Consider the following 144,179-nt stretch of genomic DNA (forward strand, 5'->3'; position numbering starts at 1 on the left):
CCATAGGAGGGGTTTCGAGGAATTGTTCTCTTCCCTTGCCAATGCCATTGGTGGTTCTGGGTTTCTTGGCCGGGGAGTGGCTCTGTAGAACTTCTCTGCTAATGTATGTTTTATTCTGCTGGTCCATGATTGTAATAAATTACTGATTGACTGTACAGGAAAATCTCTGGATTGGTGGGAGGGCTCTGGGCCACTCCTTCTGAAATAAACAGAAGGAGTGACTCCTTGTGGGTCCCCCATGACTCCTTGTGGGTCCCCATGACCCCATGTGGGTCTCCCATGACTCCTTGTGGGTCCCCCCCTTATCTAAAACTAACTTGTTAGCCCAAAATGGATTGTGAAAGCCATTCAATGGGGCCACATACAGAGGAGGTACAGAAATTCCCCCAGTTATGTGGGGAAATGTGATTCTTTAAATTAACCAATTAAAATCATTAACAATTAGCCTCATGATGACTGAAAAAGCCCTAGAAGTAATAGCATACTGGCAGCAGTTGCCAACCCTTAAAGGGGAAAAAACAGGAGGGAGAAGAATAGGATTGCCAGGTCCCTCTTTGCCACCAGTGGGAGGTTTTTTTGAGCAGAGACTAAGGAGGACTTGGTTGGGGGAGAGGAGGGACTTCAATGCCATAGGGGGAAAATGCATGGTCGCTTTATCCTCCTTTAATCCCTGTTTCAGCCAGGATTCAGCCAGGATCGAACGCATGCATTTCACCTAATGTGTGTTCGATCCTGGCTAAAACAGGGATTAAAGTAGGATAAAGCGACCATGCGTTTTCGCCCCTAGAGTCTTGCGACATGGTGGACCGGTAGTAACTCTCTGCCCAGGAAAAATCTCCAGGGGGATCCACAAACCCTCTTCCTGGAAACTCTCAACCTCCCTTCCTCTCCTGCCCACACACTGAGGACTAGCCCCTTGGTTTGTTGCAGAATTGCCATAGAGTCCAATTGCCAAAGTGGCTATTTTCTCCAAGGGAACTGATCTCTGTTGGCTGGAGATCAGTTGTAATAGCAAGAGATCTCCAGCCATCACCTGGAGGTTGGCAACCCTACACATTCAACACCTTTGAGAATTTATTGAATCCTGGATGATTTTCAGGGGTGAGGTGGGATTTTCAAACACACACACATACCACACACATACCAAACACCACATACCCACACACACACATACCAGGATCTCTCCTGGACCCTCAGCTTGTTTAGATGCATTTGTCTGTTGTTCCTTCACATGCCCAAACAATTGCTTGCCTTGTCTGAATACGCAGGACACCATAAAGCCTGGATTCAGAGGCTTGCAAGGATTGGGGGGAGGTGTGAAGTGCAAGCAGCAAATATTTTTTCAGAGAAAAGACAGTAAGATATGTAATGGTTCATCTTGTATAGATGAACAGGAGGGACCAGTGAGGACTGAAAACACTGGCCTGCAAAAGACTAGAGGTGGGGAAAATTCATTAGATGCCTGTCCCCTTCAAAAAATGTTCTGCCGGTGCTTCCTGAGATGGTGATACTTCTGTGAAAGCGTCAAGCGACATGCTTAATCAAGCATTGAGACAAAGCGGATGTTAAAGAAAGGCTGATGTTTGATGCTACTGGGAAGATTTAGCTGAGTTGTTCACACAACCATTTATCATCTTTGTCTGCCAAACCCTTCATGAATTGCTGGACTACTTTTGAACATGTATAATTTACATGGATAAGCAAAGAATCTGTTATGGAGTAGTCTTATAACCCATTCCTGAGAATTGGGCCGAACGTTTTGTGGAGGCGGCGTGACCTCGCCACCAGCATAAGTGCATGTAAACGCGTGTTTACACGCACTTACGCTGGGGCGAGGCCGGTCCCGCGGTGCTCTCTGTGGTGCTGGCGCCAGCGTGGAGAGGCCGCGCCGACGCAGAGGGGCAGGCCAAGGGCAGGCTGGGAGGAGGAGCCGCCGGCTATGCGGCGCCCTATCCCCTTTCAGCAACTTGTGCCGGCTGTGGGAACGGCGGCGCTGCACCTGCTATTTAGCAGGCACAGCCTCGCTGTTTTCAACGGGGCTTTTGGCCCTGTTGAAAACAAAAAAAGCCGCAAAACAGCTTTTTTGTTTCCCCGGCCTGCGTGAATCAGCTTAGGAGGAGGCGCCACTTCGTCAGCTCAGGAATGGGCTTTTAATCTGTAAAATATCTAATAGAGAGCTTTTATAAAGCATTGTTATACTTGATTATAAATGCTATTGACTAAAATACAAGAGAAGGGTATCAAATATGAACAAAACCCCTGTGGATTGTGTCTCACATTTCTCCTTAAAATGTGTATGAGTTGCAGTTGGGCCAAACTGAACAGGGCTGTTTCTACATGTTTTTTTCCCCTGGGGTGGGCAGAGGGAAGACCCTACAGTAAATGGGATTGTCCAGATGATATCATGCTCAATTGAGGCATGACTCATCTGGCTCTTTTTCCTGTTTACCCTTTTCATCAGAGAAATTAAAAACTTCATTTCACCGGGCAGCTGCAAGTGGTGCATTCTTCTAGATGCTTCACCTGCAGCCACTATGGGTAAGGGGTAGAATTAAGGGGCAAACTAGAGATAACACTTTTTAGGAAGTTGTGGGGAGGAGGCCATTTCAGCTCAGGAAAACAGCATGGGGGGGAGGCAGGAGCACCTCCCCCCACACCACAGTTCCAAACTGAGTCAGGCTCTCCCTCCTATATAAAGTGACATTTCTTTCAGTTGATTTGTGGTTCTGGGGAGAGTCGGTTCTGGGGAATTCAGACCCAACTCTTAGTGTATCCCCTAGTTTGGCCCTACGCTCTGCTCACAAAATGGTGCAAGGCAGCACAGCTTAACAGGAGGGAAAGGGGGCGTTTCTGGGCCACAGGAAGGTTTCCACAATCTACATCCACTTAGGAGGAAAGGATGAGGAGGCGGGGTGATAAGCAGCAGCAGCAAGTTGAGCAAAAATAGGTGTGGGCATAGGGTTGCCAACCTCCAGGTACTAGCTGAAGATCTCCTGCTATTACAAAGGATCTCCAGCCAATAGAGATTAGTTCACCTGGAGAAAATGGCTGCTTTGGCCATTGGACTCTATGGCATTGAAGCCCCTCCCCAAACCCCGCCCTCCTCAGGCTCTGCCCCAAAAACCTTCCGCCGGTGGTGAAGAGGGACCTGGCAACCCTATGTGGGTGGGATGCCTGTCCCCATGCCATTTGCTACTACTGCCAGGTATATATTTTTACACTTCCATGTGGATATAGCCCAGGCATGGTTTTTAAAAGAAGAATGGCTCTGATAATACATATAGACATGATTCTGGTGGATGGCATGCAGTGGACTTAAGCAATCATAGGTCATATATGCATGGGAGTTTTACCTGGGGTTTGTTGCTCGCTGGACCCACACCTTCCTGTTGGGAATCTATACACCAGCAGTCTCCAAGCTCAAATCAAGTCCCGCCCCTTTAACTGCTGCTTTGTAATTGGCTTACTTGTAGTGTTTACTGCGAGAGAAAATCCCCCCCAAACCCAATTGCCACACAAAAAAGTATTTTAAGAACAACAACCAAAAAGAAGGAGCAATCTGAAAGGGGGGCAGAGAAACCCAAGTCTCCATTTTAAAAAGTTTTTCTTCTGCTCAAAAAGAGCTCTGAGAAAGCAGGAAGCATTTGAATCCTCTGGACATTCTGCTTTGTAACTGGCTGTGAGCGAAAGCAAGCTTGCGTGCCCCACACTTATGCACGGAGATTTCACCTGGGCTTTGCTCAGGAAAGATGGAAGAGTCGGGTTAACAGAGGAATGGGAAGACCTGGCCATTGTAAGGGCTGGGCACGAGGTCATCTCTAATGGATGGAAAATTCATGTATAACTCCAAGGAACAACTGATTCAGACCGGGGGTGAATGTGAGTGAAAGTACCCATGCATGCATATTCGACTTCTGGTAGAGCAGCTGATCCAAGCACCATGTCCCCCGAGATCTCTTGAGGGAACCAAGAGGCGTTCTGAGCCGGGGTGCCCTTCAAAAGCCCTGATCCCGATCCTAAATGGTGGATCGGAAGGCAGGCAACCCCCTGCTGCCGAAGAAGAGCGGTTTGACTCCCCCCCCCCACAAGAGCAGCTTGTTGCGGAGGAGGGTTGGTTGAAGTCCCGCCGGCCGAGGAGGAATTCCACCGCCACGAACGTCTCACGGAAATAGGCTCCGATCTCCTCTATTTTTTACTAAATATTGAACAAGCTAACAACAGAGAACCCCGACTTCCAACATGCGAGTAAGTTACATGAACTCCTTTTGTCTACTAATCCAATTTTGAACGACCGGAATTTCTCAAAATCGGCTAAAGACTCTATACCCCTTTGCCCAGAATTCTAAGTGATCTTCCGACTAAAAAGGCTACCTAATTAAACTATAAACTGAACTAGCAGGCAAACAAAACAATTGAGTGGCACAAATAGCTACCAATCGGCGGCTGTGGCGTAGAAGGGGGGAGAGAAATCCTTCACTTTCGATTCTCCATTCCTTTACCTCAGGAGAGTCCTCCAGCCACATTCTCATTCAGGAAGTGGTCTTTCTAGGAAGACAGGAAATCACAGTGGGTTGTTGGGCTGGATGTGCCCCACTCAGTGTAGCAGCAAAATAAATCCTACCCTCTTTAATCATAGAGTGGGAGCGACGGAAAGTCCACCGCCTTACAACTCCCTGTACACTTCCTGGAATAAGTTTTAAAGCCAAGCCAGAGCCATCTAACAACTTAGTAGCTTTTTTTGCACTGAATTGCCTGCTCAAATTCAACTTACTAGTCTGGAAAATACAAAAGTCACAGACAATCATGGAAAGTAATCATCAAAAGATACGAGAAATGTTGGCCACGCAAACTGAATTATTAAAGAAGAAGTTTGAACAGGTTTCTATACAACAAGAACAGTCAGCTATACAAATGACTTTAATTATTACTCAAAACATTTGATGGCATAATAAATGAGATCAAGGAAATAAAAGATCAAATTACAGTAATGAAAAATGGCATGAATAAGATGGAACTCACAGTTAAAAACAACACTGAAGAATTGAAAGAAGTTAAAATGGACATGAAATTTCAAGCACAACAAATTGAAGCAATACGACTTCAAAAAGAGTGGGTGAAGGACCAACTAGCTGTTTTGGACTTGCAACTGAGAGAATCCAACCTGTGTATACGCAATCTGCATAAAAGACTAGGGGACACCAGAGAGACTATCATAAAATAACTTGCTGTTATATTTCATTTAAATGAACAAGAATTAAATCACGCAATAAACAAGATATACAGAATTCCCTTGTCAACACGAGTACAGAAAACAAAAGCTAGAGAGATCTTGATCTCCTTCTTTGACATCAGGATGAAAAACATCATTATGAAACTTCACTTGGAGAATCATCTAAGTGTAGATGATACACCGTTAATAATTCTCAAAGACATTCCTCGTCACCTGATTGCAAAGAGAAACATCTATAAAGACTTTACTGAGATACTGAGAAACAAGGGAATAAAATACAGCTGGTTGCTACCCCAAGGACTTACCTTCACCTACAAACAGGTTAAACATGCTGTCAACTCATTGGAAGATGTCAAAAACTTTTTGACGAGAAATAAGGAGCTGACAAATCCTATTACAGGAATACAAAAAGAAGAATCAACAGCCCAAGGAGCAATGGGTGAAGATTGTCACAGGCAAGAGACCACTTCAAGAAAGTATACAGATGGCAACAGAAACTCCAGACAGAAGAAAAAGTTTAAAAAGAAGGGCTAAGAAAGCCGGAAGAATACCAATTTGACAATATGGGAAATGGGGGGAGTAGAGGAATAACAATATCAAATTAATTTTTTACTTGGGGGTGTAGAAAGCTTCTTAAGATCTAATCCATTATAACATGACAGAGATGAGTGACTGGAGAAAATTACGTCAATGTGTTTTGTCCTGTTTCTGTTTTTTTTAATGGTTTTTTTTCTTTTTTTTCTTTTTATTATTAATATTATATTAATATTACTTATCGAAATGTATTAAATAAGGGGAAAATATAACATTAAAATAATAACCTATTAGGATTAGAAAATATTAATACATAGGAGATACCAGATTTATGTAGGGAGGGAGGGAGTTGGTGGGGAAGTCAATTATAACTAATTATGTTTAAAATTGAAGACATACACCTATTAAAATATTGTCGAAGGCTTTCACGGTCAGAGTTCATTGGTTCTTGTAGGTTATCCGGGCTGTGTAACCGTGGTCTTGGAATTTTCTTTCCTGACGTTTCGCCAGCAACTGTGGCAGGCATCTTCAGAGTAGTAACACTGAAGGACAGTGTCTCTCAGTGTCAAGGGTGTAGGAAGAGTAATATATAGTCAGAAAGGGGTTGGGTTTGAGCTGAGTATTGTCCTGCAAAAGTAAGTATCAAGATAATGTGCTAATGAGGGTATGGTATGTTAATATGGAACCATTGTATCCTGAAGTGATCTGTTAATGTGTGTAATCCAAAACTAATCTGTATGGCTATTGTTGAATGTTGTCTTTGTCTGGAGGTTTTTCAGGGCAGGAAGCCAAGCCTTATTCATTCTTAAACTCTCCTCTTTTCTGTTAAAGTTGTGCTGATGTTTATGAATTTCAATGGCTTCTCTGTGCAATCTGACAAAATAGTTGGTAGAATTGTCCAGTCTTTCAGTGTCTTGGAATAAGACCCTGTGTCCTGTTTGTGTCAGTCCATGTTCAGCCACTGCTGATTTCTCAGGTTGGCCAAGTCTGCAGTATCTTTCATGTTCTTTTATCCTTGTTTGTATGCTGCGTTTTGTGGTCCCGATGTAAACTTCTCCACAGCTGCAAGGTATACGATATACTCCTGCAGAGGTGAGGGGGTCTCTTTTGTCTTTTGCTGATCGTAGCATTTGTTGTATTTTCTTGGTGGGTTTAAACACTGTTTGTAGGTTATGTTTTTTCAAAAGTTTCTCCATCCTATCAGTGACTCCTTTAATAAATGGCAAGAATACCTTTCCTATGGGAGACTGTTTTTCTTGAGTTTTCTGATTTTTGTTTGGTTCAATGGCCCTTCTGATTTCATTCTTGGAGTAGCCGTTTGCTAGCAGTGCGTGATTTAGATGATTAGTTTCTTCCTTGAGAAACTGTGGTTCACAGATCCGTCTTGCACGGTCCATTAATGTTTTGATTATTCCTCTTTTCTGTCGGGGGTGGTGGTTGGAGTTTTTGTGTAAGTAGCGATCTGTGTGAGTTGGTTTCCGGTAGACCTTGTGACCTAACTGAAGGTTTGATTTACGGATGACAAGGGTATCAAGAAATGGGAGTTTACCCTCAATTTCCTTTTCCATGGTAAACTGAATGTTTGGATGGATATTATTAAGATGGTTTAGAAAGTCCATTAATTTTTCTTCACCATGGCTCCAAATGGTAAATGTATCATCTACGAACCTGAACCAGACTGTAGGTTTGTAAGGTGCTGATTCTAATGCTGTCTTTTCAAAATATTCCATGTAAAAGTTTGCTATTACTGGACTGAGTGGACTTCCCATAGCTACTCCATCAATCTGTTCATAAAATTCTTGATCCCATAGGAAATAACTTGTTGTCAAACAATGGTGAAATAAGGCTGTTATATCTTCTGGAAAAATCTGGTTAATCAATGAGATTGTGTCTTTAACTGGAACCTTGGTAAAGAGGGATACAACATCAAAACTGATTAATATATCCTTTGGATTGAGTCTTAACGGACTGATTTTGTTGATGAAGTGAGTTGAATCTTTGATGTAAGAAGTGGTTTTTCCAATGTGGTCCTGTAGGAGGGTGGTCAAATATTTAGCTAATTCATATGTTGGGGAACCAATGGCACTCACGATGGGTCGGAGTGGAACGGAATCCTTATGAATTTTAGGTAGTCCATATAATCGTGGTGGTTGTGCTTCAGTCTTGCATAGTTTTCTGTGTGTGTCGGGATGAAGAGTGGAATTCTTGATCAGAATGCTAGTTTTCCTGGTAATTTTGCAAGTTGGATCTCGTTTTAGTTTTTTGTATGTGGCAGGGTCCAGAAGTTCCTCAATCTTCTTTTTGTATTCTTCTGTTTTCATGATCACTGTGGCATTGCCTTTGTCAGCTGGTAGAATAATGATTTCTGGATCTGCATTGAGGGTCTTGATGGCGTTTCTCTCCTTGCGTGTTATATTGCTAGCAGGGGGCTTTGCTTTTCGTAGAATTCTTGCTGTCTCTCCTCTTATTTCCTCAGCATCTTCTTCAGGTAGATTACGAATGGCAGATTCTACATTTGCAATGATATCTTCCACTGGAATTTTGGGTGGGAGTGACTGATCAAGAATTCCACTCTTCATCCCGACACACACAGAAAACTATGCAAGACTGAAGCACAACCACCACGATTATATGGACTACCTAAAATTCATAAGGATTCCGTTCCACTCCGACCCATCGTGAGTGCCATTGGTTCCCCAACATATGAATTAGCTAAATATTTGACCACCCTCCTACAGGACCACATTGGAAAAACCACTTCTTACATCAAAGATTCAACTCACTTCATCAACAAAATCAGTCCGTTAAGACTCAATCCAAAGGATATATTAATCAGTTTTGATGTTGTATCCCTCTTTACCAAGGTTCCAGTTAAAGACACAATCTCATTGATTAACCAGATTTTTCCAGAAGATATAACAGCCTTATTTCACCATTGTTTGACAACAAGTTATTTCCTATGGGATCAAGAATTTTATGAACAGATTGATGGAGTAGCTATGGGAAGTCCACTCAGTCCAGTAATAGCAAACTTTTACATGGAATATTTTGAAAAGACAGCATTAGAATCAGCACCTTACAAACCTACAGTCTGGTTCAGGTTCGTAGATGATACATTTACCATTTGGAGCCATGGTGAAGAAAAATTAATGGACTTTCTAAACCATCTTAATAATATCCATCCAAACATTCAGTTTACCATGGAAAAGGAAATTGAGGGTAAACTCCCATTTCTTGATACCCTTGTCATCCGTAAATCAAACCTTCAGTTAGGTCACAAGGTCTACCGGAAACCAACTCACACAGATCGCTACTTACACAAAAACTCCAACCACCACCCCCGACAGAAAAGAGGAATAATCAAAACATTAATGGACCGTGCAAGACGGATCTGTGAACCACAGTTTCTCAAGGAAGAAACTAACCATCTAAATCACGCACTGCTAGCAAACGGCTACTCCAAGAATGAAATCAGAAGGGCCATTGAACCAAACAAAAATCAGAAAACTCAAGAAAAACAGTCTCCCATAGGAAAGGTATTCTTGCCATTTATTAAAGGAGTCACTGATAGGATGGAGAAACTTTTGAAAAAACATAACCTACAAACAGTGTTTAAACCCACCAAGAAAATACAACAAATGCTACGATCAGCAAAAGACAAAAGAGACCCCCTCACCTCTGCAGGAGTATATCGTATACCTTGCAGCTGTGGAGAAGTTTACATCGGGACCACAAAGCGCAGCATACAAACAAGGATAAAAGAACATGAAAGATACTGCAGACTTGGCCAACCTGAGAAATCAGCAGTGGCTGAACATGGACTGACACAAACAGGACACAGGGTCTTATTCCAAGACACTGAAAGACTGGACAATTCTACCAACTATTTTGTCAGATTGCACAGAGAAGCCATTGAAATTCATAAACATCAGCACAACTTTAACAGAAAAGAGGAGAGTTTAAGAATGAATAAGGCTTGGCTTCCTGCCCTGAAAAACCTCCAGACAAAGACAACATTCAACAATAGCCATACAGATTAGTTTTGGATTACACACATTAACAGATCACTTCAGGATACAATGGTTCCATATTAACATACCATACCCTCATTAGCACATTATCTTGATACTTACTTTTGCAGGACAATACTCAGCTCAAACCCAACCCCTTTCTGACTATATATTACTCTTCCTACACCCTTGACACTGAGAGACACTGTCCTTCAGTGTTACTACTCTGAAGATGCCTGCCACAGTTGCTGGCGAAACGTCAGGAAAGAAAATTCCAAGACCACGGTTACACAGCCCGGATAACCTACAAGAACCAATACACCTATTAATTCTTTAATTTTTTATTGATTCAAAGATTGGTATATAGGATGTATTGTCAAATGAGATGTATAGTAATTTTTGAAAAACAATAAAAATATATATTAAAAAAATGTACCCATGCATAAATGACTACATTCACATACAAAAAGTCAGGCCTGGTCTTTCGTTGGGTTGAAAGCAATGGCATGGATCACTTCCTTCATGGCAAAAATTATTATTAACATATAGATTGTGTTACATGAATGCAAGTGGTGACTATTCTCAGCTCATGAGCAAAAGATCTGTTATTATGATCAAGGGGAATTGAAGGGGCCCATCTAGGGTTGCCAGGTCCCTCTTCTCAACCAGCGGGAGATTTTGGGGGCGGAGCCTGAAGAGGGCAGGGTTTGGGGAGGGGAGGGACTTCAATGCCATAAAGTTCAATTGCCAAAGCGGCCATTTTTCTCCAGGTGATCTGACCTCTATCGGCTGGAGATCAGTTGAATTAGCAGGAAATCTCCTGCTACTACCTGGCAGTTGGCAACCCTAGGCCCATCTTTTGGAGGGAAGTGTTACACATGTGCACATGCACACACTCCTGAATTTCTGGCAGTGGGGGATAGGCCAGCTAGGGTTGCCAGCTCTGAGTTGGGAAATACATGAAGATAATTGGGGTGGAGCCTGAGGAGGGTGGGGTTTGAGGTGGGGAGGGACCTCAGCAAGGTATAATGCCATAGAGTCCACATTCCACAGTGGCCATTTTCTCCAGCTGAAGTGTTCTCTTGTCGCCTGGAGATCAGTTGTCATAGCGGGAGATCTCCAGCTACCACCTGGAGGTTGGCAACCCTAAGGCCAGCCAACGGCATGGATGATTACAATCCCTAAAGGAATGTGAACTGATGTAGTGCAATACTATCTGGTCTGACAGGCAGTGGCTTTCCAGAGATTCAGGGAGAGAGAAGCCTTTCCCATCACCTGTTATCTGATTCCTTACATACCCTTCAGCATGCAAAGCATGTGTTTGGTCAATGAGCCACAACCCCCATTTAATATAAGATCCTAAGAACACTTTCCTGGGAGTACAGACCAATAAACTGAGACTTACTTCTGAGTAGACCTGCTTCAAAATGCTCTCTTATTGTGCAACAAATCTCAGAAAGGAAACTATTCTGGCTTATTCTCAAACTGGTAAAGCCCAGGGGAAAAGTCCCTTTAGACTCAGTTTTTTTTTTTCAAGCATGTGGTTTGAGTAGCACACAAGTAGCATGATCCTGGCCCTGTTTAGCTGATAGAAAATAGTTTTCTTGTTTTAACTTGGTTTTAGTTCTGAAAAATCAGACTAGAAATTGAAACTGTGGATGAGAGATTTAGCTTCAGTGAAAGTTTCATGGTTTATTTTTGGTCCATATTGTTTTGCTAGGCACTGTTGTTACGTACTTTCAGCCCAGGTACCTGATCTCACTTTTCTTACTGCTGAAAGCACTAGTCTCTTAAATTTTTCTAAATGGTGTCATGAGCTACATGATGTTCGACTTAGAGGCCGAGACACTAACAAAAAATGCTGAATTAAGATCAAGTTCAGAACAAATTAAGGTCACTTCTACTTGGCAGCATAGGAGCCAAAACCAGTATTTTGCACAGGAACTGTATGCCAAGAGAGACACCTAGGGTTGCCAGGTCCCCTCTCCTGATTGGCAGGAGGTGTTAGGGGGCAGGACTGGGGCGGCCGCGGGTGTGCACGGGAGCACGCACGCTATGATGTCACTTCCGGTTTTACTTCTGGAAGTACCACATTGCCGCAACCGATTTAACATTCAAACCCCCAAATTTTGGGGATTGAGTGTTAAATCAGTCGCTGAGATGCAGCGCTTCCAGAAGTGAACTGCTTGATCCTAGAGACATCAGGAAAAAGAAGCATTTAAATATTGCCAAAGAAAGAAAAAAAATATACTGAATGGGGTTGGGGCTGGCTGAAGAGCAACAGCTTTGAGGGAGCTGTGAGGTATGATTCTGCTTTAGGGAGCTGCTGTTTTTGTCTAGCGTTGCCTCATGCCTGCCTGCTGACATCTTTCATAAACAGTTTATTACAAAAAGTACCCAGGTAGCTAGTACTTTCTCATTGTAAGGGAACTAGCTGTCTACAAGTGTAAGCTTCTTAGAATTTAGGAGTCTGGGGAGAACATCACACTAATTTAGGTAACAACGAAGTCCCAGAAGTCCCCTTTAGGCTTTCAAAAACACTATTTCCTACAGACATTTGAAATCAGATCCTTTCCAAACAGTAGCAGTAGCAGCATGTCCAGGCAGGATACATTGTTGGCACAAAAGCTCTGACCCCAACTTGCACCGTGAGAGTAATGATATTTATCTTCTTCCTGAAAGCGCTTTGTTGTGTGAGCACAGATTTCATTATGAATAGCCTGATTATCTGTTAGGTAGATAGGTAGATTTATTATTACGGCCTTAGCCAGCAAACATATATTAAGACAGAAACCATCCATTACAAAGCATTAACAATTACATACATTGTCTTCAAACCCAGTTTCTGCTGCCAGGACCCAATGCAAGAATTCTGGTTTTTAAAATGGTGGGCGAAAATGCATGGTCGCTTTAGCCTCCTTTATTTATTCCCTGTTTCTGCCAGGATTCAGCCAGGATCGAATGCATGCGTTTTCGCCGAACGTGCGTTTGATCCTGGCTGACTCCTGGCTGAAACAGGGAATAAAGGAGGCTAAAGCGACCATGTGTTTTCGCCCTATGATTTATTTATCACATGTGAGTTCCGTTTTCCTCTTTATAGTTAATCCATGTGGAATGAATGGATATCATGATTATTTTCCATGACAGCACTACCCCTCCCTGGAGCTGGTAGCATTGGTATAACCTTGGTGACCCTCCAATCAACGCTATATTAGTAGTGCAACATGGAACCTGACCACAAAACAGTAGCAACTGTACCACAGCATATGAATGAGCGACCAAACAGAGGCTTAGTACAGCATATTTGAAATGCATAATGAAATAAAATGGGATGTTGACTGGGGAGCTGACAATGGTGTCAGACTGGGATTATGGGGACCTGGGTTCAAATCCCCACTCTGCTGTGGAAGCTTGCTGGGTGACCTTGGGCAAGTCCCACATTCTCACAGAGTTGTTGAGAGGATAAAAGGGAGGAGGAGAATGATGTAAGCTGTTTTGAGTCCCCATAGGGAAGAAAGGTGAGAGACACATAAATTAAAACAAATAGTGATCTATGGAGATATTAGTTGCTAGGCAGAATTTGTTGAATAAAACTAGCTTGCTAATAGAGAACTGGGCCATCTTCTGAAAAGGGGTTATTTTCAGGGAAAGATGGAACACCTTTGGGGAGACAGATGATTCTTGACTGTCCACCACTCACAAATGAAAAAAAAAGGTGAGGTTTGCATACTTAAAAATATATCTGTTCTCTTCTAGGTTTCTAAAGGATTCAAATAACAGCCAGTAGGTTGTTTCATGGAAAAGAAATATCAGCTGGCAATATCTGTGTAATTGGCATGCCATAAATACAGCATCAAGAGTAAAGAAGCAACAGACTCATTTAGGGATCCATCATAGTCAGTCTTGCCTCTTTTCCCCATTTGTCACTTAAAGGATGCCTACAGGGAAATGTGCTGGCTTTTATCTAAATCAAAGCTTCTTAAACTGTGGGTCATGACCCCATATGGGGTCACGTAACTGAATGTGGGGTTTACGAAACAAGCACATCCATCTCATTAGTATTCAAATTTGCCTTTGTCTTTAATAAATGGTAAAATTATATGTATTTCTTTCCAAAATTGTTCCCTTTTTAAAAACAGTAATTTTGCAAATGTTTTGCCCTCCCCTTCCAAAAAACCTCATAAAATACTACAAGACTTAAAACACTATCTACTCTCCTGCTTTCTAGAGCGGAGGGTATTAAAAGGGGGGAGGGTCTTCTCCCCAGACACATGTCTAAGGTCATACACTTTCAAAGATTCCCACTGTCACCCCAGTGACATTTGCCTACTTACACGCAGATGCAGAGAGAAGGCAAAATTTCTTCATTTTCCCTTCTATTCCTCATTTGTAGTAGTTTAATATTGTGCTTAATTCATGTCATAGTATTCCCTATTACTATGTACGGATGTGAAAGCTGAACAATGAAGAAAGTTGATAGGAAGAAAGTAGATTCTTTTGAAATGTGGTGTTGGAGGAGAGTGTTATGGATACTGTGCACTGCCAAAAGAACAAATCAGTGGGTTATAGATAGGGTTGCCAACCTCCAGGTACTAGCTGGAGATCTCCTGCTACTACAACTGATCTCCAGCCAATAGAGACCAGTTCCCCTGGAGAAAATGGTCAATTTGGCAATTAGACTCTATAGCATTGAAGTTACTCCCCTCCCCAAACCCTGCCCTCCTCAGGCTCCACCCCAAAACCTCCCGCCGGTGGCAAAGAGGGACCTGTCAACCATAGTTATAGATCAGATCACGCTTGAACTGACCCTAGAAGCTAAAATGTCTAAACTTTGGTCACATTATGAGAAGACAAGAGTCACTGGAAAAGACAATCATACTAAGAAAAGTTGAAGGCAGCAGGAAAAGAGGAAGACCCAACAAGAGATGGGTCGACTCTAAAAAGGAAGCCACAGACCTCAATTTGCAAAACCTGAGCAAGGCTGTTAACAATAGGACGTTTTGGAGGACATTGATTCATAGGGTCACATGAGTCAGAAGTGACTTGACGACAGTTAACACACACACACAGTATTGTGCTTAAAAAACTCATTGCTTTTGATGAGTGAAACAAACAAATAGCCTTGCCGAAATAAAAACAAAAATAAGCTTATTTATCCCACCACTTTGTGCTTCATTTTTGTTTGCAAGGGAGATAAGCCTATGCAAAGAATAATGCATTTGCTAGGCAAACACAACAAACAATAAACCTTGAACAACTTGCAGTAGTTGAATTTTGCCTTTCCTCTTCACAGCAGTCCTTCAGACATTGTCGGCCGACATTGGAAAATGTAATGAAAAAGAGAATATTTTAGTACATCCTAATAATGTACATTAATTAACAATGTCTAGAGAGTAGCATGCATCCTGCCACCATAGGTACTTGCTGGAGATCTCCTGCTGTTACAACTGATCTCCAGCCAACAGAGATCAGTTCCCCTGGAGAAAATGGCCACTTTGGCAATTGGACTCTATGGCATTGAAGTCCCACCTCTCCTCAAACCCCGCTCTCCTCAGGCTCCACCCAAAAAACCTCCCGCCGGTTGTGAAGAGGGACCTGGCAACCCTATGCCACCAGGATTGCCAGGCTTCCCATTATGGAGGGACGCCTCCTGCTGATTGTCTTTGTTGCCTGCCACCATTTGGAGCATGGTGGAAGTACCACAAGTACCACCTGGAAGTGATGTAGTGACATTGGCAATGTTGCCCATGTCTAGGGTTGCCAACCTTCAGGTAGTATTCAAAAAATACAGCTTAAAGCAAACAATTATTTATACAATTTGCATGTACAAAAGGCAAGTAGTCTTTAAAGTCTTTGTCTTATATTTATATATTTTCTGTTTTTCTCATTTGTTGTGAATAAATCAACTTAAAACGACTTCACGCAGCCGTTTGAGCTTTATGTGAACTATTTAAGTTGATTTATTCACAACAAATGAGAAAAACAGAAAATATATAAATATAAGACAAAGACTTTAAAGACTACTTGCCTTTTGTACATACAAATTGTATAAATAATTGTTTGCCTTAAGCTGTATTTTTTGAATAACTGTCTCGTCCAGCGCCTTTCTGCTGGGGCAGCACAATAACCTTCAGGTAGTGGCTGGAGATCTCCTGCTATTACAACTGATCTCCAGGCCACAGAGATCCATTCACCTGGAGCAAATGGCCACTTTAAAAGGTAGGCACCATGGCATCTTCTTTCTGTACAATATAGACATTATATATTTCAACAGAATTATGCCCTTCCAAGTCCATTGAGGTCAACAGGCTTAGAAGGACGTGACTCTGATTAGGACTACTGCAAATGTGTCTTCTGCTGAAGGAACAGCTTGTTGAGGAAGAGATGCTGTTGCTGACTATTGCCCCTCATATTCCCTCTCCGGATCTCCTGCTAGTTGCCATACCGCGACTGGTAACCCTAAGTCTTTATGAATAAAAAGATTTGGGGAAATAGCTGACTCATGGCTACTATGTAGATTTCATTTTCTGTTGCACCCACAAAACGTTTTGTGTGTGTGCATTTGTGCGTTAAGTGCCATGAAGTCGCTTCCGACATAGTGACCCTATGAATTGATAGGGTTACCAAGTCCCTCTTCGCCACCAGCGGGATATTTTTGGGGGCGGAGCCTGAGGAGGGAGGGGTTTGTGGAGGGGAGAGACTTCAATGCCATAGAGTCCAATGGCCAAAGCGGCCATTTTCTCCAGGTGAACTGATCTCTCGGCTGGAGATCAGTTGTAATAGTGGGAGATCTCCAGCTGGTACCTGGAGGTTGGCAGCCCTATGAATTAATGACCTCCGAAACATCCTATTGTTAACAGCCTTGCTCAGGTCTTGCAAACCTAGGGTCGTGGCTTCCTTGGTTGAGTCAATATATCTCATGTTGGGTCTTCCTCTTTTCCTGCCGCCTTCAACTTTTCCTAGCATTATTGTCTTTTCTAGTGACTCTTATGTTCTCATAATGTGACCAAAGTACAATAACCTGAGTTTAGTCATTGTAGCTTCTAGGGAGAGTTCAGGCTAGATTAGACCTAGAACCCACTTATTTGTCTTTTTGGCAGTCCACTGAATCTGTAAAAATCTGCATTTAATATTTATTATGTAGGGACACTTGCCAAGGAGTTGGGATGATTCCCTAATACATATTGTATAAATATTATCGTGTTATAGATGAAGCTACCCTCAATTCTGAAATGTACTTTTGAAAAGTGCAGAATGTTTTTGCATGTTGTGTCAAGGGATCAACTTTCTGTTTTTAGGAACATTCATTCCTGATTTTATACTACTGTTGCTAATTATTGTGCCTTCATTATTACTTCCTCTTTGGCTACCTCTTTTAGAAACCATTGCACTAGTAAACAGATATATTTGCTGCATTTTGCTTAAAAGAAACCAAATAAAGTTATTTCAAATCCAAGTGACACGAGCCATTGCATTGTGGTTCCTTTCAGCTTATTCTATCAAAAGGAGCGCCCCATCATAACAACTTCATTTTTGGGGAATTTTTGTAGGTGGTTACCAGTTGCGTGTTTATGTACTTTGCTATTTGATTCTAATTTCAATTTGTTATTGCCAAATTTGATGTTATGTTTTAGCTTGTGTAGTTTATGCACTCTTATGTATTAGCTGTTGCAACCCTACATACAAGTCAGTTACGTTTCTTGAAGAGTGTATAAATATAAATACATAGTGTACACTATTTTGGGGGTTTTTGATTAAAAAAATACACAACACAATTGTGGTTTGAGATACAATTTGTTTATTGTTATATGCATATATATATTGCTTGTGTAGCTTCCATTTAGTCATTGGTGCTATTTTTTTGTTCATTCACTACCTGGAGGTTTGCAACCCTACATGGGGTGCATGTCCAGAAACCTAGGCTGTACTATTATATCACTTCAACTATGATAAATGATCAGTTGCATTTTCATCTGCTTATGTACATTTCTACCTGCAGGGTAGACTCTTATATGGTAAATTCTTTATTTGCAAATTTTGACAAGTCAGTTCCTCATCATTGATAAGATAAAAACAGGAAGCTGAGAAATTTGCTGAAATCATGTTTCCATTTGAACACCTACATTTTTTCCTATGCAATCAACATTTAATTTACAAAAGGGGAGGTGGAATGTATCACTGCCTGTAAATATTTTGCATTTAGATTTGCACAGATGCAGTTTCTGAGGCCTAACAATTAATCTTTTGCTACCTACCATATATTAGTGGGATCCAAACTGCCTCCCTTCCCAAACTGCCAATGAATTCCTGTGTGTTGCATTTATTTATTTATTTATTTGTATCCTGCTTTTCTCTCCATGGTTTGGAATCAACACAGTTTACACCATTGTTTTCCCCATCCTCCATTTTCCCACAGCAACAACCCTGTGAGGTAGACCAGGCCAAGAGTTTGTGACAGGCCCAAAGTCACCGAGCAAGCTTCCATGATAGAAGTCAGGATTCGAACCCAGGTCGCTCAAGGTCTTAGTATGCTACTCTATTCATTACACCACACTGGCTCTCAGGATGCACAGGATCACTCCACATGAACCAAGTGTATGTCCAGCTTGGATCATGCCCACACTTACCTATGGCTGTTTATCTTAAGGGAATATTGGTTATGGTGGGCAAGCAGTATGTTAAGAAAGTTTGTCAGCCATTAACAATGTTCTCATTGACTAATTCCTGTAAGTGTATAAGGAAGCCTGACCTGGGGATACCTAGAACCCTTTGGAAAAACTCCACCTCTGAAACAATAATATAAACCTTCCACAACACTTTTAGGAGCCCTGTGGCGCAGAGTGTTAAGCTGCAGTACTGCAGTCAAAAGCTCTGCTCACGACCTGAGTTCGATCCCAACAGAAGTTGGTTTCAGGTAGCCGGCTCAAGGTTGACTCAGCCTTCCATCCTTCCAAGGTCGGTGAAATGAGTACTCAGCTTGCTGGGGGTAAAGGGAAGATGACTGGGGAAGGCACTGGCAAACCACCCCGTAAACAAAGTCTGCCTAGAAACGTCGGGATGTGACATCACCCCATGGGTCAGGAATGACCTGGTGCTTGCACAGGGGATCTTTACCTTTACCTTTTACAACACTTTTGCCATTGCATGTCCTCATGATATTAGTGTCATGTTTAAGTACAGACTTCAAAGAATGACATTTTCAGCTATCTAAAATATGCTGGCCAGTCTCACCACAATGCGGGTTTGTATTTGCCATCTCCAAAAACTGAAACATCTTGCTGGTTCATAAACCAGACTGATGCAGTTGTATGGACTGCATGTGGGTCCCGATAATGAAGCCTCATTTTAAAATTTGTGTTGTACATTCCTGCGCAAACTTGTCAGCATTGGACACATCTAGATATGTCCGTTTTCTTTCCTGTCTTCCAAATCCCATCTGGTACAGACCCTTGGCTGTCACAGTAGCCAAGTAAAATTGAGCCACACCAAATGAGGAGGTCACTGTTTGGAAACTGAAACCATCTCTCCCTCCCTAGAACCACTATCCTGGGGGAATCTCAACACCAGGCTTGAGATCAGCTCTCAACTCAAGGACGACACATTCTAACCTGGCTGCTATTTGTAATGGAAACCTGCACCCTGTTCTGTGAACAGCGACTTCTACTGCATAGGTGAGGCAAGGCTGGAAAAGCCAATCATGGAGAATCAGCAAGCAGTCTCCTCTTGTTCCTTGCATTTAAGGGGGACTTAGAATAGAATTTAATAGAATCATAGAGTTGGAAGGGACCACCAGGGTCATCTAGTCCAACCCCCTGCACAATGCAGGAAATTAACAACTACCTCCCCCCACATCCCCAGTGACCCCAACCTTCCCCCCACCATGCAGGATCCCACAATCAAAGCACTCCTGACAGAATAAAATCATAGAATTTTTAATTAATCTCTCCCCCCCCCCCCGCCGCCGCCATGACCTGTCAGTAGTTATCTTGTGGTGCATTAGAATGCATTGGCATGTAGTTGGGAAACTGCTGTCCCATAGAATTGCTTCTTAACACCTGTTAGGAAACAGTTGTGGAAAGCTACCATTCTGATGGGCAACACCTTTTTTACTGGGACCACCACAGTATCATAAAACTGTGAAAAGGTGTTTGATTTCTACGGAACTCTTCATCAGCCTGGGTGTTCAGATAAAAGTGGGGAAGGGAGAAGAGAAAAAGACATTTCAACCCACAGTGGAGAAACCCCCAGCCTGAAATGCGTAGAGTCTTAAAATGGAATACAAGAGTGTCTTGTGGACTAAATTGGATTAGGCGGTCAAGGAGAAAGCACGGCTGAAGGTGTGCCAAACCGACTGAGACAGAGAAGAAGAAATATAACCGCTTGTATTTCACTGGCTTTTATATTCCCTTGAGAATATAAAAGCCAGCTGTTAGTCAGATATCTGATTAATCGGCACTAACCAGAACTCAAAAGGAAAGCAGAGAACAGAAGAAAAATATGCCAAGTCTCGTATTAAGAAAGATGGAGAGTAATTTTAGACCTGGAATATCTTGTGTGTACGTGTGGTGTTCTACGCACCAAACAATCTTTGAGATGGGTACAGAGTTCTGTGAAATTCGAAACCTCTGTCGCTTGTTTTGTGATAGCATGGTCAGTCCTCATCCAAATATATCACCCTACTGTTGTTTTTGGCATTCTTCCACAGTTTTTGTCCATTATGATGTGATGGAATTTTGAGCCTCATTTGTGAGGTTGCCAGCAAGCCCTTTTCCAAGATGCAGTTTTAGAGAATCAAATGGAAATAGTCCAAACAAATGCACTGTTTCTTGTAATGGCATGGTTCGTGTCACATTGATGCAGTTCAGACAGCTTTCTACCCACACTGGTTTTCTTCAAAATTTTACATGGAAAGTTTAGGGAAGATTGATATGTATTTTGCCTGCTTTTCCGAAGCTGCGATGAAGCCTGCTCCCGCACATGTTTACTCTGAAGCAAGTAGCACTGAGGTCAATAACATCCAACTCTCACTAAGTGTGCATATGATTGTAAACTTTAGACATGGTTCTTTCTAAATACCAAATTACATTTTTGGAAACACTCAGTGCATTATTATTATTGTAAGAATTCAACTGTAAATCTGCAGCGGAGGAATAATTCCCAACCCCTGCCCCATGGGGGTTTCTGATCTTTGGGATCCTTCTTCCTGAGTTTTGCCATTTCCCTTTTTAGGAAGCTAGCAAGGCGTGGGAAAAGCCCTCCCACTGACAACAGTGGAATGAGTATATCAGTTTTCTGTAAATCAGACTGATGTTCTCCTGTTCGTTCCCAGCAGGCTGATGCTGCAGACATTATTTCCTAGTTCATTTGTATGTTTTGCAGAGTTATTTAAATTAACCTTCCTTGCGAACAGAAAATATTTTTTTAATCCTTTCTGGTAATTAGGGTTGCCAATCTCCAGGTGGGGCCTGGGGATGTCCCAGAATTACGGGTGATCCAGCGACAGAGTTCAGTTCCCCTGGAGTAAATGGCTACTTTGGAGGGGGACTCCATGGCATTATACCTCACTGAGGTCCTCCCCCCAAAAACCCTGCTTTCACTAGGCTCTACCCCCAAAACTCTAGGAATTTCCCAGCCTGGAGCTGTCCTCCTCCTTGCTCCACAGAATTGTGAGAGCTCATTTTGAGCGTTAATTTCCACTCACACAAACAAATATATTTAATTAAAATCGGTGGGGGGAAGATAAAGCATGAATATGGCTTAGAGTTGCCAGGTCCCTCTTCTCACCAGCAGGAGGTTTTTGGGACAGAACCTGAGGAGGGCGGAGTTTGGGGAGGGGAGAGACTTCAATGCCATAAAGTCCAATTGCCAAAGCGGCCATTTTCTCCAGGCTGGAGATCAGGAAATCTCCAGCTAGTAGCTGGAGGTTGGCCACCCTGTGTGTGTGTGTTAAGTGCTGTCAAGTCGTTTCCGACTCATGGCGACCCTATGAATCAATATCCTCCAAAGTGTCCTTAACAGCCTTGCTCAGATCTTGCAAATTGAGGGCCATGGCTTCCTTTATAGAGTCAATCCATCTCTTGTTGGGTCTTCCTCTTTTCCTGCTGCCTTCAACTTTTCTTAGCATGATTGTCTTTTCCAGTGACTCTTGTCTTCTCATAATATGTCCAAAGTACAACAGCCTCAGTTTGGTCATTTTAGCTTCCAGGGTCAGTTCAGGCTTGATTTGTTCTAAAACCCACTGATTTGTTTTTTTTGGCGGTCCAGGGTTTCCGTAACACTCGCCTCCAACACCACATTTGAAAGGAATCTACTTTCTTCCTATCAGCTTTCTTCATTGTCCAGCTCTCACACCCATACATAGTAATAGGGAATACGATGGCATGAATTAACCTGATCTTGGTTGCCAGTGACACATCCTTACACAATCTGGCCTGAAGGAAAATTGCTTCCTTACCCCAAAGTGGGGATCGGCGCTACCCTGGGCATACAAGAAAGGCCACAAGAGCTGAGAACTGACTCATCCCTTCCTGCCCTCTCTCTCATTATCTGCCTAAGTTCACAGAATCAGCATTGCTGTCAGATAGTCATTTAGCCTCTGCTTAAAAACCTCCAAAGAAGGAGAGCTCACCACCTCCTGAGGAAGCTTGTTCCACTGAGGAACTGCTCTGTCAGAAAGATCTTCCTAACGTTTAGCCGAAAACTCTTCTGATTTAATGTCAACCCGTCTTCTCCTCTCCAGGCTAAACATACCAAGGTCTTTCAACCTTTCCTCATAGGATTTGGTACAATCTTTTCTCGAAAGAACACAGTCTAAGCTCATTTGCAAGCCATCTAGACAGGAAGGTGTGCATTTTCAAAGGTCTTACCCATGTCGCTACTATTTTCCTTCCATCGACCATTTTTTCCCACCAGAGGGCTTTTAAAAAAACACCCTGTAATTGTTATTGCCCTATTGCCAAAATCTAATATTTCCTCTGAATCCCCAACATCCATTAAAAAAAAAAAAAATCTCTAGCTTATTGTTGTTGAGATCTGCAATGAAAGCTACTCTAGACTTTTTGGGGTGGAGAAAGCTGGAAATGCAAAGGAGATAATAAATCATGGCAATACATCTCTATGGTGTTATTGTGCTACAGTGCAGGAGCAAATACTGGTTTTTTAAAAAAGCTCTCTGGACCCAGTTGGATGGCGGGGCTGGGGGGGGGATATTGGCTGATGGAGGAAAGGTGTGCATAAAACTCCCCTGCAGATGCTGCTTCACCAGTGGAAATGACTCTGCATTCGTGGAGAAGCTTTGATATGTATATAGACAAGTCTCAGTCATCAAGATGGTAGCGGAGAGATAAATGGAGGCTTGGTGGCAACTTTCTTCGTTCGGGCACTTGAAACCAACTTTTTTCCGCTCAATGCTAACTCATAGCAGCTTAAAATATATATTTTTAAAACAACAACAGAGAGCTATCAGTTCTACGAAATAAAATTACGCACAAGTTACCAGAAAACAGGTCTACCTGCTATCAATAAACGAATCCACAGGGTGGGAAGAGAGCAGAGCAGGTTGTGGTAACAAATCTACCCTTGACAGAAACCCAGGGTGAAAACTCATGGTCGCTTTATCCTCCTTTAATCCCTGTTTTAGCCAGGATCGAACGCACATTAGGCGAAACGCAGGCATCCGATCCTGGCTGAATCCTGGATGAAACAGGGATTAAAGGAGGATAAAGCGACCATGCGTTTTCGCCCCCAGTCTCTCTCCAGTCAAGCAGACAAACATTCTCTTCTTCCCAGCAGACTGCCTCCCTTTATGTCTCCAGGGGTTGAGGGGAGAGGCAGAGCAGGGGGATAACTGCCCTTGATGGAAACACAGTCTCTAGGCAGGCAGTTTTGACTTTGTGTTCCAGGTGCTAGAGGGGAGAAGCAAAGAAGTGATAACAGTTCTGCCCTTGATGGAAACAGTCTATCTCCACAAAAGCAGGCAGAGACTTCCTCCTATAGCGAGGTCATAGTCCACAAGTAATTTTTATTGTATTTATTTCATTCATAGCCCACCTTTCTGTCTGAGTCTCTATGAGAACAATAGTCCTCAAACCAAGACAAGAAAACAGAGCTCTTGACTTGAGCGGAGCATTTCCTGGAATATAATAATACTGCTGGTATTACATGACGGAAATTGTTTGGGGCTGTTTCATATAAACTGTAATAGGTACTTTTAGGATAATAAATATGAACAAAACTCTACTTATTGATATTGCTACTTTCCAAGGGCCTGCATTTTTCAGATTAGATAACACACAATGAAAATCAGCATCACGGGAAAATGACTGTTTGTTTTGGGTGAGATTCTAGTAAGCCAGATGATTACAATTTTTAAAAAAGAAGAAGAAGAAGAAGGGGGCAACCAGTGAACCTGCTCATAAGGAATGCAACTTGCCTTGCTGGGTCAGAACAACCATTAACAGCATCCCTGTTCACAAGTTACAGTGAATGTATGTACACTATGTGCCCAGTGTACACTTGATTTTTTGTTGTATGTTGAGTAATTCTCATGCTATGTACAATTCTCATGTTATGTACACGTGTACAATACAATGGTCTATTGAAACACCATATTTATCCCAGTACTGGTCCCTGATTTCATTTGCAAAGTGAACTCACTCTGGCTCTTTCTTGCAAACAGATGGATGCATGTACATGCAGGATTTACACACATTCACAGTAACTTGTGATCAGGGCTCCAGTAAGGTTGCCAGGTCCCAGGTCCCTCTTCACCACTGGCGGGAAGTTTTTGGGGCAGAGCCAGAGGAGGGTAAGGTTTGGGGAGGGGAGGGACTTCAATGCCATAGAGTCCAGTTGCCAAAGCGGCCATTTTCTCCAGGTGAACTGATCTCTATCGCTTGGAGATCAGTTGTAATAGCAGGAGATTTCCAGGAAGTACCTGGAGGTTGACAACCCTAGGCTCCAGTCTAGCAGTCTGTTTCAGCAGTGGAGAACCAGAAAGTTACCAGTGGAGCATGAAAGTCATAACCTTTCCATGCTATTGCACCCAACATCATAACATGAAGGTCTACTTAGTGGCGATTAGTAAGTCCCCTCAATAGGGGTATTATTCCCATCTTTTTTTCACATGTTCCTGAACCTGATCACTGCATCACATGATAATGCTATTGCATAAAGTAATAAGCATTTTGTACATACTGAACAGATATTGCCAGATAACAGCAGAAAGGATATGTTAGGAAACTGCCATCTAATCTACCAGAACCCCTGCTGTGTGTGTGAAGTGCCATCAAGTCACAGCCAACTTATGGTGACCCCATAGAGTTTTTCAAGGCAATAGATGTTCAGAGGTGGTTTGCCATTGCCTGCCTCTGCGTAGTGACTCTGGTATTCCTTGGTGGTCTCCCATCCAAATACTGACATCTTCTGAACACTCTGACTCCTCGTGGTTTAAACCTAGAAAATGATTTGTCTTGTTTTCAGTAAATTACGCTTTGTATCTTTAAGAAACTCCTTGGTAACAATGTTACAGATGCAGGTAGTGTGGTTGCTTTGTGCACACGGTTAGCTATTTAGCAGTGATGAGTAACCATTACGTGATCTGCTACACAATGCATACTTACCCTGCTGGGGACGTGTGATATAACCTACAATATACTGATGGAAATATAGAAATATAAGAAGACCATTTATTGTAAGTACTATTTGATTTTGGTGTATAAACTTGATAAAATGTATGTTGGTTGGAAATGAATGTAAATGCATATTTTACACTTAATCACACTATAGGAAGGACTGATGAACAATTATCAATTAAGAATTTGAAACGGCCGTATCCTCATCAAGACTGTGGCTTCTGCAAGACTACATGAAATTTCCAGATATTTATTGTACTCTTTCAAGAGACTTTTCAAAATCTTTTGTCTCTTATTGCACTTTATCACATTGTCACTTTGTCATGTTGTAGGTCATGTATGTATGTTCACCTTGATGTTGTTGTTCTTGTGCTTATCAGTAGCTTATAAAACTATTTTGGCACTTTGTTAAAAATCTTCTCGCTCCTGTGCTAATTTCCTAATCTATTGATAATAGTACAGTGGTGTCTATTTTCTCTCCAATCTCCAGGTACTATCTGGAGATCTCCTGCTATTACAACTGATCTCCAGCTGATAGAGATCAGCTCACCTGGAGAAAATGGCTGCTTTGGCAATTGGACTCTATGGCATTGAAGTCCCTCCCCTCCCCAAACCCTGCCCTCCTGAGGCTCCGCCCCAAAACCTCCCACCGGTGGCAACCCTAGGGAGAGCTGAGTTGACACAAACAGTTTGCTTCTCAGCAAACACTTTTGACTGAAACAATAAAAGAACACATGGCCAATAAGACACTGCTACTGTAGATCTCCACCCTGACCTAGATGGCCCAGGCTAGCCTGATCTGGTCAGATCTCAGAAGCTAAGCAGGATCTGCCCTGGTTAGTATTTGGATGGGAGGCCACCAAGGAATACCAGGGTTGCTGTGCAGAGGAAGGCACTGGCAAACCACCTCCGTTAGTCTCTTGCCATGAAAACCCCCCAGAAAGGGGTCGCCATAAGTCGGCTGCGACTTGACGGCACTTTACACACACATACAGTAGATCTCCAGCTGTATTACAAAACCCAGCATTTTGTGGGGCTGTATCCATGTGCATGCACACATGTGTGCGCTTGTATGTTGGACTACTGCAGCTGTTGTCTGATAACTTTCTTATTTAGGAATTAACTTCTTCTTAGCTAGTAAACAAACTCACAACATCAAGCCACACATGTTGTTATTCAACTAGCAAAATGTCTGTCAGCATGAAAGGAGAAGTACACATAAAGAAAAGGGCTCTAAATTGCACAGAGATGCACAATATCCAGCAACCCAGGAAACTCCCCATTAGTGATGACTTAGCTTTGCCTTTTCCTCTAAAAGTGTAAGCAAAGTTTACACAGTTCTCTTTGTTACATCCACAGTGGTTAAGAAACATTACTTTTGTTTTATCATACAAAAGATCCTAGCAGACATGTCAGTGTCTGTTTGTCTTCTCATTTTGTCTTATTCTGGATGCTAAGCTTTCTCCTTGAAAGATTATTATATCTAATTCCCCCCCTTTTTTTAGTGCTGTCAAGTCACAGCTGACTTATGGTGACCTCGTAGGGTTTTCAAGGCAAGAGATGTTCAGAGGTGGTTTGCCATTGCCTGATATAATTATAATCTTAGATTTCTATGCCGCTAAATATTTCGAAATGTGGATATTATTTTATAACTGTAGTAAATATAGATCTCATGAATCATTAGGACTCTGTTGATTAAAAAAAAGCACAAGGCCTTATAAAATCATAAATTTCGGGGAGTTTAGCCAATCTCTTTAGCCTCATAAACATTCACTCTATTTGGTTAAACCATTTGTGGTCAATAGTCATGGGAATACTGAAATATTATTTGGTTATTTTGGCCCAGAAAGGAAAATGTTGATACAACAATGCTTTTTTTCTGTCAAATATATGCTTTATCACATATCTAATGTTCAAAATGGCTCCCCATGCAGACCAAAAAAAACCCTCAAGGGGAGAATCTGCAAACCTGGGGGAACCCACGGGTTTTCAGATCAATTAAAGGGGTAAAGGTTTTAATTTAAAAAAATCTGTATACTAAAAGGAGATCTGGTAATACAACACTGCAAAATCTTAGCCACCATTAGGGGTTGCCTAGCAACCCCAATATATATTGCTGAGGTGGCAATTTGGGCGAGACAAAAAGATGGGGCAATGGGAGAGTTAGGCAGAAGAAAGCAGAAGCAGTGACGGCAGAGTTGAGGGGAGGAAGGGGTGGCATCAGTGAGTGAGGGGAGAAAGAAGTTGCGACCATGATAGCAGGCTCAGGGAAAGGAAGGAGACAATGGCAATGGCAGAGGAGGTTTTTTGGGGGGGAGGAAGGATGGAGGCAGCAGCAATGGGATGACTGAGGAAAAGAAAAAAGGGGTGGCCTGGATTACGATTAGAGTTGCCAGCTCCAGGTTGGGAAATACCTAGAGATTTTGGGAATGGAGCCTGAGGAGGGTGGGGTTTGGAGAGGGGAGGGACTTCAATGCCATAGAGTCCAATTGCCAAAGCAGCCATTTTCTCCAGGATAACTGATCTCTGTCTGCTGGAGATCAGTTGTAACAGCGGGACATATTGCTGGGAGCCAGTCTGACGCTCCAGTTGCAAAGGATTGCTATAGTGCATTGAAAGAGCATTACCTGACATGTGTGAAAGCAGTCAGAGTTGTTAGAGTGTTAGTCTAGGATCTGGCAGAACTGCCTTCAAATTCCTATTCAGGTATGAAAGTCACCGGGTGACCTTGGACCAGCCTCTCTCTTGGGGTAACCTACTTTACAGGGTTGCTGTGAGGTTTAAATCAGGTAGGACCCTGTAAACGTCTGTAAATTTAGACACATTCATGGAAGATAGGTCTATCAGTGGCTACTAACCATTGTGATTAAAGGGAACCCCCATGTTCAGAGGCAGCAAACCTTTGAATATAGGGTTGCCAGCTCTGGGTTGGGAAATACCTGGAGATTTTGGGGGCGGAGCCTGAGGAGGGCGGAATTTGGAGAGGTCTTCAATGCCACAGCACAGAGTCCAATTGCCAAAACGGTCGTTTTCTCCAGATGAACTGATCTCTATCAGCTGGAGATCAGTTGAAATAGCAGGAGATCTCCAGCTACCACCTGGAGGTTGGCAACCCTATCTGAATACCAGTGCCAAGAGGCAACATCAGAGGAAGGCCTCAGCCTCTCTGCCCTATTGTTGGACTTCCAAAAGAAATGGCTGGCCACTGGGTGAGACAAGATGCAGGACTAGATGGACCACTGGTCTGAGCCAGCAGGGCTGTTCTTATGTTCTCTCAGCTCCCTGGAGGACGGGCAGGATAAAAATGTACCGGATAGATATCGTGAAAAGGTTAACAAATGCTCTGAAGACCCTTTGTTTCATAGTGAGTGGAAGGAAAAGGCACATCCTACTGAGTCAGCACTGCCACTTCCTTAGGAAAGTCTTCCATCTCAGCGTCTTTTCTGATGCGTGTAGCTTTTGAAAGGCAAGAACCCTGAAAGACCAATTCCAGGAAGAAAGCTGCATTCATCTGTCACAGCAAGGATCTTATGGCACCTTATGGTAACATAATCTTTCAAGGAGTTTCCCCCCCCCAGCCAAGATATTAAATAATAACTTGAAGTGCAATCCTACGCATGTCTACTCAATCCTACTGAGTTTAAAAAACAACAATCCAAACATAGCGAATACTGTAGGCTAGAGTGTATTCATCACCTACCCTTCCACAGAAGCAACAGCAGCTTTGGAAATACAGGATATACATCAGAAAAATTATTTGGGGTGGTGGGGGAGAAGATTGTTGAATTCTTCAAGAATTCAAAATATTTTAAAATTACAGAAAACAGATATTACATTGTCTGGTCTAATATTACTGTACAAATATTTTCTAATTCAGTTGAGGACTTGCTTCTTGTGCTTTCTGCTATAGACATAGGTTTATAACCTTGTGGATTGAGAGAGAAGGGCTGCAGGAAGGGCTTAACTGGTTCCAGGGCTTAGTTCTGGGACCTGTTTTTAATGCTAGGCTGAAGCCTAGACTGTATGGAGCATAAACAGATAGGAAAGTCCAAAAGCACATGCGAGGTACATTCTCCTCACTATTAATAAATGGATATGAGAGGAGATTTAGAGAAAGAGGTTCAGTACTGGAGAGTGCCCAGCCATTCTTTTTTCCAAAAAAACGAAGCACTGGTTCCATTGGCTTTAAAAGAGAACAGTTTGAAACCAGTTTTTGTAGTCAAAGTCCAAATTCATACATGCTGCTTATAGTGCTTTTCAGAGACTGTCCTGCTGTTGGTATGCACCAGGGTTGCCATTCACCTGCCAGGGGTGGGGGATTCCCAGCTCTGAGACCCCTCTCCCCAGCTTCATCACGTTGCTGACAACTGCATCATCACATTGCTGATGACCATGGGTAGGGGATTCCCAGCTCTGAGTCCCCTCTCCCCAGCTTCATCACGTTGCTGACAACTGCATCAACACATTGCTGATGACCATGGGAAACTCTGGTATTTGGGTAAAACTCAATGGTAAAAATGGCTTCTACCATAGACTTTTTGCTCAAATACCAGAGCATCCCCATAGTAGTCATTGACGTGATGACGTCACTTCCGGAAGCTATGTTAACATGTCGATGTCGGCCTCCCTTTGCAGCTAGTAAGTCCCCCACACCCACACCCATCCTCCGCCGGTTGCCAGGGTGTACCTGGGAAGTTGTTGATGGGTGCTATTGTTTAAAATATTATGTTTTTATCAAATGTGATATAATGTATTTTATCATGTTGTGATCTGCACTGAGCCCACCTTAGTGTGGGAGGGTGGAATTATCATCATCATCAGTGTTAGTTTTCTGAATTAATTGATGGCAGGGCTGCCAACTAGGGTTGCCAGTTCTGGTTTGGGAAATACCTGGAGATTTTGGGGGTGGAGCCTGAGGAGGGCAAGGTTTTTGGGAGGGGAGGGACTTCAATGGGGTATAATGCCATACAGTCCATTTTCCAAAGCAGCCATTTTCTCCAAGTGAACTGATCTCTGTTGCCTGGAGATCAGTTGTAATAGCAGGAGATCTCCAGCTCCCACCTAGAGGTTGCTGACCCTAATTTATGGTGATATAGGAAAGCCAATTTAAAATCTCATTCCAACCTTCCTGTGGTTTATATCACTCAATCTTTAATTTACAGTCATTTGACCAAATCAAAACAACATACGATCACCATAAAACCATATTAATTGCTCAGCAAATCCATAGATAAAAATTATCGACACGATCCCAATAAAATCCCATTTCTGAAATGGACCATATTCTAACTTCTAAAAGGTTTATCTAATAGCATTTACTATTTATGACTTACATCTTTCCGTGCCTTATATATAGCAGCACAAGGTTCAGCCACACATCTCGAGATTAATGGGTTACTATCTTCCAAAAATCGTTGAGTATGAATTTCATCAGACAGACCCATATTGTTTTTTAAAATTTCCTGGATAGTCTTTACTCTTAGCTCATGATGGAGAGGACAATATAGTAAGGCATGCTCACGTGGTTTATAGTAAATGCCTTATTGCAGTCTACCTTTGTCATCTGATTGCGTCTTTGTCTCATATAGTTTTAATCTGGTGATTTCTGCTAGTAGGAAGTTTGCCCCTTTTAAGTGGAAATGCCAGCCCTGACTTCTTTTGTCCCTGTGAGTCAAACGTACGGTATCTTACCAAAGTAAAATCTTCCCTGTATTTATTTACGTTTTAGCTACTGTCTGAGAAAATACGACAGTGCCCTCATAATCATAACGTTCAAAGCACAAGCACAAGGTTGAATGACATATCCTGAGTGCTTAATTAAGTTTCTGTTCCTGTTTCCACTTTACTGTGTTTAGAGTAGCTACACCCATTCTATAAAACATAAATCATGTGCACAACATGGGGAAGATGTCATGGGACCCCTGACCAATCAGACCTTCCTGAATTGAGTTTTCAAGAGTGTTCGTGTAAGTCAGAAAAGAAGCTTATCACTGTTTCCCAGGGTCTGTATTTTATTCACAGCTGGGTATGATATCAAATTAATATTGCTAACATAGCAGAGGGGTAGCAGTGGTGGACCAAGGCGGTCTGTATGTTTGCATGCCCTTTTACAGGTTCAGACAAAGCAGAGATTGTGTGATAAGTGCAGAATTTAGCAAAAGGAAGTTTACTTTATGGGTGTGTGTGTGTGTGTGTATGCTAGGGTTGCCAGCTCCAGGTTGGGAAATACCTGGAGATTTTGGGGGACGAGCATGAGGAAGGCAGGGTTTGGAAAGGGGAGGGTCTTTAATGCCACAGAGTCCAATTGCCAAAGCAGCCATTTTCTCCAGGGGAACTGATCTCTGTCGCCTGGAGATCAGTTGTAATGGCAGGAGATGTCCAGCCACCACCTGGAAGCTGGCAACCCTAGACGCGCTCGGTATCTGCTTAGGGTGGCTACAGAGTTTGTGAGAAATTCTTGGCAGAATTTCAAAAGCTGAAAAGAAGCAGTAACCATTCCTGAACCACAGTTCAGTGAAAGAGTAGCTTAGCTGCTTTGCATAAAAAAAAGTTTTACAGTTGCCAGCGCCAAGTTGGGAAATACCTGGGGGTATTCTTCACGGAGATTTGCTGCTGTTTCGATGCTGACTTGCGTCGGAGGGAAATTTTGGTTATTCACTGCAGATCCGTGTTTTCCCCCACTGAGCAAAATAAGCCGGGTTAAAAGAGAGGCAATCCAAACCACTTCTGAGCCGTACTTTCCAGTAGAAGAGCATTTTGTTGCTCGGATGCCCATGAAAAAATGTTTGCTTCGCTCCCTGGGACGTCTCCTTTCTCCTCCCCCAAGAACGGTGATTGGCTGGGGGAGTTGCCACTCTAACAGCATCGCACCGGCAGGAGGGAGACCCAAAGCAGACTGGCTGCCCCTCTTCAGAAGGGTGATGGGGGTTTTGGCTTGGATCTGCCGCTCTCAGGATGCCCCCCCCAACACACACACACACATAGGATCGCACCGGCAGGAGGGAGACCCAGAGCAGACTGGCTGCCCCTCTTCAGAAGGGTGATGGGGGCTTTGGCTTGGATTTCCTGCTCTCAGGATCCCCCCCCCCAACACACACACACAGGATCATGGGAAGAGTGGGCGGGATTAGGCGGATTTGGAGCGGTGAGTCATGAGCGGCAGCAGACGTAAGCAGCGCAGAGAAGTGCGCTGTTTCTCCCGTGAAAAATTGAAAATGCCTCAGGATGGGGGGAGAATCTGCGCTGCCATGAAAAAGCTATTTAAATCGGTTTATTGTTTGCTCCGATTCGAAACTGAAGCAAAATCCACCATGAAGAATACCCCCTGGGGATTTTGAGATGGAACCTGAGGAGAGCAGGATTTGGGGAGGGGAGGGACTTCAATAGGATATAATACCATAGTGTCCACCTTCCAAAGCAGCCATTTTCTCCAGGTGAACTGATCTCTGTTGTCATAGCGGGAGATCTCCAGCCACCACCTGGATGTTGGCAACCTTAAAAAGGTTCCCGGTTCAATTTCTGATGTCTCCAGTTAGAAGGATGAGGAAGCTGGTGTGAAAGACATCCTGGAGAGCTGTTGCCATTCAGAATAGACAACAGTGACCTTGATAGGCCAAGGGTCAGACTGAGTATAAGGCAGCTTCATACATCTAGAAGGCCTTGTGGAGGACCTTTGAGCTCAGTCATTAGCTTTCCCTAACTGGTAGCTGAATTGATGATGTTTTCTGCCATCTAGTGGAGGCCAGTAAAATGGTTTAATCCACTAGGTAATCATCAAGCATAATGCAATATTTTCTTGAACTGGAGGTGCAGATCTAGCTAGGAGCCTTTTAAATCTGTCACGTCTTAATATTTGACCCCCAAACAAGTGTAAATTTAACTGTGATATAATCCAAATGCCACAGACTGAAGGAATCTCTGCAAACCAGGTTTTTACAGTTATGTAGCATATTAGCACATTCCCAAAATATCACAATACTTTTTCTGAGACTTTTTATTTACTTTATTTATTTATTTACTTACTTTATTTATTTAGATATATACTCTCCCCTTTCCTGGCCAGAGCCAGGGAAAGTGTGTGTGTGTATATATACAGAGAGAGAGATTCAAGGTTACCATTACATGGATCTCAGTGGCCAAATTGGTTCAATTAAGATAAGAGCAATCTTCTGGGTTAAGATGGAAGAAAGTGTTTTTGTTTTGCTTTGTATGGCAGTTGCATTAACTTGCTTCTCTAGCAATAATGCTGGGTCCAGTATAACCCCTAGATTTAACTGAATCAGTGAGGGGCAGCTGAACCTCATCAAATGGGGGAAACACAATGTTCTTCAAGACCTCAGCCTTCCCAGACAGCAACACTGCCATCTTGTAAGGATCCAGTTTCAACTTGTTCATCCTTAGTCATCCTTAGTCATTTAACCATCACCATCAGGCAGTGGCTTAGGACCTCTTCGGTATCACCGTGTGATTTGGATAAAGAAATATAGGACATGCTGATGGCAGCCAACTCCAAAACCATGTATGATTTCTTCTAAAGACTGTGTAAAATGCCATCAAGTTCCAGCTGACTTATGGCGATCCTATAGGGTTTTCAAGGCAAGTGATTAAGCAGAGGTGGTTTACCATTGCCTTCCTTTGCAAAGTCTTCCTTTGTTAACTCCCATCCAAGTACTGACTCTGATTAGCTTCCGAGATCTGATGAGAACAGGCTATACCACACCATTCCACACACCCCTGAAGGCTTTACATGGAGATTAAATAACTTTGGGGATAAAACTGAACCTTGCAAAGACTCACTCTGATGACAGTGGGTCTCCAAAGCAACCCCCTGAGTTTGGTCCATAAGGAATAACTGAAACTAATGCAAAGCATATTTATTGATAGTGTCAACAAAATAGCATGGTACTCCATGTCAAACACTGCCAGCAAATCCAAGAATACCACCAAAGAGGTTCCATATTAACATACCACACCCTCATTAGCACATTATCTTGATACTTACAGGACAGTGATTAGCACATTACCTCTGATACTTTTTGCAGGACAATGATTCAGCTCAACCCAACCCCTTTCTGACTATATATTACTCTTCCTACACACTTGACACTGAGAGACACTGTCCTTCAGTGTTACTCCTCTGAAGATGCCTGCCACAGCTGCTGGCAAAACATCAGGAAAGAAAATACCAAGACCACGGTTACACAGCCCGGATAACCTACAAGAACCAAGGCATAGCCTTTGTCTACATTCACACTGAGATCATTAACTAAAGCTACCAGCACTGTCTCCATCCCTTAGCGTGGCCTGAAACCCAATTTAAAAGGGTCTAGAGCATGAAAACTGCTCTCTCAGTCATCTTCCACAAAAAGGGTGGACCAGAGACCAGACAATAATTGGCCACATCATTCTTCTCTGGTGGTTTTTTTTTAAAAAGTAATAGATGTACAAACACCTCTTTAGTGACTGGGAAAGGGTGCCCTGAGTCAGTGATTGATTTGTAACGGACATCAGGGACTCATTAGTGGGATCCTTATAAGTTCAGGAACCAGGATGGACAAGGATCCAGAATACATGGTAGCTTCCATAGATCCCAAGAGCTGTCAACATCTGGCATGATAAGTGTGTTAAAATGTGAGGAAATGCATTTTATTATCATTATTTTTCTTTTAATTTTGTGAATGTGCTTTCATTCCTATAATTTTGGTAGCATTTAGCAGCAGTGTCCATAGAATCCATCCTGTGTATTTATGTGTATCTATTGAGCCTTTCCACCAGCTGCAATCATGGGTCAAGGTTGCCTAATGTCACGTGTCAGACAGGAAATCCCCAGCTAGGTCAGATGGAATAACTTTCCCTCTTGGTGGTAAACCTAGTATTCTTTTAAAATTAGGTGCTAAGGTGTTAAAAACAGAAGCTGAGGTATCTAGTGAAGGGCTGTAAGTTGTGGAGCTTGCTTCCTGTTTGCAGATGTAGAGTGACTTTGAGTTTTGTTTGTGTTATTGGCCACTATCGATAATTAAAGAATCCTTTTACATCGTAAAGAATGAGAGTTCTTTAAAGTATCTGACATAAATAATGATTCTCTTTAGAAGTAAAGTAGGTGGTCCCGTGCCAATTTCATTAAAAAAGCTATCCCCATAAAACATATTTCTTCATACACCTTCAGAAAAGTATGAAGGGGGAAAATATTAACACACACCATGCTCAGAGTGGCATAGTTTCCTCATGTTGTCATGGAACCACAGCGTGGGTGTGACTTTCATTAACCTCTTAACAAGGACAGAGAAATGGCCACATAGTGATGAGGTTATAAGGCTGCTTACCTACTCTCCAGTTCCAATCTAGAGGGCACTTTCCTTATATTCATTTATTTATCTACCACTTTTACATGATGCTCTTCTATAGAACACACAGAAACATTAGGGCTTTAAACCTGCCTCATAAGGCTGCAAAACTCAGAAATGCAGCTGTATAAGGAAAACTGCTCTGTAATAAACTTGCTCTGTACCTATCCTCCAGTCCACAACTATAGGGCATTTTTCAGAGGGCTTTGCTTCAGGGTACCATGCTTCTTAAACCCAGAAGGTTAGAAATTCAACCCTAATGCGGAAACTGCCCTAGAGAGGTGAGGCTGGAGTGAAAGGAAGGAGCGAGCTCAAAATAGTGTGCAATATTTTGGTGTCTTAATTACCTGACATGGAAAGTAACCATATCAGTAGGGTTGCCAACCTCCAGGTACTAGCTGGAGATCTCCTGCTATTGCAACTGATCTCCAGCTGATAGGGATCAGTTCACCTGGAGAAAATGGCCACTTTGGCAATTGGACTCTATGGCATTGAAGTCCCTCCCCTCCCCAAACCACACCCTCCTCAGGTTCAGCCCCCAAAACCTCCTGCTGTTGGCAAAGAGGGACCTGGCAACCCTATGTATCAGTCACCCTACTTATCTGATTGGGTTGCTTCAATCTTAATTGTCAGCATCACAGGTCACAGCAGTTCCCATGCTACTGCACTAATCAACTAAATCAGATGAATGGCATAGTTATGAATTAGCCCATGAGACAAACAGCTCATCATATGTCAGAACTGTTCCTGGACAACCTCCAGGTGGGGCCTGGAGTTCTTCTGGAATTACAACTGATCTCCAAACTGCAGAGATCAGTTTCCCGGAGGAAGTGGCAGCTTCAGAGGTTAGGTTCTATGGCATCACATTAAGGATGGTAGCTTCCAGGTGGGTCCTGAGGATCCCCCATTGCTTTCAATGGTGGGAAAGTTTGCCAACCTTCTCCATAGAGAAGCATAGCGAAGTTCGCAATAGAAAATCTGACCACGGCCACTTCGCTATTTCTTCTCTATGGAGGAGGAGGAGGGTGATCCCTTCCAGACCCCATAAAACCGAACCCCCTGACCCAATCTTCACCAAACTTGGGGGTTCAGGCAAGGAGAGTCCCTTGCAGCTACACTGCAAATTTGGAGGCTCTATCTCAAAAAATGCCCCCTAGGAGCTTCGCAACACCTGGAGAAAGCCAAACTCATAAAAGCCGAATAAACACCCGTTTTTTTCAGGAATGGCCAATTCGGCTTTGGCTTTCCCTCAAGGTTTTGACATTCATTAAATCTAAACCCGAAATTTACCACAATGGTTTTTTCGGGGGGAAGGGGGGGTTCGGTTCGGGTTTATCAAAATGCACAAGCCTATACTCTGTCCAATCCTCTAGATAATCAGTCCCCAGATCTTCTAGTTCTGGCTTACTAATGCATGAGAGTTCTCCCTAACCTTGTAATAAGGATAAAACATTGATTTTTATTTTGTTTGAGAGTCACTGATCAATCCACTTGGTGTCCCTGAAATCAATTCCCTACCCACTGCTTAGCAGGCATTGCTTAATACTTGGGGCATCTACTACTAGTAACCAGTAGCTAGCTGGTGGAAAATAACTGTTTTGAAGTTACTGATCCTGGACAGCCTATATGTGATTTTCCAGGAAAAGGCGTTTGTCATCATCCTATATTACTGTCATTTATCATTATTTCCATTCAAAATGATATCTGATCTCAACTGCACACTGTTTCACATTCTTTGAATGAGCGCACAACCCACTCTTATCTGTATGCAGCACTCTTTCCTTTGTAGATAGCCTGTTTCATGCTAAGATGGTGAGACGCTTCCTGTTTTTCTTGTACATCTTGTCTTTCAAATCAAAGGCGAGGTGATGAGTTCATTGAGGCGGACTTCTAATTTGTATACTGTTCTTTCGGGTTTTTTTTTTAAGGCATGATGCGTTGAAAGTAGTCTCAGATGATTCCACGCAGCTTGTTTACTTTGACAGAACCCCTTTGGTGACTGTTAACAGTAGGTTGAGTACTGCCACCATTGTAATACTTGTACAGTGATCTCACTACTTTTGCCAACCTCCAGGTGGGGCCTGGAGATCTCCCAGACAACAGAGATCAGTTCCCCCAGAGGAAATGGTGCTTTAGAGGGGGGGGGGTTGGCATTATACTGCACTGATGTCCCTCCCTTCCCCAGGCTCTACCCCCAGATCTTTAGGAAATTCCCAGCCCAGAGCTGGCAATCCTAGTTCTGACTGACTCCTGTGGCATTAATCAGATAATATTTTATGTCACCAAAAGGCCAGAGAGGGGTGTCCTTGAATAGCACAAAATCTTACAGCATTTATTTTTTTGTAAATGGCCTCTATGTAGTTCCTATTGATGCAATGTAGGGTTGCCAGGTCCCCGCTGGCCACTGGCAGGGGGTGCAGGGGTAGGGTTGGCAGCTCCAGGTTGGAGATTTGAGGGCGGAGCCCGGGGAGGGCAGGGACCTCAGCGGGGCACTATGGACTCCACCCTCCAAAGCAACCATTTTCTCCAGGGGAACAGATCTATGTAGTCTGGAGATGAGCTGTAACTCAGCAAGCATTTGTACTCTGTATGCAGTTTCATTGTTGTTAAGGATGTGCACAGAAAGCACAGGTGGTTCTTTTACATTTTTATTCTATATCATTAATATGTTCGTTCTGAATATTACAACAAAAATGGAGTGGGGGCAAGAAGAGCTAAATCCTGCCTCCCGCCTTTTACTTTTCTATGTTCAATTTAAGTATTTTTCTGCAGGGCCAGCAGGCTTCTACTGTTGGAGTTATGCAGGGAGAAAAATGTTTAAAAACACGGAGCAAAGTTTAGCAGCTATCACCCACACATCCCCGTTTTGTTTAAAAAGACACATATGCTCACATACTTCCTTTATACGTGAGTAGGAGGTAGCCTTTTCCCCTTTAAGATCTGCTGGGTACAAGACAGTTTTTCTCAGAAAAAAAAAGGCCTGGCTGCTTTTTTATGAAACTAAAAACCATTTCAGGTCATAAAAATGGTGGGTGGGGGGAAGGCAGGAGCACCTCCTCCTGCGTGCTGTGGTGGTACCAACCATAATTGAGCCCCCTGGCTCAGTTTAAAGGAGTGGCCAGCTGGGAACTGGCTACTTCAAAATGGCAGCCATCCCCAAGGCCACCCATATTGTCTAGCTTGGCCCTGAATATTCCAGTAGAAATTTCAGCCGCTCTAGAATCCCTGACAACAATGTATGGTGCAGCAGTCATTTATCTCACAAACCACAGGTTATTGCATGAATCTTTTTTGTTTATTTCTTTGCTAACTGAGTTAATTACTATATTGTATACAGTTGTTGTTCTGCTATCATAATTCTGTTTGTAAACCACTATGGCTTCCTTATTTTATTTTACTTTATTTTCCTGTTTAGATTGTCCTAATAACAGCAATAAGTGATATCACCACTGAGATCAATGAAATAAATAATCAAAAATTCATCCATTTGCTTTTCAACTAACAAGGAAAATACATTCATTCACTGAAAATCTCCCACAGGTTCATAGTGAACTGGAACTGTGCATTACAATGAAGGGTTGAAATATAATTTATTATATTATTATTTATTTCATTTGCATCATATCTTCCTTGGAACTCAAGCTGGCATAAGTAGGATTCCCACCGAGCAGTCTAAAACCTGCTTTTCGTCACTAAGGTTGCTATGTTTTATGCCTTCCGATTATTAAGCAGTGTAATAGAATACTTAAATAATCAACTGTACTGTGGTTTGATTAGGTCAAGGTTTGCTACAAACTGAACATGTGTAGAAATTTACAAAGATAGTATTGCTAAAATTCAATCAGCTTGAGATTAATTTGAATGATCAGAGAGTTCAACAGAATAATAAATATTTTCTTTGAACAAAAGAATGTTACTGGTGAAAACTGATTAGCTGAAATGTATGCAGTAAGTAAGGATATCCTTCTATTAAAGTTTGTTGGGTCACAGTGGAACACATTGGCTGCCAATTATAAATGCGAACAAACACACTGGCCAGATTTAATTCTTCTGCCCAATGGTGGCATATTCTGTAAGTTCAACTTCTGCTGAGGATTCACTTCTTTGAGAATTCTCTCCGTGATTCAGAGCTGCATAAACAATTATATCCTGATCTTCACCTGGGAACTGGTGGGTACTGGTGACAGACTGATGACATACAGGATTTGATGTTGCTCTAATTGCTGTCCAGCAGCTGACTTGATTGTCAGAGATAGTGCTACCATGTTTGTACTTCAAGCCAGGAGTAGCAGCACCATGATGTAGCACAGATCCTTCATCTGGGACACGAATGGTATTATCATTGTAGTATTTTACATCTGAATAACTATTAAACTGCAAAAACAAGTGTAAAAAATTCATAGAGTTACTTAACTGCTTAGAAGATAGCAACCTGTATGTCAGATACAAAAGACAGTTCAAATATCTTACTAGTCTTGGCATTCAGAACTTCAGGAAACACTGACACAAGAAATTCTTTTATCCAAATAACCAGGAAAATATCCAAAACGTTTGGATAAAAATTGAACTGTTTATAGGGATTTACAGTTGGCTATGAGACATAAGGCATCATCCAGACAGTAAACAGTTGTAAAATTAACTGATTACTAAAACTTAATGATTATTCACTTTGTACCCTTCCCTCTTCCCCTCACATCCTTCTTGATAACAGACCAACACTACATTTAGGACAAAGCATAGTTTGTTAGAGCTGAATCACAGACTAGGGTTTGTTTCCTCCAAAGGGGGATTACAAACTAAGGTTTAATCCTACTTGGAAATTACAGTTTGAAGGAAAGAAAACAAACTAAAGTTTGTGGTTCAGATGTAACACAGTTTGCTGCAAAAGTGGAAATGCTTAGCTATTGAACCATATGAAAGGGAAGGTAGAAAGAAGGCAGAAGCACAAACGATGGTCACATCTGTAACCATATGGTTACAATATTGAATTCAGCAAAGTAAGAAATCTGAACAAGATTTAAGATCAGGTTTTTAAAAAGAGAGCAAATTTGAAACTTAGCAAACATCTGAAATTTTTAACCTTTTCCCATCAACACCAAATATTGAGGATTACTAATATAATCTTAGACAAGATAATCTTAGACAATGCTTTAGACAATGTTAAACGTCAAGTGGCCACATTTAGAACTTTAACTCTCTTGTTCTTTCTAAAATTAAAAAATCCAACCACATGCATAACTGGTGATATTAGAAAAAATGTAGTAGATACATAAACGGAAACAGGTTTATAAGTATTATCTGTTTTGAAACCAAACCTGTTCAGCTAAATACAGAGCCTTCTACATGTGCATAAGCTTGGAAAAATGTTCTTTATTTTCAGCTGCAAGGTCCTTGTGGTGAAGATCACTATCTATAATAACCAAGTTTTAGGTAGCAATGTACACCAAACAAACCAACCTACCACATTCATTTCACTTTGTGAGACAGATGAAATCTTCTTGTTTTTAACTGAAATGGGAAAAACACCTTATGTGAATGGAGCAATTATGTGAGATTTGTACAAAACAAACAATACTTTGAAAAAAACATCCAAACTTTATCAGTATTGGGAGGACTATTTCTCTATTGCATTATATTTGTAATCCTTTTTCTCTAATAAGATATCATATAAAAATTGCTTTGAGGACATAGGTTAGAAAATTGGGATCAAGGAAGAACTCAACAAATTTTACTAGTAGATCAGACTGCTTTGATTGTATGGAGGAGGACAGGGCATATTTGCAAGAAAATAACATTTAACTAGGGCTGTGCAAAAGAAATTCTGGTATATTTTGGGTTTCGGTTTATTGAACCTAATTTTTTTGAGGGGCCCCCCAAAATAAGCTGAATACCCATACCTTAAATGGGTATTTTAGTTTAATTTCTGGGTTTCCCAAAAAAAAATCGGGTCCATTATAATATATATGGATTTTTTTAGGAGCTGGGCAGGGGGTGTTTTTCAAGGTAGAGTCACCAAATTTTCAGGGTAGCAGCAAGGGACTCCACCTTGCACAAATCCCAAAGTTTGGTACAGTTTCAGACAGAAGACCCAATTTTATGCCCCCCCAAAGGGGTTGTCCCCATTCTCTATAGCAAAGAATAGTAAACTTTACCTATTCAGCTTTTTTTGGCAATCAGCCATCCAGTTTAGGCTTGATTCTCAGTTTTAATATTCAGCTGAAATTGAACCCAAAAGAAGCTGAAAAGGCGTTTTTTGGGTTTATTTTCGGTTCAGATTTATTTTCGGTTCTGGTTTATCAATATGCACAACCCTACATTTAACCAGAAGATTCAAAGAACACTAAGAAAAAGGAAATTATATTTGGAAGAAATCAGAAAGGCAAATATCATTGGCCCTGCAGGAGAAGGGAGAACTGGAGGCTGAAAAAACCCAGAGATTTTACCTGGCTGCCTCCATGTGGAATACAGTGAGCCCAAGCAGCTAACAGTGATGAGACACAGTGCACCCAGCAATGAGACGAGATAAATAATCCACGCCTTGTCCTTTTTAGATGCTCCATGACCATCTGTAGAATTTGTGTAATCATCTGCAAATTCAAAAAGGTTACTTTGGCCTATGTGGATTGTGCCTTCAAACATATGCAGTATCGGCATTTTTACAGAAAGGGGGGTGGGGGTCCAAATGTACTGGCTTGGCTTCCTAACCATCCACTACCTGTGTTCAGCATTAACTCGGTCCCCTCTTCAAGAATACACGGTGGACTCAGAGAAATGACTGAGATTTCTGTGATTTGTGCGGCAGTATTAAGAAGCTGAATCAATGGCAGAGGCGACTTCTTACCTTACACACATTGCCGTGAGCTTGGGTTAGGGAAATGGGCAGGGAGCTATTTAATTATTTTGATTTTTTAAAATGTTGACAACAATACAAACGAGTAACTGGTCCTACAGAATTATTTGTGCATAGATTCACTTCTGTTTTGTTCATAAATAAAATAAAACTAATCCAAATTAAAATGTATCAAATTTCAGTAAAATTTGTGCACCCAAAGAAACATGACATGTGAGAGATGTAACAATCCTGCCCTGGCCCTCTTGAGTTATTCCCACTCCTGCAACTAGCCAGCAAGCAGGTGAAAGAGATTCAGCTAGGGTTGACAACTTCCAGATAGAGCCTGGAGATCTCCTGCTATCACAATTGATCTCCAGTCGACATAGATCAGTTCCCCTGGAGAAAAATGGCTGCTTTGGAAGGTGGACTGTATGGCATTGAACCCTGCTGAGGTCCCTCCCCTCTCCAAACCCCACCCTCCCCAGGCTCCACCCCCAAAATCTCTAGGTATTTCCCTACCCAGAGCTGGCAACCCTAGATGCAACTCTGATTGGGAGGCTAGGGAAGATTTTTTTTTCTTGTCCAAGAGAAGCCCAACCTTCCTTGTGGGAATCCCTCACTGTTCCCAGACTCTCTGAAGAGCTTGGGGAGGGCTTCTTCTTTGGTAGTTGCCACCACCTCCTGAGTCACGCCCTCTCACCAGTTTGATGCCAGGAAGAACATCAAAAAGAGGATGTGGGTGAACTCAATCACTACTGCCCAACATTATCATCAAATGCCTTCCAAACCACAGGTAAAAAAAAAAATTAGGACACAAAGACACCACTCCAAGCAAGGTTAACTTTCTTTACATATGTATATTTCTGTTTTATAGATATGATATACATATTTCAGGCATATACTGAATGAGACCCTAGTGTGTGGTGACCATTAACCATCTCCTTATTGTTATGTTTGATTCTTATTTCCTGTGTATCGGTTTTTAAAGGGCCTGGGAGAGAAATCTAATACCTGGGGTTTTACCATTATAGTAGGGAGAATAGCAGAAAACAACCCTCTTCTGCAGTCTGTCTGAAGCAATTGCTAGACAGCGATTGCTAAAACCACAATACCCCATCGCCACAAGTTCTGAATGCCTCCAAGATTTTTAAAATCATTTTCTGGGAAGGCATATGGCTATGTATAGAGAGATAAACACATTTACACAGATAATCTCCTGGTGCAGTGAAACGCCAGATGTTAACACAATCAGAAGACAGTGGTACTCACTCTTTGGCTCACAAGAAAGCCACACTTGCCATTACCATCAACTAAAAGAATCACACCCTGACCTGGATGGTCCAGGCTAGCCTGATCTTGTCAACTCTCAGAAGCTAAGCAGGGTTGGCCCTGGTTTTTACTTGAATGGGAGACCACCAAGGAATACCAGGGTTGTTATGCAGAGGAAGGTAATGGCAAACCACCTCTGTTGGTCACTTCCCTCTATTGAGTTTCCATAAGTCAGCTGTGACTTGACACACACAAAAGAATCACATGAACTACTGCATGGTCTGTGTGCCACCCCACCAAACACATTTGCACCATAATATCAAATACAAGGGTTGGTTTTATTTGATCAACTGCTTGATGGTATGCCAATAAAGGTACTGAAATTTGAAATATTAAATATATAGCCATATCCTTTTACATTGCCAGAGTATCTCTGAGCAGGCAGGGTTGTTTCCTCCAACCCTGGTGAACCAGCGGACCTTTGACTTCCCTTGCTGTCTTCTCACCCTCTCCCTGGCCAAGACTCGCAACTGGGGTGAGACCAAGATGGGCAAAGCTACTCTGCCTCATGCCAAGGAGAGAGTGAGAAGGCAGCAAAGGGAGAGAGTGAGAAGGCAGCAAAGGAAACAGAGGGGGCTGAGGTTTCCCCACTGCAAACGCCTGCTCTGATCAGCCAGCAACATTGCGAAACCTCTCTTTGCAAGAGGGCTGTGCACCCTTCATATCTCTCTGCCTTCTCACTGTGCTGCCTGTTGGAGAGGCAGCACCTCCAGTGAGAGAATGAAATTGCCGAGGCACCCAGAGGAGTGCAATCTGGCCATTGAGAAAGGGGACTGAAACCACTCGACCACACACTGTGGCCAGCCTGCTCTTTTCCTGGTGGTGGTTTTACACTTCCTTCTATGTGGCCAATTCCTGGCAGTTATTCAGATGCTGTGATTAGAGTGCAGAGGCTGTAGAGAAAGAGGGGAGCATTGTTGGAGAGGATGGGCCCTTTACTTCCATTCCTGGCATGAGGAATGCATAGAATCACAGAGATGGAAGGGACCACCAGGGTCATCTAGTCCAACCCCCTAAAATATCTCAACTATTTCTAGGAATTATTACTTATCTACCTAAATTTATTACAAATGTGACAACAGTGACCACAACATGATTCAGGCCTAAGGTGTTCAATTTCACTACATGCCAATCTGTGAAAAAACATTAGAGCTGTTAAAGCAGCTAACAACAAATTATAGCAGGGGTGGGGAAACTTTTTTCTGCCAAGGGCCATTTGGATATTTATAACATCATTCGCGGGCCATACAAAATTATCAACTTAAAAATTTGGTCAAACATTTAACCAAGAGGCACGTCCGGAGATGGCTCTGAGTGTCTGCCACATAGAGCGACTTGCTTTTGAGCTCTGCTGCCTTCAGCTGGGCCCAAGAGATTCAGACATGGCAGCATCCTTCTGAGCTAGAGATCTGCCAGGAGCCATGAAGGGCCAGACCAAAAGATTTCGCAGGCCTTATACGGCCCCCGGGCCTGACGTTCCCCACCCCTGAATTATAGCATCACAAAATCATACAGTTGGAAGGGACCACCAGGGTCACCTGGTCCAACCCCCTGCACAATGCAGGAAATTTACAACTACCTCCCACACACACACCCAGAGACCCTTACTCCATGCCCAGAAGATGACCGAGATGCCCTCCCTCTCATGAACTGCCTAAGGTCATAGAATCAGCATTGCTGACAGATGGCCATCTAGCCTCTGCTTGAAAACCTCCAGGGAAGGAGAGCTTACCACCTTCTGAGGAAGCCTGTTCCACTGAGGAACTGCTCTAACTGTTAGAAAATTCTTCCTAATGTCTAGACTGAAACTCTTTTGATTTAATTTTAACCCGTTGGTTCTGGTCCGCCTTCTAGGGCAACAGAAAACAACTCGGCACCATCCTCTATATGACAGCCCTTCAAGTACTTGAAGATGGTTATCATATCCCCTCTGCCTTCTCCTCTTCAGGCTAAACATACCCAGCTCCTTCAACCTTTCCTCATAGGACCTGGTCTCTAGACCCCTCGCCATCTTTGTTGCCCTCCTCTGGACACGTTCCAGCTTGTCTACATCTTTCTTAAATTGTGGTGCCCAAAACAGAATACAATACTCTAGGTGAGGTCTAACCAAAGCAGACTAAAGCGATACCATCACTTCACATGATCTGGACACTATACTTCTGTTGTTGCAGCCCACGATCACATTTGCCTTTTTAGCTACTGCATCACACTGCTAACTCATGTTCAGTGTTTGGTCTACTAAGACCTCAAGATCCTTTTCGCACACACTACTGCTAAGACAAGTCTCCCCATCCTATAATTATGTATTTCATATGTGTTGAAGGATTATAATGTGAAAGAGCAGTAACTATGTTCACAAATGGCTGTTTGACAGGCTTAGATTTTGTATTATTGCCACCCCATTCCACCCAAACAAGCCTTCACTTTATGGCTTTGCTTCCACATCACTGTCAACTACCTAGGAGAAACAGAAAAGGAAATATTGAAAATAGTGCTTAGATATACTGTACAAAATTATATCAGTTCATCAACAGAAAATCAGTGGAAACAAGCCACAAAGCACTGAGGGTAGAAACAGCATTTGTTTTGTGTGCAGATTCAGGTTGAATTCCTGATATCTCTAGTTAAAAGGATCAGGTAGCTGGTGATGTGAAAGACCTCTGCTTGGGACCCTGGAAAGCTTCTGCCAGTTAGACTAGCCAATACTGACACTGATAAACCAATGGTCTGATTCAGTACAAGACAGCTTCATGTGTTCAGTATCGACCATGAATCATATATAGAGCAGACAAAACAAAAGTGTTCTATTTTGGGCACATAGTTCATTGAGGAGGTATTAGTCATCACCCCCTCCCTCCACAAAGCCTAGGGAAAAGAACCTAAGGGAATAGAGTCAGACCTGCCAGCCAACTTTATAGGCTGAATGAAAAGGTCCTGCACCTACTCCTATCTGATAACATTTGAGGGAGAGTAAAAAGAACAGCCCCTGTAGCAACAGCAGTCAGGTCAGCTGAAGGTTTGTGGAAAGTTTTTTTAGTCATCAAAACCTTTTTGCTGATGTCAAGAAGGGGTGGGGGTACCTGAGAAAAGACAGCCAGAAATGCCAGTCAATAGGAACCGATTGTGGAATTGTACATGGTTATTGAGTTGAACTGTCATCCTAGCTGTAAAGCAAGGATAGTAATATAATAAATACACAGGTCGTTTATGCATGGTCGCTTTAACCTCCTTTATTCCCTGTTTCAGCCAGGATTAAATTTTTCAGTATGCACGCTATCTCATTCCTTGGAAGCTCAATGCTGTTGCAATGCAAAATGAACCCGGATTTTCCCATTCCTCTTCTGGCCCGAATTAAACCGTTCATCCTAGCTCATTATGGAGTAGGCTTACCAGGTCGGTCCTCTGCTCTAGCGGGAGGTTTTTCGGGTGAAAGTGAGATCGTGCACACTGCAAAGCCAACGCAATCGCAGCACTTTCGGTTTACACCTGGAAGTGCTGCATTGCAACAAGGTCTTTACCACTCAAACTGGGAGTTTGAGTGGTAAATGGCCCCTTGCGATGCAGTGCTTCCGGGTGTAACCGGAAGTATCGTGTCACCTCGGGCAGGCGCATGTGCAAGCATTGCCCGCTGACCCTCAGTTGGTCGGTGGGCAGCCAGGTGGATTGGCGGGGGTTTGCCCGCCACCACCTGGCACTTGGCAACCCTATTCCGGAGTCACAGAGCGTGCATACTGCATTAGGGGTAAACACAGAAGATTGGCTTCTTTCACAGCCAATTACAAAGCGGTGTGTAAAGAGGTGGGGATTCAAGTGCTTCCTGCTTCCTGCTACCTCATTCTGAGCAAAAGAAAGGCATTTTAAAAACGAGGCTTGGATTTCTCCCCCCCCCCCCTTCTTTCAGGTAGCTCCGTTTTTTGTTTTTTGTTCTTAAAATGCTTTTTTATGCAGCAGTTGAGTTTGGGGGGAAGGAAATCATCTCTGACGGTAAGCCAATTACGGAGCAGCATTTAAAGGGGTGGGACTTGATTTGAGCTTGGGAGACGGCTTTTCTGTATTCATGGTTCGATTAGCACAGTTTCGTCCCTGATCATTCAAGCCAATGCATACAGTTTTCCCCAACCTGGGTTACTTTTTAATGTGCAATGGACCCAGGTCCAAGCAGGGAGATCCAGCCCATGCATAAAAGACCATAGTTTCTGAGGATGCTGACACTGTTGCCAATCGGAACAAAAACAGAAGGACTTTAAGTTTCACATAGTTACTGCCAATGACAGAGTTCTGCACAACTTAAAAGCAAAATGCTGTTTTACAAGAACAGTTAGACAGAAGAGTGGAAGATATTGTCACACACTCCTCAGTTCTCTGAGCACTGAGAAGATCCAGAAGCAGCTCCACTTGGGTGGCTCCCCACTGGAAGGAGAACACACTGGAGAGTTACAGCATTTTTTGTAATATTTATGTAAAAATATACTATTGGCAGCAAAGAGGCATTTGACAAGGCAGCAAATTAGCTGTCTGACATCAGAACCTCAGAAAAAGAGAGACATCCTTCACCCCAAGTTACTTCAAGCCATCTCATAGATGAATCTTTCTGATTGTAAAGAAAAAGCAGTTTTGAGTTTGGAACACAGGGGTACACAATCACACCTGCCCCTCGACTTCCGCTAGGGATGCTGAACTGAGTGCCACATCTCTTGGGGGCTCCCAAGAGAACCAAGATTTGTTCAAATCTGTGGTGTAATCCTGCACCCCTACCCGATCCTAAACAGTGGATTGGGAAACAGGATTTCTCCTGCTGCCCACGAAGTACGGTTTGACCCCCAGTTTTGCCGAGAGAGCCATTGTGCGACTCTTGGAATCCTGGACGAGGTCCCGTCTGGCTTGAGGGGGAACCATTGCCGTGAACATCTCTTTGGATTTTAGGCTCAGCTCTCCCCTATCTATTACCATCTAAGCAACGATATTTAAGCAAGAATACCTACTCTTCTAAAATCTGAGTAAGTAACAAGAACTCTTTTGTTTTACCTGGAATTGGAAGCTTTGAAGGAGTGGAAAAAATATCTACAGAATCCGAATCTTCCCATCTGAGATTTGGCTGACTCTTTGACATTTAAAAACATTCGATAAGCCGACAGGAGATTAATCAAATTGATCGGTGGATAGACACAACAATCGGGACTATTTGAATGACGGTATAGCCACCAATCAGAAATCCTGAAGTGTAAGGAGGAGGGACAAGCAGATTCCTCCCTATTTCCGGGAGGAGGCTTTTCTGAGTAAACAAATTCCTTTGCCACGTCTTACCCGGAAGTATCAGCTATCGTCTGCCATCGTGAGAATACTACGGGATTTGAGACCGGATGTGTGGCATTGTGTAACTGGCAAATACTTTCCCAGTTCCTAGGCAAAAGGAAGGAGGCAGACGTGCAACTTTTTACTCTACCCCTCGCAACATCATTCTACAGCTCACCATGTTCCTGTCTGGATTTTACAAATTAAACTTCAATTAACCACCAGAAGTGGCAGCCATGGAAAGTGAGATTAAATACATGGATCGTCTCTTCTCTCTGACAAACAACACCTATGAACTTGCTGTTCGGAAATTGGATGAAATTCTGGGAGATCTTAAGGACATTAAAGTCCGGATTATGACAATGAGATCTGAGATGAGAGAAGGAAGCTCCCCAAATGATAAACCATTAAATGAAGAATTCAACACTGCAAAGGAGATGGAGAGCTATGAAGGATTTCCAAAGGTTATATACCTGCAAGAAGAAACCGAATAAACCCGACTGATAACCATGGAGATGAATATAAGCAACTTGGATTTTTGGTTGTATGTACTACCTGAGGAACTTTTCAAAGTTAACTGGGAGAACTTAAAAGGGCAAACAGCTGGAAACACCGGGATTTTTTTCTTCGCCTTGGGGATGGAAGAAAATCTGTTGCAGATTCACTATTTTACATCAATTTTCACAGAGGGAACTGCATTAACAACTTCCATGGATGCCCTTCATCGTTTAAAGTTTCTGGGAAAGAGAGGAAGATGCTGGAAATTTAAGATAAAGAGACTGGGTCAAAGGGCTTAGTTTTTTTGGGGATTTAACTAAAAAGGTCTGATTAAACCGTCTGGCTTTGATAAAAACAGAATAATTAATGACATTAACATAATTGACAGTCATTAGATATGTGGGAGAAACGGAGAAATTAGAATATTCATTTCTAAAGGAGGTTAAAAATGTTACATATTATCTAATCCATTTTTATTTTTATATATCTGTTCTTTTTTCCTTTCTGTTTTTTCTTTTTTCTTTTTTTCTCTTTATTTTAAAATAGGTAAATGAAATAGTAAATGTTTATAAATGTTTGTAATAATATTAGGATTAGAATCTTAAACAAAGGAGATAACAAATAAATGACAAGATTGAGGGAGGTGTAGGGGAAGTTTTTATATTTTAATTTTTATTATCTATATATGGATGTATTTTCAACAATTATTAATTAGAATCTATACTCTGATGTTTACTTATATTGACTGTTAAATACTCTGATCACTATAGAAAAATAATAAAAAAATTATTTTTTAAAAAAACAATCACACCTGCCCCTCTTCCTCCCAAGCTCCCATGGTCCTTCAGAGGACCACCTCCTAATAGTTAGTACTCATTGGGAAAGTGTCAGCCAACCTTTACAGGCTTCTAACCTGACAGCAGTTTTGTGCTGTGAAGAAGCAGGACAGAAATGATGTATGAATCATTCCAATAAATAACAAAGTAAAGGACAAACAGCAACTACAACAATATCCATGCTTTTCAGAACTATGGAGAAGAATTACAGGCACATGATGGACTCCTTTTTGAAATGACAGAATTTTAGTATCCCTAGACCTAAGGAAATAAATAGTGAATACTATCCACAAGAACTGAGGGGTGGGGGAAAAAAAAGAATGTAAGAAGATACCTTTTGGCCAAGAATGTGTTTGGAAATTGATGATGGTACAATCTCGTATGAGAAGTCAAGCTTTCAGAAAAAAATTCTCAAAGGAATCTCGTGACATTCCCAAAGGACTTTAGTGGAAGCTGTGAATGGGCTAATTTGAATACAGAGAACGTTTTGTTTACAGAGATGGGGAGATGGACTAACGAAAACATTCTGGGAGTTGGTTGACGAAGCAAACATTTCTGGGGAAACCAACATAGAATTAAAAACTGGAGCAGTAGCCATTCTCAGTTGAGGTTAATTCCACTTAGTTTAGCATTGTTAAAGAAATGTGTTTGTTCCATCTCTCCGTTTCCTATTGCATCATATTATACCATTTGTATCAGCAAGCGGTGTGCGTAAAGTGCCGTCAAGTCGTAGCCGACTTATGGCAACTCCGTAGAGTTTTCAATGCAAGTGATTAAATAGAGGTGGCTTGCCGTTGCCTTCCTCTACAGTGTCTTCCTTGGTGGTCTCCCATCCAAGTACCGATCCTGCTTAGCTGATGAGATTTGATGAGATTGGGCTATACTATACCATTTCCACATCCCATCAGCAAGCTACATAGGCTATTAAAAACACACTCACACACAAATGTAGCTTTTGATCAATGTTATTCTTATTTTCAGCTTATCAGTACAGGAAATTTAACCATTTGAATCACTTGGCTATAGTGGAACATGAGGTGTAGCCTCCATGCAAGTTTCACTTCCTCCTATGACTATTGTTTTGTTCCAGAGATGGCCGATAATGCTGAAGTCCTCACATCACCAATTACATATCATTTAGCTAGTAAATAAATAAGGGAATTGTAATTTAGATGTGCAAGTCAACAATTTCCCCCCTTAAATTATGTGGCAGAACAAAAAAATGCCATAAAGCAATCAAAACAAAATCAAGTGATTCCTGCCCTTGATAGCCAACCAGGAGCCTTGTCTTTGCACTGCATCATGAGATTAAGAAAGGAGATGGAGGTCTGTATAACCAGTCTCATGAATCATGCATTTATTGTAGTTAAATATTGCCAGGGAATTCATGCTGTTGACCTGTTACAAATTTGCAATTATCACTCAGTTCTTGTAAGTGACTGAAAGTGCCCAATGGTTTTAGGAGGGGACATTTTGCAACAAAAAGGGGAAAGGGTGGGCCGGATAAGACCAGCTCAGCAAGTTTAAAGAGCTGTGTTTGTGAGACATGCATTTGTCTAGAATGCTAGTCGTCGTAAACTAGCTTGGAAGCAAAGGAGTTTCCAGGGCAAATGGGTTTTCCTGTTTTTACTATATATAACTAGGCATAAAGACCTATGATTTCCCAACAGCTCAGGCCTACTGTGACATCATAGCAGACAAGCCAATGGCAAGAGAAGAAGAACCAGTAGAAAGGCAGAGGGGCAGAGGAATTCAGGACTATCAGGAATAAGGTTAAGTCACATAATTAGCCCCCAGGCTAGCCCAGTCTTGTCAGATCTTGGAAGGATTGGTCTTGGTTAGTATTTTGATGGGAGACCACCTCTGGGTTGTTACACAGCGGCAGGCAGTGGCAAACCATCTCTGAATGCCTCTTGCCTTGAAAACCCTATGGGGTTGCCACAAGTTGGCTGCGACTTGACAGCACTTTCCACCACAAATACAATTGGCATACTAATGGGCCTTTTGCTTATCAAAGGCCATTTTGGTCAACTAAAAAAACCTTTGAACTTCATGTAGAAAACAGTGTTTTATGCCAAAGACAAATAACAAACCAAGAAGTTGAAAATGATTGGGTGGCTTTCTTGGACAAAACAAGAAAAAACCACTGGACAACAAATATCAGTTGACCAGATTCCAATGCGTGATTTGTATTTTTACATTTTTATATTATTTCTGCTGTGGCTTCGTGTCCCAAGGCAGCTAGCGGACAATCTGAACTCCAGTCAGTCAACTGGAGAACATCATCATTACATTGATTACATAAGAGGCTTACCTTGAACAGTGATGTTTATGTAATGACCCTTGTCAGTTTGATTTCCTGAAATACTCTCGCAATGATACACTCCACTGTCATTCTTATGAACAGTTGAAAAATTCAAAACAAAAATGTTTTCATCAATCCATGTAAACGTGTACCTTTGTTCATCATTCAAAGGCAATCCACTGTTATGATTCTTTTTGTACCACCTGATTTCAGGCTTCTTTTGGCAATATGTCACCGGGCACTTTATGAAGTCTGAAATCCCAGGTTTAAACTGGTATTCTGTATATCTTTCAACTTTAATAGCAGCAGTGCAGTTCTTAGCCTCTGTCTCTGAAAAAGGAGAGGGAGGGATTTCAGAAGTTATGCAATATTTATCACACACCATTCATAGCTTCTTTGGTATTTTATGGTTCCTTCATGAGGTTCATTCATGGCTAGAATGCACTAGCTACGTCATGAAGGATGATACAATGCTGATGTCCTTCACTTATTAACTGGGTTAATCATTGCCAGGCAATGTCTGAAGGCTGACATAAAAAGTTTGGATGGTTAATACTTATCCTGTTTTTGTATTTAATGGACATTATACTTGGTGAGTAACCCATAAGCTACATGTAAAGTGTATTGATACACCAACAAGTACCATTAGTGTCAAACTCATGTGCTATGGTATGTCTTCCTAGAACATTCCCACCCCAACATGCACAACCTACTACAGATGCTGAGGAAAGCAGTTGTCTGGAAATACCCCAAGAGGTTCTACCAAAGTTCTGATATAGTATCAGGGGTCTAGCTCAGTGGTCTTTGACTTTCCAGGCACAGGACCCATTCAGTGATAAGCATGTGCCATCAGAGTCATATCACAGGCAGATAAAAAAGAACTGGAGACAAGAAACACAACTTGAACACCAAGAAGTATAACATTGTGAGGAACAGGCCACAGGACAGAGCCATGAAGGAATGCTCTTCACCTTCAATTGACCTTGTGCATTGCTTACAGACAGAGGGCATGGCAATCATGCTCCATATTCAGGCACTGCAGTAGCTGTATAGAGGCTGTATAAGGACTTTCGAGCCAGTAAGTAAGACTCCGTGACCCATGTAAGTGTCCTGACCCATGGGTTATAGACCAATGTTCTGGGTGAGCCACAGAAACGGGATGCAGATTAGAGGAACATGTTGAAAAAAATGGAAATGATTGCATAGGAGTTGCAGCCACAAAAGGCAGAACTGAAAGCCAATGTAGAGTTGTGGTAAGAATGTCAGAAGAGCACTGGGAGCATCTGGATTCAAATCTACACTACTCTTACTGGAATGGATCCCACCCATATCCTACCTCACCTGTGAATGAAGTCTGGCATCTTTCTTCAGCCTAAGAAGCCTTCCTTCAACTTAAGTGGTTCTTCCAATGGAGGAAGGCTTCAATTGGATTGGTAGGATAAGGGTTGGATTCATAGGGTGACTTTGGGGCAGTCACCTACCACACAGGACTAATGTGAAGACAGTACTGAAAACAGAGTCATTTGTGGACCCACGGGCAAGTGGCTCCAAGAAAAGGGGAAGGAGAAGTAACATCAAATAAACACACATACACTGTACTCTTTGGGAAATAAATGGCCACAGTTTTTATTGATCACAACAGAATGGAGCATTGGTGGAAAACTATGGGGGCGGATCCAAGATATCGGGTCACCACCCTGTAACCCGATATATATCGAAAGCATTGATAAACAGCCCAACCACCTGTGGCCACAGCACCGGAGTAGAGCTTAAGTGGCCCCACCGGATGGGCATCTGTGTGTGGAGCCAGCACCACCTGGGATTGGAGCACCCAATACAGGCCCCAGAGCTGGGCAATGCTGTTGTACTCCATCCCAAGACCCCTTATGGGGGTCCCCACAAACGGGAAGGAAAAGCACATCTTCCCTTCTTGGATCAGACCCCATGCAAAACCCGCCAGAACAAACTGTGACAAAAGGAAATCAAACAACGTAACAACAGAATATAGGGAGGGAGGGTGGGTGGGTAACCTTGCCGTCCTGCAGTAACAGGGACAGCTGCTGGGCTGCGCCGGTTTTAAATAGGCGCGGGGAGGGGGTGACGTCAGGATGCCCCGCCCCACCCCTGGGAAGGGAAGGGGAGAAACCGCGAGGCAAGCGTGGTCACGAGATGGCAATGAGCGGCAACCCAGTCCGACGGAGACCTCTCCCCCTTTCTTGCATCCTGCCCTGGTAAGTCCACAATGGGGGGACCTGTTTAGTCAAGTCCCCCTTTTTTACGCTGCTATGAATTACCTAAAGAAAAAGTGGTATAAACATAAATAGACAGAACTGGTATCTAGCATGTGAATAGAGATTTGAGGACAGGTCTACATGTACTGTGTGGATATTTGTGGTTGCAGTAGGGCTGTTGAAAATTTTTTGGTAAAATTCGGATTCGGCAAAATTTGGCCTGTTTTTATTTGGGAAATGCCGAAGCCCGAACTCCCCCACTTTGGGTCCGTGCAATTCGGCATGAGATCCGGAGTTCGGAGAAAAATTCGGCCGAATAAAGCCATTAAAAACACAATAGAGCCTTTCTGCGGCTCCAGGGGGGGCATTTTTGGGGGTAGAGGTCCCAAACTTTCAGCGTAGCTTGAGGGGACCCTTCTTGCAAGAACCCCTAAGTTTTGTGAAGATTGGGTCAGGGGGGCTGAGTTATGGGCCCCGAAAGGGGTCCCCCCTCCTTAATGTGCATCTCTGACAATGGGGGTTTGCAATTAACAGAGCTTGCCGCCCACTCCCGAAGCTCCCAGCCCCGACAAACAGCTGACTTACAGAGTTCCAGTTTTTAAAAGGTCAAGTTCAGGTTTGCATTTTTTCAGAACCAGTTAACGTTGGATGATTCTTTTGGAGGAGGAAGTAAAAAAAACCCTCGCACACACACACACACACACAACACTGTCACTGAGAAAACTCGTCAGACTTTCTGTGACAACAGAAACTTTTGGCACATGTAATCAGATTTCTGGGGATTTTAAAAAGATACTCTGAAAGTTATAATCAAGTTACGCCTAAATGCTCATTTGCATACAGGCACTCCTTTTGCACTGGAACTTAATTTGTGGTCTGCCTTTGCCAACTCTTATCTGACAAAGGGAACTTTGACTCTCGAAAACGTATACCTCAAAAATCTTGTTGGTCTCTCAGGTGCTACTGGACTCAAAGCTAGCTGTTCTACTGCAGGCCATCACAGCTACCCTCTGAAACTTTTTCACTAAGAGTCAAGGCAGAGTTGTATTCTGGACAAGGGCACAAGGCAGAAACAGAAGCCAGGGGTAGACCAAATTGTTTCATAAGAGAGCCTCCCCATTCAGGTTTTTAGAGAGAAACATGTCCCCTCTCTCCCCTCCCTTGGTCTTTTCCTTTCTTTACACATAGCATGTTAGCTAAACCTGGTATACTTTGTTCATCAGTCTGTGGACAGGCTAATCAGGTGGAAGGACAATAATGGCCGCATGGACCACAACATCTTTAAGGTCCACCAGGGCAGAAGCAAAAGCTTCTGCTGATGACTCAATCCATCCAGTGCCCTGGAGAACATACTAATTAAGGTAGCCAACCTCCAGGTGGTGTATGGTATCCAGATGCTCTTCTGACATTCTGACCACAACTCTACATTGGCTTTCAGTTCTGCCTTTTGTGGCTGCAACTCCTATGCAACCATTTCCATTTTTTTCAACATGTTCCTCTAATCTGCATCCCGCTTCTGCAAACAAGGCTGCCTTGAGAGGACAGAGTTGACGCAGCGAAGCATTCTTATGTTCTGGAATTACCACTGCCCTTCGGACTGCAGACATCAGTTCCCCTGGAGAAAATGGTTGCTTTGGTAGAGGGCTCTATGGCAGGCCATCTCTGGTGAGGTCTCTCCTCAAAAACTATTCTTCCCAGCCTCCCTGTGTTGACAACCTTATAAGTAACCCAACCAGATAATGAGGATCTAGACAGTTTTCAATAATTTAGTATTTGTAGGAGGTTGAAGACTCCCTGAATGTGAGTATCAGAGGTTCTTCTGATTTCACTTTGGTTCCTTCTCAAATCCCAGAAGTAAATCTTTCTGATGTCAATGACTTTGTACTTCATCCTGCCAAATATGCATGGTTTATGCATATGGAATTAGGGTTTTTGGTTCTGGGGATGGGAGATTAGAGCATTAATGTCTTTCGTACTTAGGGAAACATTTGCTTGCTGGTGTAACCTAATAGTTTGCAGACTTGAATGCAAAAGTAAAGTGTTAATCAACCTTAAATCTCAGCAGTCTCCAGTGCCTATGGGTTACTTCACGTTACATAAAAGATGAGCTCTCACTTACTCAGAACCTCAGAATGGCATACATCATTCCCCCCTCATCCATTTTATTCTCACAACCACCCTGGGAGGTTGGTTAGGCTAAAAGTGCGTGATAGATCCAAGGTCATCCAGCAATATTTGTGGCAGCATGGGGATTTGAATCTGACTGTCCCAAATCTCCAAAATTCTACTGAATGTCTCTACAGTGGTCACAGAAATGTGTGCATCTGTGTTAAGTGCCATCAAGTCGCTTCCGACTCATGGCGACCCTATGCATCAATGTCCTCCAAAACGTCCTATCCTTAACAGCCTTGCTCAGGTCTTGCAAATTGAGGGCTGTGGCTTCCTTTATAGAGTCAATCCAACTCTTGTTGGGTCTTCTTCCTCTTTTCCTGCTGCCATCAACTTTCCCTAGCGTTAGTGTATTTCCCAGTGACTCTTGTCTTCTCATAATGTGACCAAAGTACGACAGTCTCAGTTTAGTCATTTTAGTTTCTAGAGTCAGTTCAGGCTTCATTTAATCTATAACCCACTGATTTGTTTTTGGGTTTATTTGGCAGTCCATGGTATCCGTAACACTTTCCTCTAACACCACATTTCAAAGGAATCTACCTTCTTCCTATTAGCTTTCTTCATTGTCCAGCTTTCACACCCATAAATAATAATAGGAAATACGATGGCATGAATTAACTTGATCTTGGTTGCAAGTGACACATCCTTACACTTCAGAATCTTTTCTAGCTCCTTCATGGCTGCCCTTCCCAGTCTCAATCTCCTTCTGATTTCTTGGCTGCAGTCTCCCTTTTGGTTGATAATGGAGCCAAGGATTAGAAAGTCTTGAACAATTTCAGTTTCCTCATTGTCAGCCTTAAAATTGAGTAATTCTCCTGTAGTCATTACTTTTGTCTTCTTGAAATACATACCTAAAAATGCATATGCAATCAAGGTCTAAGAACTGGGTGGGATGCCAACATTTTACTCAAGCCTTGGCTGCAAGTACATTACCATGATCGACTTATGACATTTCAGAAACAAAAATTGGTGTTTTTTTCCCCTTGACTAATGAGACAACATGTGAGATGAGATCAGGAAGGGGCCTCCGTGTCACAGATTTCTATTGGCCCTGACACTTGAGTCCTGCATCCGAGAGCTATAATGGCTTCTAGGGACATTGACTGCATTTTCAGACATCTTTCTGCCCTCTGCATGATATGATTGCTGTTAGAATCATAGAGTTGGAAGGGACCACCAGGGTCATCTAGTCCAACCCCCTGCACAATGCAGGAATTTCACAACTACCTCCCCACACACCCCCAGCGACCCCTACTCCATGCCCAGATGGCCAAGGTGCCCTCCCTCTCATGAACTGCCTAAGGTCATAGCATTGCTGACAGATGGCCATCTAGCCTCTGCTTAAAAACCTCCAGGGAAGGAGCACTTATCACCTCCCGAGGAAGCCTGTTCCACTGTGGAACGGCTCTATTAGAAAATTCTTCCTAATGTCTAGATGGAATCTCTTTTGATTTAATTTCAACCCGTTGGTTCTGGTCCAACCTTCTGGGGAAACAGAAAACAACTCGGCACCCTCCTCTATATGACAGCCCTTCAAGTACTTGAAGATGGTTATCATATCACCTTTCAGATTTCTGGGTACATGGTGTGGATACACAGGAATTGCTCTTTTCAGTAAATATGTGAATGGGCGCTCGGAAAGAGGAATGTACCTACAAACATCTGATCTAAGAGAATACATTAATTTATCCAGTTTGGGTTTTCAAATCAAAGCCCTTTACTCAATCAACTGCTGCCCAAAGAGTTCTTTTTACATTGAGTAGTTGGAACTTTCTTCTGCCCTCTCTAATTGCCCCCAGAGCTGCTATTTATCCCATTAGGTTACATAAGACAGACACCCCGTATGTTTCTTCCAGAAGGGCGAAACAGTTCAGAGGCAGGGCATTTGAGGTAGGGGAAATGGTATATAGGCCGTGGCTCCAATCTGAATGCCCTGACTGGATGGTCCAAGCTAGCCTGATCTCATCAGATCTCAGAAGCTAAGCAGGGTTGGCCCTGGTTTGTACTTGGATTGGAGGCCACCAAGGAAGTCCAGGGTTGCTACTCAGAGCCAGGCAATGGCAAACCATCTGTTTATCTTTTGTCTTGAAAACCCCTTGAGGGGGTAGTCATAAGTTGCCTGCGACTTGTCAGCACTTTCCACCACCACCCAATCTGAATGAGGCCTTCTGTAGCTGCCATTTACCAGTAAAGGTGACCGTAAAATCTGATTATGAATTGGCACTAATTCATAGGGTCGCCATGAGTCGGAAGCGATTTGAAGGCAATTAACACAACGGTTTGGCCTTTAGTATCATCTATACCTGCAGTCTTATAAAATGTATGTAATTTCAACTTTCAGTAGTGATATGTTTGTAGAAAAATTTTGCTATTTATTCTCTTTACTGGGATAAACAAGATTAGGTCTAATCTAATCCAATTTCATCATATGGAGGGTCTACATGCAAATTTCATTGCAATTCTGATTTCAAAGACTATATTTGGGGTGGGGAGAGACTTACCGTATGCTCCTGGCTTGCCCAACATCAGCATCACAAAAAGAAAGAGCAGTCCAAAGCTCCTGAAGTACATGGTCTGGATGGATCTTCAATTCATGCTCAAGGTGGACCAGATTCTGTTGAAATGCAACGGGGGACCATTTAGGCAGCCTCTTCAAGGAGGCAGTGAGAGCTCATGACGCCCGCTGGAAGGCTTTCAGTTCTCTCAAGGTCTTGAAGAGGAGGGGAAACAGAGGAAAGGACGGAAAGGAGCTATGACACAAATCAGAGTTGCAGATCAGAGATCTTGCCAACAGTGGTAGGGCTGCCGTCTGCTGCTCACTTTCATAACCTCTCGTGAAGAAAAACAAAAAAAACAAACCCTGAACTGCAGTCAACTCTTTCCTGTGTTCACTTCTCATGTTTCTTCCACCCTGCCAGAGGTACTGCTGGGTGAAAGAAAAGAAACAAAAGCAGACAATTGGTTCTTGTAGGTTATCCGGGCTGTGTGACCGTGGTCTTGGTATTTTGACAAATTTTGGCTCTTTTGCAGTGTAAAAAGTTATTGAAAAATGTAGATTTTTTTGTTTTTACAAAAATCTTGTGGCAATTCCTTGTGTTGATATGGAGGGTGGGGGTTCATACACAGATATATCATATAACCACAGAAAGAGAACCAATAATATATGGAGAATGATGGCAGTTTATAGTGTGACAGTCTCAAATGCCCAAACACTGTTGCCTTTTTACTTACATAAAAGTCTAGCACAGAATAAAAATGTTTCTGATCTCTTCTGCATGACTAAGAAAGGGGGAATATACTTTGGAATAGTGCACTCTCTTCCACAAGCTTTTCTTCTCTCATTTATCAAGTCCCCCCTTCTCTCTAGTCACCTTAACCATGGTAAAAGGTTATATTTGCTCCAACCCTAAAATTCTTGAGCCATGGTATGGATTATGGGGAACATATTTTGCCCATTTTAAAAGATCTCCACTGGCTACCAATTGACTTCCGGGTCCACTTCTAAGTGCAGGTTATCACCACCAATAAAGACATAAATAGCCTTGGGTCTAGACATAGGGTTGCCAGCTCCGGGTTGGGAAATACCTGGAGATTTTGGGGGTGGAGTCTGAGGAGGGTGAGGTTTGGGGAGGGGAGGGACTTCAATGCCATAAAGTCCCCCCTCCCCCAAATTCATTGCAGCCCAAAAGTCCCAAAGGGCTAATGACACTTCCAAGAGCTATTGCCTCTTAATATTTTGCTTTCACTTCGGTTCCGTTTCCATGGCGATCGTGGCTCAATCCTTAAATGGTTGTTGTTAGGGCATAAGTTTTCATGTTATTAATGTGTTACATTTCTCTTTTCAGCCTAAGCATATGCATTAAAAAAAACACTTGTGATTGTTATTTTATAATCATGCAACTATAATAAAAATCAACATGAGAAATCCTTTGGGTGGCAAAGAAAAAGGTAATTAACATACACATTCCTCAACAAGAACTAATCAAGGATTTAGGAATGAGTAATCAGAAAGTAATTAAGGAGAGAAGCAGCTGTGAAAAGGGAGAAACAATGCAATAGTTACAAGAGTATTGCTGAATAGATCTACTTCCAAATTAAGATTTGATAGAATATTGTCCACGGGAATAGGCAGTACTGGATTACGATGGGGAATTTAGCTGTATAATAAATGCTGTTTGAAACCACTATTTTAATTCAGCTTTTTTGAGGACTACAGAAGGCTTTGTTCATTGCCCTAGTGTGGATTATATGGACCATCATCTAATACAACAGGATTCTTCTTATGTGGCATAGAAGAATTTCTCAAGCAAACATTATAGGTGTATTGACAGGGTTGTGCAAAAAAACAAAACAAAAAAACCCTGGTAAATTTTGGATTTGGGTTAAATGGGCTCGATTTTTTTCAGTAAACCTGGAATGAGCTGAGTGCCCATACTGGTAAATTTTGGAATTTAGTTTATATCTGGGTTTACCAAAAAATTCAGGCCCTTTATAGTCTATGGGGATTTTTTTCAAAGCTCCTGTGGGGGCATTTTTGGAGGTAGTCACCAAATTTGCCGTATAGCTGCAAGGGACTCTCCTCAGACGGTCACCGAATTTTGGTGAACTTTGGGACAGGAGGTCCAATTTTATGGGCCCGCAAAGGGGTCACCCCAATCCTCCAGGTATCTGCGAGCTGAGCTGTCCATCAGTTTTCAGGTTCAGAAGTTCAGCGATGCCGAGGACTGGCAGAAAGAGCCAATTGACAGGCTGGTGCCTCAAAGTCTGGGAGCTCCCTTCGTCTTTGGGGCAAATTAGCTTCCAAACTGAGGAAAACGGCAAGAAAATGCAAGAAAAATAAGGCATGGAAAACATTTCTTTTGGAGGCAAATGACATCCTGTGAACAGTCCTTTATTGTTGTCATCAAAAATATGATTTCAAAAGATGGCCACAGTGCGGGGAAATGAAGCCTCTATTCAGGCCGACCTTCTGTTTCAGAGCAGGTTTTCAGGGTGGAGGTGGTGGTGATACTGGAGCCAGCTGAAGTCTTGACCATGCGGGCTGTCTGAAGGAGGTTACTCATCCGCATGGGTGAGGGAGTCTAGTTTAGAAGCCTGGTGGTCAGCAGCTGATGAAGCTGGCTCTTTTTAGTTGGAGGGTATATCCCTCTAGAAGCTGAATATTCGGTTTTGCCCAAAGCCTGAAAATTACTGAAACGGATAATTTTGGGTTTATTTTCAGATTGGGTTTATTGATATGCACAACCCTACGTATTGAGGTAGTAAGACACATTTAATATCGAGACCAGTATTCTACTTCTACACCATCTCCTGTTTCTTCAGAGCTAAAAATCCAGGCAGGTGGTGTTCCTGCTTCTACCCCATCCTGCATACAATGGACCCAACTTTATAAACTGGACTCCATATGCACTCCAAGATGCTGCGATCAGGGTGGCCACCTTACACCTCTTGTCTTTGCGGTCCCAGGAGGACACCTCTTGTTGTCAGCCATCCCAGACTCTCTACAAATGACACCATAGGTGTGGTTGTCTTTCCCACCCACTTAAGTCAGGGACCACTGATGGGTGAGAGCTAGGGGACCATGCTGAAGGCCCTTTAAGGCAGCAGATGCACCCAGTTGAAGGCAGGACAAGGCATGTCAATAGAGTTTGAAATCCCACACGAGTGGCAAGGCCATTGATGGAAAAGAAGCGAGACACAAGCAGTGGGAAGACTGGGTGAAAGCACGGTATGATGGCATGTCTCTTGCTTATTGCAGAATGCCTAAGGAAGGACTCCAATGGTGTTAGTTGTAACCTTTGTAAGTTATTTAGAGAGCAGCCATGTTGGTCTACAGAAGAGCAGTTAAATTTGAGTCTGGTAGCACCTTAGAAACTCTTGTTGATCACTAAGGTGCTACTGGACTCAAATCCCACTGTAAATAAATTAAAACAAACATTTTTAACTGGAATGTTAAGAGCCTCTGCCTGGTTCATGTACTGCAGTGCCTACATTTCCTACCTCTTGGAGGGAAGCATCAGAGACACCTTTCTTCTAGGACATGGATTTAAGGGAAATTTGCCTCCCTGTTTCTTGGGAGAACTCAGTGAAGCCACATTTATTCACCATTGTTTAAAAAGCCAAACGTGACATCCAACTACGACTAGTCACTTTGGGAGGAACAGCTGCTATGTCAGTATTCACAGCATAATTTTCTGCTAATTTCCCTTACTTAAGGAAGTGTCTTTGGTCTGAAGTACCACCTTACTAGCATAACTACACAGGAAACTGGCAAGTTCACTACTCCATACATCTATAAGAATTGATACACAGTTTATACTTTAGAATTCCGCACCCAGTTATGTCATCTCAACGACTTAAAAAAGCTGTAGCATTGGATTATTTTTCTTTTTGCAAAATCCATCCCATTCATTAAACTTAATCATGGGTAAAATGCAATTGTTCAGGAAGGCATTTTATAAAGACAATAGGACTATATTAAAATGGAATTGTTCCGGAGGCTGTAATTTATGGCACTGTATACATTATCAAGAGAGAGGGAAGGCAGCATGGTACAGTCTTATCTTGTCAGATTTCAGAAGCTAAGCAGGGTCAGTACTTGGAAAGGAGACCTCCAAGGAAACCTCTGCAGAGGAAGGCAATGGCAAACCACCTCTGCTTAATCACTTGCCTTAAAAACCCCTTGCTGGGGTCACCAAAAGTTGGCTGCGACTTGATGGCATACACACACATACATTATAAAGTTTTTACTGCATTGTTTTCTAACCTCTGTAATCTAGTTTTTACATTTCATATTGTATCTTTTTTATCACATTTGTAAAAGTTTGTAATCCAATTTTATTACACTATTATACATCCTATATTGTTCCTATTGCACTGTTTTAAATTTTGCAATCTGCCTTGTCAGTGAGAAATGGCAGACTACAAATAAATAAAATCATTCAACTGACCTGCTCTTCAAATAAGTACATTTTACATATCTTGAACATAATGCAGAGATTAATTTCAAATAATCATTACACTAAAAAGGGATGAAATACGCTATTGACACCGAATTTTATTTCTGCACAAAATAGCAGAAATCAGGGAAGACACAAACAGTAATCACTGCTGCCTTTCTACTTAATTGATTGTTACAATGACTGACATTTTTCCTTATTAATTCAGTACAATTTCTTTTAAAAATTTATTTTGTAAAGTAAGCACAAAACTTGAAAAATAGAAAGACAATGAATATTCAACATGCAAAAGCAAATGAAACATATCCTAGAAGTAAATTCAAAATGTATCAATAAAAAAAGGATAGCAAGGTTATCCATATAATGTATATATAAATGGCTACTGGTAGTATATTAGAACTGTGTTCTTCATTTCAATCCCAGAAGAAATTTATCATTGAGAGTCAAAATCATGTTAAATACTTCTCTACCCATTTTGTTTTTTGCATGTTGTTACTAGATTATGAATTTTGGAACTGCACAAGGACATCCCCTGACATAATCCATTTTGTCCATCTGCTGTAAACTAGCGCACTTGGTAGGCTCTCAAGCTGTTTCAATCAATTATAACCAAGATGAAAATTTAAACCATAGAAATTCACAAAAATTCTCTTTGAAAAAATTCTTCCTATTACTCCCAATAATCTCTGGCTAGTTTGAATGACAGGTTAACAAATGAATTAGCATAAACAAATAAATGCTTTAAAATTCCTAACATGTTATTTCTTCTTTTTAAATCCATGCCTATGTTGATCTGGATGCAACCCCTTCTGTATTCAATAGAATTTACTCCTAAGTAAGTCCAGGCTTAGTCTAGTCATAAAGTGACATCATGTTTTAACAGCTAATCAAGACCAATCTGTAAAATATTACATTATATTCCCTTGGTTAGGTTATTATCATTTACTAGTTTCAGTGCAAAATTTACATACACAAATGACATGAGAATATTAAATGTGTCGCTATATTCCCTGTATGTTTTAAATGTTCTGGCTTCCAACGGCAACTCTTTGACTTTCTATGTCCAACACAGCAATTTCTTTTTCAATGGGTATCAAGTAAATTTCATTAATTTTACCTCATTTACCTTCCATGATTTACACCAATCACATATGGCCAATGATATATATACCTTGAAGCTCCCTTTCCTGTAGGCTCATCTTCTTTTTACACTTACAGCATCACATGGCTAAATGGCAGTTTAGGAAGATACATGTGGAATGCATGGATCTCACAAGAAGAGTGCAACATCACTCCCTGCCACTCCTCTTTTTTATGCACACCCATCTATTGGCATTTCAGCAGTCATCTATGAGGCTGCCTTAAGGAATGAAAACAGCAAAGTAATGTTCCCATAAAATATATGCATACCCATTGCACTAGTTTTACCATTGCCTTATACAAAGAAGGTAGCTTCTGTTTCCTGATATTAGACATCATATAGGACAAGGAAACACACAAAGTACAGATGCGATGGCACTGTATTATATTCAAGCTAACACACAAGAGATGGTATGTCAGCCAAACAAATGGATTACTAGGAAGCATTTAACTGTCCTATCCATTCCTACATTTACCAAGATAGAAAACTGAGCCATGTTCTTTTTCTAAATAAAATAGCTGTAAAACTAAAACAAGTACACGTTATAAATGAAAGCAGGGCATTTCTAATACTAATCTATTGTCCATGTGCTTTCTTGACAGTAACAGGATCCCATCTAATCTTAAAACTTTACATTGTCATGTCCACATACAAGGCTGGCATGTCACTGCTACAGTTCCCAAAGAGCACCACATTGTTAGAAACATTGTGCTAGTCTTGCTAGTCATACATTCTCAGTGTATGAGAACCCATGTGCAGCAAGTCTTTTAGCCTGAGCCAAAGATTACTGTATGTAGGGTTGGCAGGTCCTTCTTCGCCACCTGTGGGAGGTTTTTTGGGCGGAGCCTGAGGGTGGGACTTGAGGAGGGGAGGGACCTCAATGCCATAGAAGAACCTCAATGTCATAGAGTCCAATAGCCAAAGCGGCCATTTTCTCCAGGTGAACTGTTCTCTATCGGCTGGAGATCAGTTGTAATAGCAGGAGATCTCCAGTTACTACCTGGATTGGCAACCCTAATTGTGTGCCAGCAGATTATTATTTTTGTGCCCAAGATGGGAGGGGAGGGCTTATTTTTCTTCAAGCTCTTTATGAAAAGTTATTAGCAATGCTTGGGTTTTTGCGAGTTTGGGAAAGAGCTGCTGTGGAAAACTGCAAGGAAGGAAAAAGGAAAGGGCTGCCTTGAGGAAGACACACAAGCTCTTCCAATAATCACCAGAAGCCTGAAACAAATACTTTCATTCTGTTTTTTATAAATTTCTCACCAAAAACTTTAAAAATGTTTTAAAAACAAATAATATATATACTTTAAGAAAACAAAGAGGTTCCAGATTGTGGGCTGCATCCTCCAATACAAAGTCATACTGAAAGCTTTGGGAAAAATTTGTCATTAGCATATATTTTCCTTAAACTTTTTTTGCTACTGTATCCATCTGAGTCCCTAAAAAGAGGGAGGGAAAAAAAAAACAGGAAAATGAACAGACACCATGATCTACTCAGACCAGCCTTCTGCTCAAAAAATGTTTTTCTTTTACTCAAAAGGAAAAAGAACTATTTTCTTGGTAATTCTACTGAGTTTTCTGGAGTTAAAAAATTCTGGAACACAATCCAGCCAAAGATAAGCACTTTTTAAAACCCCGCTGATTCCACCTGTGCATTACGGTACCTTTCCTACTCAAATCAATGGAAACCTAAAAAAGGTCCAACTTTGAATATTATTTTCATAATATTCAAATATTAATTCAAATGATAGTTTCATAATGTTCGTAGCTTTCACAGCTAGCAGCAAAACTGCTGTTCTCCCTGGAACACATTTTATGCTAGGAAAAAAGATCTGTTTCGTGCTGAGAAATCATATTAGAAACTAAGAAATGTTCAAGAAAAGTATACTCGGATAGATAACACACATCCAAAGTTATCTGAGACAATTATGAAGTTGAATTTGGGGAGATACAGAAAGAAGTGTAAGATGATGGCTGTAATCCTTAAAGCACTTACTAGGGAGTAAATCCCATTTACCTCAATGGAACTTCTGGATACCCTTACTTAGGCTTACACTGAAAAACTCTGTAGAATTATTTGCAAAACATTGCCATCTACAGGCAATTGACTGCCCAACTCATTTGACAATATTGGCAAGATCGCTCACATTTGTCCCTTTTTTACTGCGATTTCCCACTTTTCTGCTCCATTAGTTCACGTCCATGGACACTCCATTCAACTGCTTTTACAAATGGTCGGTATAAATTGGGTACCCACTGAAACATGTTCAGCAGGATCCAAATGGGGATGCATTACCTTAGTTTCACATCCCCATTCCTGAACATCTCATTAGCCATGCAAGTGTTTGTACATTGATAAATTTTGTTTCCTGGACACAAAGTGTATCAAACACAATCAACCAGAAGATTAATTTTGGACAACGGTTTGCACTAGTGGAACTAGTGTTTGCATTTGACATCAAAGCGGCTGAATAAATGCAGCATCTCTAAGTATAATTACAATGGAGATATTTTTATACTGAGAATATGGGCCTAATAAATAGACATATATACATACATATTCAGGATTAGAGTAAAAAATTAAACTGCTTCGTGGCCATACCTAGTGTGTTCCTTTTCCGTTACCATGTAATGTGGGAGGGGACCTGCAGTGCAGAATTACACCTTTCTAAGCTCATTGCATTGACTTCAGTAGACTCAAAAGGCTGTAACTCTGCTCTGCCACTCAGCAATATGGCACCTTACTGCCATTCCAAATGCCATGAATTTCAACAGCATTTTAGATCCAAACAAACCAGGTTTGTCTTTTTTTTTTTAACATCATTGCATTCTGTAACAGATTGTCATTTCCACAATACAAAATCCATGACATAACACTGCATGTGCATGAATAGAAAAATAAGCCACACCACCACTATGCAACTTCAATACTCCACATCCACAACCGAGTCGCCTTCCCTTCAGTGGTCTTCAGACTTGAGAAGTTGATTTGTATACCCATCGGGCAAGTAGGCTTTCCTTAGTTGGTCTGACTTAGGTATGGAGTTCCCATTCTTCACATGGCGAGAGAGGAATGCTCGCACCGCTGGATGGTCAGCCTTCTCGAGAGGAATGTTAGCTTCCAGAAACATTTTTACAAAGTCCTGGGTGACACTGGGTTTTTCTGTCTGGGCCACGCTGTTGCACTGCAGAGAGGCAGTCAGAGTCCGTGGCTTCTTCCTGACACTTTGCTCTTCAAACTCCCCCTTGCGCTTGGTATGAGTTTTGGATTTGAGGTGGTCATTGATTGCAGACTTGCGAACATGGTTCAGCACCACGTTGCAGAAAGTGCAATACAGTTTCCCTCCGTCTTCATACAGTTCACTGCCAAACTCCGTTACACGATCCTGAGGAGTCACGTACAAAGCGGTCTTGGAACGGCTGCGGGAGGGAGGTGGTTTCACTTCAAATCGTTCCATTGCTGTCTTCTCTAAACTGATTTTAGAAAACAAGTAGAAGAGATGCATTTAATGTGCATTCCTCCTGTGTCAACTCAAATATGTACTTTGACAATTTATTCAGACCCTCCTGACTATACACCAGCACATCACTAAGTATAGATGAATACGAAAATGCTCAAACATTCCACACCAACACATACAAAGTGCTGACAATATTGAATCTAACTATAACACATCCCAAAATATACAGGTTGAGTATCCCTTATCCAGACTGCTTGGAAACAGAAGTGGTACGTATTTTGAATCTTTCCATATTTTGGAATTTTTGCATACACATAATGAGATATCTTGGGGATGGGACCCAAGTCTAAACACAAAATTCATTTATGTTTTATATCTACTTTAAACACATAACTTGAATGTAATGCCTGCACTCCCGACTCAAAAGGTCCGTTTTTGGGATCAGTCCGGATATCAGATGTCTGGATAAGGGACACTCAACCTGTACAGTGATTCTGCAGGCTAAAACATTATATTCTATAGATGATTATACAACATCATGTTTCTATATTCCAATTTGTGTCTGTAACCACGAAGGCTAGAAACTGCAATGCAATGTAGCACAGAAAAATTACCAACTGAAGACAAGGTAGTTTTACAGATTCCCTTTGGAATGGTGTTTGCTACATAATGGGATAGACAATGTAGCCCATAGCCTATGGGCTCTTTTGTAAAATAAAAATTTCATGGCGAAAAGAGGCTCTGAGAACTAGCATGTAAATAACAAGCTAAAGTTGTAAGAAGTCAATGTAACTTAACTACACTGGATTACAATCTTGATTTTTAGCCTTCGTGATTACAGACACAAATTGGAGTATAGAAACATAGCCAACTCTGGTTTGCGCCTGCTATGGTTAAATTAATTTTAACAAAATTAGAGTTAAGAACCTAAACGAGATATGTTACTGTATTTTAGAGCATTTGAATTAACTGTCTTAGGTAATATTTGATGTCAACAACATGATGCCTTCTGATTTCAGAAGACGCACCAGTGGACATTTGCACAATTTGTCCAATCATGTAGAAAGCATATGCAAGTGTTGGGGGTGGGGGTCAAATAGCAAAAGAGATGGTTCTGAACCTTCTACTACAGATTACTGTCCTGCACAACTCCCCAATCCTAGCACTTTTCTCACAGTCAGGAAACTACTTTTCGAGACAAATAAATATTTCCTAATGGAGCGCTAAAAGATACTAATTATGATCACTTGTCACTGTTAATTACAACAGGATAATATACTATTACAGCCAGGGTGGATTTTAATTTTAAAAAGTTAATTTGATGTAAAGCTTCAATGTTCTCGCTTATCCCTTACCCACTGGTAGTGTAAACTACCCAATTGAGTAATCCCCCAATTATGGCACTCACACAACAAAAAACCAAGAAAACGTTTAATGTTATGCAATTCTGAATCATCCAGAAAAAAGGTAGCTTAATTGCTAGTCCTTTTACTGAACTTAAGATGCACTGTATGGGGATAATGATATGAAATATGGTTCTTTATAACACTTGTATAGGAGCCCCGTGCCGCAGAGTGTTAAGCTGCAGTACTGCAGTCAAAAGCTCTGCTCACAACCTGAGTTCGATCCCCACAGAAGTTGGTTTCAGGTAGCCGGCTCAAGGTTGACTCAGCCTTCCATCCTTCCGAGGTTGGTAAAATGAGTACCCAGCTTGCTGGGGGTAAAGGGGAGATGACTGGGGAAGGCTCTGGCAAACAACCCTGTAAACAAAGTCTGCCTAGGAAACATCGGGATGTGACATCACCCCATGGGTCAGGAATGACCCGGTGCTTGCACAGGGGACCTTTACCTTTACCTTATAACACTTGATAAAAATAATTTTTTAAAACCAAACAAGGAAGATTCAAGAATATGTCAAGAAACCACACCTATTTTTGCATGGTAAAAGCTGACCACTAGTGACAAAGTTCCTGAATGCAGCCTTAGAACATGTCCGGATCTTACTTGCTACTCATATAGAGCACACAAGATTTTCAAGTGTTGCTTTGGTAACAAGATAATGTCATCATATTTACAAGGAAAAGGAACTACAGAGCTATCAGATGTTGAAATGCCTAATCCGGCCTTTGCTCTTCCAACTGTGTTACTTCTTTTTATATCCTGCAACATGAGGAGTGTATTAATGAAGGATTCTTTGCTTGTGAGAAAAGCCACTTATGAAGGAAACTTTTCCAACATTTATAAACGCTCTCATCCAGAAGTGCAGCATGCACCACCTTTTAGAGTCTTGTATCTTTAAAAATGTTATATATCATTGCATTTTAGGTTTTTGTTGACTGTTAAATGTCTTAGGATTTCACTGAACGGACCGGCAGGGATTGTCATCCAAATGGCAGAAGGGACAAGCTTCACAAACATGCGTCTTAACTTGTGTATAAGGGATAAACACAAATGTAAGAAATGTTTCAGGAACCATGCCTTCCCCAAACTTGTAACAGTTTTCTCACTGGACTTAGAACAGTTTAAGCCTGTTTAGGATTGCCCTGCTAAAGTCACTTAACTTTTCCTTCTTTTCTGTTTCTCAGACTTTTAAAACATGTTTATAAATCACCTCACCTTTTTACTGCTGCATCAGCTTCCTTCTTAAGCACAACCCACCTTGCCATATGGGGGAATCATAAAATGACCAAACTAAAATCGTGCAGCAATGATTTAACTGATGTTTTGTCATTTTTTGACATTTTAATCTGGCAACACCTTATCACCAATCCCTTTTAACGGTTTCTGATGCCCCCCCTTCTCACTTATACATGAACTTTAGGGGAGGGGGAATCACTACCACCTTCTCCATACCTACACACAGCAGTGGGAGAATTAAAAAAAAAATCAGCCTTGCAGAGCCCAGTTCACATGATTTCCCCCCTCCCATGTATACTGTGTGCCCCTGTGACATTACAGAAATATAATGTAAGGGGATATGAGGGTTCCACCACGCAAAGACAAGCACTACTGCAGTTAATATATAAATGGGCTCAGTCTGAAGCTAATTCATTGCCAGGGAAATTTCCTTTTCAATCTCATGGAGCAAGAAACTGACACACTTTCACACTTGCTGAATAATGCACTTTCAGTCCACTTTCAGTGCACTTTGAAGCTGGATTTTACTGTGTGAACTGGCAAAATCCACTTGCAAACAATTGTTAAAGTGGACTGAAAGTGCATTATGTGGCATGTGTTAAAGTGCCCAGAGAGTCTAGCCTATGTGCTGCAAACCAGAGGAAACCTACCAGCTATATGTGAGTTCTCTCTATCTTAATAATAGTGGGGGAACAAGATACAGTCCATGCCACCCCATCGATTGCCTCTGCCTGCTTTGTGGTTCCTCAAGATTGTTAAATACAAACTAGTTAACTCTTGAATACACTCTAACCTTGTTTTCATACTCAATCAGAATGGCTATTGAAGAGAGTTGTTTCACTGCTTAAATTGTGTGCTTCTGGGCAATAATTACTAATACAGATTAAAGTTCATCAACAAGGGCACACTGAAAGAGGTGAAATAAGCAACATTACTTTGTCCTGTATTGGAAAGTAAATCTGGATTAATATACAGGGTGTGATTTTGTAGATATGGCAATTTGAAGTTATGGCTCAGACATGTTTGGATGCGGAGTGAGGATGGCAGGCCAGAAATGGCAGGGATAGAAGAACAAAAATCTAGCAAGGAAAGCACACTAGCCATTATCATCCTGAATTCCTGTCTCCATCAAGCATGGTTTTGTTTTTGTTTCTTGGCCTAAGGCATTCCTTTTGCTGATACAGTCTCAGTGAATTAATGGAGCAGTTCCTCATGCCTGCCTGCAAACCATACCTTCTTGCATGTTCTGTGGTGGCACTGTGCCTCAAAGGTAAGCCTTTGTGCTAGTGGCACCACAAACATGGGTTCAGCTTTTTATAGTGTGGTCTGTGGGGCTGGATTTGACCTGTGACCACATAATGGATCTGGACTGTCTGTCTAAAAGAATATATGGACACCCCCGCTAGATCAGACCCGTGGTCCATCAAGTCCAGCATCCTGTTTCACCCCGCAACCAACCAGTTGCTTTGGAGGGCCAACAAACAGGACAATCAAACAAAGCCCCCCTCCCCCTGATACTGCCTCCTAGTACTAGTATACAGAGGTTTGTTGCCGCTATATACAGTTGTTTTTTACTCACCATCACAAGTAGCCATTGGCGGACCTATATGAATCTGCCCATAAAACCCGTAAGGGCCCAATTTACACCAAGGGGGTTCCACTAATGCTGGAGCTGCATTTTTATTTTGCACTGAAGTCTTTGGACACAGACAAGGTGATTAATTCGAGGGGTCTTTCTGCAAAAATCCACAAAATGTTACACTTTTCACCTACATCTTTAAAGTAGGGAGGAGATAATAATATATGATAATATGCAGACTGTTGCACAAGGATGTCAGATGTGACTAAATGATGGGGGGCATACATCTATGGGGGTTCATACCTTGGATCTACATTTTTGTGTCACAAGGGCAGCAGCCAGGATTTACTCTTTCTGAGCCAAGAGGTGAGTTGTGACTTGATAGATTTGGGGTGTTTGTCTATGAATAATCCACTCTCTTCCTTTGCTTTCACTGGCCAAAACAGAGAAAGGATAGGAGGAGGGAACAAGCTTTTAAAAAGTTAAATACCATACAAGTCACACATTTTTCGATCTGTATCTACCATTACAGGCACTAGACACGTTTAAACAACACAAAGCACAAAATGTGGGCAGATGATGCCCCCTATACCATGTATAAACCTTGGTAGCACTCATGTTTTCTAGAGAACATGACAGTGTTAACTATGGGTGGCCTTGGGCAAGTCACTATACCCTCTAGGTCTCAGGAGTGTTATCCTAATCCTACAAAAGATTTTTCTCAACTAAGAAATTCTTCATGTCTTGTGGAAAATCTGAATCACGTTTGTGCCCAGGTAGCTCAGTCAGTAGAGCATCAGACTTTTAATAAGTTGAATTATCCAACCCCCCCTCCCTTCCCCCCATCAATTTATTAAAGTACGTTCTTAAAGATTTCTGTGGCTGGGATATATGAGATCCCTTTTGATACAACTTTTTAAACAAAATATTAAATCTGTACCATATGCTTTCACACTAATAATGAGCTGATTATAAGGGGGTTAGGGGGTTAAGGGACCCACACCCACCCCGCATCAATTTATTAAAGTACGATCTTAAAGATTTCTGTTGGTGGGATATATTAGATCCCTTTTAATACAACTTTTTAAACAAAATATTAAATCTGTACCACATGCTTTCACACTAATAACGAGCTGGTTATAAGGGGGTTGAGGGACCCACACCCACCCCGCATCAATTTATTAAAGTACGATCTTAAAGATTTCTGTTGGTGGGATATATTAGATCCCTTTTAATAAAACTTTTTAAACAAAATGTTAAATCTGTACCACATGCTTTCACACTAATAACGAGCTGGTTATAAGGGGGTTAAGGGACCCACACCCACCCCGCATCAATTTATTAAAGTACGATCTTAAAGATTTCTGTTGGTGGGATAGATTAGATCCCTTTTAATCCAACTTTTTGAACAAAATATTAAATCTGTATATTAAATAGTGCTTTCACGCTAATAATGAGCTGGTTATGAGGGGGTTAAGGGGGTTAAGGGCACCCCCCCGCCTTCCAGCATCGCCTGAAAGGCCTTCCATCCATCCTATCTCCCTCTCAGGCGCCTTTCGCCCACCATCAGGCTTTTCCATCCCTCCTCCCCGCCCCATCGTTTACCCCACACCGACCAATCTTCCCTCCCGTCCCGCCCCTTTCCACACAGCCGGTCCCATTCTTCTCCCTCCTCCCCGCCCAAAGACGGGAAAGGAGGGCGGCTTTCTAGGGGGCTTCAGGCGAGGTCTGTCCTCCCCCCCCCCCCGCTCCCCTCCCCTCCCCTCATCTTACAGCTCCTGACAGCGCAGCGCAGCGCCGCGTCCCCACCGAGGCCAGGGCCGGGCTTCGGTCTGCTCCGCGCTCCCCCTCCGGCCCCCGCGACGGCGCGGAGCAGACTCGGCGGAGCCGCCTGTCAGCCAGACGCCCAGACAGGAGGGGCTCGTTTCCCTCTCCCGGGCTGGGCAAGGCAAGGCGGGACTTCGCCCTCTTAGCAACACCGCCGCCAATCAGGAGACCGGTCACAGCCAGGGACCCCCCCCAGTAAGAGAAGCGAGGAGCGGAACGCCGTTCCCGATAGCCTCCCGCGGCCGGAGTGACACCGCTTCTCACCATTCAGCGAGGAGGAAGCCCGTCGGCATGCCGAAAGCCTCCCGCAAGGCGGAGGCGGAGATGTTTACTTTGAAGGATGAAATGCGGGCCCAATCGCAAGGAGCGGAGGAGGGGCTTGGAGACTTTTGACTGACCGGGCCTCCAGCCAAGCAGAAAGCGGGGCTGGAAGTTCAGCGGCGAATGGAGACGCGCGGGTTCCGATCCGATGTCGGCGAGTCCGGGCGACGCCGAAGCGAAGGGGGCGAAGATCCGGGGGTGGCGGGACCGCCCGCTGATTGACAAGCCGGCCTGCCAGTGACAACGTGCGGTGGGGGTGGTGGTGCCGGAACTGGGCTCCGGAGGCGGGTTATCCGGTGAGTCGGGCGGGGGGCGGGGGGAGAGAGAGCCGGAGCTCGGTACGCGCAGGGCGGCCGGAGCAGCATGGCGGAAGACGACAGCGACCAGGAGTCGGAGCGGCTCGGCGAGGAACTCGAGGCCATAGGTGGGCCGCGCCTTCCCCCCGGCCTGTCCCCCGCGCTGGGCAGCCGGTATTACTGCTACCGCTTCTGCCAGGTGAGCGGTTGGCCCCGCCCCCTCTTGGTTGACACCTCAGCGCGGGGGGGGGAGAAGACAGAAAGCTGAGGGGGAACGTCGCGGAGTGGGGGGGGGGAGGGGAGGGTCTCCTCGCGGACCAGCAGCCGCGGGTGGGGGAAGGGCAAGCCACGGAAGCGCCGGCTCTGGGCTGCGTGGGGGGGCTTTAGTTTAGTTTCTCCTCCTCCCCTCGCCGCCGCCGCTGCTGCTGACTGGGATGGGCCGGAGGATTTAGGCCCACCAAGCGGGGGCGGGGGAAAGAGAGAGCTTCTCTACCTGTCTAGTGTCCCCCCCCCCCGCACCCTCCGCAGTTACCCTCACTTTTCTCAGTGGGTCGCCGTGTTAGTCTGTCTGCAGTAGTAGAAAAGGGCAAGAGGTCCAGGAGCACCTTAAAGACGAACAAAAATATTTTCTGGCAGGGTGCGAGCTTTCGTGAGCCACAGCTCAGCTGTGGCTCACGAAAGCTCGCACCCTGCCAGAAAATATTTTTTGTTCGTCTTTAAGGTGCTCCTGGACCTCTTGCAAGTGAGCTGTGGCTCACGAAAGCTCATACCTTCCAGAAAATATTTTTGTTAGTCTTTAAACTGCTCCTGGACCTCTTGCAAGTGAGCTGTGGCTCAAGAAAGCTCGCACCCTGCCAGAAAATATTTTTGTTCGTCTTTAAGGTGCTCCTGGACCTCTTGCAAGTGAGCTGTGGCTCACGAAAGCTCATACCTTCCAGAAAATATTTTTGTTCGTCTTTAAACTGCTCCTGGACTCTGGCCCTTTTCTACCTCACTTTTCTGTAGTTGTCTTGGGGGGGGGGGGTGCGAGGTGGGATATTACCTCAGGTGAAGTTTCTTTGCTGGGCAGGGGCTGTTGTTGTTGCTGCTGGACGGGGGTGGGGTGGGCCTTTCCACACCCCCTTTTCTCCCCTCCAGCTGGACACTGAAGAAAGCTGATAGGAAGAAAGTAGATTCCTTTGAGAGGTGGTGGCAGAGGAGAGTGTCATGGATGCCGTGGACGGCCCAAAAAAAAAGAAAAACTAATCAGTGGGCTCTAGATCAAATCAAGCCTGAACTGACCCTAGAAGCGAAAATGACTCAACTGAGGCTGTCGTGTTTTGGTCACGTCGTGAGAAGGCGAGAGTCACTGGAGAAGACAGTCATGCTAGGAAAAGTTGAGGGCGGCAGGAAAAGAGGAAGACCCAGCAAGGGATGGATTGCCTCTATAAAGGAAGCCATGGCCCTCATTTTTGCAAGATTTGAGCAAGGCTGTCGAAGACAGGACATTTTGGAGGACATTGGTTCACAGGGTCCTCATGAGTCGGAAGCGACTTGACGGCACTTAACACATAGCCGTCGCGGACAGGCTTTTGGCGGAGGTGAGGCAAGGGGTGGATCTGCCCTGTTGGGAAGGGAGGCAGGCCTCCCGGGAAAGCCTCTCCTGGCCTTTTCAAGAAAGGCAATAATGGCCTTCTGACTTTCCCCCAGGGAGAAATATCTATATCTATATATTAAAAAAGGGGGTCAAAGCAAGCCGTGGCAATGAATTTGTGGGTGTCAAGCAAAAACCCGAACCCCTCCTCTGGTTGTGAAATTCCCAGCTGAGAGGTTGAGTTGTCAGAAATCTGAAGGGGAACTTTGTTTGGAGTGCCGGGTTGGACGGGAGGAAACTTGGCTGGCCAGGCCTGGTTCTCTGTTAACAAGCGGCGACTTCCTGATGCTCCTTGCTGAAGGAGGCTGGGTGTTAAGCCTAGGTGTGTCTTCTCAGAAGTAAGCACTGCTTTGTTCAGTGGCACTTGCTTCTAGGCAAGGGTGTTCACTTTTACAGTCTCTGTGTGTTCTGGGAAAGTGAAGCACATCTAAGCGTATTTGACATAAGGTAGGGAGGGAACATTTTGTTTAGAAATTCGGGCTGCCTTCTCCACATTTTGTCATCTAAGCAGTGGTGTTCGCTTACATTTGATATATATGATTTACTTACATTTGCTAAACTGGAAATCATGAAAAAACGCAGGGTTTTTTGCAGGGGCGCACTTAGTGAATATGGCAGATATAGCAATACTGACCTACGTTAGATTACTGAGATAAAGCATGCAAGGTATTTAGACATACTAAAGGTGCTAAATAGTTATTACATAGCTTGCCATGTTGTAATTTATTTTGAATTGACTAATTACTGTTCTGTGCAAAGCTGCACTTTTAAGCTTTATTTTTTTTGTCTGTACAATTGCATTCCTTTATTTTTCTTCAGATATTCTTTCATACAAAGGAAGTCAGAGTAAGGCTTTACTTTTATATTGACAATTCATTAAGGTGTGTGTTTCTGATCTGTAGATGTGTATATATTTTTAAAATTAATCTTGTAGTTTATAGTCAGCATTGGTGATAAAGTAACGATAGGATCATATATAGGGTTATGATAATGTTCACATTGTTGGTGTGTGTCTTTTCAGTAAGCACAAATAAACATCTCCAAGTGTGAAAAAGTTGTGATAACATTTAAGACATTTGCAAATAATTAGGTTATATTATATCTGGAGTCTCCCCCCACCACGCTTTGAAGAATTTAAGGTTTTCTGTAATATTCTAACTTCCAAATTTTAGAAAGAAGGTAGTTTTTTTTTTGTGGTTTGATACAATTTCTTCATGACATATTTTTCCTGAAGAAAAACGTTCTATTAATTGAAACAGAGGAATCCCATAACTCCAAGTGGATGTGGTTGAATTTTAGTTTATTGGGTTTCCAAAGTGCTTCTGCCATTTTTTTAAACTGTCTGTACCTGCAACAAGAGTGTGTTTCACCAAAATGAAATAATTTAACGTGCTCTGTTCTTATCCAGTTAACTTCATCATGGATTGCTTCCTTGCCATTGATGAGGTCCTAGGTTCAAGCACAGTGTCATCCATTCTTCACTAAAATTGCTGTGTTGGACAATGTTGTACGTTGTTGAAGGCTTTCACTGTCAGAGTTCATTGGTTCTTGTAGGTTATCTGGGCTGTGTGACCGTGGTCTTGGTATTTTCTTTCCTGACGTTTCGCCAGCAGCTGTGGCAGGCATCTTCAGAGGAGTAACACTGAAGGACAGTGTGTCTCAGTGTCAAGTGTGTAGGAAGAGTAATATATAGTCAGAAGGGGGTTGGGTTTGAGCTGAGTCATTGTCCTGCAAAGTATTAAAGGTAATGTGCTAATCATTGTCCTGTAAGTATCAAGATAATGTGCTAATGAGGGTGTGGTATGTTAATGTGGAACCATTGTATTCTGAAGTGATCTGTTAACATGTGGAATCCAAAGCTAATCCGCATTTCTATTGTGGACTGTAGTCTTCCTGTCCTGAAAACTTCCAGACTAACAAAGACATTGTTGTACATTGGTTGGGGAAAAAATCCAGTTTGTATGCTGAAGGATAGACTCCAAGGATAGAATACTTATCCTTCTAAGAATTCTTAGAAGTATGATTTGTTGAAAACAATTACAAATAAAATTAGATAGGATCAAAGTGGAAATCTGTTTAATCTACTTTTCTAATTTATTTTTGTTCTGTATGCCTCCTTTTGCTCAGTTGTTTCTGCAATCAGTTGTTTTGCCTTGTAGAATAAGATATCTTATGGACAGACTTCTGTATAGAGCAACTTTTTTATGTTTAGTTCAGACAGTTTTACACTTGTTCTTTGCCGTCTTGGATGTACATTTATGAATGTTTCTGTAGTTAGTATTATGTGATTTGAAAATGAATTATGGAGATGCAGAGCGGAAAATGTTTTGTGAAGTTTCATCAATTGGAGATATAGAATGAAGAGACAGATGACTATGTATTTGTTGTTAAGTTGTACTTTTATAAGTGTATGTTTTGCATAAAAAGTGTGTGGTAATGTAAAGTCTGGGAGCAGCAAGTGTAAAAAAGAAAAGAAAAAAAGCAATTTATTAACAGTGGATGCCTTAAACCAGAAGGGGTCAAGGGCATATGAGTACACCGAAAGCAGGATTGAAATGGAACTGAAGAAAGTCAAGCTGTGTCCATGGCTATAATTCGTTTCTCCTGTGACCTGTAGTGATTGTAGTTGCTTTGACTTAATTGGAAAATGGTGTGCTCATCTCTCTAATTTCTGGTTTTGCAATTGGATGTGAAGTGTTATTTGTAGATGGCTAATATTCACTGATAACACACTGTAGGAGAAGGGCTAAATTTGTAGACTAGGGATTCAACAGTGTACACAGTCTTTTTAATACTCACCAGGCCATTTGCAAAATATTATTTTTCTAATATTACAAATGTCCATTAACTTCATGTTTCCTGAGTTCGATCTTGATGGAAGTCAGTTTCAGGTAGCTGGCTCAAGGTTGATTCAGCCTTCCATCCTTCCGAGGTCAGTAAAATGAGTACCCAGCTTTCTGGGGGTAAAGTGTAGATGACTGGGGAAGACAGTGGCGAACCACCCTGTGAACATAGTCTGCCTAGTAAATGTCGTGATGTGACATCACCCCATGGGTCAGCAGTGACTCGGTGCTTGCACAGGGGACTATCTTTACCTTTATAACTTAATCAGCTATACCTGTGTTGGAGTTTATTGTTTTCCATTGTCTTGAAAGTAATATTTTAACAGGTACCAGGATATTTAAAACTATTTCTGGTTTCTGGCTAGTTCTCAGTTCTTTACATAATTTGCCATTCAAATGCTTTGATTTGTCTTTTAATCTGAAAGCAAGAACATCTTCAGTTGCTAATCATAGTCCAGTATTTCTTGGCTCCTGATGTACAAAGCCTTCTCTGCCCATGTTACAAAAGAAGCATTTGCCATTCTTAAATCCTGAATCTTATACAATTTATCTAAGATAATATACCGTTGCACTTACATTTTTAGCCATTTTCTCTGAAGAAAATACTGAAGAGTTGAAATCTTCTATAATTCAATAGTTCTCCTGGAACCTTTCTCTTATAGTGTAATTGGTGGCCAATTTATGATGGCATTATACAGTCTTTGTATTTCGCTTTGTCAGTTCAAAAAGTCATCACAATCTACTTATGCTTTTTTCCTTTGGAGCAAATAGACATGATATAATATAATAGAAAAATAACTTAAGTGATACTTCTTCAAAGTGCTTAATAATATCTGGTCTTCTGAATGCTGTATGTTATGGAGCTAATGCTAAGCTTGCTTGGTCTTCCATGTTAGAGACATCACAAGAATACCCTTCAGCCTTTGTGAGCAACCAAACAACTAAGGACTATTAAGGATTATTTCAGATGTTCTTGTCAAAGAAGCCAAGTATGGTGGTAATTGCTTTTGAAATAAAGCTAGTTTGAGGGGCTTGAGTTGTTCTTAGATGGTGGTCTGTTGTCCTTCATCTTGCGTTAGTAGACACCCCACTTGCAACTCAAGGATGATCAGGGATGTTATTCAGCCATCTCCATTGATCACAGCTCTGGCAGCCAATATGTCTGTTACACTATTATTATTAAGTCAGTGTTCTTTTTCTGAGGAAAAAGACTTTCCTGCCTGTGTTCCATGTAAGTTAAGAGTTGGTCCAGATTAATACTGTTCAACAAAACATGGACTTCAAAGCAAAATAAAATCTCAAGCCTTAGCATTCTAATTTAAATAAAATCAAGGGTGCTTCTACAAGGTAGTTTTGTGTGAGCACTGGTCCTGTTCATTGATACCTGTACATTATTTAGTCACCACTCAAAGAATGTGAAAGTCCACAGTGAGTTTATTCCCTTAGACCACAGTCACTGCCCCCCCTCCCAAGCTCACACCTTGGCCAGTTCCAGTTCCAGTGGCTGCCACTGGGTGTAGGGGATGAAAAACCATGAATGTACATCAGCAACAAAATACTGGTACACATAGTAAGTGAAATTGTAACTTTGAAAAAGCATGTGGGATTCCCTACACACACCTCACACTTCTAACATCAGGTGTCTAGAATCAAAAGTGCTAGAAAGCGATATGCTTCTCTCCCCACTCCTCCCCTTAAAAACTACTGTTGACAAAAGAGGGCCCTTTTGGTGTTGTGCTTAACTTCTGAACTAGGAATGTAAGATATTAAGCGTTTAAACAAATAGTAAAGGTTTATATGTTACAGTAAACAGTTGAATGTTTTCAAAGCTTGGCAAACTGGCAAAAGGTTGTCTGCATGCAAAACCACCTATGACTGCGGAACCTATTTTGCAGTGCTGTTCTGCACACAAGTTTGACACTAGATCATGTTAATGTAGTGATTTTTTTCCAACAAACATCTCTGGCAGAGCTGATGCTGTTTAAAAATATGTATATGAGGATTGTGAACTTGTTAATGTTTAAGTTGTTGATATATTTCATGAAGGGCCTGGTGGACTGTCTATTCCAAAGTATACAGCCTGTTTTATATGTCCTGCTTTGCTTGTTTGAAGTAAAACAAAAACAAAAAAGCACTATGGCCTTAACTAGAAAAATACATCTATCAAATATAAAAAAGACTCAAGGTACTGGATGCTAAACATTTACTTGTAAAAGTAACATCAATGTGAAAGCCCTATCTAGCTACACATATACCACAGATACAATATTTACAATACATAGAAAAGTACACTTCCAATGTACACAATACATAGAAAAGTACACTTCCAATGTACAATTTCAAACCAACATGTACAATAACTGGAGCACCAAAAATAGAAATGCTTTTTATCACATACATTATATACCATCAAATACTTGTTTAGGTTATAGTCCCATAGGGAAGATGGTAACGTGTGATACCTTGCCGCTGCTTCTTCCAAGATTTAAAGGGGCTGTGTTCCCAATTACGTAAGCTCTGGTTGTTGCTTACAGTTCATGCGATCCCGACTCCAAATAAATGAATTTTGAAATGGCGAGATAGAAAAGGATCCAATTTACCTATTTCTAAAACAAGCTTCTTCAATCACATTTAATATATGATGAGGATCATGATTTCAATAAGAAGGTTGAACTGACAATGTTGCTTCCAGTCAAAGATAGTTCCACAAATTATGGTATCTAAATTATTCCTAATAATAAATAAAAATTTTAATATAATTCTACAAAATATATCAATTATAATTATATAAAATATTTCTAAAAAATATTTTAGTAGCATAGAAACTGACAGTGGGGTGTTCTTGTCAAATCAAGGTGCACATAATCATAATATGTGAAGGATTGTCAGCTGCCTGCTCCCAACTTGCCTCTTCAGTATTCCTGTTTGCTGCTAAATGGCTGCAGACACTTCTATTCCCTAGGCTCATTCTCCACCTCATATACCTAGCTGCTGATGGTGAACAGGAGCTCTACAAAGATGCATCAGTCGTCACTCAAAAGTGAAGGAAATGGGTCGAACGACCTGAAAGGAATAAATGCACAGTCAGTTCGAGAAAATATTTATAAAATGATGTATCGATGGCATTTAACACCTAAGAAGATTGCAAGGATTTACAAAATGACGTCCCCCAAATGTTGGAAATGCAACAAGGAAGTTGGTTCTTTTTACCATATGTGGTGGACCTGTGACAAAGCCAAGGATTTTTGGGATATGATTTATAACGAATTAAGATTGATACTACAAAAAAATATACCCAAAATACCAGAAATGATGCTACTAAGTATGATACCTGATGACTTGTCAACACAAAGAAACTTTTTAATTTACGCTACAACAGCTGCAAGATTGCTTTATGCAGCAAAATGGAAAGGGGCAGATACTCCTGGGAAAAAAGACTGGATTATGAAAATGTTTGACCTGGTGGAAATGGCAAAACTTACAGCTACTATAAGTCAAAAAGACAATGTTCGATTCATGGGGGAATGGGAGGCTTGGATGAAATATTGCGAATATGAATTAAAACTGGGAAAAATTCAAGAATACCTTTTAATCTGATCTAAATGACAATATTAATATTAAGAATTATAACCATTTATTTCAATAGAGTATGTTATATGAAATTTACATGAAATTTAAATGAATTTAAGAATAATCAAGATCAGACTATATCACGTTGGGATAAAATACTTTATTAAGAGGTGGACAGAGGTGATGGGGAAGTCAAAGAAATTTCCTTTATCCTTTCTCTTTTTCTGTAATGTTTATATGTTCTTAGTTATTATGGAAAATTTCTATTATAAAAACCAATAAAAATTTTTTTAAAAAGTGAAGGAAATGGTGGAGAGGCTAGTGGGTAGGTAACTTGGGGGGCAAGGTTATGCACTAAGACCTGAGTTCTTTGAGAACCAGACCTCCCCCCAAAAAAAGGTGAAGACAACCACACTAAATTTACACCTGAAATTTAAGATTGCAGTTACTCTAGAAGTTTAAAAAGCTCTGCAAGTTGACACTTGTGCCAGAGGGAAGGATGGGCTGACAACCAGGGAAAATGCATTGGGCAGCAAAAATATAAATGAGTTGATGGTTTCAGTACAAAAAGATGATGTCATGTCATTAAATAAATTCTAGAATACATAGCAAAACTGAGGGACCAGAATCTTTGGTAGGTCTTGATAGGCAGACAAAAGTTGTACTTGCAGCAACCCTAAGGGACAGTAGCATGCTACTGTATGCGACATGCTGAGCTTTGGAAGCACTTGGAGAACATCTGTGCAACTGTGGGGGCAAGCCCAGGGATGAGGGCTTCTTTCACTGAGCCCTAGAGACATCCAGAAAGCAGTGGAGGCTCAGCATGATGTCATTGAAAGTGCCTTCCCTTCTATGAAACCTGGACAGGTGTGATGACTTGCATGCTACCACTCAGCATAGTTTAAGGAAACCTCTTCCGGCTTAAGTGGTTCTTCTGCCAGAGGAAGTTGAAGAAAGGTTCTTTAGGCTTCAAACTTGGCAGAGGACAGTGATACATATTTAAGTGGACTCCGATATTGTTAACTAGAAAACAATAGTAACTTGCAAAAAAAACAAAAAAAAAAAACCCTCATCTAACATACACTTTCTGTAGAGGTATGAATTCACTTTACTGTGTATATATAATATTTAGACTGTTTTTCATTGATGCTTAAAATATAAGCCTTGTGCTAGTTAGGTTCTTTACCAGTTTAATTGCTGATAGAAGCAGATTACCCAAGTAACCCTTTTTTCTAGAAGTTGTAGATTTGTGTTTATTTAAAATAAAAAAGGTACGATGCAAAACTAGGCTTCATGCTTATGTACTTCCATTTGTTCTGAGTTGGACCTTCTCTTATATGGGTCCCTTCTTTCCATTTTCCTCTTCATACCGATGCATTATTTTATTTTATCTTTTTTCTGTATACTTCTCATTACTTTGTGCTAAAAGCTCTAGGTGAAATGGGTTTTTTAAATATTGTATACATTTGTAGTACAATATTTGCAAGTGAAGAAGAAGAGTTGGGTTTTATATGCCAATTTTCTTTACCACTTAAGGAAGAATCAGACCGGCTTACAATTACCTTCCCTTCCCCTCCCTACAACAGACACCTTGTGAGGTAGGGGAGACTGAGAGCGCTCTAACAGAGCTGTGACTAGCCCAAGGTCACCCAGCTGGCTTCGTGTGGAGGAGCTGGGAAACCAACCCAGTTCACCAGATTATCGTCCACCGCTCATGTGGAGGAGCGGGAATCAAACCTGGTTCTCCAAATCAGAGTCCACTGCTCCAGACCACCGCTCTTAACCACTGCACCATGTTGTATCCCCTTCCAAAGGGGTAATGAGACCTCATAGAAGTCCAGAGAGTAAGAATTGTAAACACCGGTGTGGTGTAGTGGATAGAGTGTCAGACTAGAATATGGAAACCCAGGTTTGAATTTCCCACTCTGCCATAGATGCTTGCTGGGTGATTTTGGGCCAGTCACACACTCTCAAGGTTAATCTACCTCACAGGGTTGTTGTGAGGATAAAATGGAGAAGAGAATGATGCAGGCTGCTTTGGGTCCCCATTGGGAAGAAAGGCAGAGTATATATGAAGTAAAAAATAATAATAAATTATTAGCACACATTTATATTGTGACCATTGGCAGTGATCTAGTACTTAAGTTATTACCTGTAAGAGTTCAGCTGCCCCAAGTACCCTACTAATCTGTTAGTTACATTACAAAATAGGCTTTCTTGGCTGTAGAGTTGTTGGGATTTCTCTCAGTTTACAAACTACTTCTGACTAATTTTTAAATTTACTTCTTATTTTTACATAGGTTGTTGAAGACTATGCTGGAAGATGGCAAGTTCCTTTACCGCAGCTTCAAGTGCTTCAGACAGCACTCTGTTGTTTCACATCTGCATGTGTCTCATTCCCACCTGAATGTGAACACGTACAGTATGTGTTGAGTAGCCTAGCCTTGTAAGTAAATCTTCTGCCTTTTCTTTAGAGCACTGTAGTAACTTTATGGATAACTTACAGTTACTGGAGAAATTCATGTTGAAAGACAGTCTTCTGTGTTAATGTGCTGCAGACAAGATGACTTTGTGACATTCGAGTCAAAATGAACGCAAATTATTTTCCATCTGCAGAGGTGACCGACTCAGATCCAAGAGAATTAAAAGTACAAAATTATTTTAGTCTCAAAATAGAAACACTTTTAACCACCATCCAGCAGGATGGAAGAGAAATGGGTTTTTTTAATGCTTGTACGCTGCTTCTTCCCTCCTTGGGAAGTCCGTTGCTTCCCAAGTCCATGACGAGGTTATTTCTAGAGTAACAGTCCTATAGTTAGCACTTCGTAACTAACCATGTGCTGCCGACATTGACTGAGAAAGTTGGGATGAATATAATATTCCACTCATTTGTTAATCTGGCTGAATAGTAGATTCATACAATCATATTTTTCTCGTGATCTTGAGTCAGAGTTGAAAATATTCTGGAAAATGTTAATTTGACCAGTACATCTGCGCAATTACTATTTATGGGAGACCATTGTAGTACTAATGAAAACGAATGAAATATATTTTGAATTGTCGTAAACAGCTTTGCAATGATACTGGCTTGGATCTGCTGGAGAATCTTTGCACATGGGCAAGTTTTGGGGGGAAAACTCACCCTTGCTACTTGCACTAAGTTAAACATAGCATATCCTAAATTGTTTCTCTTTCTGCAAGATGCTGGGTGAGCAATTTCTGGGTACTATAAAATACAAGGAAGAAGCAGAGTACAAGCATTTGAACAAATCATTTCTCTTCCATCCTGCTGGATGATGGTTAAAGTGTTTTTGTGTTGAGATTGAAATAATTTTGTATTCTTAGTTCTTTTGGTTCCCAAGTCTGCCACCTCTGCAGAGTGAAGATCACTTGCATTCAGTTTGATTCAGATGTTACAAGTCCAGAACAAAAACAGCTTTTAAATATTGGAAGCACAATCATGTGACCTTTAAAGACATATTGGCCAGTATAAAGATGTGACAATTTTGGAGATTTTGAAGCCATGGGAAAACTTCTGGTTTTTTGTTTTTAAATTAAAAATTGAAATTTTGGGTTAAAATGAAATGTATGCAGTACTTACTGTCATACCAAATCTAAACTAATATTAGTGCTGTAACAAAGTGCATAATTTATAACTTAGCATTTTTTTTGTGCCATCAAGTCACAGCTGACTTATGGTGACCTTGTAGGGTTTTCAAGGCAAGAGACGTTCAGAAGTGGTTTGCCATTGCCTTCCCCTGCATCACGTCCCTGGTATTCCTTGGAGGTTGTCCATCCAAATACTAACTGGGGCCGACTCTGCTTAGCTTCTGAGATCTCAATAGCCTGGGGCTATTGAGGTCAGGGTGCTTAGCATATAAAATTGCAATATTTGACATATTTATGAAATCTAGTTATTAATGTTTTAGTTTTGCACAAGCAGATATACCCAAAACGTGAGAGAAAACTGGAAGGCAGTACACCCTGTGCAAACTAGCTCATGTACCTTAATTTTTGCTGTCTGGTTAGTGAGAGCTTAGTTCGCAATTAAACTAGCAGAGTTTGCCTCTGATGCTTTGGTGCAGTTTCTGCCCCACCTCCTTCTGGTCTTTTTTTCCTCCAGTAAGTTAGGGCGATAAGGTATTTTTTACCCAGCCTCTGGCAAAATCACAGTGGTTTGAGAGAGAGGTGGAAAGGTTAAAAGGACAACATATGCTGCAATTGAAAAACAATGAAAGGCCTGCATGCGCTGCTCATGAAAATTAGGTGTTCTTCTAGTTACAGAAATACATCATGGATTTAAGAGCCATATGTGTCTATAGCATGCCCACGTTGTCTTTAAAAGCATTTCACACATTCTAAAAGATAAAATATTTCATATGAGTTTTTCCCAGTACTACCCCAAATGTCCAATTTTTCCATCTGAAAAATTGAAAAAAGGCCTCAGTAAAATGGTGTTTTCGCCTACTTTTTCTGGGTCCCCCCCCCCCATGGGCCTTTACATCTCTAGACCAGTATCTCTAGTAGATGTTTGGTGTGGAAGAATCACTAACAGCAGGCCCTTCCTAGCTGGTAAGAGCCAACCAGGAGAAATTTGACTAAACTGATTCCTGGGATTGTGGCTCTGTTCTATAGTTGAAGTAATAAAAAGCTTCAAATACCTTACATTCAGATGACCCAGAATGTAAGATAACCCCTTAAAATATTATACACACCCACAAATTATCACTGGATCTACTATAACTTTTATGCAAATGAAAGATGTCTCCTTCTGTTTTTTTGATAGCATACCTGGAAAAAAACCTAGTCTTGCATTTGAGTAAATACTTCATGTGTTTAGTCACATCTTTATGTTGCTTCTTTAGGTTATTACTGCCTCACATTTAACTTTTCAAGGGAGAGTTATTGAGGGAAAGACTTGTCAGCAGCTTCATGCACACAATTTGGATGTTCTTGACTTGGTTTCCAGATGGGGTCATAACACTTGAGATTGAACTTTTACTTTTTGATTTAACTTTGCCTGGGGATAAATGGAGATCAAAAGTATTAGTTTTTATGAGGTAGTTGTTGTTGACATCATTGTGTGGCCAGATGGAGGCTTGTAAAACTGTCGAGCAGTTTTTCTCATTCCTGGCAGGGAAGTTAGAAAAGGGAGATGCTGTCATCCCTTTGGGTTCTCCTGTAAAAAGATTCCTTTCCTCCCACTCCCCTGTAGTAACAATTATACCCATGGCAATTGGGGTGGTTCATCTTGGAAGCCAAAGTTCGATGACAGCAGTCTCCTCAATCCCTGTAGTCCTGGTGCTTACCCATTTGTGTCCAAGACGAGGGATTGTTAGCAGCAGAACTGACCCAAAATGTACCTAGACAAGAACAAATTAATACAGTATAAAGTCAGGTGACCAGGAAGAGGGCAGTGAGTAAGGCATTAATTTTATATACAGACACATGTGTGTGAGTCTGTCTCCTTACCTCATATCTTAGGTTTATAGCTTTGGGGTTTTCCTGGATTTATCACAACATTTGAAATTTTAGATTGCTAAATCTAAAGTGTCCAGGAATGCATCTCAACTCTCCATAAGGCAAAAATTTTATACTCAGTTATGTCAAAGTTAGACTCTTCATTATTCTGTGGAGCTGCACTTGAAGATGGGAAGTTTCAACTGGTGGGGGATGTGGCAGTTCACATCCTGCTTCAGTAGGTCAGTGAAAGCCTATTATTCCTGTGTTCTGGTATGATTTGGATGCAGCTGTTACACAAAATAATTGGGGTACACTAGTCTACCATTTAGGGATTCTGCATTTTCAAAAGGGAAAATCATGAAATAATTTGTAGTCATTTTTATTTGATGTGTGACTCTTAGTTGCTTTGATTTCTAGGAGTTTTTTTGAGTTGCTGCTATTCTTTGGAAAGGATGAGTTCTATGAAGATCCTTTAAAAGACATTCTGGGATCAATTCAGGTAATTTCAGTCACTATAACTGGGAAATAGAATTGATTATTACTATTATTTACGAGTGGGGAGCCTGTGAATAATCTTCCTGCTCGGTTAGTCCTGACCATCAGCAGTCTAGCATTATAATGTAACATTGCTGAGGTGGGGGTAGATGAACAGGAAGCTTCTTCGTAGTCCTGAACCTGAGCTTCCCAAAGATGGTGGTAAGAAGGTATTGTCACCTCTTTTGTCTGTGCTGTCTAGGAGAGTTTGGGGTGAGGAGTGGGGAATGTATGCCTCGTTGTACGAGTCACGCTGTCTTTCCCTCCCATTCGAGGATTTCATAAACAAGGATTTTCTGACATTTGCAGCTTATAATTTTTTTGGGGGGAGGGGGTTCTTCCCATTCTAATTTATACATCTCCCAGAACCCTTAGGGTTGTATAATAAGGCACCCTTGCATGAATGGAAGGCACATCTGCTCACACGAGGAGGGATCTGCAATTTTTGTGAGTTTCTTGCTCAAGTTACAGCCTCTTTGAACTGTAGCTGGCACTGATCCTGACAGCTTTTTTTATCGGCGGTGCAGGGGACTGTAGAAGACAGGATTAACATGAAGTATCTGTTCTGTAAGTAGAGCTTTGGTCATACTTTGTTAGATCCATCTCTTAGCTTCAAAGTAATCAGAAAGTGCAGTGTCTTGATTGAGTCAAGGGATATGGTGTGGGGGCACGTTCTGTCATCCACAATCCTAATCTTGCCCTCTCAGATGCTATGAGTGATTAGGCATTTGAGCAGTCACCTTTCCTACTTCTTCAACAGCCCCTTAAGCCAGTGTTTAATTGCCCTCAATGTTCTTCGTCTTCTGGGCTGCAGTGAACATCTTCCATGTTTGTCAGCCTGTTTTCTTTTTGTAGTTGAAATATCAACTAATTAAAATGTTAGATGGTAGCCTTTTAAAATGTTATTTAACTTGTTAAATTGTGGAACTCCCTTCCCCAGGATGTAGTGATGGTTGCCAACTTGGAAGGCTTTAAGAGAGGAGTGGACATGTTCATGGAGGAAGGGGGTATTCATGGCTACTAGTAAAAATGGCTACTAGTCATGATGCATACCTATTCTCTCCAGGATCAGAGGAGCATGCTTGTTATATTAAATGCTTTGGAACACAGGCAGGACAATGCTGCTGCAGTTGTCTTGTTTGTGGGCTTCCTAGAGGCACCTGGTGGGCCACTGTGTGAACAGACTGCTGGACTTGATGGACCTTGGTCTGATCCAGCATGGCCTTTCTTATGTTCTTATGATTTTCTGGCTAGATGGGAATCTTCCACATGTGCAGAAATTCCCCCATTTCAGTGCTCTATTGATTGCTTGGTAGATGTTATAGTGCTCCGTCAAGGTATGTGCCACTCTGTCTAGTTTTAGAAACAAAATTTAAGCAGACCCATTTGTCCATGGAGCTCATAAAAGTAAGAGTGTATAAGTAGTATGGCTAATGCTGAACCTCAGGGATAGCTGACTTTTTATTCTGGGATCAGTGCTTTCTTTACCATTGACCATTCATGGTCCTGTGGAGTTGTCTTTCCCCCCAACTAAAGAAACCTTCCCATTCTGCTGAAAATGAAGTCTGAAAATCAGTGGTGGGGTGCTAGGAGTAGTGCTGACCATGCAACAAGCCTCCCTCCTATATGGTAGTCACCTCTGTTAAGTGTGGAGAGATGGGAGCTGCAGAATACTCTGACGGGCTAGATGTGGCACTGAGATCTCCAGTTGACTGTTGCTGTCTGGGGTACAGCTTTGTAGATTTGGTTTCTACTCGCGTAAGCATATTTGATGCTGTGTGTACCTTCACTAGAATAAAGCTCAATTTCTTGTAAAGCTGTTAATATTATTTCCTTTGTAGGAATGTCAGAACCTCTTAAATAGATATGGAAATGTTAACTTGGAGTTGGTGACTCGAATTATCAGAGATGGAGGACCTTGGGAAGATCCAGTTTTACAAGCTATTCTTAAAGGAAAGCCGGTTTCTCAGGAGCTAGGTATTAATGTTTTTATATAAATAATGCAAATAATACCATAGTTACTAGTCTTGTATCCTAACTTTTTATCATTTTCTGTAGCTTGACTTACAGGTCACAGAATGCTGTGCTGCTAATTTTAGATGTAAGACAACTTGCCATTCTGGTTATAGTGTATCTTGCAGCATCATTTCATTGGCTATGGGCTTCTTTCTTGGTAGCTGAGGTATATTGCTGCGCTCTGAAACTGCCAGTTTGAATCTCACTTACTTCTGAAGTTCATTAGTGATGAATGGCTGTATCATTGATGAATAATTTAAAATGTGATCACCCCCGGGGTGGTGTCCTGCCCCGTTTGTTTGTTTTTACATATAGATGTGATTAAACATTTGGCTTTATATCCACAGCATAAGTATGCTTGCCTTGCTTCACAAGCCTTTGCGATTTAGTCCTTACTAGGGAGAAATACCTTCAGATAGATCCAATTCTGAGCAATCACATAGTCTGAGAAGACAGAGGTGGCACTTAGGGGTGTGTGGCTTTTTTATGGATGCAGTTGCTCCTCAGTCCCCTGCATGTGAAGGGAGTCATGGTTGAGGTAACTTCCTTGCTTTACCAGGCCACAAAATTGTACCCTCAGTGCCAGTGGACTCCCGGGAACAGTGTGGGGGTCTGCATGGGTGAAGGGAAGAAAAAGGTTGGTGAAACTTTCCTCCTACCTTTCCCCGTAGAAGTGCTGTCTGCCCACAGAAATCATGATTAGGATCTAAGCCATTAGAACCTGCCTTTTGGCTGCTTAGATACATGAAGGTCTTGAAGTAGGTATTCAGTCATTCCTAAAGACTTCCCAGTTTGCTCAGCTTGTTAAAAAAAATACAACTATGCCTGTGTATAGCTTTTAAGGGAACTGGGAAGCCTTTGCTTGCATAGGAGCGCAGAATGAAACTCAGCTGAAAACACAGAAATAATGCTTTTTCTATTCAGAGGATTTTTCATTAGACACTTGCAATGGTGTTAATGTAGATATCATGAGACTGTAATACTACTTTTAATGTGACTGCTAGGATTTGCATATTGGCTTCTGGGGTGACTGGCATATATTACCTTTTGTTTTGAGACCACTGACTTGATTGTTTAAATTTCTTAGAAACATGGCCTTCTATAGACAGATTTTTTTCATAATTTCTTAATTTTCATTCAACTTAATAATTATTTTTCATGTTTATGTTTAAATTAAATTTGAATTTTAAACTTACCATCTGTGTGATCTAATTATGTCTGTCCTTTTCTTTACCAGTTATCAAATACTTAAGTTCTGAAAATCCACTCTTCTTTGAATTGCGTGCCAGATACCTTATCGCCTGCGAACGCATCCCAGAGGCAATGTCTCTCATCAAATCTTGCATGAGTCATCCAGAAATTAGCAAAGACCTATATTTCCATCAAGCATTTTTCATGTGTCTTTCTATGTCATCACTGGAAGATCAGCTATTCCAAGAGGTACAGTCTTCAGTAAATTTTTGCTTAGAAATGCAGCTTATCCTTTTATGTTTATAAAGGGAAATCGTATACAACAACAAAACAGGAGAATGAGTAGACAAATGGGTTGAGTTCAAACTCCCCCATCACAAGTGAAGGGCAGTACTGTTCATGCAATAAGGGAGCACCTTCTGCTGACTCCCCCAGCTGCAGGCACCTATGTTGCATCCCATGCCATTCTCCAAACTAGAGTTTCTAACTCCTGGTTGGGAAATTCCAGGAGATTTTGGAGGCTAAGCCTGGGAGGCCATGGTTTGGGGAGGGACCTCAGTGGGGTATAATGGCATAGAGTCCACTCTCCAAAGCCGCCATTTTTTCCAGAGGAACTGATCTCTGTCACCTGGAGATTAAATGTAATTCTATCTGGGAGGTCTTCAGGCCCCACCCTACTCTAAACTCTCCTGACCTTTGGGAATTTTGAGGGGGGGAAAGAATGCGGAAAAATATATATTTCCAAAAGTGGAGAACCTCTTGTGATTGTCTGCATTCAACTCAGTATCTTTGTGAAATGCTTTCCTGCATTAAACATTGCTACAGTAGTGTACTGAAGATAATGCTTGAAGAGCAGTGGAAGCTGTTTTTTTAATGCTGCCATGGAACTAGCAGTGATCTAGATTGATAATTATTTCAGATTTATCAGGGGAAGAGAACAGGGGCCTGTACTTAAAGTTTATGAGACCAGATTGTAAACAGCTTCTGGTCAACTTAATTTTCCTCTTAAGAAAACCTTTTTAAAAGAAAATATTTTTGAATAAAATACAGCCTTTTAGTGTATGAGTTTTCCTTCTTGAAGAGCTACATGGGTAAAAGTTCATCTTTAACATGTAGCTAAAATAAATGTTTAAAACTTAAGACTGGGACAATATTGCTCATCAGAGGTTCATGTGGCCAGTGATAATTTACCCATGTCTTTTGCAGCAGTGTTGGTCTTGCTTTGCTTGTTAGGTTCAGCTTTACCTTGAAGCTCTATTGAAAATCTTCAAAACCAGTTTGACCACCAATAACACTGAGACAGAAAAAATGAATGTGTGCATTATAGGCATCATTGACTTGAACAGTGTCTGAGCTCTGTGAAGAGTTACCATACAGACTGCGTGTATTACCGTGTGTGTAAAGTGCCGTCAAGTCTCAGCCGACTTACGGTGACCCCTTTTGGGGTTTTCATGGCAAGAGACTAACAGGTGGTTTGCCAGTGCCTTCCTCTGCACAGCAACCCTGGTATTCCTTGGTGGTCTCCCATCCAAATACTAACCTGCTTACTACATATTGACTATTTTGGAAACCCAACGGTGGAAGCCATGATCTTTCCCAGGCGTAAAGCAAATGAAGTACTTGAGTAACGGTATTTACTACATAACAGTAGTTAGCTTTTATGTAGAATCGTGCAAAGATAGATTTAAAATGAACCTCAGCCTGAAGTCATGTTCAACTTGTTTGCTTCTGTTGGTTGTGCTTCTCTATATAAAATAGCAATATTACAAAGTTTAATGTATCTCTCATTTATTTATTTTTATTTTGAAACGTGTATCCTGCTCTATCCCAGCCAAAGACGGGATCAGAACGGCTCACATCATAAACATTATTTTACACTACAATCCAATTTATATCAATTACTATAAATACAGTTTAACAATTAAAACCACAATTCTAACTAACTCTAAAATCTAAATGGTGCCCAATTTGTTAACACAAAGGTCAGTAGCCAGCTCAGAGGAGAAACCAGTCAAGGTCTCCAAGCCAAATCAAAACCAAATAAGGAAAGAGAGGAGAGGCCAGCTACGATGGAAACTGTTGCTGCCCTCAACCATAGGCCTGGCGGAACAACTCAGTCTTATAGGACCTGCGGAACTGCACCAAGTCCTGCAGTGTGTGTTTTGGCATTTGCTCAGATAAAAATAGCTATTTCAAAACTCAAACAAATCACACACGGTGGTCAGATATTCTTTATTTAGAAGCCTTCATATTTCAAACCATTGTTTAGTACTACCCATCTTCCCTGAAGGCATTTGGCTTTCACATTTAACAAAACTGTTCCTTATAATGTCAACTTAGCATTGAAATCATTTCCTTTCATGTATTGAAGTGTTTTATCATGCTAGTCCATTAAAAAATATTCATTATGGGTTAACTAGATTTAAAAATAACGATATTCTGGGTTGAGTTTTAAAAAATTCTCAATGCTCTCCTGGGCTCCCTTCTCCCGCTGCATCTCTGTGTGCCCACCCCCTGAAAAGTTGCTTCTGAAGGTCAAGGGCCCTTGAAACATCAAGGGCCACTGTGGAAGAGGGAATTGAAAGGCACTCCCCTTCTTGAGGGAATTGAAAGGCACTCCCCTTCTTGTGGAGGCACAAGTTCTTTTCTGCTTGCACAAGGGTGAGTTTGGATCCACCCTCCATTTTTAAGGGAAATGTCTTTGCACTTATTTATCCTTTTCTTTTTATCCAAGAAGCAAAGCCTGTTTTATTGAGTGGGACTTACTCCTGGGAAGGTGTTCTTCATAGTGCTTATCTCATTTTGGTTTTACAGCAGTTGCTAAAAACCGACTGTATGGATGGTGTTGAAATCATCTGCAACATTGCAAAAGAAGGGAAGACCGCCTTAGCCTTGTGTCTTTGTGAGTCATTCCTTATTCCACATCTCGAAAAAGGAGATATGTATTGCATCTGGTAAGTGCCTTCTTTCTAGTGATACCTCTTGAGCAGATTGCAGGTTTATATTACGACAAAGAATTGGTAGAATTGTAATATTTTCCTGCTGTAGTTAAAAGCAATGCTTTGTGATTTCTATCATTTGAATGTATTCTGTCCTTTGAATGTACTTTATTTTTCTTTCCTGTGGAGCTATCTGTTGATAATAGCCCAGTGTGTAGGGGCATAGTGGTACTGGCTGCAAAATACATAGCTTTAAAATATTAGCCAAAACCAGGTATTGAAAGAAATTGTAGTGCTGAGAATACTTAAAACAGCATGCTACTTTTTCTCTGGTTTTAGGAAGTACTTCACTTTAAAAGTTTTTAGTTGGCAACTATAGCCCTTTTTCTACTAGAAATAGCAACTGGGTTTGTTCTGATTAATATAAAGACTCCAGATCTCTTCAGGCAGCCAGACATTTCCTGGCTTATGCTTTCTATTTAACTATATTAAATTCTGTGATTTCATGAACAATTTATAAAATAATAACTCTTAACGTGCATTGGGAAAGGTATGCCTGTGTGTGTGTAGGTATAGGTATGCCTACACACACACACACACACACACAGAAAAAACATCTGGTTTGGGTTTTCATACCACAGTGTGCAGTTTGCTATCTTCTGTGTCAAGTGTGTAAGATACTGTTAACTGCTATCTTCTGTGTCAAGTGTGCAAGATACTGTTAACTGCTCTTGTTACAACGGTGTGTTCCATAGGCTAATCATGATCTTACCAGAGTTTGATGTTACTACTTCCATAAAATTGCAGGAGCGGAACAAATCTTGGTCACAAGCAGTCATTACTCCAGTCCAATACAAGATGAAATTAAAAGCATCTGAGATGGGAGGATGTTCTTCCTTTAAAACATCAATTTTAAGCATTCTTTCACCTTGCTAGTAAATCCCAATCTTTACCCACTCAGTAGCTGAAGGTTGGACTGTACTCCAGTGGCTCGAAAATAGATTAATGGAATGGACCTCTCCTCAATTCTAATTAAGCTGGTGCTGGAGATGGAGCGAAATATTTTGATCTTCATTTTTTCTCAGGTTATCCATATCCTCTTTCACATCAGTTTTCTTTCAGGATATCTGTCCCAGGAATGTTGCCATGAAGCTGACAGGTTGTGACCATCAAACATATAAAACCAGCTCCACTAAGACCCCAGTTCCAGAAAAGACTTCAGTTGTTTCAAATAATATGCTTCTTTTATTGCAGTCTCTGAAGTACATTATAATTTTCAGTTAATGTAAACTAATCAAAATACATATGTGCTCCTAACAATTTTGATTTTTTTTGTTTTGTTACCAAATGTTACTTGCCCTGAGCCATCAGGGATAGAATGGGATGAATACAAATAATTGAAGGATTATGCTAGTGGATGCAGATATTCATCACATTCCTCTTTTGACCCCCGAGAAGCTAATGCTGGATGTTGTGGGATCCACATGGACAAAGTCATAAGATTCTGGACTGCATTGAGGAGGAGAATTGAATGAAATCACTCTGCTTCCTGCAAACACTCCTATTGTTTCTAGGTCTGTGCTGGCAAAAGAGGGAAGCGGAAAGTTTTGCCCAGTGCTGTCGCCTTGCTGCAGCCACCTGCCCCTCAGTGCTCCAGCATTTGACCTTTGAGGGTCAAAAGGGGCTTATGAGAGAATAGGAAAGCAGGGAAGATCTGGATCCACCAGCATGTAGCTGTGGTGGTTGGTAGGATGCAACCCAATAAATGACTGAAATTAAGCAGGTTCTGTTTTCTGAGGAAAACATGGGAGAAATACAACCAGTTCTGCACTTCAGCTATAACCATGGTTTTTTTTGGATGTATGTACTACTAAGGTTTCAGAAGACAGTGTCAATAAAACATGCTTGCTATTAAGTGTATCTTCCCCTTTTGCAGAAAGTTTTATATCCTTTGTGGAAGCAAACCTAAGAAATTATGCAGAATTTTCCCTCCATGTACAATACACTTCTGACTTAAGATTAATGTTGAGGCTTGTTCCAAACTTCTGTGCAGAATTTTGGTATAATGAGTTATAGTCACATAAGCATTAATCAGATTTAGTTTTATAGTATGTTACAAGTATGTTAACATAAATTTCTAGTTGTACTAATTTCTAGTTGTGCTAATAATGCAATTGCAGTGCGTTTTGAAGTATAATGTGTCTAAATCATGCTAACAGGTTGTGTTCGGTCTGTTTATAGGGAGCTGATCTTTATTTGGAGCAAACTACAACTTAAATCTAATCCATCGAAACAAGCATTTGTAGATCAGTGCTACCATCTTCTAAGAATAGCTACAAATATAAGAGTTATTTTCCCTTTCATGAAAGTTATTAAAGATGAAGTAAGTTATGGTGTATTTTTTCTTTATGTATTAGACATGATCTTTTAAGTGTTTGCTAGTACTTGTTATTATTGCAACAGGAATAAAGATGTGTGTGTGTGTTAAGTGCTGTCAAGTCGCCTCCGACTCATGGTGACCCTATGAATGAAAATCCTCCAAAATGTCCTATCCTTTACAGCCTTGCTCAGACCTTGCAAATTGAAGGCTGTGGCTTCTTTTATTGAGTCAATCCATCTCCTGTTGGGTCTTCCTCTTTTCCTGCTGCCCTCAACTTTTCCTAGCATGACTGTCTTTTCCAGTGACTCTTGTCGTCTCATGACGTGACCAAAATACGATAAATAAAGATACATAATTGTTTAAAGTGTCATTTTGTACCAATGTATTTTTTTAGATTGTAGAAGCTTGACTGAATAAAATTAAGCCCACAAACATAGGGCATAAAATATATTTTCTCTATCCAAATCAGTCCCAGTTATGCAAATCTGACACCGGAGTGGTACAGATCTAATATTAACTATGGCTAGCAATAGTCATTGTTTTGTTATCTCAATCCTGAACTAAGCCCTGCCACCAGAGCATGTGCATAAAGAGACACGGGTGAGACCTTTGTGCAAGCAGAGGTTAAAGAGGCAGGGTAGTTTCCTTAAGCATGGATTATCTAGAATGGAAATAAATTTTAATCATAATTAATGCAACCTGGCTTGCAAACCTACTACAAATGATAGTTTTACATGCTGGTTTATGGCCAGTTATTAGCCATTGCTCTAAAAGAAAAAAGTTTATTAGATTACATGAATTATAACAGAGACCCCCCCTCAATAAAATTCATCTTTGTATCTCTAGCTTCTGCATCCCATTAAAGTGGGCAACATCTCCACCCCGCCACCCAGTGGTATGTCACTGTGGAAGTATAAAGGGGAAGCACATTTTCACATGTTTTCTTATTGGTGAGGAATGTAGGGCTTGATCCAAAGGTTGTTTTCCATCAGTGCAAGGCACTTCCAATTACTGAAGAGGGGCTTTTTGCTGATTTCCCTCCTCCCACTGCATAGGCCCCCATAGGTCCTCTGTTCATGAAGAGCAGCATTTCAGGATACTCAGTGAGGTACAGCAGGAAACGTCTGTTAATGAAACTCTTCTGGTGGCACTTTGGATCTAAGTCATTGTCTGTTATAGTTAAATGGGTTGTGCCAAAGATGCCAATTTTTTTGAGAAAAGGTTGACGCCTGTGCCATTCAATATAGTCATCTACCAGTTAGAAAAAATATATAAAGAATATGCCACCACAGAAGTATCTTGGTCATGCTGGAAAGTCAGTTAGCAGAATTGTGAACTTCCTGGTTAGATGTGACTGTGACTATTAAAGGAGTACTTGGATATATGAAGCACAATTGAGAAAGGCATCCTGTAATTTGAATAGGAATATATACCTAGAGCCTGGTTTCTGTATTATACATAGAATGTGCAGAATACTATAACATGCTGTACATGTGTCTGACTTGGAAGACATCTCAGCTTCTGTTCATTCAAAATGCAGTAGCAAAATTCTTATCCAGGGTCAGCCACTTGAGACATTTTACTCAGATGTCGCCTGCACTGGTTACCTATTTGCTTCTGGTCTCAATTCAAAGGCCTGTTTATTATGTGTGTGGCCCTTTATGACCTAGCATCACCATGCTTACCGAACCACATCTCCCTGTGTACTCCCCCACACAATCTGTGTTTCCTCCATAGTTTCTAAGTCTTAAACACTGCAGTTTCAAATTTAATTCTATTAAGTTTTCTCTTGATTTTTTTTAGAATGAAATGTGTGCGTGTTGTTGATGTAATATTACTTTCAGAGTAATGGGATTTTATTTCTCACAGGTTGGAAAGGATGGTTTGCAGATTTGCGTTGAGATATGTGGAAGTGCTCTCCAGCTGGATCTCCGTGATGATCCAAAAGTGAAGTGTTTAATATACAAAACTATTGCTCACTTTTTGCCAAATGATCTGGAGATCGTCAGAATATGTGCTCTTTCCATTTTTTTTCTTGAGTGCAGCTTGGAATCCTATCATACTGTTGAACATCTATATAAATGTGCAGATGAAGAATACAATGAACAAATCAGTTCTGTTCAGAATCGTGTGCGTTTTGAGTTGCTTCCAATTTTGAAAAAGGGTTTATTTTTTGATCCTGAGTTCTGGAATTTCTTGATGATCAAGCAGAACTGTTTAGCATTACTAAGGGACAAAGCCTCAATTAACTCAAATGAAAGTACACTGGGACATTCTTCTGCTAGTACACAGAAGTTGCCACGTCGAACGTTACGTAGTGATCATTCTTGTCTAGCAGATGTAAGCAATGGAGAACTAGGCCGTGAAGACCCTTCTGGAGCACAGTCCATATGTCATGGTAATTCCAGAAAGAACCACGTAGATCTTGGAACACCCAAAATAGATCACAATGTACCTAGGCACCGCTGTGTGCTATGCAACAGGGAATTTCTTGGAGGTCATATTGTGAGGCATGCACAGGCTCACCAGAAAAAGGGCAGTTTTTCATGTGTAATGTGCCGTCGAAAATTCAGGCAAAAAGGAGTAATGCTTAAGCACTTAAAGAATCACATCAAGAAGATGACAAAGCATCAGCTTGCTTTAACGGGTCATGATCAAAAATCCTCTGATGTAAATGAAGTAAACTGCTCTAGTGGAGATGTTCCTCTTGAAAATGGGAACCTGGAGAACTCTAAAGATAACAAAATGGAGGTTATCATTCCAAGTACTGATCAGGAGACACAGAATGCTGAATTCCCTCTGGCAGTGACTGCAAATCATGTTAGCAACCAGGATACCATTATTGAAAATGGTAGTTGTGACAGCTGTTCAAATAACACTCCTGAGCCAGAAACTACAGAAGGATTGCCAGAAAGTGATGGCAGCTTGAGTAAAGAGTTCCCCATACTTCATAGAATAAATGGTGTAGTATGCACTCAAAATGACCTGAACATTATGGACCAAGCAGGCAACTTCAAGTGTCCTGCAAGTGGCTGCACTAGAGTCTTTAAACAGATTAGGTTTCTGAATAAGCATGCACGGAAAGCTCATCCCACTGATCTGAATGTGCAAGAGCATATAATGAAGTCAAATAAAGGAAAATGTCGGTTTTGTCAGAGAAAATTTTTAGATTGCCAACATTTTATTGATCATCTAAAGCAACATGTATATCCGAATGTACACTTTTGTTTACATTTTAATTGTAATCAGAGATTTAAGCTGTCCACTGAGCTTGCAGAGCATATGAAAAGTCACAGTGAGTTTAAAGCTCAGTGCAATTTTGCAGAGTGCTGTGAGCTTTTTGAGGACCTTTCATTGCTGTTTGAGCATGAAGCTCGACATTATTCAAACAAAACTGATCAGCCTGAAGAGGTCAATGAAAATAATTCTTCAGTTATTGTTTTGGAATCCCAGAGCAGCATCCAAGAAAAAGCAAAGAACAGTAATGAAAAAGAGGCTGCAATAGACTTGCCCATTCCAACTTGGAAAGCAAGGAAAGATTCTACAGAACCAAAGACTTATATCCAGAGCGAGAAAAAAATAAATAGTCTAATACAGAATGGGAATGAAAATGCGTGTGATGATCCTGCTACAGTTGTAAACTTGATAGACCAAAAGATACCTGTGATAGAGCCAAATTCTGAGAACTGTGACGTTAGCAACCAGTTAGTCAATGGGCATAGTGAACTGGAACACGCTTCTTCAGACAGTGTTTTGGAAAAAGTTACTGACAACACAAGGACAGAAAATGGGTCCACTCTGCCAGTTTTACACATCTGTAATGATATACTACAAAATAGTATTGCTACAGTCTCTCAGTCACCTTCCAAACCAAATCAGATAACGGAAAACACTTCATATGGATTAATTTTAACAAAACCATACATTAGACCATTGCCTCCAAGTTACCTTGATGAACGGTACATTAGCATGCCAAAACGTAGAAAAACTTTGACAGACAAAGTAGACACTTATTTAGAGCAAGATAAAATTTGTAGCAAGTCAGAGAGATTAAGATGCAGCAAATGCTTGACCACCTACTGTAATTCGGAAGCACTTCAGCTTCACCTAGCACAAAAGAAGTGTCAGACGCTCTTTGGATTCGATTCAGATGATGAAAGTAAGTCTTAAAATGCTGCTTTGTTGTGCATGGTTCTAGCCATTGAAAAAGTTATACCCCAAAATGTCTGTTTTTTGACAGAAAGTTGTTTTTTTTTTAAGTGCAGCATGCTATGTCAGGAAAGAAAAATCATTCAGTTCAAAGGATAAGAAATGCAGTCAGTATATCTGATTTTCAACATGGTCCCATCTGTGGATGTTTAAATTTGGAGATTCAAGCCATGAACAGACGAGGTGGATCATTCTACAAACCTGATAAGAATTCCAGGATTGCAGAAAAATCTGAAATCTTAAAAAAAAAACCTTTTGAGGGTTATAACACCCCAAAATAATGGAAGTGGTGCCTGTAGCTTTAAGAAATGAATTCCTTCTGTGGCAATTGCTAGGAAACCATAACAGTGTTGTCAGCATTTAAGCCTTTTCTGTAGTGAAAGGCAAGGGAGGAGGCAGGGCCCTTTCCAGGACTGTTTTGGCCCTTGAGGGGAGGATTCATGGAGCTGATCCCAACAGCAACCACCGGGCAACTAAATACCACTCCATTTGTGTGACTCATCCAAGCCTGGCTGCTTACTGTTTTTCAACAGTAGCAACACTGTGAAAGCTGGTATAGTATAGTGATTAGAGTTTTAAACTAGGATCTGGGAGTCCCAGAATCAAATCACCACTCTGCTGTGGAAGCTCACTGGGTGACCTTGGGCTAGTTGCATATTCTTAGTCTCAGGTGGCTTGTGAGGATAAAATGGAGGAGAATTGTGTAAGTGGCTTTGGGTCCCCATTGTAGAGAGGTGGGGTATAAATGAACTAAATACATATAGCTGAAGATGGGCAGATAAAAAGTTAGTTGATTAGTGGGAGGGAAGAAGAGAAAGAAGCAGGGAAAGGTGCAGATATGGATGCTGCTAGGAAAGAGGAAATAGTGTGGGGAGGGGGACATGGGAAAATGAGCTCCCCCTTCAAGTCCTTGAAGGTTCTTCACTGCACAAATGGGCCTGGCCCAGACTGGCAGATAGCGCTGTGCTACAGTTTTCCTAGGGAGAGACTACTGGTGGAGGGAAGGAGGGAAAGCTGAAGACAGAGGGGCAGATAAAGGTAGGTTGGATGGTGGGTGGGAAGGAGAGCAGAAAGCAGGGGAAAGGGGCTATGCAGGCTTTCAGGGAAAGAACAGAGGAAATAGAGGGGATAGAATAGAAGCTCCCCTTCTTGTAGCATTCTGATACTTGGAATGGTAGAGTTGTTGTTCCTGATCGCTAGAGCTTTAAGACCATCTATATAAAATTGCACAAGTTGTCTTCATGGTTCTCTGTGTGTGTAAAGTGCTGTCAAGTCGCAGCTGACTTATGGCGATCCCTTTTTGGGGTTTTCATGGCAAGAGACTAACAGAGGTAGTTTGCCAGTGCCTTCCTCTGCACAGCAACTCTGGTATTCCTTGGTGGTCTCCCATCCAAATACTAACCCTTGCTGACCCTGCTTAGCTTCTGAGATCTGACGAGATCAGGCTAGCCTGGGCCATCCAGGTCATGGTTCTATTCAGGGTTTATTCAGGGTCTTTTTCGATGTCCCTCAATTATTGTGCCTGGTCTTAATTGTGGTCAGTACAGTAAATGGCCAAGCTGATTGTAACTGAGGTGGTTCTGGCAGGCAGGCGTTATGCCCTAGAAGGAAGTGAATTATTTTAGTTATTGAACACTGCCACCCTGGTACTTCAAGCTTGTGGCCTTATGTTGTGTTTTCAAATCCAGTACTACACCTGTACGTTCAGATATATGCAGCTGCCGGGACTATTTTCCACTAACTTCATCTTGGGGAAAAATTACAACTCTCTCAGATCTGGCCTCATTGCTTTAAGTTTGAGACTGAAGTAATGTGCTTTGGATGGCTATGCATCAGTGCTGTTTGAAGTGCCAGCGTGTGTGGTAGTCTTTGCCGGGCAGGCAGATGACTGGTAATAAATTACATCAGGTTTCAAGGGCCAGCTTTGGTTTCCTTTAACACTCAAGCTCCTTCAGTTCAGAATGCTTTATAATCTACAGAATTTTCAACTGTTCTTAGCTTTTGATGATATTCAGGACCTTTCCTTTGTTTTGATATTTTCTATAGTCAGAAAATAGCCTCAGGGAAGGAAGGGGTGTCTTTATAGCCCTTTGTACACCAAGAACACAGGTGTGATTGGAGGTTGTTTCTTAGCTTTAGAATTCCATTTAGTTAGTGTTATGATGAAGTCCAGTCTGTAGACAGGTTAGTTTATTTTCTTTACCCTTCACCAAAAGGTCGTGAGATTGATAAATCTTTGCTTGGTTCCCATAAGAGGAACATTGCTTGTATCCTAACCACGTGTAAGAAGAATCAAGGAAGCTGAGAGGATCTAGAAATGATTCTTTCACAACTCTGAAACATTGTGAACTTGCCTCTGTATATTTCTGAAATTATGGTACATTGGATTTGAACAAATATTCTGTCTGTGGGGATAAAGAGGGTATTTCTATTTTATTATTTGGCTGTGTTTTTGAGCTTTGGTATGTCACTTGACCTGCCATTTAGGCCTATTTCAGTCGTATTCCAGAAAGTAACAATTGTAAATAACCTATTGGTTTTGAAATATGGTACAGTCAGTTGAATTCCCCCCCCCCCAGACAGTTACTAAGTTTAAGTGTAGAATTGAAGTCCAGAAAACTAACAAGCATGATTTGTTTTTGTTTTTTATAGGTGCCTGATCTAATTTTGTGAGGTCTTCTCAGTTTGAGGAGTGCTGTGGTGGAACACTACAATATTTTGCATCAGTTTGCTTTTTTCTTCTTGGCCTTAATTATAAAGAAGTCTGAAGTCACTAAAGAAAATCATGACCTTGCTCAGTCAAAGCACACTTGAGTCAGAACTAAGTTGTAGTAGGATCTGTGCAGAATTCGAGTCCAGAAAAAACTGTTATAAAGCCCCAAAGTACCAGTTATCCAGAAGCCACAAGTACCATATGAAGCCCAGTGTAACATCATGGTGCAGCGGTAAACTGTATGGTTGTCATGCAGAGTGGTAATGTCCTGAGGAGATGCAAGTGGCACATGCTTTCTGGTTGTGCATGTTCAAAGGAAGCCTGTCTACGTTATTTTGAGTAATCACATTAAATGTTGCTGTGTGCATAAAAAATTGGTAAGTTAAAAGTTGATCTGTTTGTAGAGAGTGATTATTCTTAGCCTGGATTAGCTTGGTGTTTGGATTCCAAACAACTGAATGTAACAAGAGAGTGGAAGTGGCCAAGATAAAGACTGGTGAAGGTGTCAAGACCTGCAATAAGAACAGAAGCATATCTATTCTAAACATCAGTAGTAAAACTATACTCAGATGCACCAAAATTCGTTTTTCTAATATCTGACTCAGGAAACCTCTAGGAAGAACACAGTCATAGTGAGATTAATCAAATCCATACAAGTACTATAATGGGGAATAGCAAATGTAGGTTAAGGATTGGCAGTACCCATGATGTGAAGCAAGCTAATTTGAGCTGCGATGTACCACTAAATTTTGCATCATGATTATTCTGAAATGGGTATGGCTGAAACCTTTAAAGGCCAGGTTCCTCTATAACATGTGAGTTGCAATAGAAAGAAGAGGATTCCACAAGGTACAAAGTAAATTGTCAGATGCTAGGGGAGAAATTTACTGGCCGAATAACTTTGAACCTATATTGTATCAATATAAAAAGACAAGCACTGAATTTTCACTATAAAACATTTGCTTTTTCCCTGAAGGATTCCTATAAATATATATCAGTCCGTAAAGTTCAATGATAAAAATGAATTCTAAAACAATAATTATTTTAGCTAACTGAATGCCCGAAAGAATGACTTGCACTGTGCCTTGTGAAGCTTTAACCTCTCCATCCTAATAAATTGTAAAGACAGAACATTCCCCAAAAACCTATGTCAGTCTTTTCTTGAGAAAAAAAAATACATAGAATTTTCATTGTCATTCTGTTGAGAATTCTTGTTCTTATCACACAGTCCTTTCCCTCTCCTTTGGTCAGTTCAGAAGTAATGTGAGTCATGGTTTACTTTAACTGTGGTTAGTTTGTCTGCAGGCCAAATCCTTATTTTATAATAATCAAATCCTGGTAAAATTATTTATACTAATTATCTTAGCAAATCTGGTTCCAGCACTGTTGTTTCCCCTGCCTCCTCACCATAGATATGGTTGGTAATCAGTTTTCCTTGCAACACTCCACTGATGGAAAATTGTCACTCCATCACTAGCTTGCTTACCATTGGCCACTGGCAACACAAGGGCAGAGAAACTTGTCTTGGGAATTTTTGACCACTCTTAGGGCACTTTCACACAGCCCCAATAATGCACTTTCAACCCACTTTCAGTGCACCTTAACGATCGTTTGCAAGTGGATTTTGCCAGTTCACACAGTAAAATCCACCTTCAAAGTGCATTAAAAAATGGATTGAAAGTGCATTATTTGGGCTGTGTAAAAGTGCCCTAAGAAAGGCATTGGGCTACTGATATCCCCCTTTCCTTTCTTTGCAGATAGTCAGGGAAGGCGCAAGGCTTAACCCTTTCCTTACCAAAAACCCAAGAAAATATTATCCTCCTGCTGGATTTCACTGCAGCCCCCTACACACAAACTCGGCTCAGCTCTCTGCCCAGAATCGTGACTCTGCTCCAAGCGTACAAGATACTTGAAGCACACTGCATCCCACTTCAATCTTACTTCAGTGCCCTGACATGTTTCCATGTTCATGCAAACACTGCCTGCCACATATCTAGAGTGTTCAGTTCTGAGATTCCCTGCCCCATGAAAGGTAAGCACACCTACCATCTGATTTCAGGTGCACAGTATAACACAGGTGCAGTGTTAAATGCAGTTCACTGAACAGTACCAAGCAGTAACAGCTATGAATGCTAATGTAGGTTGGATATGAAAGTGGTGGGTAACTGCTCTAGGAATTATTGGAATTTTTATTTCCTTCCAGCCCCCCCCCAAAAAAAGTTCATGTCAGTAAAATATGAATAGGATTCTTGTGTAAACCATTTCACAGATGGTAGGCAGTTAAGATAACTAGGGCTTTCACTGTCACTTTTCCCCCTTAGGGATTCATGGAAGGCCTTTGAAATGCAGGAAATTTAACAGAATGGAAGTAGCTAGAGGAGTCTGTTTCCAGGCAGACTTGGGGCTGAAGGTAGAGATTGGCTTGGTGCTAGTAGAGCCCGTTGAAGACAACAGCAGTTTCTTTTTTGAGCTGTTCTTGCCTAATAACTGTCGTTGGAGTGGGCGTGGAGCATCAGTGGGAAACACTAGCATTAAGTCAAGATAGTGCATCTGCATGTAACACATAACCATAGTTAAGACTAACTGGTTAATAAGCCAGTTTCAGATCCTAGCTTTGGATCTTTAAGGTGCACTAACTAACTATAGTGTGGTGGTTTGGGTGCGGATGATCAGTTAATTGAATTTAGTTTAGTTAAACCATGGTTTTGTGTTATTTCTGTACTGACACTTTTCAGGTTCTGAAGGATGCAACTAGATCAAAGTTTGGGTGAATTCACAGAGAGGGAATCTTCAGTATTACAAGGATAAAACAAGCTTATGGGTCATTTTAGGAGGTGCACAAGGGTGTTTTTTGCAATGGATAAATGACCGTGGTCACTTGAATATTAGTTCACTTTCATGATGCACATGTGTAAGACTTATGTTAGAAGTAGCTTACATTTGCGAAATATGGAATGGTTTTGTTATGCGAGCTGTTTATATAATTTTGAACTTTAATGATGGTCCATTCTCATTTTTTAAAAATCAAACTATAAAACTACTCTCGCCTTTCATTCATAAGGAACGAGCAAAATACAGTCTTGTGTTCTATTAAAAAGAAAGTCCATCACTGATTTAGATAATTGGAAAGGAATAAAGAGATGATCACAGGTACATTTGTAATACATTCAGACTTCTTAATTGCTTCTGGCTGTTGATGCCTGGGGCACCAAAAGGCAGTTTTAGCAGGATTCTAATGTTCTCTGTGCAAAACTCAAAATTAAGCACCTAAGTAAACCAAATTCTTTAATAAGAAAGGCTGCATTTTCAACTATCTGTTATGCAAATTAAACACACTTGCATAATGTATCTTGTTTGACCATTACTGGACAAACATAGTTCCTAGGATCTATTTTTGAAATTGTGTGCATTGCAGATACAGAACAACTTCTGTATAGCTAAACTCCAGTATAAGCAACAATTCTTAACAGGATGTCATATTTTTTAACTGTTCTTCTCAGTCATAAGATAATTAAAAAGGCAAGTTTCTCATAAAAGTTTTCATGTTTGTTTCACTTGGGTTCCTATCAAAGTTACATTTTTATCAATGCATTTTAAATAGCATTCATATTGTCCATGTTTTCCCATACCATTATTTTTCTGTCATTTTTAAAAGTTGTGTTTTATTGCCCTATTTATACTGAGTGGAAGAATATTAGGTCTGTGTAAAAACCTGAAAGACTGCTTTAGTGGAATTGCATTTACAAGTCCCTACAGAGTATAAAACATTCATGTGCTTCTCTTTTACTTAAGCACTGTATAAGCAAGTTGCTTTAAAATAGGCTCTCTAGTGCATTCGTTGCATTGTGAAGACTGCAGCAGTGGTTGTGATCATACTTTTTTTCACCAGGTGTAGATTTGGGTTTTAGTTTTCTGATTGCATACCACAACACCTCTGCTACTTGTTCAGTTTGAAATGTCTGTCTCCTGATTTGTGTGACCTGCCACCTGTTGGGCTTCAAATTTATCATCAATCTGGGCTGTAATTATAAGCCCTTACTCAGGAATAAGTTCCGTTGAAGTTAAAGTAATTATTTCCAAAGCAAGTATATAAATTTCCTTGTAAAATAGCAGTAGGTAACATACTGTAAAATTGAAAAAATGGAACAAGCCCTTCTATAAAATGCTCACGATTTCCAGTTGGCTTGGTTAGCCATTTGTATCAAAGAAATTTCCATTTTAAAGGTAAACATCTAAAATGAATTCGATTTTAAGCTATATGTAGGAAAACCTCTTGCAGTCTAATTTCTGACATGCTGTGCTAGCACATAAGTGCTTACAGTGGGTTATGTTACTGGAACCTCCGATAATTATCTTAAACTATTTTCTTTGCAGAGATGAATGGATTGCTTTCTGGCACTCAGGTACAAATGTTCAGTGTCACAGTAACATCTGAAAATGGATTTCAAGCATTCTCAGTTCAAGATTTAAGGTTTATTTTGAAGTTTTAAATCACAAAAGTAGCCAGAAACTGAATAAGCTAGGAAGCCAAGTATTAGGGCAAATAGGCTGTCCCTTACTCTCCTGGCCACACAACAGAAATAGTTGCTGAGCCTACCCATAGATACAGTGGGTGTCTGCTTTTGGCTGGCTGCTCGTGTTTCTGCAGGGACTGAAATAAAACCATATGGGTGACTTCCTGTCCACCACCTATATAATTTAAAAGTTTAAGGTGTGGTTCCCTCCCACCTTTTCAATCAGTTCATGCTGTAACATGGTGGTGTGTTTGTCTAGATGGTTCCCTCTCTGGCCAAGAAAGAGTATGTAAGCAGCTGCCAATATGCTGTGTATAGTAACCCAGTCAGGAAAATATGCTATGACAGGTGCTGGTCTCTTCTTTCTCCGTCCCCCCCCCCATCAAAAAGTAGTGGCCCACAAAGCCACTGTATTGCTGCCACATGGGTTTCTCTGCAACTTGTGGTCTTAAGCATTAAAAGCTAGAAGCCAGAGGGAGTGCAGTTATAATAGTTTGCACTATTTCCTCAAGATGATGGCAACGTAAGGTCAGATTAAGCAATTTCTGATAGCCCCAGATGCTTACATGACTATTAGGTGGTTAACAACATTTGACATTGTTTACATGTGTGATACAGAAAAATGACACTTTCCAACATCTATGTTCAGCCTGCCTCCCCAGCTCTGTTCCTGATGATCAACGCTTTCCTGTTTTTAGGATGACCCTTTGTGCCTAAAATGTGTACTGCACTATCCCAAATTTTAACAGTGTTTTCCAAGTCTGTGTAGGATTTGAAATGACTTTTGAAAAGGATATTAATAAACTTCTGTTACTACGCTGATTTGGTTCACAGTAAAGGTCATGTAAAAACATATAATCAAGAGTGGCTCCTTAGGTAACCTGCCTCTGCAACCAGATTTACTGAACAAGTTTAAAACTTATCTGTGGAGAAGGTCACTGGTACTTTGGTTTTTTTAGCCATATTCACTAAACATCTAGCAATTGTATAGTTTGGATCATATTTAACAAGAAGGTTCAACAGTTCTCCTTGTTTAACAAGAAGGGGTAGGATGAAACCCTTCAAGGGGTGGTGTTTTTAATTTATTTTGTACTGTATGACACCTTTATTAAATAAATGCAGTGTGTGCATTTTGGGACTCTTAAGTTTAATTTGTAAACATTGTTATAAGTTCAGCAAGAAAGGAAATTTGTGCTTCCTTCTTGAAATGTTAAATTATTTTATTTTGCATTTTATATGAGTACAAATTAAAACTGAGCCATCAAACTGCAATAAATCAAAAGTAGTATTTCATTTTAAACTTTTTGTATTGTAAATAGAATTGTTCAATAAAATACTGTGTTATTAAAATATGATTTTATGGTGTCTGGGCATCGGCCTAGGAAACATTAGCACCTATACGATTTTTGTATGCCATTTTATATAGCCTTCATGCATCTCAGAATGGCTTATGTAAATGCCGTCAAGTCACAAACAATTTACGGCGGCTCCAGCAAAAGGCTTTCAAAGAAAACTAAGAATAAAAATACCATAAACACTTCCATTATAGTCACTATATTCACTAAACCAATACACACCACCTCATTCCCCTCCAACAACCATAATGCATATGTACTAAATCATAACACTAGTAATGTGTGTTTCAACCTACCAACATAAAATGAATGGTTTCTCCTCACTGATGCAATGACCCAAAGGGAAAGCTCCATTTAGGCGGACTCTTTGGAATTACCCTACACCCTCCCCAACCTGCAAAAAGAAAAGACTGGTACACAGTGGGCCTGTAGGGAGAAGTTGCTTAGGCTGGAAGGGGAGTATAAAGGCAGAGGCCAGTCATGCTGTTCTCTCCCACTACCCTCATGATAGGCACTGAAACATGTTGAAAGGGGAAAAGACAAGGTTTGCTTGCACACTCTTTTCTTGCAGACAGACCAGGAACACTACAGGCTGAGGTGCTAACAAAGTGCTTCCTACTTCTGGAACACATGGGCAAAGGAGACAAAATGCAAGTATTCTGTAATGGAAAAGTAACACAGGTTTGAGAGAGCAGTGCTGCGGATCAAATTTCTGAGCTCTCAGTCTTAAAGCATCTTACGTTTCATGTAACAGTTTTAAAGTATGCTGTCGTATCATCCCCCTATACAAATCCCCCAGTGGCTGTGAACTGCTGGGGGATAGACAAGTATCACATGTAGATAAAGTGGGTTGGGTGGAAGTCCTATGCATGCCTCCTAAACTCTAGTCCTAAACTATATAATCTTCCAACACACTTTGACACTGAGAGACACTGTCCTTCAGTGTTACTCCTCTGAAGATGCCTGCCACAGCTGCTGGTGAAACGTCAGGAAAGAAAATACCAAGACCACAGTCTCACAGCCCGGATAACCTACAAGAACCTATGCCAATGTTTTCATGCATTCCTATGCCTACTTCATATGGTTGATTTTAAATCCCTCTAAAATGGGGAAGTTCTATCATTTTGCAGTTTGACGGGAAAGTTTCCCTAAGACTTTCTTCCCAATTGGATGAATGGAGAGTGGGAAGTTACACCAAGAAATGTGTTACCCAGTTAAAGGAAGTGATTACTGGATTTATTAACTTTAATTCTGAGAGTTAAAAAATGTTTTTACAGAAAAAAATGGACTTCATTTTTTACACGTACCCCATTGGCAAATTTATAACGCTATTATATTACTGATGATTTAACAGCGCATACTGTCTTTAAATGAGACAACTGGGCTTTTGTATTCTTCCATCCAGATTTTTTCTCAGCAAAAAGTAATATTACTCATTTTCACTTCACTTTATTGCAGATCCCACAGCAGCATGTTTACAGAGATGGGTTGTACTAAATAGCATGAGTAGATCTCAATTTCTCTTGATTGTGCTTTTCACTAACTGAATCCAAAACGTTAAAGTCTGTGGCTCAAACTGCATTCTTAAACCTGTGTCACAAGTATTTTCAAGGAATGCTTTCAGCAAATCTTCCTAATTACAGTTGTTGATACAAAAATGTGATTTTACTCTTATAACCTCATGCACATCTAGGAAATATACAAGAATGTGGTCCACAAACGGTACTCGGGGGTAAGCACTTAGACTCTGCATAGAATTACCGGTAAACAGAAAGAGGTCCTTATGTTGCATTAAGTATCTTTTGCCTTAAATATGAAAATGTTTTTCTTCTAACAATTATTTGGTACACTTAAATGCTGCTTTTTATTGCATGATCAAAAAATGACAAATTTCCCTTCATGGACTCAAATCAACTTTAAAAGCTATGATGAAGGGTAATTATGTCACTGACATTTTATTTCCTTGGTTTGAAATATGAACATGGGCAACTTGTAGGGTTGCCAGCTCCAGGTTGGGAAATATCTGGAGATTCTGGGGGTGGAGCCTGAGGAGGGTGGGGTTGGAGAGGGGAAGGACTTCAATGCCATAGAGTCTAATTGCCAAAGTGGCCATTTTCTCCAGGTGAACTGATCTCTGTCGGCTGGAGATCAATTGTAATAGCAGATCTCCAGCCACCACCTGGAGATTGGCAACCCTAGCAACTTGTAATACTCTTGGTATGAAGTGAGAAATACACCCCCCATGAATTTTTTCCTGTTTTTGATTTGAGTGTGAAAAGAACATCCATCCATTTACTTGACTGCTGCAGTAGCAGCTGTGAGAAGAGCTTTCTCTCTGTTTCTAGTTCCAGAGTAGGTTCAGCGGAGTTATCCCATAAATGAATAGATGATTTCTCAAGAATTCAAGAATGTTGTGGTGAAGTTCAAACAACCTTGTGACCAATTTTCCTTTTCTAAGTCCCCCTCATCAGTGTTGAACCATTTGGGGGGGGGGTTACACCCTATCTCCATGGTCAAACTAAGACAACTGGGCAGTATCCTAACTTGAGCTGGAGGAAGTTCCTCCAGCCTAAGTGGCTCTTCCCTTGGAGGAAGGCTTCACACTTCCTTAGTGGTGTGGTAGATCATCTGTAATGAAATTAACGAGTTATACATTTTTGTAGATAAGTGTGATTGACCTTCCTTTTCCTTGGCTGTTAGATACTTCTGTGTGTCTGACACAGCCTGGCCTTTAGGAAAAGCTGGGTCAATCCACCTTTTGTGAAAACTGTTTTACACAATAGATTATTATTTCTCTACAGGTGTGTGTAGGGGAGGGGGTGAGTAATTAACAGAAAAAGAACTCTGTAAAAATGGTCAATGATCATCATAAATTGAAATTGAATTGATAAAGTTAAGCTAGATTGTTCCTATTTTTTGGTACCAATGTAAAAATGGCATCAAACTAATGCTTTCTTCAAAGGGGACTGCTTGGGACTATCTAACTCATGCATAATTATTTGAGAGTTGTTCTGTGTGCAGTTCCTCAAGTGTGGCTGAATAAATCTATAGAAATACAAAACTCTGTAAAGCACAGTAGGAAATGCGAGAGGTTACTCCAGGTTTGCTGGCGTTTCCTTACATTTAACTTTTACATGTTATTCCAAAATGACAGATGCCCATAATCAGTCATGGATCGGGACATCCCTTCTTTTTGCAGTTTTTATTAAAACAACAACAACAACTCGCATTTAAACTTAAGCAACGCGCAGCCCCATCTGTGTGCACACTTACTCGGAAGTAAATCCCATGGAGTTCAAAAGGCTTAAGTACATCCAAAGAATATTGTCGAAGGCTTTCACGGTCAGAGTTCATTGGTTCTTGTAGGTTATCCGGGCTGTGTGACCATGGTCTTGGTATTTTCTTTCCTGACGTTTTGCTAGCAGCTGTGGCAGGCATCTTCAGAGGAGTTACTCCTCTGAAGATGCCTGCCACAGCTGCTGGCGAAACGTCAGGGAAGAAAATACCAAGACCACAGTCACATCCCGGATAACGTACAAGAACCAACTTCCAAAGAAATTCCTGTATCTTTGGGAGAGAAGACTACTGGTGTACGTACCTTTTGGTGAATGAGCAGTGGGGGCAGCCCCATTGAATATAGAGGCCACTTTTGCATGGGAGGCTTTGCCTTGGATTTGCTGCTCTCTAGGAGCCCCATGGCGCATAGTGGTAAGCAGCAGTTCTGCAGTCCAAGCTCTGCTCACGACCTGAGTTCGATCCCGACGGAAGTTGGTTTCAGGTAGCCGGCTCAAAGTTGACTCAGCCTTCCATCCTTCTGAGGTCGGTCAAATGAGGACCCAGCTTGCTGGGGGTAAAGGGAAGATGACTGGGGAAGACACTGGCAAACCACCCTGTAAACAAAGTCTCACGAAAGCTCATACCCTGCCAGAAAATATTTTTGTTAGTCTTTAAGGTGCTACTGGACTCTTGCTCTTTTCTACTAAAGTCTGCCTAGTAAACGTCAGGATGGGACATCACCCCATGGGTCAGGAATGACCTGGTGCTTGCACAGGGGACCTTTACCTTTACCTTAGAAGCACATTTTCCCCATCTGAATTCTCAAAACTCTGCATGGGGGCTTATTGTTGAGTTTTGAGAGTTTGGATGGGGGGAAATGTGCATCTAGAGAACAGCAAAACCTCCCATGCAGAAATGGCCACAGAGTTTATTCCTAACTCCGGTGCTTTTCTCCACCCCACCCTCCTTTCCAATCTGTTGGTCGTCGCAGACAAGCACACCCCACCCACCCACTGATAGCGGGAATACCCCTACGACTCTTCCGAGGCAGAGCGACGAGCGACCCGCCTCAGGGGCAGAACGACGGCCTAGAAAGCCGGAGTAGTAGAAAAGGGAAAGAGTCCAGTAGCACCTTAAAGATGAACAAGAATATTTTCTGGCAGGGTCTGAGCTTTCGTGAGCCACAGCTCACTTCTTCAGATACAGCTAGAAAGTAAATCCATCTGTCTTTAAGTAGAGGAGAGTGAATTCAGACAAGCATTAGTATGTAAATGTTAACAGTATGTAAATGTGAATAGCAGGCATGATGGGATTAGGTGTGGTATGCAGAAGAGTCTGTGATGCCCAGGGGAGAGATGGGTGTGGAGAAATCAGCATTGGTAATGAGCCATGAAGGCAAGGTCTTTATTCAGCTCAGGTAAATGCATTGACTTTAGTTTGAATATCAACTGTAATTCATCAGTTTCTCTTTCCAATCTCCCTTTGAAATTCCTTTGTAAGAGAAGTGCTACTCTTAAATCTGCAACAGAATGTCCTGGAAGGTTGAAATGTTTTCCCACTGGTTTTTGAATATTGTGGTTTCTGATGTCAGACTTATGTCCATTCAATCTTTGTCTAAGAGACTGACCTGTTTGTCCAATGTAGATTGTGGAAGGGCATTGCTGGCATGTGATGGCATAAATCACATTAGAAGATGAGCAGGAATATGAACCTGAGATAGTACGGCTGACATTGGTGGGCCCAGAGATGATGTTCCTAGAATCTATATGAGGGCAAAGTTGGCACCTTGGTTTGTGGCAGGCCTTGGTGCCAGAGTCCATGTTCCTTTGTAAGAGAACTGCTACTCACGAAAGCTCACACCCTACCAGAAAATATTTTGGTTAGTCTTTAAGGTGCTACCGGACTCTTACCCTTTTCTACTAAAAATATTTTCTGGCAGGGTCTATTTTGGTTAGTCTTTAAGGTGCTACTGGACTCTTGCCCTTTTCTACTAACAATATTTTCTGGCAGGGTATATTTTGGTTAGTCTTTAAGGTGCTACCGGACTCTTGCCCTTTTCTACTAACAATATTTTCTGGCAGGGTCTATTTTGGCTAGTCTTTAAGGTGCTACTGGACTCTTGCCCTTTTCTACTAACAATATTTTCTGGCAGGGTCTATTTTGGTTAGTCTTTAAGGTGCTACTGGACTCTTGCCCTTTTCTACTAACAATATTTTCTGGCAGGGTATATTTTGGTTAGTCTTTAAGGTGCTACCGGACTCTTGCCCTTTTCTACTAACAATATTTTCTGGCAAGGTATATTTTTGTTAAGTCTTTAAGGTGCTACTGGACTCTTGCCCTTTTCTACTAACAATATTTTCTGGCAGGGTCTATTTTGGTTAGTCTTTAAGGTGCTACCGGACTCTTGCCCTTTTCTACTAAAAACATTTTCTGGCAGGGTCTATTTTGGCTTGTCTTTAAGGTGCTACCGGACTCTTGCCCTTTTCTACTAACAATATTTTCTGGCAGGGTCTATTTTGGTTCGTCTTTAAGGTGCTACCGGACTCTTGCCCTTTTCTACTACTGCAGACACACGAACACTGTGAATTAGTAAGCCGGCGGAACGATATAGGCCGCGCCTTGTTCCTGGCCGAACCGCTTTCGGCCGGACCCCCCCCCCCCTTCGCGCGTCTCCAGCAACTTCGCCAGTGTGGGCGGGGAGGGACGCGGGGGAGCCCATTCACAGCTGCACCTGCAACGCAACAGTGGGGTTGCGTCGCGCCGCAGGCCCCGCGCAGGCCAGGGCCGCGGCCCCCGAGGTGGGCGCGGAGGCTGCCGGCGCTCTCTGGGCTCCCGCTCGAAAAGGCGACGCCCGCCCCTCCCAGCCGCCTCCCCACCTCCATCACCATGGCCTCGGCCGGGGCGGGCATGAGCGAGCGCGAGCAGAACGGCTGCCGGGAGCTGCTGGAGCTGATGAGTACCGACGACCTGATGGCCTTGACGGACACGGTGACCAGTCGCCTGGTGGAGGCCGAGAGCCGCCGAGGTGGGGGCCCGGGAGAGGAGGGGAGAGGAGGGGAGGGGGGCGCGCCGGCAGCTGGCCTTGAGCTCTCCGTTCGCCCCCACGGATTGGGGGCCTGCCGGTTTGCCCGTATGAGCGGGTGTGTGTATATATACTGTTAACATTTGCATACTAATGCTTGTCTGAATTCACTCTCCTCTACTTAAAGACAGATGGATTCACATTCTGGCTAATTCACAGTGGGTCGCCGTGTTAGTCTGTCTGCAGTAGTAGAAAAGGGCAAGAGTCCAGTAGCACCTTAAAGACTCACAAGAATGTTTTCTGGCAGGGTATGAGCTTTCGGGAGCCACAGCTCACTTCTTCAGATACGAAGTATCTGAAGTATCTGAAGAAGTGAGCTGTGGCTCATGAAAGCTCATACCCTGCCAGGAAACATTCTTGTTAGTCTTTAAGGTGCTACTGGACTCTGGCCCTTTTCTACTACTCACATTCTAGCTGTATCTGAAGAAGTGAGCTGTGGCTCACGAAAACTCGCACCCTGCCAGAAAATATTTTTGTTCGTCTTTAAGGTGCTACTGGACCTCTTGCAAGTGAGCTGTGGCTCACGAAAGCTCACACCCTGCCAGAAAACATTTTTGTTCGTCTTTAAGGTGCTACTTTCCTTTTATCCCTTAGAAGCGCCTTGATCAGTTGATCTTGAGCAGCAGATATCTAGTGTTGGAGGGATATAAGGACTGAAACAAATCTTGCCACTGACAATGTAGCCTTGGGGTCCCTATCACTTAGTAAAAAAGGCATTATGTCAGTCACAGAAGCATTGGATTTGTATATTAAAAGGGGGGAAATATAGCGCGATCGAAGTTCCTCGTAAAAGCGGCATTCCAAAAGGGCATGGGCTAATGAGTCAATAGAGCCAGAAGAGCAAGGGCAGATCCTGTCTGAGTATGGTATATTTAGAATTCTGCCCTGCATTACCACAGAAGGGTTAGCATTCAATCTAGCCAAGCAAAAAGCTCTACAGAGACGAGGCGTTGTTTAAGGTGCTACTGGACTCTTCCCCTTTTCTACTACTGCAGACAGACTAACACGGCTACCCACTGTGAATTGTATAGATATGTGTGAGAGAGTTTTGTGACTGTAATGCCAGAGGGGGTAAACTGAGTTTGTTGCAGCAAAATAAAACCAGTTCAACGGTACGTTAAATATTAACAAAAGGAGCTGATCGGCTCTGGCTCACAAAGCTTGAATGCATGTTTTTAGTCTTCAGGGTGCCACCAGAGGTTGGTAATGGGGGTTACCTCACTTGTATTTCAGCGATGTATTAAGAGTTTGAAAATGCTATAAAAAATACTGTTCGCACTTTGTTTGGCCCCTTTAGCTGTGAAGACGTCTTCCAACCATTTATAAGCCGTGATATCCAAAACCCCTTTTAAAGCGATGTTTTTTACAACATTTTCAAACTCTTAATACATCGCTGGGAATACAAAGTTCTGTAACCCCCTTTGTTTCTCTTACTGTGCTTCTGTGTCATTGATCTTCAGCCCCCATTGCTGGGGGGGGGGGGTGTTTCTTTCAAAGGAGAAGCCCTTCTTGCAGAAGTCTCTCTGTTTTGAAAATAGATCTAAAACTGTATCCAGGCTGCTGTGGGTTCAAACCAGAGAGAAACATGAGGTGCCTTGAGGGGCTAGTATGCTTTCAGTATTCTTTCAGCAAGTTCTCTTTCAAACACCCGGTCCTCACCCTGTATGAAGAGCTGCCTTTGAAACATGTTGGAATTTGCAATGAGACCTGCTGTATGGAGCTTTCTCTGACAAAAAAACAAGCCTTAAGAACATAAGAACACTTTTTGAGTGTGTAGCCCATTATATGGTTGCCAATGTTACTGATAACTTCTGGCGAAGGATGGATGGAGAATAATGCATGTGACTTGCTGTCATTTCACCTGCTATTTAAACAGTTCCCTTCTGAGGAAGGAAGCTTTGACTCTTGAAAGCTCACACTCCGAAAATCTTGTTGGTCATTAAGGTACTACTGCACTGAAATCTAGCTGTTCTATTGCAGACCAGCACGACTACCCTCTGAAACTGTTATTTATTTGTATAGTATTAGCCTTGCCAGGGGGTGGGAGTGGGATAGAAATCGGGGGGGGGGGGGAATCATCCCCCAATAAAATAAAAGCCACTAGAGAAGGAAGTGATTTTATTATTTTGTAATGAAATAAACATATTTACTTTTTGTTCCTCTTTATCAGTTCTGAATACTTGCTTTGCTTCTGAAGAGAGAAGCTGCAGTTTGCTTTAAGAAAGGGCTTGTCCCTTTGGTACTAAGAGTGGCTGCCACTGAAAAAGCAGACAGAGGTCTACCAGCAAGTGCATGTGTCTTGTCTTATGTTTTTGCAAATATATATTGCTGTTCCTTTTAGTATTATCTGATTGATGGGGACCCCCCCAGCAAAAAAAAGTTAGTTTTTAAGTTTCTGACTGTTCTTTGTCTTTTGTTTTATAATTGACAGATACTGAGAATCTTCTGACAGATCATTAGGCTTGCATTCACCTTGTGAGCAATAATATTTGCCAGTTGCATCTGATATTAATATAGAGATACTTGCTTGAGTATGAAACTCTGAGGCTGCACCCATTTTAGCTAAGATGCTACTACACCTTTGGTTGCTGTAGTACATTAATGGGTTCAGTTAGCAATTGTGATGAAACCTCTTATTGTGCTGTCTGAAGTTGTTACTCAGGTAATGACTTCATACAGTTACATTGGTAATGTTTTCACTCAAGTAATTTTCTTATTGTAGGTAAAGGTAGCCCCCTGTGCAAGCACCTGGTCATCCCTGACCCATGGGGTGACGTCACATCCCGATGTTTACTAAGCAGACTTTGTTTACAGGGTGGTTTGCCAGTGGCTTCCCCAGTTCTTATTGTGGCCAGGCAGAAACTGAGGAACGTCCTTGTGGCTTCTGTTTAGCCCTACATATGGATTTTTATTCCAGCACAATGTAATCATGGAGAGTCCATTATAACGTTGCTAAGGAGCTGGGGCTCCTTTCCTCTTCCCTAGAGAAGAGACATCTGAGACTCTGCTTGTGATTGTTTGCTCAGTTCCGCTGACTACTGGGGCAATGGCAGCCGTTCTAACCCCTCAGTCGCAACCGAAAGGAAGCTTTAAATTCAAGAGGGTTTTTTTTATAAAGGGATTAGAACTGTAGTTTAATGAAACAGCTCAGCAGCTTGGGAAAGGATCAGAGTGTAATTGCAGTGTTTATTGGGTCACCTTTTGTTGTCTTCTACCTTTGTAAACTACTTTCTGCATTATGACATTGTCATGCCTTGGGCAGTTTTCTGTTTTTGTTGTTGTTTAGATTGTTTCCAGTTTTGTAGCCCCTCAGTTTGCAAGACTCGAGAAAGGCTGTTAACAATAGGACGTTTTAGAGGCAATTAATTCATAGGGTCGGCATAGGTCGGAAGTGACTTGATGGCGCTTAACACGCACAATCCTAGTCCTGTTATATTGCTTATTAGAGGTCCTTGCGCTCTGATTGTGTGTGTGTGTTTTTTTTTTATTATAATCCTCCTTGTGTCTTAGTCAGAAAGGCAGGCTATAAATGACATACATAAAAAGTATATGCAACTGTACTTGCTCACATGCTTTCTTACACATGGCTTCATCCATCTTGTCTTTCCCCACCCCACTAGATTTAGATAGCAAACATAAGCAGTTCTTCTCGGAATTCCACTCACGTCTACTCAAAGGAGCTTACTTACAGGAAAATTTTCTTAGGATTGCGCTGTTAAATTGTCAGCATTCTTTAGTATGAGGGATTTGTCTTGTGTTCTTGTTAATACACAAGTACTATGTATACTGATGGTATATATAAATAACAGTATTATCTAAGCAATAGTTGTAATGAACTAAAATCTGTATATATACTGGTTTGATTTAGAGAATTCTTTTCTACTAATTTTTATATGGTTGAGACATGTTTTTACTTCATTGTGGTAGTATTGACCAAGATACTACTCGGTTACATTCTGTATATGAGCATCTGTTATTTCCTTCCCTTGAAATCTGTAAAATGCTTTTCTCCAGTATTATCTACTTGTGCTTAAGTATGTGTTTCAAATCAAGATAGGCAAATGCATGCTGCTATTACAGCAGTTGGTTACCTGTTGTTGCTTATCCTGATAATAAAAATATAATAATAATAAGTGTTGGTTTTTATATGCCGGTTTTCTCTACCTTTTAAGGAGAATCAAACCGGCTTACAATTTCCTTCCCTTCCTCCCAAGGTCACCCAGGTGGCTTCATGTGTAGGAGTGGGGGAACCAACCCGCTTCACCAGATTAGAGTCTGCCACTCATGTGGCGGAATGGGGAATCAAACTCTTCTGGGGAATTAAACATACATGATGACTGAATAATTCTTAATTCAAGCACCAGGTTTTTTAATTACCGTAAATGTTTCCCTTTGTTGCTTGTATGGCATCTTAAAGGCGTTCCTCTGCTACAACCTGAGAATGTGGCTCCTTGGTTAGAGACATTTTGTCATCCTAGGAGCTTGTTTCAACAAGCTGCTTTCCTGGGGGAATTGTTTCTGACTTTAATTTTTCTTTTTCCAGAAGCCATAGTTGCCATCTTACTGTACAGTCAAAGCGTGGAAGAACTGCTGAAGAGAAAGAAGGTCTTGAGAGATATAATCTTTAAGTATCTGGCATCAAAAGGCGTTGTAGTGTCTCCTTCTTCTGAGAAGCATGAACTTATACGTCATGCAAAACACTTCTGGTGTGAACAGTTGCAGACTCGTGACTCAGAGATAAACTACGGAAAGCCTAATATAAAGGTAAGGCTGATTGTTTGCAAGTCCTGCACATCTGGAAGATTCTTTTGGAAAATGTCTGTTTCTTGTTCTGTTTTTAGTGTGTACCTGTTCAGGTTGTTCTGTTTTGGCGTGGCAGAGAATGGATGGGTCTTAACAAGTATGCATTGTAAAGTCACTTTTATGCAGCATTGGTGCACACAAGAAGGTCCCTCCCATCTCTGTCTTACCTAACTAGCATTGGTGATGCCATTCAAGTGTTAAAATGGTTGGATTAGAAATTAGAATGTTCTGTCACTGAGGCAGCACAGAAAGTTGGTAGCCTACACAGAAGTGTCTGATTTAGAGGTGCAGCTATGTCGAGAGAAACAATCCCAGCATTCTCTCAGTTACTGATGAACAAGTCTGCATCCATCTGGCTGCAAGTATCAAGAGGATGCTGCTGTTTCTCCTGCTGTTGGAGAATGGGGTGCTTCTGGGAAAGATTCCCCCCAAATTGTGACAGGGTTTTTGTGTTAAGCTGGTTGTGTGTGTATAGAAAGACAGTGTTTCTGTTTAGTGTTTGAATCTCTCAGTTCAAACATCATAAGAAGCATAGGTAGTGTGGCTGGATTCATATATTGCATTACCTTTCCTTTATTCCTTAGAAGCTCCTTGATCCATTGATCTTGAGCAGCATGTATCTAATGTTTGAGGGATATACGGACTGAAAAAAATCTTGCCACTGACAATGTAGCCTTGGGATCCCTGTCACTTAGTAAAAAAGGCATTATGTCAGACACAGAGGCATTAGATTTATATGTTAAAAGGGAAGAGGTATAATGTGATCAAAGTTCCTCATAAAAGCGGCATTCCAAGAGAGCATGAGCTAATGAATCAATAGAGCCAGAAGAGCAAGGACAGGTTCTGTCTGGATATGGTATGTTCAGAATTCTGCCCTGCATAACCATAGAGAGGTTAGCATTCAATCTAGCTAAACAGAAGGTGCTAGAAAGACGAGGAGTTGTCAAATAATAAGTATAAGCAGGCAAACCACGTGGTGGTGGTATTCCGAAGAACTGGGATGAACAAACGCGGCGAGCACGAAAAGTGTTATAATCAAGCTCTTTAATGCTCTTTTTAATTTTGGTGAAAGCTTCAGTTTTCCCAAGGTCTAATAACATATCCTGCGAGAAGCCCAACAATGACAATTTCTCATCTAAGATTTTTTGCCATGAGTATTTAAAAGGGTCATGCTTTAGAGAAGCTAGGAGCCCCTCAGTGCTAAAGTGCAGCTTAAGTTGTAGCTTAAAGGTGGCCAACCATGCCCTAGCTTCGAGCAACATTTGGCCAAACTCAGAGCGAAGGGTAACGCCAGCAACACATCAAGAGGCATTTAAGAGTTTTCATAAAAACTGAAGCAATGGACGATCTATAGATTCATTGACAACAGTTATCCAAATGGCAACACAAAAAAGAACAATTGGAATAATTTTTAGATTGAAAACCTGAATAGCCCCTGGAATATATTTGCCACCTTTGGTATGGAATATATTGCATCACACTGCTGGCCTCCTCATAGACCTAAGCAAGTGAGATTCACAGACCTGGATTCTTAATTGGAACTTGTAGTTACTCTGATTAGTCATTACATTTGAACACAAGAGTTCTGTTTTAGTGCTAGTTTGCTTGGTAGGACCTGGTGCAGAGTTGCTGCTGCAGAGCATTCAAAAAAACAGTTATTCCCCTGCTGCAGTCAACTCTTACTGAGCAGACAAGCTAGGATTTCTGAGCAGGCTCTGGTTAGTTTTATGCATCTGCTGTGCTGACTCTAGTTAGTTCAATAAATGATTTTTGAAGGTAAGCCTGGCTAACATCTGAACATCACATTAATTTTGTGAGTTATTTGGTCCTTTTTCTATAGTAGGAAAGAGCCAGTGGCACCTCAGCACTGGATCATTTAACTGCTGCCTTAGCACAGTTTTTACTCTCTACATGTTTTTTATTCTGAAACAAAATTAGTCTTTGGAAGCACTAGGAGAACCTTTTTCTTAGCTGTTTGTTGTCATTTGAGCCCCTCGTTCACTATCCTCCACTCATTTCCCGAGTATACTTCTGTGGCCGCTATGGGGTGAGAGAGAGGCGGGGGGTGGGGAGGCTCTGAGGCAACTGTCTTCTGGACTGAAGAATGCCCTGTCCCCCACTCTGGCATCTCCTATAGGTTCCTTAAACCCAAACTGCCCACAGTCGAATTAAAAGGGGGACACATTCTTTGAATAAAGGATTGGCAGCTTGTAAGCTGCCCTGACCTGGATAGTCCAGGCTAGCCTGATCTCACAGATCTCAGAAGCTAAGCAGGGTTGACCCCTGGCAACTATTTGGGTGGGAGACCTCCTAGGAATACCAGGATCATGACACAGAGGCAGGCAATGGGAAACCCCCTCTGAACATCTTCTGCCTTGAAAACCCCACCAAGGGTAGCCCTAGGTCAGATGTGTCTTGATGGCATAAGAAAGCATGTACCGTATATACTCGCGTATAAGCTGAGTTTTTCAGCCCAAAAAAAGGGCTGAAAAAGCCGGCCTCGGCTTATACGCGGGTCAATATGGTAGAGGAGAAGGGAGGGGGGAACTTACCGCCGTCATCGCCGCCGGGCCCGCGCACGTTTCCCCGGCCGGCAGGAGCCTTCCTCTGGCCGGCAGGAGCCTTCCTCTGGCCGGCAGGAGCCTTCCTCTGGCCGGCAGGAGCCTTCCTGAGCCGGCAGGAGGCCCCTCCCGTCTGCCTCGCCGCCCCCGGGCCGCTTCCTGCAGCCGGCAGGAGCCTTCCTGAGCCGGCAGGAGGCCCCTCCCTGCCGCCCCTGCCACACCCGGGCCGCTTCCTGTGGCCGGCAGGAGCCTTCCTCTGGCCTGCAGGAGCCTTCCTGTGGCTGGCAGGAGCCTTCCTGGGCCGGCAGTAGGCCCCTTCAGGCCGCCCCGCTGCCCCCGGGCCGCTTCCTGCGGCCGGCAGGAGCCTTCCTGAGCCGGCAGGAGGCCCCTCCCGGCCGCCCCCGCCGCACCCGGGCTGCTTCCTGCGGCCGGCAGGAGCCTTCCTGAGCCGGCAGGAGGCCCCTCCAGGCCGCCCCGCCACACCCGGGCCGCTTCCTGCAGCCGGCAGGAGCCTTCCTCTGGCAGGCAGGAGCCTTCCTGCGGCCGGCAGGAGGCCGCGCCGCTGCCGCACCCGCACGGCTTCCTCCGGCCGGCAGCGGCCTGGGGGGGCCTGCTGCAGGCGCAGGAAGGCCGTGCCGCTGCCGCCGCCGATTCGCCTCCTCTCCCGTTGAGTAAGGGGTTCAGGGGCTCTTCCCCCTCCCCCCCTTGGATGGCACTGGGGTCGGGTTGGGGTGGGTCGGGAGGGCCCGGGAGGCCGGCGAGAGGGCGACCTGGGGCAGGGGCCCTGCGCTCTAAAATGGCGGCCGCCATTTTAGAGCGCAGCATTGCCGGTAAAGGGAATTTCTTATTGACCCTCGGCTTATACCCGGGTCAATAAGAAATTCCCTTTTCTGGCCTCAAATTTGGGGGGTCGGCTTATACTCGGGTCGGCTTATACCTGAGTATATACGGTAAGTGTGCACTCACTAAAGGTCCCTTATTGACCAAGGCTGTACTTTTATGTGAGATAATTACTTTTCCTTGGACATTGGAATGGACAGACAATACACAGATGGAGATGAACAGCAAAGATTTATTTTAGAGAAAGTATAATATTTAATAGGGAGCCAGCGTGGTGTAGTGGTTAAGAGCAATGGATTCTAATCTGGAGAACCGGGTTCAATTCCCCATTCTTCCACATGAAGCCTGCTGGGTGACCTTGGGCCAGTCACAGTTCTCTCAGAACTCTCAGCCCACATGGAGGCAGGCAATGGCAAACCACCTCTGAAAGTCTCTTGCCTTGAAAACTTTACAGGGTTGCCATACGTCAGCTGTGACTTCATGGCACTCGCGCACACACACACAGAGTATTTAATAAGGTCAATATTATATGTGGATGACTTCAATATATATAAATAGTAAAACTGGCTCTCAAGTAAAGTTAATAAACCCCAAAGGGAGATTTGATTCCCTCTTTCTCTGGACAGGTTACCTCAGCAGGTTCTAGGTTGCTTTCCCACCCAGAGCACCTTTCCGCAGAACTTACACACACCAGTTAAGAATGATGGGCACTTAACAGGATGCTTATTTGTCCCACTAAAACAAGCTTTTTTCCCATAAGCCAACCCCCAAATCCTAACTAAAAGCCGAATAAAAGCCTGGCTAAGCTGATGCTCCTTTCCAGAGCCACGAAATCCCTAACCAAAGGGGGGGAAAGTGCTCCCTCCTCAAATTTATCATGATCACATTGAACTTTTCCATTATTTCTGCTGTCTTTGAGAGTTTTGTGTAAGTCGTCTATTCAGTAGGGTGTTATGAAAGGGCTGAGGGGATTGGTCTTGTGTAGCCATATGGTCTCCTTTTGGAACAGGACCCCCTTAACAGGATGGAATACTTGTGAAGGAAGCCCCCAATTTCAGTTTCATTCTGGATTGTTGTGAGGAAGCCTTGCTTCATTATCATTCACAGTGGCATCTTGACTGATGTGGAAAGCTAAACATTTCAAGTCTGTTCGTTGTGTGGAGTTTCCGTTTATTGACACTTCCCATTCTGGGAGAGTAATGGTAGAGGTTGATTCATATTACCCAGTGATGGTCTGCATTTCTGAATATTCCAGACGCAGCAGTCTGGTGAAGGCTTTTAAAAGAGGAAGTTCTTTTTGATATCTTGTTGATGTGTCTATTTTGCAGAAGTCACCCACAAAATCTTAATAGATATCATGTCATTAACAGAGGCAGATTTGCTTAGGTCAGTGGTGATAGCTCAGGTGACAGGGTACTAAACACTTTTTGAACTATTTGTATTCTTCCTTTAATTTCACTATGATTTAAAATATCTCACAAAGGCACTATCTATTTCTGACATCGCAATCTATTCTAAAGGAGGTGAATTTCATCCATACCTTTAGTTAAGATATTTTTTTACTGCCTCTCCACGACAGAGCTGCCTGGTGCACCTTACCACAGTACCAAATGATAAACCAGAATATCAAAATAGCAATTAACATAACTATATAGCAACTCAGACTAACAATGATAGAAACAACCCACAGTGTATAACAATAACTACTCAAAACCAACAAAAGCTGGCAGAAACTGTAAATTCAAACTTTTGCTAAATAGTACAACTAACAAAATCAAAGCTGTAGTCAATTGGATATGAATTTGGAATCGCCAAAAATCTGTGACCAATACATAAGCAAAAATGGTCAGGATAAAAGCTCAACTAAAACCTGGGCAAATAAATGTCTTGGCCTGTCAGCTAGAAGAGTACACATCAGGCAGACCTCTAGGGAACAACATTACATAGTTGAGGTGCCACCACCTGAAAAGCCCTGTCTCTGTCATCTCCCTCACCTCTGTAACAGGTAATTGTTAGCTAGCCTGACCATATATTTGTTAAACTGAAGCTGCTGGTCAAGTTAATCTCTTTTTGTTCATGCAAACAATCCTACTTATGTGTAATAGTCAGGAGCACTGCTCTTTGTCAGTTTGTGAATTATGGCCACAGATTGCCTGTAGTTACACACAACAAACGTTTTATTGGGGTTGTTTTGGGTTATAACTAGCAATCAGGCTATCAAGTAGAACTTACTGGTATAAAATAGAAAAACAACGACCTCTTTTTCTCCTCAATAAAGTGACTGTCTGGTAAATATTACCCAGGCATTTACAAAGCCCTTTTTGACCCATCACTAAGCTTTCTGTATGAAAAGAATCCAGCACACCTTTTGTTACTCCTAAAATAAAAGGCCTTGCTTTTTTTTGCAGATACCTGAAGAGGAAGGGAAACAAGGAGGAGGAAAACAAGGAGGAGACCAAGAAGACAAGGAGTGTCACAGCCTGGGATTAGAATTTTGTCAGTGGTTCTTTGCTGTTCTGAATTCTCAAAATCCATTGTCTGGAAAGTCACCTGAAGAATGGGGGCCACAGCACTTCTGGGATGATGTAGTACTAAAGTTTTGGTACAACACCTCGGAACAAAATGTAGAGCAGTATGCAGGTGCAGAAATGGTGAGCCTTCGTTTACTGTCATTGGTGAAAGAAGAGTATCTCTACCTGAAGCCCAATTTGAATCCTGGTGGCCTGAAGTGTGTAGCTTCACGGCATGGGTTAGTTGCGGTGGCAGTAGCTGGCACAGTTCACAGAAGCACGTATTGCTTGGGCATCTTTGAACAAATCTTTGGCCTCATCCGCTGTCCATTTAGGGAGAACACATGGAAAATTAAGTCTGTGCATCTAAAAATTGTTGGGAAGACTGCCTTGGAACCTGGGACCTGTGTGGATACACCATGCATAAAATATGAGCAAGAAGAACTCCAGAAGCTTGCCTTGGTCGAACCTCAAAGATTCTGAGGAGAATGAAGGACAAAAGGTGGTTGGCCAAGGAAAATACAGTGCACAATAACACTTGAGCATTCAAATGAGTTGTGTCAGAATTTTTGATTGGATGACAAGCCAAAATATTATCTTTGATTGGCAATTGTTGGGTAGACTTTAGCATCCTGGAAGGTACAAAATGGCACATGATTTGCCAACCAGAAGTGAAAAGAGAATAGATGAAAGATGAAAAAAACATTCTTCATTTTTTCTCCTTCTCATAAGTCTTCCTTCCCCTATCCTTCTGCCTTACCCCTGCACTGAAAAACACTGTGGAACTAAATAAATCCAAAGAATTTGCAAACAAAAGAAAGGATGTAAAATTCAGACAGGCCCTTACCTGCCTAAAGCTGCTTCAGAGTAGGAGAGGGGCTAAGGGAAGATGGAGTGATAGGAATGTGAGGGCACTGTTGACTGCATATGCCTAACATCCTGGTTGATGCAAGAGTTCTATACAGAATACTGCATGAGAATCAAGTGTAGTTCCTCCACTGACAGGGACAAAGCTGGTACTACTACTGTTTGGAAAACTATATCTGTTGATGATCTTTAATTTGCACTTGTTAATAATTTCCTTTATGCTAAAATTAATTTTTTTTCTTGCTAAGGAACATATTTACCTAGTACCTTTAAGGATTTATAATGTAAAAACCTTAATTTAAAATTCCACCAATCCTAAATCTCCGGGTTGTACATAACAAAGTATTTTGTTTAATTATAGAAAATGGAAATGCTGCATTATTGAGGGATTATTCAACCTGAACACTTATACAGGGAACTTTATACAAAATATCTTTTTTAGGTAATTCCATTATTTTGCTTCCCCAAATTGTAACTGCAGTCAATTATTTAGAAAGGTTTCACTGATAGCAGGTTATTTCTCATGTGAACTGTTTCGAAATTTTGTACTTTTCCAGTTTCACAGTTGGCTTTTGTGCATGTGTCTTCATGTATAACCACTTATTGGTTGTGTGGCTGTTTACATAACAATGTGCTTTTTCTTTATAAAGGAGTGCAGAAAGGTTGTGAAACTGGGAGAACATGAATCTGATTTGGGACAGCTATTACACAACATTTAAAAGCTAACCCAATAATGTTTAATCCAACACAAATTGCAGTCTTCAAACTAACATTCTGGAACAGTATCTGGAATACTGTGGAGCAAACAGTTTTAGGGTTGCATTCTGACATATATTAACAAATCATTAAGCTTACAGTGTCTTTAAACGGTCCATTGTAAATAAATAGCAGCATTTGAAAATACTGAACATGGTGGCAGTTTTGCAACTTATTCTTTGATTATTTTCCATTCTTTTTCCTGAGAGTTATGCAACCAAGATGCCAGGGTTGCGGCGGGGGCTGCTCCCAAGATGGGCACGTGGGCTGCCAGTGCTCTCTGGCTCATGCTCAAAGATGTGACGCCCCTACCGCCATCATCATGGCATCAGCCAGGGCAGGCATGAGTGAGAATGAGTGAACGGCTGCCGGAAGCTGTTGGAGCTGCTGCACACCAGTGACCTGATGGCCTTAACGGACACGGTGACCAGTCGCCTCATAGAGCCAGACAATCGCCAAGGTGGGGGTGTGGGGGCAGTGGGATGGGGGATGGTGTGGAGCAAAGGACCCCAACTGGGCTCATCTTTGGGGAGAGGGAAGGGAGGCGCACCAGCAGTGTTTGATCTTGGGCAGGGTGGATTTGATTTAAATCAAATCAGTTTAAATCATGATTTAAATACGATTTAAATCACTAGTCAGTAAGACTTGATTTAAATCATGGTTTTTTTTTACAGAAAGACTCATTCTTGCTGGTATAATCATTTACAACCATATGAAGGTTTCATTTTTGGAATAATAAATTTTCAGAGTAGTTTTTACCGTCAAAAATTACTGATTTGGTTATACTATTAGAAATACGTAGACAGATAATCATGAAATTATTGCGAGAAAGAGGAACTTCATTAAAATATTCCCAAATTGGATCTATTTTACCACCTGCTGCCATTATAGGTTTTCTCCTCCAAGGAGAGAATATTGTAATAAACCTCAGGCTATACACACAAATGTAATGGAATTTCAAAGGGGCTATATCTCCCAGCAGCCCTGGCTCTGGAGAGGCTGGCCTTCCTTTTTCTAGAGGGGAGGAGGAGAGATACAGTTGGTGGGCCTAGGCTGGAGCAGGCTGGCAGGAAGAACAGGCCACGGAGGAGAAACAGACTGGTGGAAAGCTGGAAAAGGGTAACCAAGGACAGGAGCAGAGAACTTCAGGGATTCCTGCTGCAGGACTGAAGTTCCATGTAGAGACTTTGTTTGGACAGTGTCCGGCGAGCCCTGGAAGAAGGGTCTAGAACCAGTGAACTCAGTTGACTGGCAAGCACTTCAAGGCCTGTGAAGACAAAGGAGTTCTAGCCACCCCTAGCAGGTCACTGTGTGAACCTTGCTGGAATGCAAGGGGACTGAAGTTGGTCAGTCAGTCTCATCTATAAAGTGGGTGATGTAGTAAGTTATAGGGTTGTAAGAGTTGCCACCCTAAAGCTTGTCAGAATTGGCAGAGGCACCTGCTGCCATTTTAGGTTATAAGATAGGCGGAGCTGAGAGGGCTCTAACAGAGCTGTAACTGGCCCAAGATCACCACCTCCCTTATTCGTTTTACAGGTGCTTGAAGAAGAGTTGGTTTTTATACCCCAATTTTCTCTACCTTTAAAAAGTCTCAGACCGGCTTACAATCACCTTCCCCTCCCCAGAACAGACACCTTCTGAGGTAGGTGGGGCTGAGAGAGTTCGGAGACAACTATGACTAGATTAAGATCACCCGGCTGGCTTCATGTGGAGGAGTGGGGAATCAAACCTGGTTCTCCAGATTAGAGTCCACCGCTCTTAACCACTGCACCACGTGTAGAGAGGTAGCTCTCACTGGCCTAGCTCTCTCACCACCACAGCAGTTTTTATTTACCGATGGTCGTTGGGCTCTTTGATCGCCTTGAGATGGCCTCCAAAGCATTTTTTAAAAAAATGTGTAGAGTGCAGTGCAAAAATGACTCACAGTGATGAGTATAAGGCTTGCCTGCTTTGCTTGAGGGAGGGCCACAATGTGCAGGCATGTAAGATTTGCCTGAAATTCACCCCAAAGGCTGTATCTGATAGAGCCTCCCAGCTGAAAGTTGTGCTGTGGGAGAAAGCCTTGCCTCCACAACTCCTCAGCGGGGATTCAAGACCCCCGTAGATCATCCTCTGTCCAATCGGTTCTGACAGTTCTGAGTGCAGAAGAGCGTCTCAAGACATCAGTCCATTCAGTTCCAAGGACTCTCAATTTCAGAACAGGTCCTATTGTCCTCATTGGTTCCGAAGACGACTCCTTCTAAGCACCATGGTTCTATGACATTGAGCCGCTCTGCATCTGAGCCACTGGCGAAGAAACAACAACAAAAACTGAAACATAAGGAAAATACCAAGGAGCCTAGGAAGGACAAGAGTGTGTGAGTAAACGGCTCCAAGGCTGGATCCAAATGTCATATTGATCCCTCCTAAGACACTGTCCATCCAAAATCACCTAAACGGTTATTCAAACCTGGAGGGCCTGGCAGATTAGACTATCCCAATCTGGAAAATGCATGCTTCCACCCCAACAACATCTAGACGGATAGAGAACCTTTATCACATCAAACAGGACTCAAGTGATTTCCTCTCTATTCACCTCCCCCACCCCCAGGTGGAGAACCTTTACCACATCAAACAGGACTCATGCAATTTCTTCTCTATTCACCCCCCTCCATCTTCTGTCATGACAGTGGAAATGCAATCCAGACAGAAGTCGGGTCAGCATTCCACTCCAGTTGACGAGAGTAGACAACTAGATTATCTGGGTAGGAAGATGTATGCCTTCGCAGCCCTGGACTTCAGACTATAATGGGAGGCTATCAGCTGTTCTTGCAGGGAAAACTTTCCCCACACCTCAATGTGCTCCCGGAAGAGACCAAATCCTTGGTTTGATTGACCCAGTCAGAGGTTATAAGACATTCTAAACAAGAAAGTAGCACTGGTAAACATGCAAACATCTGTGCAAACAGCAATTAGTCTTCGGAGGCATTCCTGGTTGCTCAACAAGGCTCTTCCTCTTGACACCAGGGCCAAGGATGAAGACATTTGAGGGAGCTACGTCGTTCACCTCTAGTACCAATAATTGTAGTGACTGTCGCAGTGAGGCACCAGCTGGCACATTGTGGACAGAGATGGGCCAGTATTCCCCGAGGGGGGCAGCATAAGGTCAGGGATACCTGTGATAGGAGATGTGGTGGTAGGAGGAGAGGTTATAAGGGAAGGAGACAGAGATACGGTTATGCTTGACCTTCCAATTTCCGTCCCATCCTGAGACACTATGGTGGTGGGGTTAGGACTCAAAACTGTTCTCCAACACTGATAATGTGCAGTGCTAGGTCCATATGCAGCAAGACTGCTACATTGCAAAGTAGCGGAAGGAAGTCTAGGGTTGCTACGAAGAGGCAGGCAACCACCTCTGTTCCTTGAAAATCTTACTGGGTCACCATAATAATTGTTAATAATTGTACTGTTATTGGATTGCATTTATATTTTATATGTTAATGTATTGGGTTTTAACTGTTGTTAGCCGCTCTGATCCTAGCTTCCGCCAGGATAGAGAGCAGGATACAACTGCAATAAATAAATAAATAAAATAAACCAGCTTTGACTTGACACTTTCCACCACCACCAGAGTTTGCTTTCTACAGACAAAGACAGGCAGTTATCTTGTGGCTTAACTATTCTTTATTGCTAATCATTTCCTTCAAGCATTACCAGCGCAGTCCTAAACAGAGTTACTCCCTTCTGAAGCCCATTGACTTTAATGGACCTAGAAAGGTGTAACTCTGCTTAGAACCACACTGTCAAATGGCTGTGCTGAAATGAAAGGAAGAGGAAAGCTAACGACAGGAAATATATACGAGCAGGTGCAAAGCACTTAGCTTTCCGTTGGAAGCCAAGGAGTGCTGTTGTAGCCGCCATTCATCAATAATGCAAGCACCAGCTATTTCCTCTGGCTCAATTACTTCTATCAGATGGAACAGTTGGAGACAATTCACCTGCCGTTGATAAAAAAATCTTAACGCGACCTTGCTGTTTTTTTTTTCCAAAATCTGCCCCTCTCCCAAGCTGGTCAATACTGTCACACTGTGATTAAAAAAAATAGTGCAAAAAAGAAAGCAGTATTGTTGTGGGGGTCATGCAGGGAAATGTTATCCATGACAGCTGTCAGAGAGAAAGCTGGCTGGCAACAGAATTTCAACTGACTTGTTAACAAACACATTTCTGAGAGTCAGAATCCCTGTAGGCTTAGGAGCTCAGGATGGAATATAAAGTATTGTACTGGTGAAAGAATAGCTATCTCTTCACCTCACTTGCTCTCTGACTGTGAAGCTTAACCATCACCTTTACAGGGAGATTGAAAGAGGAATTGCTCTCTTGGAGATCTTCTCTGTTCTTACCTTTACAATTGTGTGCGAGTGAGATTTATTTTGCTAGTTACAAAATAATGACAGCCTCATAAAGCTGTTTCAATAGCCTGAAGAACCTGTGTGAAAGAGAGCTTATTTTAGCTCATGTAGAGACTGGGGGCTAATTCACACATGTACATAATTTGCTGAAATTTGTGAAAGCTGGACAGTGAAGAAAGCTGATGGGAAGAAAATAGATTCCTTTGAAATGTGGTGTTGGAGGAGAGTGTTACGGATACAGTGGACTGCCAAAAAAAACCCAAAAAAAACCCCCAGTGGGTTATAGATCAAATCAAGCCTGAACTGACCCTAGAAGCTAACATGACTAAACTGAGGCTATCGTATTTGGTCACATGAGACGACAAGAGTCACTGGAAAAGACAGTCATGCTAGGAAAAGTTGAGGGCAGCAGGAAAAGAGGAAGACCCAGCAAGAGATGGATTGACTCAATAAAGGAAGCCATAGCCTTCAATTTGCAAGATATGAGCAAGGCTGTCAAAGACAGGATATTTTGGAGGACTTTCATTCATAGGGTCGCAATGAGTTAGAAACGACTTGACGGCACTTAACACACACACACAATTTGCTTGTTTGGTTAGCTGAGAACACATGGCCAAATGTTTCACTTGTTTCCACTGAAAGTTGGAGATGGGCATGGTGAAAGTACTGCATGTTGTGATTGACCTTATTTGCAAGTCATTATGTGATTTTATGGACTGAACTTACATGTGTGAAATGTCCCTCAGCACAATTATCACTGTGTTTGACTGTAGTTTAAATTCATTTACAGTTTTGGGATCACATCACTGACAATACTTGACCTTTAATCTGCATGTGATATACTAAGATAGGAGCATTTTGTAAGAAAGAACATTTTCTCACAATAATGCCCCCCTTATTTTATCACCCATCTGTTTAAATGTGTTTAAAGAGAGCCAGCATGGCATTGTGGTTAAGAGTGGCGGACTCTAATCTGGAGAACCGAGTTTGATTCCCCACACCTCCACATAAAGGCTGCCAGGTGACCTTGAGCCAGTCACAGTTCTCTTGGACTCTCTCAGCCCCACCTACCTCACAAGGTGTCTGTTATGGGGAGAAGAGAATGTTGATTGTAAGCCGCTTTGAGACTCCTGAAGGTACAGAAAAGTGAGGTATAAAAACCTATTCTTTTTCTTCTAAATCCTATAGTTTGTACCCTCCAAACATACTCTCTGTTCACCTTCCTTTTAATATTGTTCTCATTACAGGCCCTGTTTTTCCTTCTCCCTCTGGACATATTCATATTGCCATTTGTAAGACAGAAGTGATGCTTAATGTCTGCGGGAAAATCATTTTGTGAAAGCCCTTTATTATGCACTAAAACCAGACATCACTGTCATGAAGCACTGTAAAAGCATACAATTTTACCAACACACATGAAGCTACCTGATATTGAATCAGACTATTATTACATCAAGGTCTATTATCTACTCTGACTGTCAGCAGCCTTCCAGGGTTTCAGGTAGAGGTCTTTCACATTCCTTACAGCCTGGTCCTTTTTAACTGCAGGTGCTGGGGATTGAACCTGGGACCTCTTCATGCAAAGCAGAGGATCTTGTCCTGAGCCACAGCACCTCCCCAATCATTATCATAATCTGTGTCATACCAAGGGAACAGAAACACAACAATAACCTCACCTACCCAACTCTAAATTGAAGCTCACATGAACACATAAAGCTGCCTTACACTGAATCAGACCCTTGGTCCATCAAAGTCAGTATTGTCTCTCCAGGGTCTCAGGCAGGGGTCTTTCACATCACCTACCCATCGAGTCTCTTTATCTGGAGATGCCGGGGATTGAACCTGGGACCTTCTGCATGCCAGGCAGATGCTCTACCACTGAGACACAGCCCCTCCCCTCATAACATATTATCATTGGTGAGTCGGACCAAAAGCTCATTCTAGTCCAAATTTCTGTTTCCCATAACAACCAATCAGAAAGCCCAAAAGCCGGGCAAGAAGGCAGTATCCCTGTTAATGTGGCTCCCCAGCTACATCTTTGAAGTCCATAGACTAAATTATACATTGGGTGGAGAAATATTTTTCTGGAGGTTCTTTAACAATTTGTAATGATGAACATGAAGGTCGGTGTATGGAGAGTCTTTCACCTTACAAATTGCTGCATGAATCTTCTGTTCCACCCAGTGCACCCCCAGTTTCTATTCTTTCTTTTCTTCAGGAGTCCCTTCTGCCCGCTTCACTTTTCAGTGATTTCTAGCTGGCCTGCCCACCATTTGCTTTACAATGTGACCTGTTGAGCTTCCAAATGGGTTCCTTTCTTCCTCAGCCTTAGCTCTGGGTTGTGAAATTCCTGGAGATTTTGGGGGGTAGAGTCTGGGGAGGATGGGGTTTGGGGAGGGGAAAGACCTCAGTGGCTTATGATGCCAAACAGTCCACCTTCCAGAGCAGCCATTTCCTCCAGAGGAACTGGTCTCTTTTATCTGGAGTCCAGCTGTAATTCTAGGAGATCTCCAGCCACCATCTGGAAACTGGTATCTGTATGTGACTTATAGCAGGGGTCGCCAACGTGGTATCTGTGAGTGGTCATGGGGCCGACTTTCACCTTTCCTGGTACTCACCAGGTATTTTTAGAAAATGGGCAGGGCAGAGCTAGGTGGGGGTTATGCTTAGCAGGGCTTCTGATTGGTGGACTGTATGGCCAGTAATCTTATACTCTTCTTTGAAAAGCCATTGTAAGCTTCCCCTGAAGAACAAAAGCCTTTTGGATGAAACACGCAGAGAATTTTAACTGAATAATAAAATATATTTGTACTTATTTTGCACCATCGGCCTTGGCCTTTTTTTTTTTTTTTTTAATCTTCTGGTTAATGGTGGCCGAAGTTAGTTTTGCAATGATTTTGTCTGTTGATGGCATAGAATGGGTATTTTAATCTTGTTTTTTGATAGTTGTTTCTGTAAGGTCCCCCTGGGCTCCCTCTGGTGGGGACAGACTAGAATAATTTCCATAAATAAGTATGTGTTGCTTAGAAAGCTATGGTTACATTATGTCCCTAATTAACTGGTTATGTGTTTTGAACACATTGTTTATGTTCAGAAATAAAATTGCTCTCATTTCCCCAAATTGTTTCTCCTAAAAAATTTATTTCAAACAACGTATTTGCCAACTCTCTCTCCGGAAGGTGCAAGTCATTAATGTCAGTTTTTCTTCATATAATTCCTCATATAATTCTCTCCTCCCAGTTCTTCTCTCCTCCCAGTTATTTATTACAGGTATGGATTTCCAGTACCAATTTGTTCATGTAGTAATTTGTATTATTTATTGGAATAGTTCTGTCCCGTGTAGCATCATTTGTAATAATTACAGGATTAGCTTTGTAATGTTTACTGGATGCCGCAAGTTTCCAAGGAGATAAATGATGAGAAAAAATTATGTCCTGATAGCTTCATGGATGCATGGTCTTGAACTATAGGATCTTCTGTATCAACTTGATTTTTCTCATGTTTTCATAATAACACTTCAATGCAGAGATAGGCTTCCTGTCTTATGTTATGTTCAAGGCATGGCATGATGCCTGGCGTTTATCTGACATCTAGACAATCGTCTGAAGTTTTTTAATTCCAAAGGTGAATTGAGGTCACACTTCTCTTGATAGTTCCTTTAAATTAAAATATAAAAAAGAGTAAACAAGGCCAGTCTGTAGAGTCCTCCAGCCTACCGCAGACTGATTGTGGGTTACTTGTACACAGATCGTTGTGTCCCCCGTTGACCTGGGATTCTGCATCTGATACAGACCTATTCAGATCACAAAGCCTGAGAGATGGTTACGGAAAGCATTTGCGGGACAGTCTAGAGAAGTGTGAGTAAGAATTAGGACTGTCAGATAAGTTGCCTCCACTCTATTCCAAAGATAGCCAATGTTACAGTCTACAGTTCAGCCAAGTAAAAGCTTTCCCTGCAAAAGTTTGTACATGAAGTCTGGAGTCATTAATAGCCTTTTCATGGGGAAGGCCTTGGCCTCTGTGCCCTGTTTATTGGCCTCCAGGGCAAGTGACTGATCACTGTGTGAAACAACATGCTGCCCTATTAACCACCGGTCTGATCTAGCAGGACTTTTCTCATGTTTTCCTATAGTCCTACCTGGGATAATTTAGAGAGGTTGGAGATTTGCATACTTTTCAAAGCCTTAATATAAATCTCTCATTTTATCAGTTCAATGTACATACAAGCTATTGTAATGTGAATTTGTATAGATGCTTAAGGACCAGGATCAGTTAACTGTTAGGGCTTCACATATATTGTACTGCCTGAATGGATCTGGCATTTGAATGGATTAATTCTGGAGCAGCTGTATCTTTCAGCCTTAGGCAAGCCTTACACTTACTTATATGAGTCCCTTGGAGAAAGTGATAGTTATCTAGTGTCTGATTTACTGTATATGGAGGATAATGCTGGGCTGGGCTAGAAATCACCCCATCTAACCCAGAAGTGCTGTTTGCTAATCCATAAGATGCCTTGAACATTTTGTAGCCCTCCTAATTTTGAAGGATCTAGGCAATATACACAGGGTTGCCAACCTCCAGGTACTAGCTGGAAATCTGCTATTACAACTGATCTCCAGCCAATAGAGATCAGTTCACCTGGAGAAAATGGCTGCTTTGGCAATTGGATTCTATGGCATTGAAGTCCCTCCCCTTCCCAAACCCTGCCCTCCTCAGACGCCTCCCCAAAAATCTCCAGGTATTTGCCAACCCGGAGCTGGCAACCGTAAATATACATGCCGCAGCAATAATGGATTCAGTCCTGTGACATCATTCCCCTCACATTTTTCTCCAGCTGTTGAGGTGGCTTTCCTTTGCTACAATATTCACTTCTTTTGCTACTACTTGTGTAAGACCAATACTTTTCAAGGAGCCTGTGATAAGCCTTTTTTCCTACCCATCCTCCAAAGATTTTTGAGATCTAGGTTTGTGTTGAACTATAAACTTTACCCTCAGTTACCAGGTGTTCTAAAAGTAGCGAGTGTATAGTAGGGTTGCCAGGTCCCTCTTCGCCACCGGCGGGAGGTTTTTGGGGTGGAGCCTGAGGAGGGCGGGGTTTGGGGAGGGGAGGGGCTTCAGTGCCATAGAGTCCAATTGCCAAAGCATCCATTTTCTCCAGGTGAATTGATCTTTATCGGCTGGAGATCAGTTGTAATAGCAGGAGATCTCCAGCTAGTACCTGGTGGTTGGCAACCCTATAGGCTTTGGGTTCATTGCCGTGGTGCACAAGGAGTTCATGGAGATCACTGAGGCAGGATTTGAATATGTGCAACAAAGAAGATTTACTTATTTACAGGTTAGTCTCAAGGAATGGATCCGCAGCACAGGTCTCAAGGCAGACAAAGGAGGCAGAGGCACATAAATTTAAATTAGTTAGGGCTTTAGAGAGTAGTTAAAATTTTCTTCAGTGCTTTCAGGCACAAACAGGCATTTGCTGACTAGCCACCGGGTTGGATCCTCTCTCACACACTCAGGATTCCACCGACGCCAGCCTGCCCTTTCCCAAGAGTCAGACTAAAGAGGATGAGGTCTGCTTATCTCCAGGCCTAACTATTCGGTACTCTGTTCTTTCTCAGAGCTAGAGGTGGACCACTCTGTCACACTGCCAGGCAGATTTACCCTTCACTTTTTCTGCTCTCTATGCTGAGCCAGGCCTGAACTGTGTCCCTGCTCTGAACTGAACTCCACTCCTCCTGGGTTCCCTCCAGTCTTCCATTCCCCCTTCTCAAAGGTGATCGGATGCTGGAGCATCCCTCCTATGGGCTCAGCTGAGAGGCTGATTTCCCTTCAGTGGCAAGACAGCTTTCTGTCCGTCACGGAGCCCTTGCACACACAGCAGTGTGAATGGCCGCAGAAGCAGGTGCTGCAGTGGAAGACACCTGACAGCTTTCGCAGCGAGAAGCACCAAGGGGAACGATGCCATAGAACCTAAGCCTTAAGCCTTTATGTTCAGGATTGCTGTGGGTACTTAGGAGGGAAAGATACTCTGTGAGCGCCCCAAGGTTGGGGTTGCCAACCAACTGCTGGGGCCTGGATATCTCCCAAAATTACAACTGATTTCCAGACAACTGATTTCAGTTCCCTCGAAGATAATGGCTATTGTTATGCCAATAAAGGTTTTTGAATTGAATTAAAATTGAGATAATGGCTGTTTTCCTTCCTTTCCTTTATCCCTTAAATGCTCCTTGATCCATTGATCTTGAGCAGCATAAATCTAATGTTTGAGGGATATAATGACTGAAATAAATCTTGCCACTGACAATGTAGCCTTGGGATCCCTGTCACTTAATTAAAAAGGCATTATGTCAGAGACAGAGGCATTAGATTTATATATTAAAAGGGCAGAGATATAATGCGATTGCAGTTCCTCATAAAAGCAGCAATCCAAGAGGGCATGAGCTAATGAATCGATAGAGCCAGAAGAGCAAGGACAGGTCCTGTCTGGGTATGGTATGTTCAAAATCCTGCCCTGCATAACCATAGAGGGGTTAGAAAATGGCTGTTTTGGTGGCTGGACTCTATTGCATTATACCCCACTGAGGTCCCTCCTCTCCTCAGAACCCACCCTCCCCAAGGTCCACCCCAAACCTCCAAGAATTTTGCAATCCAGAGTTGGCAACCAGGGTTATTTAACCGGGCAATCCTGAAGGGGGGTGCGGAGCTCCATAGGAATTGGCGTGACCCCTATGCTGGCATCCACACCACTTGCACCATGCAAAGTGGCATGGATGCCAGCGCAGGGCTACTTAACACTGGCCATGGGGAGCGACAGGGCTGCATGAGCCCCATGCGCCATTGCTGCCTCTCCGGCAGCATTTTTCCAGTGCAGTACTTGTGCAGGCATCTGGGGGGGAGGGTGTGCTCCCAGGGGCTTCCTAACCCCTTTCATCCCAAAAATGTAATTTTGCAGGCATTGAGATACGAGTGCAAAATCATGGCGCGGCCCAATGGAACTCTATGGGGAGTTCCATGGAGTCCCCCCACTCCCAAAAAACCATTTTTATTGTTTTTTTCAGCTTGCTGCATCAGCAGCAAGCTGTTCTGGAGGCGGTGTGGCAGTGGCACCTTTGGCTGCCGCCAAACCACTCCCCTCCCTTAGGAATGGGCTGTAATTCACAAGCTTCGGGCATTAATGCTGGTGTTACAAACAGGTTCTAGGGTTTTAGCAGCGTAACCAGGCCTACAATTGAGGACAGCCTCAATAATCTGTGCTGGCTTCCCTACCTCTCCCCCGCCCCCCATTAGTCCATTTTACGAACTTGGGGGAACTGCCTGACTGCTGAGCCCTCAGTGGTTATTTTCCTAAACAGCCATCTGTTGTTTTATTTTGGTTATATTGATTAGTATAGCTATATTCATTGGTTTTAATGTATGAGTATTATGGCTTTTATTGGTTTTAATGGTGTTACCTGTCCTGAGCCCAGCTTCGACTGCGGAGGGCGGGATAGAAATGTGAAATGAATGAATGAATGAACCTTTTCACCTTCAGCTTAAATAAATAGAGCTGCTATTCAGCTGGTGACATACTTTTCATGTAATCCTAAAGATGTTCAAAATCTATCTGAACTGAAAATGTGAATCCAATAAGAATTGTAATGTGTGTCAGTTATTATCAGCTGATTAATTTTTTTGGGCTGTGATCCACAATTCACTTCAGCCTATATACTGTGATGTAATTTTCATCCCATGTTATGGTAACCAATTTAAAATACAAGTGTACCTATGCAAGAAATATGGGTATCATAGTGTAAAACTCCATATTTGTTCACCATGTGATTTTCTTATTCTCAGTTTTTTCATTCCTCAGCTGCTTTCATGTGAAGAGGGTTCCAACTCTAGCCACTATTTATAGTTGACACAGAAAACAACAGCAAACCTGAGTTTACCACACACTTAATGTTTGGCAATTAAACAGTTCAATAGCAATAAAACAATTTGACCATAATGGTGAAAAATTCCATTAAATGCTACTTAAAATGGTATGAAGAGCTATTTACATTAAGAATAGTCAAATGCAACAGAAAATGTGTGCTAGGCATACAAACAATGCAACTGCATTTTATAGATTTCTTATGCAGTAATCATTTAAATGTTTTTTATTTAAATGAATGCTAGCTGTCCTACTGATGTTTCCTCCATATAGTTGTGGGTAAAATTAAATTGGCTGTTAAGCAGACAGCAAAAGAGTGACAGGTACAATGGTAGTATCAGCATTAAGAAAGACAGAACTAAGAGAGAAAAACAAGACAGAGTATATTGAAAATTAAATATAAGTATTATTTAATAAAATAGATATAAGATAAGCGTAAGTTGGAAAACGGATTTGATTTTACTGTTCTAATTGTCTATCGATCCCTCTTTCTCTGAGTAACATTGATATGTTAAGTAATATATTGAAGGCAATCATCAGGAAATCAAGCATTTGAGTATAAAATGAGGATTAGCACATAGTCTTGTAGTAAGAGTATACTAGTACAAGTTAAGAATGTAAATAAAATGTAAATAGCATTTATTTCTCCCTCCAGAGTTATTAGGGTGGATCCCCTTTTTCTTCCCTTTTCCCCTTTTCTTTTCTGTACCCCGTATCTTTAAAAGCAAATAAAAACATTTTTTAAAAAAAGAGTGACAAGTACAGTTGACCTTCCATTTGATACTTCATCACTCTTGTTTTTCATATCTCCTCTAGATCTGTGAAGCTTTCCAGGTCAGTCCCCCTTATTTTGTGCACAGTCCTGTCAAGGAACTTCTAAAGGCCCACTGATACAAACAGGAACAACTGAAGCATGAGTCAGTTACCCCAGTGAAATCAATGGGACATGCTTTGATTGGATTATGCCTCTTATAAACAGCTGGTACACATCACCCCCTCACCTATTATTCTCTTCTTTTATTCTCCAAGTTAGATCATTTTCCTGCTGCAACATATAAGCTGACATATTGGCTTCCACTTAGTCCACATACAATGAGATGGAACAGCTTATATGATTCTTCCCTAGCACACCTCTGTTAGTGGTGGATGAGTAGGCCATAGGGCTGTGTATATCGATAAACCTGAACTGATAATAAACCAGAAAGTAGCTGTTTCTGCAATATTTGGGTTTCGTTTCGGCCGAATACCAAAACCTGGGAATCTACCTGAAGCTGAATAGGCAATTCCCGAAAACCGAAATACATATTCGGCTTTTTCAAGTTTCGGCTATTCGCCTTTGGTCAGATGCACGGCTCTGTGCTTTCTCCCATTTTTCTATTTTTGATTGGTTATATTAGGGCCCCATCATTGGGGGCCTTTTGAGGTAGGGGTCGTGTAATCAGAGGCAACTTGGTCAGACCAAACTCTCCATTAATCTGGAAGGGTCATTTTAAAAGATGGGGATTAAGGGTCATATTAAAAGATGGGGGTTACCCAGTCCTGTCTGGAGGGATATACCCTCCAACTAAAAAGCACCAGCTTCTTCAGCTGATGAACAGGCTTCTGAAGAAGACTCCTCCCCCAAGCGGATGATCAATCTCCTTCACAACAGCTGCCTTGATCATGACTTTGGCTGGCTCCGATATCACCCCCCCCCCATGAGAACTTGCTCGCAAACTGAAGGTTGCCCTGAATAGTGGCTTTGTTTCTCCACACTGTGACCATCTCTTGAAATCAGATTTTTGATGACTATAATAAAGGACTGTTCACAAGATGTAATTTGCCACCAAAAGAAATGTTTTCCGGGCCTTATTTTTCTTGCATTTAAGCCATTTATCTTAGTTTGGAAGCTAATTTGCATGGACATCCTCATTGAATAGACTCGAGCAGGACTGTGCTCTAAAGATCCATGGCTGGAGATGGCTGGAACTCTTCTTAAGATTGCACTGCTAGAGTGCCTGGTGGTGACTCAGGCAAAGTAGTGGCTAAGTTGTATAACATAAGCATCAAAGAACACCTCCTAACACATAAAGAGTGGTTTAAAGGCACATGAGAAGTTCTACCACTCAAACTGCTTGCTTGAGAGGTTTCCTTCGAAACAATATGTAAGTAGGGTTGTTGGTTTTTGACCAGCCCCTGGAATTTGATTTGCAGCAGTTAGCTGGTGACAGTGTTTAGTTTTACTTCATGAAGAGTTTCACCTGCTGATTTCTGCATTTCAAAACACTGGAAAAAGCAGACAGTTACCTTTCTTAGACCAGTTCATCATCTGAGGATGTAATAGCACCTTGCCATTTTTTTTCTGGTCGTTCTCTCAGATCTATAT

General features: G+C 41.9%; 4 protein-coding genes across 5 annotated transcripts; 2 read left to right on the top strand and 2 right to left on the bottom strand.

Annotated features, from left to right (window-relative positions):
- Positions 1-39,790: 39,790 nt before the first annotated feature.
- BTLA (B and T lymphocyte associated) lies at positions 39,791-59,812 on the bottom strand. The gene is made up of 5 exons (XM_056858187.1): positions 59,743-59,812; positions 52,851-53,171; positions 42,193-42,336; positions 41,211-41,257; positions 39,791-40,123 (listed from the first exon to the last, which is right to left on the bottom strand). The coding sequence occupies exons 1-5, from the start codon at positions 59,810-59,812 to the stop codon at positions 39,791-39,793; spliced, it is 915 nt and encodes a 304-aa protein (XP_056714165.1).
- An 8,342-nt stretch (positions 59,813-68,154) lies between these two features.
- Positions 68,155-68,821, bottom strand: CGGBP1 (CGG triplet repeat binding protein 1). Its single transcript, XM_056858552.1, has one exon. The coding sequence runs from the start codon at positions 68,797-68,799 to the stop codon at positions 68,302-68,304; it is 498 nt and encodes a 165-aa protein (XP_056714530.1). The 5' UTR covers positions 68,800-68,821; the 3' UTR covers positions 68,155-68,301.
- A 6,642-nt stretch (positions 68,822-75,463) lies between these two features.
- Positions 75,464-105,200, top strand: ZNF654 (zinc finger protein 654). Of its 2 annotated transcripts, XM_056858660.1 has the most exons (9): positions 75,464-75,661; positions 85,809-85,954; positions 89,389-89,470; positions 91,347-91,482; positions 92,759-92,961; positions 95,527-95,666; positions 97,893-98,034; positions 99,901-102,190; positions 104,893-105,200. In XM_056858660.1, exons 1-9 carry the CDS (start codon positions 75,530-75,532, stop codon positions 104,898-104,900), a joined length of 3,279 nt encoding a protein of 1,092 aa, XP_056714638.1. In that variant the 5' UTR covers positions 75,464-75,529; the 3' UTR covers positions 104,901-105,200. The 2 variants fall into 2 exon arrangements, with proteins under 2 accessions (XP_056714638.1, XP_056714639.1); XM_056858661.1 differs by lacking the exons at positions 75,464-75,661; positions 85,809-85,954; positions 91,347-91,482 and having other exon boundaries at positions 89,428-89,470.
- Positions 105,201-116,984: 11,784 nt separating this feature from the next.
- C12H3orf38 (chromosome 12 C3orf38 homolog) lies at positions 116,985-128,377 on the top strand. The gene is made up of 3 exons (XM_056858655.1): positions 116,985-117,123; positions 121,724-121,944; positions 127,793-128,377. Exons 1-3 carry the CDS (start codon positions 116,985-116,987, stop codon positions 128,375-128,377), a joined length of 945 nt encoding a protein of 314 aa, XP_056714633.1.
- Positions 128,378-144,179: the final 15,802 nt, after the last annotated feature.

Source organism: Euleptes europaea, chromosome 12, assembly GCF_029931775.1.
Source record: "Euleptes europaea isolate rEulEur1 chromosome 12, rEulEur1.hap1, whole genome shotgun sequence".
NCBI lineage: Eukaryota > Metazoa > Chordata > Lepidosauria > Squamata > Sphaerodactylidae > Euleptes > Euleptes europaea.

Coding starts and splice junctions, on each gene's coding strand:
- ZNF654 (XM_056858660.1), top strand. CDS start 75,530: ATGGCGGAAGACGACAGCGACCAGGAGTCGGAGCGGCTCGGCGAGGAA. Junction 85,955..89,388: donor GTGTTGAGTAGCCTAGCCTT/GTAAGTAAATCT, acceptor TTTGATTTCTAG/GAGTTTTTTTGAGTTGCTGC. Junction 89,471..91,346: donor ACATTCTGGGATCAATTCAG/GTAATTTCAGTC, acceptor TTTCCTTTGTAG/GAATGTCAGAACCTCTTAAA.
- C12H3orf38 (XM_056858655.1), top strand. CDS start 116,985: ATGGCCTCGGCCGGGGCGGGCATGAGCGAGCGCGAGCAGAACGGCTGC. Junction 117,124..121,723: donor GGAGGCCGAGAGCCGCCGAG/GTGGGGGCCCGG, acceptor TTCTTTTTCCAG/AAGCCATAGTTGCCATCTTA. Junction 121,945..127,792: donor ACGGAAAGCCTAATATAAAG/GTAAGGCTGATT, acceptor TTTTTTTTGCAG/ATACCTGAAGAGGAAGGGAA.
- CGGBP1 (XM_056858552.1), bottom strand. CDS start 68,799: ATGGAACGATTTGAAGTGAAACCACCTCCCTCCCGCAGCCGTTCCAAG.
- BTLA (XM_056858187.1), bottom strand. CDS start 59,812: ATGTACTTCAGGAGCTTTGGACTGCTCTTTCTTTTTGTGATGCTGATG. Junction 42,337..52,850: donor CATAAACATCACTGTTCAAG/GTAAGCCTCTTA, acceptor TTGAATTTGCAG/ATGATTACACAAATTCTACA. Junction 41,258..42,192: donor TTCCACATGGAGGCAGCCAG/GTAAAATCTCTG, acceptor TTCCCATTTCAG/TTAAAAACAAGAAGATTTCA.